The sequence below is a fragment of the Pieris napi genome, chromosome 6 (assembly GCF_905475465.1).
Source record: "Pieris napi chromosome 6, ilPieNapi1.2, whole genome shotgun sequence".
NCBI classification, from domain to species: Eukaryota; Metazoa; Arthropoda; class Insecta; order Lepidoptera; family Pieridae; genus Pieris; species Pieris napi.
In genome coordinates, this window is record NC_062239.1 from 7,856,369 (window position 1) to 8,000,547 (window position 144,179).

At 32.4% G+C, this 144,179-nt stretch overlaps 1 protein-coding gene across 2 annotated transcripts; it reads right to left on the reverse strand.

Moving 5' to 3' along the window:
* Positions 1-31,908: 31,908 nt before the first annotated feature.
* On the reverse strand, positions 31,909-107,672 carry LOC125050582. 2 transcript variants are annotated; one of them, XM_047650513.1, is made up of 7 exons: positions 107,546-107,672; positions 48,224-48,322; positions 47,478-47,845; positions 40,206-40,425; positions 38,790-38,964; positions 33,735-33,871; positions 31,909-32,177 (listed from the first exon to the last, which is right to left on the reverse strand). In XM_047650513.1, exons 2-7 carry the CDS (start codon positions 48,279-48,281, stop codon positions 31,978-31,980), a joined length of 1,158 nt encoding a protein of 385 aa, XP_047506469.1. In that variant the 5' UTR covers positions 48,282-48,322; positions 107,546-107,672; the 3' UTR covers positions 31,909-31,977. The 2 variants fall into 2 exon arrangements, with proteins under 2 accessions (XP_047506469.1, XP_047506468.1); XM_047650512.1 differs by having other exon boundaries at positions 31,909-32,180.
* Between the last annotated feature and the right edge of the window lie 36,507 nt (positions 107,673-144,179).

Consider the following 144,179-nt stretch of genomic DNA (forward strand, 5'->3'; position numbering starts at 1 on the left):
TAAAAGAAATAACAATGATCTAGTTATGGAGAACCCTGATACCTCTCATAAAGATAAACAACTCCGAGCAATGACACCCTGGAATGAAACAATAAGTCATTAAGAACAAAGGCTCATTAATAAACAATAAGTCATTAAGTCTGCATTCCTAAGACGACACCAGTGACCACCGGCATCCTACCCCGCGGACGCCGCATCTTTTGTATATAAGCAGAAGACTCGTGACAACTGATCATTCACATCACCACCTAGCACTAGGCTCTAGATAATCTTAAGTAATTTGTATATCTTTAAAGTGTAATCTTTTATATCTTAAATAATTTGTGTATTTTTAAAATAAAAAGTGTAATCTTTTAAATAAAGTTTTTTTTTAAATATCTCACACGTTGAGATATTTTGACTCGCTTGAGGTACGTGGTTAGAATCCCAGGAATATGTTTCAGATCGGTAAACACAAGGCTCAGCTTCTTTGCCGTTTGAATGAGCAAGTCGGAAATGAGTGGCAACAAAAGCTCACCATTTATTCCTAATTCGTAACGCTATTGACGTAACAACAAACCGCGAAGTTCACGCAAAGCTGTTTGCCTAATTAGTATATTTAAAACAGGTCTCGGGTTTAAAGTAACAAGTTCGTTTTAAAAGCAACTGAAGGCGACAGATTTTCCCGGCAACACACGCTGACCTTGGCCAAAAATGGAAAAAAATTCAACGAAACAGAGGAATAAAAGTCATAACGCGGTTTTTACATACAATATTCAAAGTCGCGATTTTGTCGAAAAGGAAATTAACAAAATTGCAAAGTCAAAAGAGTCAAAGTAAGCGCCGCCGGGTTAGCGAACCAATTTCTGTCCAATGTTGGTTTTTGAGCATTGACGAATAATCATCGTTAAAGTTCTATTGTTATTGACATTTAAAATAACCAGATAGTGACTTCATTTGCATTGAGAGGGTTCTCTAAGAAAGTACACTAAAGTCTAATGTATATAATAATATAATCATTATTTATTTCTCACAGAAACTTAGGACATAAGCAAGTGACAGTTATATACTATTATAAATAAATAATTGTCTTACTTCTGTTTAGGAAAAGCTAGTTTGTGTGAGACTGATGCCTGCTAAAGGTAAGAGTACCTGTGTTACAGGTCATCAGGCCTCACACCGGATCGACAGAAGGTCTTATACAATACAATATAATATATAGTAGAGAAAAGTCTAGTGAGAATAAACAATTATTATTGCAATACTTATAGGAATACACATATAAGGAAACCACATGGGGTATGTGTGTATGCGTAAATTATGTGTATGTGTCTGTAACGTAGGTTTAACAAGGTACTATCAGTATCCCAGATTGAATTAAAACATTAAAAAAGAAAATAATAAAAATTTAATACCACAAATAAGTGTCGCATCGCCACCAAATGAAGCCTGCAGGAGACACAATTTGTATGTCCAGTTTTCATTATTTTACATGATTTCTACCATGACTTAACCAGCCGTAAGCGCGTAATCACAGAACAGCCATTGTTAACCACACCTGGTCACGGCGGTACTTAGTCTAAATTACTAGGATTCATAAATTTCGATAGATTATTATAATACACTTCAAAATACAGAGTACACAATGGATACATTGTAATTTGTTGGTAACAGCTGATACCGGTATAATCTGATTAATTATCCACTGAAAATTTGCCCAATATTCCTGCAATAACATTTAGTTGCATGGGTATACTGTAATAATGAGTATACTGAAAATTTTGTCTCGAATAACCGGTCTACAAAATAACGTAGAGAATGAAGAGCACGATTGTAGGTGACAGCAGAAATTATGTACATTAAAGAGAAGAAAGAGTTTATAGCCAGTTCTTCTCTTCTACGCCCTTGATTTGAGAACTGGCAGTAATTGTAAAATTAGAAGCATTTCATATATATATATATATATATATATATATATGTATTTTTGACGTTGATAAGTGTACATTGCGTTACCTATATGAATAAATGATTTTGACTTTTGACTTTTAAGAAGATTGGCAATTTTAATCTTAAACATTGTATGAACGGAAGTTTTTAAATCTGAAATAGTCTTATTTGGGTTTTCAATATAAATCATATACAGTGTATGTGTGTGTTTTTATAAATGTTAATTTAGTTTTGTTAGTTAGTCTGTGGAAAAGACACTAGTTTTGTTTGTCTATTTATGTGTCATTTGAATATGAAGTGTTTGTTATGAGTGCATTTTTAATAATTGATTATAAAAGAAATAGAATAGAGTAAAAGTACAACTGAAATAGCAAGCTCTAAATGTTGTTTCTTAAAATAAATATTTTTGCAACACATTTGAGTTTAACTCCCTTATATATACATATATTATAATTATTGTTCTGTTCTACCTATATCGGTCATGAATATTCATCCGTGACGACAAATATACTAAAGTAATATTCACGAATTTGTCTCAAGGAAGATAAGTTTAACTAGATCCCAGTGTCCCTCGGGGCCAGCTATTCATCACGGTTCACACGTTGCTGGCTTGAGGTAATATACTTTACTCTGGGTATCTTAGTTTGCTAACTTAAATTATAGTTTAAAATAACTAGAACCTAAAGTTTCTATTTCGGTATTTAAGTTGATTGGGTTCCTCGACTGTTTTGAAGAATTACGAGTATTTTATAAACATAAGGGTGAATATACAAAAGTCGTGTAAATTTTAGGAATATTTGGGGTTATAAGATGTAATGAATATATTGCTCGTGTTCAGACTAGTTACTGTATTAAATAGATTTAGAGGTATTTAGATATTTCTGATGACTGCCAGGGAAAAAGGATGACATAGTACTGACAAAAAACATGTACGACGTATGTATGAAAAAACTGATTCCACCTTTAAAAAAGCTAAATTATATTACTTAACTTATAAGTATACCGGTAGCAAAGTAGTCTTTAACAGTTATAACTGTAATATTGTTTTTAGTTTTCCGCCAGTCATTGATTAAGAATCAGACAATAAGTTAAAAGGCCAAAACGGGTTGAAACAGTAAAATATAACAAAGATAGAATACATACCTATTATGTTCTGTACCTTTTTAAACTAAAAAAAAACCAATTAAATAATTCTGCTTATCTATGTAACTTTATAATAATACACTTGTGTTGGCTTCTGAATTTTTGATAACATTGACGTTATATATAAATAAATGTATATATGCACAAAACCTTACCTAAAGAGAAGTGTTCCTAAATGAATAAATCTATCTATTAATTTATATTTTTCTTACACCGAATAGATGGAAATTCAAGAGTTTAGAGATCTGAAGAACTGACAATATTAATAAAAATGTGCTTGTGAGATTTTGATATATTTCACAGTTCCTTATTAACGGAAGATAAACACAAGCAAAAGTATATTATTACTATCTAGGAATAACATAAAACCCAATTCAATTAATCAATACAATCCGAAATTTATAGGTTTAAAATATGCACCAATGAACAAACTGGTAACAATAACAAATAACAAGTGCATGCATAATTCCACCAGTTTAGATTGAACAGATTAAATTCTAGCGCGGTCCACAATTAATTAACTGTATTCTCTATACGTTGGCACACTGTATTACATTTAATATTATATGAATGTTGCGGGTGTTCAGAGAATTTGTGTTTTTATTAAATGTTTTGAGAACATTGTATCGCAGAATTTATAAATAAATGTGTTTCGAAGAAGAAATTAATTTTGCAGGGTTTAAATAGATTTTTCTGCATTTTCTTATATTTTACATTTGTGAGGTAATTTGAATATTGGCCTCTCAACCCGGATATCGTGTGTATGAATCACAGCTGTGCGCCAGTGGAATTTTCTTTTTATATGCTCGTGTCACGTGTCATGAAAATCTTGTGGAAATCCGCATGTCTTAGACAACTTGACTTGCGTAGAACAAGGCCTAGAACTTACGGCTGATCACTATTTAATTTACTTAAGAAAACACATTCAAAAGTCTGCGACTTAAGAATCTAAATCCGATACCGATGCCAACCATTTTGTATGTAATTTCGATGTAGTTCTCACAACTGAGCGTTTTCTAAGGCAGTTTTTGCCGCGCACAACCACGATGTGGAACCAGCTGCCCACTGAAGTATTTCCGAACCAATTCGACTTAGGGTAGGTCAAGAAAAGAGCGTACCAATTCTTGAAAGGCCGGCAACGCACTTGCGAGCCTTCTGGCAGTGTGAGTGTCCATGGGCGGTGGTATCACTTAACATCAGGTGAGCCTCCTGCCCGTTTGCCTCCTATTACATAAAAAAAACAAAACAAAACAATATAATAGTGCTGATGTCGCAGCCCTGGGCTCTTGCGGTCCAAAACTTATTATTGTGATGGGGATCCCTGTCAGTATCGCTTTTCGAAGTTACAGAGTAAGGACTCAGGCACTGCTTTTTTTGAGTTAATTATTAAATCCAGACAAAATGTTTCGACGAGTTACCTACATCTGAAGCCATAGTCGGGAATGAAGCAATTCAACGCGAGTTACTCTTCAGTCGCCAGCGAAATTGCACTCTACAGTTTAAGTATACATAAATACTATGGGAGTCTTTTTACAATACACAATGTATCTATTAATAAAATATACAGTATTTACAACTGTCCTCACTAAAAATAATAACTAACCTTAAAATATAATAACTAAAATATATTATTAAATGGAGTCCCTTTAGGCAAGGTTCCGAAGATACTGGCAGCTTCCTCCTTTCAATAGCTAGACTAATTCTATGTCCGAGGTAGCTGCCAGCTCTTCGTATACATAATATATGTATATTTTAAGGATAGGTGAACTGTTAATTCCATTAAAGAACACAACGACAACACTTAGTGCAGCCCTGCGATTCTGTAACTCATTTTTCGAACTCACACAGCGGTTTTCGCAACGGCGGTCGCTCTCAAATCAGTCGTGAAGCAGTCATTTTATGATTTGGCATTCTGAAAAGGTGGGAGCTTGTAGTTTATTGTTTATAAACGCAGGAAGTAAATTTGTGTTTACTATCTGTAACATGAGCTTAAATTTCAACACTATTCCATTCGAAATATCGCTTTCATGTTTGAAGGTTGTTCTGTATTGAAAAGTAATCAAACGGATATACTTCCCAGTTCAAATCACTGGTTTAAAATGGAAATACAAAGCATCAAAACAATTTATCGTGCTATATTAGTAACTATTATGTACCTACAACTTATTAGCTTTTATGAAGCAGTTTCAAGGACGTTTACGGAGTTTAATATAACAATAATCTTTATCTAATATTAAAACTAATTTCAAAAAGTTTGGTACCTGTGGTAGTGGACCTTTAACGCTGGCAGTATTTCCTGGCTGTATTGCGACACTTATTAGTTGAGCGAGGAAAGCACCAGCTCTGAGGTCACCTATACTATCTATCAGGCGCCTACTTATATCTTTAATTTGCGCCTGTGCACTTGAACCCCACGGCCCAAGAGTCGCTACTCCAAATGGAACAAAATCAAAGTTGGTGGAGACTCTTATATTTGAGCTGTTTATTATTTTCCGCCTACTCTGCAGCTTTTTGCTTGTCCGAGGGAGGTGAGACGCGGCTAACTAACACAAGTAGTCTCTACCTGTCCGAACTTTATTAAGTTCCGTATAAGCAAGTTACACGTTACAAAAATCTAGTACATAAGTATTTAAAAATCATCCTTGAAATTATTTCAGAAATGATTCCATTCCATTGGGAAATGTCCCATGACCCACTGGGCTAGCTTGAAGTAGACAAAAGTACCAGTACTTCGGCTAACACGAATATAAAAGTCAAAGATAATGAATCATTGTAAAGCACGTATGAAATCGATAGTTTCGGAACCAATTATGAAATTAGGTATGAACCTGAATTGAGTATCTACAACAAACTTAATATATTTGTAAACAATAGAATAAATAACGTATTTCGTGAAAGCCACGGATCACTAATGAAACTCAGGCCCAAGAGATGAGTCTACCAAACTATACTCATTATTTCAATTATAGATCGGATTTTAGAGGTGGTGGAGTCTCAACTTATGTCCATAACAGTATAAGACATAGTTTGTCGGAGTCAACATATAAAGATGGCAACAACTACCTATGGGTCAAATTAGACAGATATGCTACCGAAATTGGACTTGTGTATAATCCTGGAGATACAAACTTCTCAAAGTTTTTGGAAGAACTTCGCTTGCAACTAAGAGAAAGAAAGAGGGCTGTAGTCTTTGGGGATTTTAATATAGATTTAGTGAAAAAAAATGAAAAACAAACTAAGCAGTATATGGATGTAATGGACGAGGCTGGATATAACATCATAAATAAAATTAGGAAAAAATATTGTACACGTGACTCGAAAACACGTAAATCAATAATCGACCACGTGTGCTCAAATTTAAGAAGTGACCGTTTTCATATGGCATTTATTGAGACAGGAATGTCCGACCATAGGCAACTTTATATCGAGTTAAAAAAATCCAAAGCCCCGCAGTTAATATACTCTGAATATGAAGCCATTGACTATGCTAAATTTAACAAACTATTCACGACCTACAATTTAGATGTAGCAACACTTGATTATTCTTTACTAGAAGATACGATTAAGGACTGTGTAAGGAAATGCAAACAAGTAAAGAAAAAGATACTTAATCCACCTCAGAAAGATTGGATAAGTGGAGAAGTCATTAGTGCAATTCACTTTAGAAACCAATTATGGGCTGAACTGAAAAAAGATCCTACAAATATAGTTGTTCAAGCACAATATACTACTACAAGGGATACGGTCAAAAGGAAAATAAGGGAAACTAAAGATAATTACTTCTCCAACGAATTTATTAAACACGCTAAAAACCCGAAAAAAATGTGGAGTCTAATAAATAAATTGGCTAGTAACAAGCTAGATAAAGATTGCACACCTTCCAAACTTATTATAGACACTAAAGAGTTAACTCAAACAACTGATATTTGTGCTGCTTTTAATACATACTTTTCTACCATAGGGCTAAAACTAGCCAATGAAATACCAACACAATTTCACACTAATTTTACACTAGCACTTCCTCAAAGTCTTAACTCTGAACTATCTAACTTTAATCCATGCACAACACTTGAAATCACCAATATAATAAAAACACTAAACACGAATTGTAGTACTGGAATAGATGGGATCAATACTAAAACAATAAAATGTGTAATTGATCATATTTCTGAATATCTCACGATCTGCTTTAATAAGCTGCTGCATAAAGGTGAATTTCCGGATTCTCTTAAAAAGGCCAGAGTTACTCCTATCCATAAATCTGGCCCCAAAACCGAACCCGGCAATTACAGACCAATATCTATTCTACCTACAATATCAAAGATATTAGAAAAACTTATTTACTCACAACTTGACACTTACTTGCAAACCAACAATTTCATTTTTAAACGCCAATATGGTTTTAGATCAAAAAGCAGCACTTTATCAGCCACAGCCGATCTCATTAGCGACATAAAACAAAATATTGACACTAAGAAAATGGCGCTGGGTGTGTTTATTGATTTGAAAAAAGCGTTTGACACCGTAAGCCACAACTTATTGCTTAAAAAATTAGAATGCATAGGAATAAAAGATTGTGCACTAAAATTATTCAAATCTTATCTATCAAACAGAACCCAGATAGTAAAAATAGGTAATGCTCAAAGTTCAGAAATACCAGTAACATGCGGCGTCCCACAAGGATCTATATTAGGTCCATTGTTATTTTTAATATATATTAACAACATTCACGAACTCGGTTTACACGGCCGAATCACTCTTTACGCTGATGACACCTGCTTATTTTACTTTGGTTCAAATATCCAGACTATGGTTGCTCAAGCTCAATCAGACCTAAATGCTCTATCTTCTTGGTTTCAACAAAATCTTCTAACAATTAATATTTCAAAAACATCTTATGTAATATTCAAGGCAACAAATAAACTCATTCCTATCTTTCAACCGCTTAAAGTTCAAGACGTTGAAATCAATAACAAAAAATGGGAGAAATATCTGGGTCTTAGAATGGATACAAATTTAAAATGGAACTTTCATATATCACACATAATTACCAAACTAAAATCACTTATAGGCAGATTTTGGTCAATATCTAAATGCATTCCGCAATCTGTACGTCATTTGATCTATAATTGTTTAGTCAAGCCACATTTCATATACCTAATTGAAATATGGGGTACAGCATGCAAAAAAAAAATTTCTAAAATACAAACACTACAAAATAAATTAATAAAAGCACTATTCAGATACAATTTTTTAACACCTACTAATAAAATCTACCAAGAAACTAAAATTATGACGATTAAACAACTATATGTTTATAGCACCTGTATCCTTATTAAAAAAAATTTAAATAACTCTCTACATAGTAACTTATCATTTAATAAAATCAAATACACCACTACACGCAATACTCGTCGAGCGAGTTTGCTTATCTTGCCAAAGCCGCGCACAAATTATTTAAAGAGATCTATTAGGTATGAGGGTGTGCAATTGTTTAATCGGTTGCCGTCTAAGGTTCGTAACATTAGCGTGATTGATCAGTTCAAAAGGGCATTAAAGATACACATCAGAATGGGCCCATTAGACAAACATTAAACATAAACATTTCAAACGGACTTTGACCCCAGACACCGTCGGCGGTACCCAAAGCTGCGTTTTTTCGTACAGCGTATCATCGCAATACATCTAAAACATTTAAACTTGTGCACGCATGTGCTTGTTTGTTTTAAATATATTTTTGTTTGTAATAATTTTGGAGGAAGGTGCTGCTCTTCTTCTGAGATCTGTGAATAGCAAATTATTTTATAAAATTTGTAAAGGTTGGTTGACAATTTTTTCCCATTTTATATACCTTATCTGTATAATGCATGTATGTGCAATGTGTCAAAGTCAAAACTGACATCATTTGACTGACAGCGGTTAAGATCCAACCATAAATTGCTCAATAGAGTATTGTAATGGTTGAAAAAATACTAGGAGGAGTCGAGACAAAATGTCGCTTTTGCCGATACATTACATAAAACAAAGATTTGGTGGGCTCATAAAACGTCTGTGGATATCTGCTTGGCAAAATGCGATGCCAATATGCAGTATAAGGTTGAACCACCTATAAAATAGAATATACAGTCGGATATAGTGGATACTCGTGGCATAGACTAATTATAACAGTGGTTTGCATTTTTAAAATTATGCTATTTTCTTCTAATTTAGTTTAAACAATGTCTTTCAAAAATTCAAATGCAAAACTGTTCATTTTAAACCATATAGTAACTTAAATTATATACAGTGTATGTACCAAAGTAATTACAAATGACTTATGCCGGAGACCCAGCTCTTCCGTTAGTTATATGGTAATAAATTAATAAATAAATAATTAATAATTAATAATACGAATGATAAACTATGTGTACGTTTGTATGTGTGAATATGTAATGTTACATAATAACAGCCATAGAGCCATTATTTACTATAATCCAATTTAATATTATGTATTAAATAAATAGCTATCAACTTCTAATAGATAAACGTGTATTATTCTGACGGAAAAATATGACGACAGCTAATTTTTGAACTACTCGTATGAGTAAGCGAGTAAGTTCCTTCAGATAAAAGTAGTTTATGGCCGTAAATATATCTTAATACTACCTACTGATGATATTAACACTGTGGACCGCGTATATCCGCGTATCCTAAGCCTCGGCCAGCCACGACAATGTGCCAACGGTTATTTAAAGCTAGATTTACATAATGTACTGGTATATTGGGATACACCGGTAAATATACTATTTGTGGGACTTTAGGGTTTGAACTAGCCGACCAAAGTAAATAGAACATTATGTGTTCTCAATGTAAATTGTAGAAAATGTTTGGATATTTCCATGCGGCTCTTCTACTTTGCCTTACAATAGTGATTTTACTCCTTAGATCAGGGTAAAAGGTATCTTTATATAACGCTACATATACGGTACAAATAAAAAGAACAAGAACACCAAGAAATATTTAAAAATTTTATTGCACTTAATAGAAAAAATATTCACCTGCGAACACCAATAAACAACTTTAAATTTCCTTTCTTAAGGGTAACCTTAATTCTGAAATGGCAATCTGTCCATTACAATATTCACAACAATTAAACTGTCACAACGATAAAAACATAACCTCTCAATAGACAACACTTTTTGACATTCAGCTGTCAGGTGTCAGCGGTAAACGCGGAAATTTTAAACTAAATGAAAATCACGAAACTAGTGCCTACTAATGTTTAATTTTTATATTTTTGATGCTGTGATTGAATTAAATAGTGTTTTTGTTTTCAACTTTTACCATACGTTTCGTAATTTATTGATAAATAATGGTATGTTTTAATCAAGACACTTTCTCTAAGCCAGCAAGGCATTCTTTTGATAAAATTTCACGATTAACCAAGCTCTCATAATATATTTATTAAATTTCTGTAAGCTTCAGCCAAGTATCAGTAACATAAATTACTCACAAGACCCCAATTTGTACTGAAAAGACAAAATGCGATCCAGTATAGTAAGAATAATAAATTAGAGAAAAGTTTCAATTAAGTTTCCAATTAACAAGGGCCCCGGTGTATTCAATGTCTCTAATGTTCGGTTTGGATTAAGTTTACGAGAAATCGAGCTATTAGAATATTGAATATGTATTTTATAGTAGCAAATAAAGTAAAGTCTTAGTGTCGGCCTATATGACTGAAAAAAGGGTGCGTGTACTTATTTATGTACGCGCGTAAGAAGTTATACTTCTTTGGCATTATTAAAAATAGTTTTTGATTGCATGTAAATAATTAATTACAATTAAATAATCAAAGACTGGAAAAGGAGTCATTACAGTCAATAAAGTTCAGTTTACGTTTGAAAAATTAAATAAATAAATATTTATTATTATTCTCTTACATTAAGTGTAACATAAATTCTATTATTATTCGAATGTTGTTTTTAAATTATGTCCAATGTCGTAGCATCTTCCGTGGGTAACTTCATTCTGTTAATTTTGTGTCACGGTGCGCGCGCATCGTAAAATTTCACTCCCATCAATTTTTTTATAACGCGCCTAAAGAAAAAAATCTCTCTAATTGGACCATTGTAACATAAGTCTATCTCTTTTTATCACATTACAAAATTTGTCAGAAAGAGACGCAAGAGTTTAGATTGATCTGATTAGCAGTAATGTAATTCGAAGAAATTCTTCGTAACTTTATTACTACGAATTTAATAATAACTATGAAACTATATAAAAAGGTTACGTACATCGAGGTTCCATAATATTTTAAGTCCACAAAGTTATTACAGCTCTTATTTTATCATTCATCTAAATACGTCCAGTAAGTAAGTCAAATACTTCCAGACTGTTATTTATAAAATTGAAATCTTAAATCCACAAGAATTTAACTTCAGAGACGTGTTTATTTGAGTTTTCCATTACGGGATAACTTGTTCATCAGTATCTAGACAAACTTCGGCTGTACCTGGGGACATCACCAATTTACCTAAAAGCCTTAAATTTCGTGCAATCCGTTGAATTTTAAAAATAACTACTATCAACTATTTCGTATTTTCTTTATTGCATTTGACGTTTCCAGAGACAATCTACTTTGGCGATGCACAGAGATTGCAAGAAAAGTTTTGTACTTGAGACACAAGTTTTAGTGACAACGTCGGGTCTATTCATATCACAAGCTTTTAACTTTAGCTGTAAATAAAATTATATTATTTAGACTATACCTCGCAGACAAAGGAATATTAAAACGTATACGGAGACATTAAAATTTCGTACCTATGAATGGTAAAAGGCTTTTAATTAATTTAACATCCAACTGTATTTCTTTGTTTTTTCATTAAATTGATTTGTCTTTTAAATCTAAATACGTGAGGTTACCGCAATTTAGTAAACGACTTATATTAACGGTTAACGGACGTTTTTCATTGTCCGTTGAGTTAACTGTCAAAAGTTCTAGTATTAGTTAGCGCCTATAGTAGTTAGTTAATTTCTTTATTACTTTTTTTATTACTTTTGTTTTTCTTAATTAATTTCGTATGTTTTTTGTTTGTTTTGTCTGTAAATTTTATTCACTTATTGTGCACTCTTGTTAGGGTCGCCTGTTAGGGCAGGAGTGTTTTTATAAATAAATACAAATAAAAAAATGATAAAAACTTAATTATATATACATAGTTTTATAAAGATTAAATATTATTATTACAATTATTCATGATTTAACCTTTTTCATGTTTTTTTTGTATTCTTTTTAATGGTAAAATAATTATATTATTATTTGTAGATATTTCGTTTACTTAAAATACATAACTCAATTTAACTAATGTGATGTGTAACACGTTTGACGCCTAAAAAGTGTTTCAGGTCTCATGAGAAATTTCACACAAGGGCTGGTGAAACGAGGAAACGCCGTTGGGAGGTATCAGTCGGAAATAGAACGGCCTCAGTACTCTATAAAACCAATACTGACTTCAATCATTGGCAGTCCCTAAGAAAACCTTGGTGACTTTATCTAACGACGAAATCTTAGTTCGGTGTAGTTTTTCGATATATGTAACGCCAATGCTGCAAGCTAGGAATAAGAAAATTTAATGTCATTCAGTGGGGGTAGTTTTCGCAATAGCTATTGGAAGTTATGTGGTACCCGTAAAGCACTGTGAAAAGTATTATTAAATATGAACCTAAGATTTGTATTTTAAACTAACCCGCTCCGGCTTTGCACTGTGCAACCGTTACCCGTAAACCTTCAAAATAATGCCTAAGCCTTCCTCATGATTCATTCTTGATATTGGTGAAACCGCAATAAATTCCGTGCAGTATTTTATGAGATTATCGCGATCAGAAAGACAAGACAAGGAAGTGTTTTTATATAATATATAAGTAGAAATCTTCTGTCGCTGACTTTTTCAAGGCATCATCAAGTTCTACAACTTTTCTTTAGAACTCAATAATATATTTCACATCATTAAGGTAGCGTTAAAAAACGTTTTCGTTCGTGAAATCTTCACCGACTTACATTGCAAATCCAACTACCATTAAAGAATTTTCTTTAAACTTTCGGGTTATATATATAGCTTAAGAAAAAGAGAACACGCCCACCAGAAACCTGGGAAGATAGGATAAAAGGTATAGCGGGGAAGGATTAGAAAATGGTGGTGAGGATGAGAGACAAGTGGAAGAATTTGGAGAAGACCTTCATTCCGTCGGAGGTCGGGTAATAATGTCAAACTTACTCACATGGACTTAATGTGATTCATGTAGTACTCGAATACAGGCTGTTTTTATTTATTTCATATGACTATGACACTCACTTATAACATTAACATTGCTCTTAATGGTAAAATAATTTACAAAATAGGTTTTGTAGATTCAGAGACTAACCCCTACAACCTCTCAAACTTTACCTATTTATATTACTAATAGATATACGTATAAATTACATAGTTCTAATATTTTATAAATCGTTTGTTTTTTATATGTTTTATAAGAGATAATGTTAGTACAATAATCATTTCTAAAATATATAATAATCAAGTGTGAAACTCGTAATATATTACATTCTTTAGGTTATGCCTTGTGCAGCAACATATAAATAAAAACTAACAATATTACATACTTTGATCGAAAAAATGTAAATAATAAATTAAAAACTTGACTTTCAAATGAGACTTCCCAAGCACATTTAAATTAAACTTATCGTAACGTTATTTTTCACAGCCTCCATCGGCAGTGGTGTGGTGTTTTGTGGGTTTAGAGTACTACTAGGTTAGATATTCCGGTAGCGCAACAGTATAACTTACAAAGGCTGTTCACGAAAATTGAATATGTCCCTCGACACGTTTTTAACCAAATTATTGTGACTTCCCTTTCCTTCCACATGACAGGAGTGACAAATGGACTGAGTAAGTGAATAAAGTGTCGCGGTTGAGTGATATCACCGTTTCCACGTGACTATTTCTTACTCTCTGGAATAATAATAATAATTTAATCACGGTTAAACGATAAGACCATTTATTTATTTATTTATTTTATATTTCAACTTTAAACTCAACTATTTAATTATTGTCAGCATTTTTTCTGTTTCCTCATAGTTGAGGTCCAGTAGCCACAGTGCAACCGTCTTCTTGCACTCGTGTTTAGTTAGGGGATATGTGGAAACGCATGAGTTGACCTTATTATACAAGTAATCCCCCAAAAAACAGAAGAATTTCTGGGCAAAACTTGTGCGAAAGGGCTTCGAAGTGATCACTATGCCTTTTCTACGCTTGTTATCTTTAAGGTGTTGGTCATAATTGATAAGTGAGTGCTTGCGTAAAATTGATAAGACCATTACAAATGTATAAGGTATTACTTGAGTACAATATAGTCGTTTTAACTTGGGTAAACAGACATGGGATTGTACTTTACTGTAACATTATTAATTCCTAATAGATATACGAATATAGCTTGTACTATGTTTTTATTAGAAAGAAAGAATTTGTTTAAAACCTACACAAGGTTTTAAACAAATTCTATACGGAAGTTATCGCATAAGCAGTCAAGTTGTTAAGGTAAATAAATAGAGTTAGAAATTACCAAATAATATAACCGTAACTACAAAATGTGCTAAAAAGTACTAAATAATAGTTTTTTGGTTTGATTAGCATTGTATTACTTAGAGAGTTGAAACTATAATGTGTAAACAGTTTATTTCGCAAATAGTTTATTACTTAAATTAAACAAAAAAAAAACAATACTTAAAATATTTTATAAACTATTTATATACTCAAAATATATAAATAGAACAATAAACATAAACTTGCTATATTAGACTGTGCCATCGATGCCACATCTAGTATAAAATCAAATTTAGACATCTGTTTTGTTTGGTTGAATGATCGAGTTTATTATGTCTACCCACATTTTTGTTGCTGTTTTTTTTTGTTACTTTATATACGTACATCTGTGCGCTCTAATTATTAATCTTAGTTTTACATATTCAATAAGTGAACAATTTTCTTAACTTACGTAGTAATAATATAAATAATTAAAAATTAATAAAAAGACATTATAACAAATTTAAAAACTTTGAACCCTGTGGCAGTGTACCTATACCGCTGGTAGTATATATCCTCGCTGAATTGCACTGCTACTAATTCGTTGAGCGGGGAAAGCACCAGCTCTGGGGTCACCGGTACTATCTACCAAGCACCAAATATGGCGACAAATGATCATGAAACAGATTCAGAAATCTGAGACCCAGTTCTCAAAAAGATTGTAGCGCCACTGATTTGATTTTTTTCTAAATACGTGTAATCGTTACATTGATTTCAAATCTTATAAAGGTTAATACATATCAAACCATTATTCATAAAGCTACATGATGTTACATATTAAGGGAGAAGCTAGAATCGCATAAATAATTCGAACAAGAGCACTTGATCACGCGTATCAGATACAAATAGCGATAAAATCGGGCCAATATATCACACGGCGCACCTGGCTGATGGAAAACATTTCTGATAATATTCCCGTGGATGCAGGATTATTCGGCATCAAATTTTTATAATGCGGTCGAAATATCGCTTCAAGCAAATATTATCGTTATGGCGGATTCACATGTATTATATATTATTCTTTTACAATGGAGAGTGTTCAGAGGAGTTGTTCGGTTGGCGTCAAGAGAGAATACGAAATTCCGCCCGTATCACCTCGACATCCGCCGTTCCACTGAGCGTTTTTTAAAGAATTTTTTACCGCGTACCACCACTATGTTGAAACAGCTGCACTCTGAAGTATTTCTGAGCCAATATATGTTAGGACCCTTCAAGAAAAGAGCGTACCAGTACTTAAGAAGCCACCAACTTACTTGGGAGGTAAGTCTTCTGTTACATAAAATATAGACCAAGTTACTCATAGTTGAGTTACTAGAGTAGAAAAATAGACATAGTTTAACACGCCATTAATTTCTACGGTCATTTCAGTCCGGTTCCTACCCATCAGAGATGAATAATAAATAATAAGTCTAAGTATCAATAAATCAAACAAAATACTTTTACAAAATCGCGGAGCCCCAAGGCTATCTATATCTTAAGTTTGGAATTTCAATACTTCGTGACACAATTTGGTTTCATATAGGAATATCAAAAATCTGTAACTCTGCAAAACCAATTTTTCCATACAAAATTGCAGCAGCTGGTGTCTCTAATGCTATCTAAATAGAAATCTACACTACGTTGAGACTACGTTAAATTACGTTAAAATTCGAGTTCGCGAATACAAAATCCAATTGACACAGATTCGATTCCCCGCACATGCCTCGAGTCATTTAACGCTCCAACGACACTGACTATTAACTCTTTATTACTTTTTATGTTGCCCTACAATACGCGGTCTTCTCTGCCTAACCAGATTTATCTTTGTACTCGTTATACCTAAGTATCTAGGTCAGCCCTGCGATTCTGTAACTCACTTCACGAACTCACACAGCGGTTTTCGCATCGGCGGTCTCTCTCAAATCAGTCGTGAAGCAGTCATTTTATGATTTGGCATTCTGATAAACAATAAAGTACAAGCTCCCACCTTTTCAGAACGCCAAATCATAAAATGACTGCTTCACGACTGATTTGAGAGCGACCGCCGATGCGAAAACCGCTGTGTGAGTTCGTGAAGTGAGTTACAGAATCACAGGGCAGGCGCTAAAAACATTTTTCTACAAACTACCAATAACTTTTAATTATCAGCTGCATTTATGAGCCGAGAGTATATTAGTTTTATGAAAATTTATCGTGTTGAGTTTACCCATATTAACTTGAATTATGAAAAAACTTTATTAGAAATTCACATATTCCTTGCTCGACTTTGAGAATAGTTCATCATAGATAGAGTTTCCATCAGTGTCACAGTTCTTCTGTAATATTACGCCACTCCAATAGACCCAAATATTCGCGTGAGGCACGCGAAACGTTTCATATTTCGAGAAGATACGGTGCGTAAATCTGTATAGAAACGCATTTTGCAATAAATTATTTTGTAATTATGCAATAGGAATTTAAACTTATAGTAAACACAGCAAAACAAATTCTTTTATCCATATAGAATCAGAAACATACAGCTAAGGTACGTGTTATAATTCCAGAATTATATTTGAGCTACTGACTTAAAGCCCCATCTCCTCGAAGTGAGGCAGAGGGTACCCAGCGTAGAAAACCAGCGTGATCGGTCCTGGACCCTTATTATTATTTTTTAATTTAGAAATATATTTATTCTAAAATTAGCTAAATTAGCTTAATGATTTATATTTGTAATGGAAATAATAAGACTTATTACTGAGAAATTTAATAAAAACTCATTAAAATATCTCATTAATTTCTGAATAACTTATATTTAGAGCAAATTACAAAATAATGAAAAACAAAAGCCCATCTAAAAATAACCACAAGTGAAATTCGTTAAAAATGGAAAATCATAGAAAACAAAAGACGAATGCAAAAATCTGGTTTCTTTGCACAAATGAAATTTTCTAAAAAGGAAAAAACGCGCGCAATTCTCATCTGTGTATTCAAAGTCGTGCAGGCGGGAGGAATGTGGTAAAGTTCAGTTATATGCTTTTGTAGGCGACCTTATGCCTTTGTTGTGAAATTTCTCGTAATATTCCTAGTTGGTATGGCTTCGCTGAAAGCTTAGGTGACTGTGGTACTTAAGTTTTAAGCTTCGTCTACGGCTCTACTTGCGTGCAAGGATTTGCATGAGTATCAGAGATGGCATTTAGTTACACAGGAAACGATATCTTTAGTCGCGTTCTGCTTTTAAATATATTTAAAAGACTAGCGGACCCGACAGACGTTGTCCTGTCTTAACTATGAATATTGATTTCAAATTGGTATAATGAATTATTATATATATTATATTAAAAATATTTCAGAAACAAAGTGTTTATTATTCTAATGCTTTATGTTACACAACATTCTTTATTTGTTTTTCTGGCTCGCATATTATTTTATTATTATCAATATAATAACTCCGATTGAAGCATTTATTTTGAACGATATTCGCAGCACGCATTCTGTCAATGTTGTGTTATGTCAAACTCAATAAGGTTACACCAAAAAGTTCGAATTGTATGGTGGTTAAGTATTCTTGAATTTTCCAATTTTCCGCGCAAAGTTTTTCTTTTTTAAGAACCTTCTCCTGACAATTACAAACACAACAAAAAAAAATCAGACAAATCGGTCCAGCCGTTTTCATGTGATGTCGTGACAACGGAAAACGGGTTTCATTTTTTTATATATAGATACAAAATAAGAATACTTATTCTTCTAGTTTAATTATTAGTGTTATGACTATTTTATATTCAAATATTTGTCTATATTATTTTATTTCTATAACGCTACACGAAATATTTGAGTAAATATTTCATAAAGTATAGTTAGTTATTGGTATATATACTCCACTCTAGGTAATATTTATGAAAATTAATTTTATTACCTGTAGTTAAGGTACAATTATATTTTTAAATAAACGAAACAAACTGCTCATATACGGAGTTCAGTTTTGGAGTCGGTCAAGACATGGGATTGTAAACCTCTGTCTAAAAAAGGCTAACCCTTTATCTGGGGTAAAAATATATAAACTCCGCGAGAGCCTTCTGTAATTGAAGGATTTACCGGTAAAATGGACTCGGTTTCCCTGGACAACGTTTTTAAATGACACACTAAGGGAACAGTTTACAAAACATCGAAAATAGTAATTCAATGCTATAAAAGACACTAGTGTTTTCTTTTTTGGGGCTGAACAGGGGGTTAACGGGTAAGAGGCTCACATTGCTAAGTGATGGAAACTCACATTGACAGAAGATGCGATGTGCCAGCCTTTTAAAAATTGGTATGCTAGATAGCATTATCTTGAAGGACGCTAAATCGAATTGGATCGGAAATACTTTGGTGCGTAGATGGTTCCAGTTGTACTCGTATTGTATTGTACAGCTGTGGAACAAAAGACATCGAGGTGATTCGGGCGGATTTCGTATTCTGCCTCGACGACCGATGATGAAACTAAGCTGCAAGTATTAATTCGAACAACTCCTCTGAACACTCTCCATGGTAAATGCGGTAGAAGATGCAGATAGAAAACCCGCCTTATAAAGGCGTTATCTTTAACTAAATTAATAACTAATTATATTAAATAACTAATTTACTAAATTGGTGATAGATATATTATATTCAAGCCACATTATTGGTTTTATTAACCATTACTATTCATCACTGCCAGAGTCAGCTTACTGTATTTTTCTCCGTGAATAACTTCCTCTACCTTTAATTCATGAAAAGTTTCGTGCCTTTTTTAAAAGGATCGGAATAGCCCCAGATGTTTTGAACTGAGCAGGAAAACTTTCGAGAAAACATGCGTGAAAATAAGCGTTCAAACATAGGAGTTCCGAAGTAGTGCTTTCGAAAAATTTACCAGTATTCTATTCAAAATTACCAGGTAAAATCTTTATTTTTTACTTAAGATGTCTAAATGTTGTAAAGATGAAAATTTGATTGTTTGCATTGTGAAGGAAACTACTGGCCCGAATTGAAAAATTGTTTCACCATTAAAACCCTACGTTATTCCCATATATACGTATAGGCTATAGAATATTTTCGAAATGTTATGTGTTTGAAATTACAAAAGTGGTATTGTCTTTTATTGACATAACTTTTACACATTTAATAAAACAATTTTTAACCAAATTGAAGTTATGTATTTACGAATATGTATACGCGAAACGTCAGTTAAATTTAATATTATGTAAAATAATTATAAATACATAACTTCAATGCGGTTAAAAATTGTTTTATTAAATTACAAAAGTGCTCTTAAAAAGACTAATAAAAATTCCTAAATCGCGTACGCTGCGGAAACTTTTAGCAATAGAGCAAAGTAATGTACTACAATACAATATCTATAAAATGCCACGTAAAGTAACAAATTAAAAAATATTTCTGTATTTAAAAGTCTATTTACCGAGAAAAACTTTAGGCTATATAACATCGTGCTACGACCAACTTAATACAAGTGGAAACGCACACAGCTACTGTTTAATAAGACTATGGAATTGGTCAATAAATATAGAAGGATACTGAAGATTCGCGCTTAATCACATTAAATTATATACAAGCATGACATGTATAGAATATAATGTGATTCAATACTACAATGGAGTTTTTTTTTGTCTCATATATAATGTCATCAAAGGGCCGATCAAGGTTGTAAATTCGATCAACGGTCCTTTCAACCTGATTTATTCCGTGACTCTCACAATACTCAGTACGTAGACTAAAACCGCAAGTCATAAGTTTCACCTATTGTGTGGTTCGGTGTGAATATTCGCACATTGATTCTATTAAGTAAACAGTAAATTTTGGTCTCAACAAACAGTGGGACATAAATTTGGGGATCAGGCGCTTCGCTCATACAATATGTTTCAGATTACATTTGATGTTCGGTTGTAAATATAGGTGCTTTAGTATTCAATGTAAGTCACATAAATAGAATGGAATTCTGAGTGAGTCATAATGTAGACGAGGTAAATACAAGAGCTGTATTATGTATACTCATATTGTCACATGCTATCTAAATATATATGGGTACGAGGTAAGTCAACCCATTTCACTTCTGTAATCTAACTTGACTGAAATTAATGTTTTTAATTTTCTCTTTGGTTACTATAATGATCCTTTAGAAAAGTCCACGCGTAAACAAAGAAATTGCTCATGTAGAATAATTAAAATTAAGTTCCATTTTAGAACGCGTCTAACAATGACTACTTTAAAATAAAGTTGAAATTTTAAAATCTTTGAGGAATTGATACTAATTTGATAGCCAAGAGCATAAAGAAAGACAAGAAAGAAACCGTTGTTCTGTTAAAGAATGATTTACTTTTTAATTTTTTTGTAGATGTTGATATATTGCAGATCCTATCGGGGTGGGTTCCATTGTATTCTCTAAATCACATCTCTTATAGAAAAACGCTGTCTCCTATTTTCTCCGTTGCTTGTACTCAACTTCTAGATTTTAGCCAGTGAGCCAGGCCAGTCAAGGAAGAAAATCATTTATTTTATGAAATAAACTTTCTAATTTACATTTGTTGAAATGTCAGGTTTATAGAGATTTTAATTAGTTTATTACTATGTTTAATTGTGTGAGTTTTATACCAGATTTAAGCGCCATTTACACGAGGCAAGTTTCTTGCCTGTAGCATACAATTATATCGACGCAATAAATGAATTGCATGGTCTAAACAAAACTTAACATTCTTGATCATTGGGAAAAGTTTCCTTTCAAAACTATTATTGATGTACACAGCACGTAAAATAATGACTTACGCAATTCTTGTACTTAATTATCTCTTCATTTCCAATACATTTCATTTATATAAAATACTATTTACCTTTAAATAACACCAAAGTTGACTACATTAAAAAATATAAAAATCTTTCATACAAATTGTTGAAGTCTTGTGTCAGGGTTTTAAGCAAAATAGACATTGTAAAATCTACCATACAAATTATTTTCCATACCATAACAATGCTTTAATTTATCTGCACGATTATAATTGCTATAACAATTCTTAAACTCGTAATTAATATGATTCGTGCAAAAATAACAAGCACTTGAACAACTACTTGTGTTCAGTAACTATGTAACGAGTTTATTTTACAGTTGTTCCGTGTTGGTAATTTACTGCGCTTTACTTAACGACTGTTCTGAACAGATTCCTGAGACCACAGTCTAGACACCTAAACATATCGGAATAATTTTAAGTCACACCTGCTTCCCTAAGTGGAAAGACAGACACCATCTCCACGCCGTACGGTCTATATCTCACTTATACACTCACTTATTCACTATATACTTATCGGTTATGAGTGCTTTTGATCTGATCATCAAGAACTTCTGATTCTGATCCAGGTGCTCCACTATGCACACTCGCCTTATCGCAGTTATAGGATTATACTTTGACTAATCTTTTCTCTGCTTCGGAATATGGCTATCTTTATTAACATTATTAATCTTAACATGTGCACACCTCCATATATATTATATATAGCCATATTTGAACGTCTGCAATTAATAACTATATCTTTTACTCTAAATTTCACAACTGTCGTATGTTATGTACTGTGAACACTAGATATCCTACAATTGTTGTAAACACGCAAAAGTATAATTATTATGCATTGTTTTGTTGTTTCTTTGAGACTTGCTTTGATCTTACGAGGAAAGTATGAGATTTCATCCTACAAAAGTCCGAGTCCGGTTAGCGGACGATTTGTCTGTTACAGTTTACGAATACTTATGAATCTTGGCTTCGATAGCTTAGTTAACGCACAATAATCAGTTGTAACTTAGATATTCAGATAGTCAAGTTTGATTCTCAGAAGTACCATTCCGAGAATGGTACGCTCTGTTCTTGAAGTTTTGTTTAACAATTATTTATTTAAAAGTAAGAAGTTTATTTATATTATAATTAAATAAACATGACTAATTAGAAACACCTGAATAAGAAAATAGATCTGTCTTTAATTAGGATCAATATTACATATTTTTTTGTTGCTTTTGAATTTTTTTGTATTTTATAATCTGCTTTTTTCTGATTTGTTATGTCTCCATGCATGTTCTGTGTTTTTACTGTAACATGTCTCTGTAAGTGGCTGTATGTTTATTGTTAAATAATATAAATGTGTAAATAAATAATTATTAATGTTACTTGTAAATTTTATTTGAAATTTCCAGTGTCCAATAAAAAGCTCCATATTGTTCATCTCAATGTCTTATTGAGAAAAGGAAAAAGGAAAAAGGAAATTGTTGAAATATGAAACCATTAACCAAATAATGAACAAGTTTCAGCAACTCACATTACCTCTAGTTACGTGAAATAAGAAAAGTTGCTAATCGGAAAAGTTCTCTACAAAAACTTATGTGGAATATTAAATCAGAAGTTACACTCGACGCCAATTTAAAAATTTATATGCCTTAAACCATTTACAGAACATTTCAATTTCCTTAATTGTTTGCCTAAAAATACATTTATAGTCTGTAGGTCATAGAAATTTGTTTATCACATTAGCCGTGTAGCTACTTCAGTAATCAGTTTGGTGAGTCTGTCCAAGAACTTTGAGAGAATCCCTTTCTAGCCTCATTCCTTTTATTCGTATTGAATACAATACAATATAAAGGCTACAAACTATTTTCCGGTACTAAGTGTACTGTACTGAAAGAAATCTTTTGTATACTGACATAAAAAAAAGCATCTCCAAAAGGAGAAGGCAGTCCTTCACAATCATTCTCAACAATATGCTTGGATAAACGATATTTTTAAATAAATCCTCAACGCTACACGACTTTCAATCAGTCAACAAATCCTGAAGAGCGATGAGTGTTCCATGACCGTACTTCTCTAACCCCTGAGGTCGTAGGTTGGTACCCCGGCCCTGCAACAATGTGCACTCGGTACGAAAAAGAACATATTGTGTGAAAACCGTCCATAGACCGTACCAAAATCTCGTCAGCGTGTGTCAGTCTCAGTCATATCAGTCAGTCTCTTTGACACAGAAATCTAAAGCCAAGACCATAGGTTGTACCACTGGTAAAGTACCGTAAACAATACAATAAATTACGTATTATATGTTACATTATTTTCATTGTGGGGACGTGACAGAACCTTGAAGGCCCGGATAGGACAGTTATGATATATCGGCTATCTACTGTGTAGATTTCAATTAGCCTGCTATAGCTAATAGTGATATGAATTTGCTCTACCCCGCACAGCTACGTTTTACAAACGAAGCGTAATATTTGTGTAGTGAAAACATTTAATCCGTAGCTGTTTTATCTTTATAGGAAAAGCGTGAAATTTAAAAAAATCCCGACGTTGCAACAAATTTATCCTTCATTGCAGTTCACAAATTGCGGTTCGGTTGTGGTCTGCAACGAGCCAAGCAATTTATATGTAGGCAAATATAACGTGGTTTTACGGTTAGAATGAATCAGCTATGTAGTTGGCGCTAGTTAACTTATTGTTAGCTCGTTATACCTAGTCGCTTTGTGTTCTCATGTGTGAAAATGGAACGAATTATGTTTGAGCAATTTACAATATCTAGTTTTTATTAGTTTAACAATTCATATTAATTCAATTACTCATAAGAACTGTTATAAAACTCTCTATTATTTTCTGTTAAGACAGCAATTCCCATCGAGAGACTTAAACACACACTTGTTGAAATATTCCTTTACAAATATTCCAAACAATAATTATAATACATAGACTAACTTACAACTACATTAAACTACGAACAAATATGATTTCTACTTAAAAAAATAAAAACAATTCATCTCTCAGTCTTCCCAAATCTGTCATAAATATATCCAGTTTTGGTGGAGAACTGAGGAAACGGTTAAACAGCGAGATCATCAGCGGAATTGGTGATTGCTGGTGGAGGGCAGTTCGTGAGGTCCTCACAAACAGCAGAGCATGCTTTCGTGATCTGAAATACTGTTGGCTTAATCGTAATACTTTAAAAATTATTTTACTGATACTATGTGAATTATAATTTCTAATTAAAGTGCGTGGGTTAAACCTAACAGAACGCAAGTATCGATATACTGCACTGCAGTGCATGCACTGTTAATAGAAACCTCATACATACAATTTGTATAGAATTATTAAATAACAAATAACATACTTTTAGAACTTATATTATGAAGCATTATTATAGGACTTTTCTTTCCTTTTTTTTCTACGGGTACAATCACAGGGACCTTCGTGCCAGTCCAGTCCTAGACCAGTCAAACCACTGACTGGTCGGGGATCCTTCTTTAAGGAGGAACTGATGCCATCCTTCTTTTACACTACCTTATGTGGAAATAAGATAATTACGTTTTTGATATAAAAAAATGGCCATTAGGTGAAAAGATTCTATATTGTGTATACATTTTAAAATAGCTACGTATATAATATATTAATAGGGGCTAATCTGAAGAAAACAGCAATTTTATCGTAAGTAGATCGGTTTATAAGAAAACTGACAAATTGAATTGCGTGCCGTATCTCGATACGTTTATAGGACATTCGTATTCAGAGGGCACGATAGGACGAATGTTGCCAAAGAATATAAAATATAACTCACTGATCCGTACTTACTCCGTTTATAGGTCTATACATATTGAGCCTTTGGCCCTAAAATTGTTTGAAATGTATCATACAGGTGTTTCCGACAGAGTTATAAAATATCTACTCGTACAGTATGCAGGAAATCGGTTTGATGGTGGAGCCAAATAAAATGTTGTGGTTGAACACTTTCGTCTTATTGAAGCGTGGTGCTCAACGATAAGTATGGTGTCAATGGATGCAGTTCCATACAATTTCTACCAGAAATCTTAGTGATTAATTATCACGTAGGAAATTTCTGACAAATTTTTCCCGCCCGCTTTACGCTCTTGATTTGTGAACTGGTAGTGAATTTAAACCTTCAATTTTTATAACATTAATGTTCATAAGTACATAGTTACTAATACAAATAAATCATGGCTATCAAACAATGAATATTTCAAATATGACTTGCTCTAGAAGGACATGATCATAGGAAAACAGTATGCTTTAGACCTGAAACGGCGGATGTCCAGCTGATCACTTGCTTGCCTATTAAAACCAAGAAACAGATAAAAAACCTAATTAAAGACTAAGGGCTACTGGTTGTATAGAAGTTTAAATAGAAATGCCTAAAAGTAGTATCAAACTGTCTCAAAACCTTAAGGTTTTGTAGCAATTTTTTCAATACATAGAAAATGATTAACAAATAAGTTCTGTATTCAATCCTTATATTAGTTCCATTAGACGACTATTCTTCTTTCTACAACCAAAGTTTAAGGAGTGGCTTCTTAGTCGATAAAGCACCTGGTCTCAAACCCAGAGTAGTTAGACAAACAATAGTTTGTTTTTCGTATAGACACAGAAAAGTTTCTGCTTTGGAGTCTGTTCCCGCAATTTGCATGTTGTGCGGCTTCAAAAATCATTCTAAGACCTGTTACTTTTCTAGCTCCTAACAGACTTACACACACTTACATAATAAATCTAGGGTTGTTTGTGATGTTGGTACAAAATCATAAAATAAGTATGTATTCAAGTAAAAACTATTTATTCCATTTAATACGATCTCTAGTAAAGCTTTCAAAAACATGTTGAAGACCTTTTATAGAAAGCTTAACGTTAAACATTTCTTTCATATGGTTTTAACAAGTTCAGAAGAGGCGAAAAAGATCCTAATCCTCAAGAAAATTGTGGGATATAGAGAAATACCTAAAAAATCCTTTTTACCTATATAAGTATAATTCCAATTTTGTTGAGTGTATTTCGTTACGTGACAAGTTGAAGGGTTATAATTGAGGGTTTAACTATGTACAGTTGTACATACTATATTAACAATAATAATTTTAAGTCCAATACAATTCAAGTACAATAAAATAAAATCTATTGTCTGTAAAGTCAGTTTACAGACGATAGTTGAACGTGAGAACGTCATAAGAAAATACTGAAAACACTGAACTTCATACTTGAAGGAAACATGTAAATGTATTATTGTATAGCAGCTGTCCACGCGTACGCATCGCTCACTCAAGTAGGAGAGAGACAGATGTCGAACGCTGCCGAACGCGGAGGCCGATTGTGCCTCTTTGTCGCTCGTTCCGCGCTCTCGCTTGCACTTCAAGTCTTAAATGGAACGATCCAGAGCAAGGTAACGCCGCATGCGTCATGTTTTTTCGTGCGTGCAGCCGGCTCCATCGAATTATAAGACGTTGTAACGTCAAAATTCCTTTTATATTATAACTTCATTCACGGAATGCGATAATTTTGATTATTGTAACCTAATTATCGGCGTGAGCTACGAAGTTTTTTAACTAATATTTATTTAGTCACTATGAAGAAACTTGAAAAATTTGTTATGTTAAAATCCTTATAAGCCGAGCCCGTTGTTCTATAAAAATAAATCCACGCTACATGCCTTTGGTCTTGGCAAATCTTTCGCATCCGTTTCTTTGATCTTTTTTCATAGATAAATAGGCGATCGGCCCTCTGTATCTGACACGTGTATATTTTTGGGTTTTCAAGACATGTTGGTTTCCTCACGATATCTGCCATACCTGTAGTTTACCCATGCCCGTACCAGTACCCACATGCCAGTGCCATAGTTGTAGGAACTTTTATATAGAAAAATCCATTGCAACTGTGAGCAACTAGGATAACACAGCTCTATACGTATATCTATTAGCATCTTATGCCGTAAATAAATATTGGCTAGTCAATCGAGTCGATAATGCATGTTTAATTGTCCGGACGTCTAAACGGCTCGCGCACACAATTAATTAGAATCACGACTGCTTTAACCAATAACCTCAATAGGCTAAGCAGTCTCATTATTCGATTGACTTTGTGTAGTATAATAATAATAATTGAGAGTAATTCGTATGAAACATGGTGTAGCGGCGAGGTAGAGGGGCAAATTGAAGCGGCGTAAAAATATGAAAACACCACTCACCATTAGGCCTCTGTCCCTTCACTTGTCTCCGTGGGAGAAGACCACCAAACAAAAGGTGTAAGCATAAGCGTAAAAGCAACAAGAAGCGTACCATGCGTACCACGCGTAGGCGGTTGCCTCTTCTATGCAGCGCGGGAGTCCACTACTCTTCTCTTGAGTATGGCAAGAGATACCGAGTGGTGATTAAGGAATGGGTGCGGTAAGGACAGAAAATGTGAACAGAGAGGACCATAGGTACTTGGATGGCGTGAACACATGCGTTATGAAGTAAAATAACTTGTAAAAACTCATAAATTTATCAAAAAATCCATAGTTAACAATATTATTTTTATACTTTAGAAACGTGATACAAAACAGTCACAGATTAGAGGAATAGACGATGACGTACTATGTCTTCGCCTGTCTAATCCTAATATTTGTGTAAATTAAGAATGATAATGAACAGGTAAAAAACCTGACCTTTGTTTACGGTAAACACGGCATGATTCGTCTAACTCTAAGGGCCTGCTGCGAATTAAAATGGTATATATTGTTAGCGTATGACGTCATCGCAGTAATTGTAGCCGTATAGTGCAGCTACAGTAGTAAGAAGTATATTTAACCAATACTTAACAGAACTATAAATAAAAAATTGTGTAGGTTCTTTCATTTATAAATGTATTTTTTTTAATCTTCTCATAGTTCATTACTTAAAAGTTTTGGGAATACTTTTTTTACGTTTTGCAAGCTACGGAAAACATGGTTAGGTACGTAAACATAATTTGCTAACATATTAATTATATCAAGAAGTAACTTGTAAAAAATGTAGTATATGTTTCATTGAGGTTCTGAAATTAGTTTAATAAAATGATACTGGTTGATGCTTACTACTAATAAACATATTTTTACCTTTTGAAATGAATTTTCTTACTCATCAACCTGTTCGTGTAATTGTAGCACAGCCGCATTGTCTACAGTTAATGATGAAATCGAATTCTACACTAGGTTACATTTCAATTAAACTGACGATGTGATCGATAGATACTTAAAATAGAGTGTCTGAACCTGTTAATAACTCAGGCTCACAGTTGATCGATTTTGGCCTTTATTTTTAAATATTTACATTTACATTTTTAAGGTGATAAAAATGCGCTTACAGGCCCACGTCACGGATATCGGACTTGACGTGGGACTGTGGGGCTGGAGAGAGCTTACCCACTTAAAACACCTTAACGCTCCGCACGCCCTTAAGATAGGCCTTACTACTAGTCGATACCAACTCCGGGGAAATAAATACAGATAATGCAACTTTCTCTACAGCTGCAGCTGTGATACTTTTTGACATCCAACACCTTTTGTCTTCAGTCACCGTGACCACGCACGCTGTAAAGCACGCGAAACGTCGGATAAATTTAAAATTATGTTAAATAATTGTAAATTTATAATAATACATAACTTTAATCCGGTTAAAAAGTTTTTTTCTTTAAATGTGTAAAGGTTATGTTAATCAAAGACAATACTATAACTACAACTTCGAAATACTAAATTTTCTTTAAAATACTAAATGCATTTAAACCTGAGATTCAATAATAGTGAGGGCGTCAATAATGTAACCTACGTCTCCGTAGCTTCGATATGTATAATTAAGTTCAGCTGACAGTGTAGATAGTATAATTACTGCCTATTAATATTATCTATGTGCAATCTAATATGTTATCTAATAAAGGAAACCAGATCTATTGAGGTTAAATAAATAGGCTTTGATATATTAATATGACGTCAACGGGTTTCATTTACTATGTAACTTAATATATTGGCTTGTATTAAATCGGGTTTGATTTAAAATTGCACGTTACACTAAGTGTATGTTTTTTTACTTTCCGCGATTTTTAGAAATATAATAATTATTGGTAGAATTGTAATTGTATGCTATATTGTAATTACTAAAAACTGCCCCGGCATTGCACGGGCAACCGTAACCCCTAAACCTTGGATAATGACATACTAAAATCTTCCTCATCAATTATTCCTGGTATTTGTGAAACCGCATTAAACTCTGTGCAGTAGTTTTTAAGTTTATCGTTAACAGGCCTGTTAATAACTTGACCGTTTCCGACATACTTTGCCAATCCGACTACCACAAAAACGTCTTTTAATTTTTCGTGTTTATAACACTGACAAATGCCTTTCAATTGGTTAAAGAATTTTTAAAATCGGTTCAGTTTAGAGATTACCCCGTATAACCTCACACACTTTATCTCTTTATAATATTAGTATGGATTAGCAGTGTTAAACAGTTAATTTCGTTGGGAATATAATATAGATAAGTAGTAGGTATTAAACAATTCATACATTTGGTTGAGAATAATTAGTAGTCTAAGCCTCTGTCGTTATATCTGTAGGTTTTATATATTTCTAGATAGATAGAGATTAAATAGAGTGGCGGAGAGTTTATTGCCAATTCTTCTCTTCCGTTCTACGCTCTTGATTTGAGAACTGGCAGTAAAAGCATTTATTATGTATTTCTTTTTTCGACGTTCATAAGTGTACATTGAATAAATGATTTTTGATTTGATACAAGTACGATCTGACATACATAACTTTGCACATTTAAATCTAGTAAAGTAAATAACAATACTTTATTAAAACAATATATTAAATGTGTTTAATTATTACACTAATGTTATTATTATTTTTTTAATTCACAGAACCTTGGGACCTTACAACGACTGCCATATTTGATATGGGTTGTCCAATTATGACAAAATGCTTATTGTTAAAACGTGTAAATCGGACATAATTAATTTTATGTAGATAACATATAAACTTTATAATTTTTGCCGTGATATATATAGAATTTTATTATTTATACAAAATAGGAGAAGTATTGGTAGTGTCAGCCTAGTGGCTTCAGCGTGCGAGACTCATCCCTGATGAGGAAGAAGATACTTTCTGTCTATGTGCACAATGAACACTCGTTCGATAGAAACTTCCTTCATTTGCTTCAAAAAAAGTGCGTGCGTACAAAGTCCACCTGTCAGAAGTGAAATTTCTTTGGCAAACTAATTTTTAAGTCTTGTTCATATTTATACGAATCTTAAACTTTAGATTTTAGAGGGAGGGAAAAAGGAAGATATGTTAGGGATTTAACGAATTTAATTGTCATTAAAATATTAAGTGTCGAAAATTAATACAAAAACTAAATTTAATTTTTTTATTTAGGTATTTCTTCGATAATAAAAACACGTGGCATATTAATTTACCATTCATCATTTGAGATTTCAATAAATCATTTTGCATAAAATATAATTTTTATTTATTTTATAAATTCTCTTTACGAAATTTTAATTTTAAAAATAGAATTTCTATAAGGTAATTCGCCCTTCTCACTCTCTCTCAATCGGTCTCAATCGCTCTCTACCTTCTCTTCGACAAAAACGCTGCACATCTTCGTGACGCTAAGATTATTATTATTGCGTTTCATCCGTAAAAATTTACCCTCATGTGCCTAAAGAAGTTTCACTTCAAAAAACAAATGATCACGTCACATAAAGAACATTGCGGATTTAAAATAAATGCGATTTAGTGACGATTCTTAATGCTATTTGTAATATCAGTCTACCATCATAAGTTGTCCTTTGCTCGCAATTGGACCTCTGATTCAACATTTACGTAGAATAATCATGCGGACATATTTTCGTAAGCCCAGTTGATACCGACTTAGGGGCATCCCGCCATAAAATGTGACTGATAAGCCGACATATAACATTCAGGCCGCGTATTTGTAACAAATCCTTTACAAGATTACATGATAAGTGGTGTATGGATAGACTTTTATTAGCGTTGAAAAATGAGTTAGTGGAAATCAGAAATAGGACAATAATTCTAGAGAATTTTTGGGTTTGAAAACATAAGTATTCCTTTATTTCTATTTTGTTTGAAATTATCAGTGAATCATTCAGACTAAATATAATGTAAAGCCATTCATAATTTAATGGTACCTTGCTAGTAATAGGATACTTGTGTGGGTAGTATTAAAAATAATATATAGAATTACTAAATTATTTTTATATAATTATTATGAAATTGGCAGGTAATTTTTAAGCAAAAGCGATTCAGAGCCATTCTTCCGAAGGCACTTATAATTTATGATATCTTCAAATAGAATTTTTAAATTGTAATTTTTAATTTCGAACAGTAAATTTTTATTAAAATTTTTGACAGTTAATCAAAAGTATTTTTTAATCTTCCCAACTTAATTATACAGAGAAATAAAACAACAAACTTATACAATGAAATTTAATTTCCGATAAACTAGTTATAATATTTAAAACGATATTATTTACAACATTTATCACGTAGGCAATATTATTCCCGTGAACTGTTCACTTAATAGGCCTTGGACCCTTATATTATGTGCTAGTGCAGCGAATGTCACTGTGACTGCGACTAACGGTGATTGTGAAATAGCAACTGCTATAATTAGCAACGCTATAACAGTGATTTTCGTTGGTTTGTGAATTGAGTTCCCGGCATGCAACTCGGCGAGGCTTTCTTCTGAAACAAAGGATGGTATAAGTTATTCTGAAATTTATTATTATATTTAGGACGAAGAAAAAAAAATATAAGGAACAGATGGAGCATAATGGTGGTTTCATTATTCAGGTTACTTAAGGGTGCTTGGAACGAATCACTCGAAAGCGATAAGGCCGTCCGTTGCCCACCTTATTATTTATTTATTATAATTTGTACTAGTACTATTTACTTTACTAGATTAAAATGCATCCCGCGTTCTTTACCACGCTTTTATTTTAACCAAATTGCTAGCGATACGTTAGAGAAACTAAATTTAGTTTTACTAATTTAGATATAGCTATGTAAATAAATTATACTGTGAAACATTAAATTTGTATTACAATAGCCTCATAATATAAATATCATAGCTCAAAATATAAGTAGCAATGTTAACACCTAGCTATGATTATTTCACAGTTAAATGTAACATAAAACAGGTGTGCAATTTTAATAGTAAAAGAGTATTTAATGCGTTCTAAGTAAAGAGACGGAAGTAAAATAAATGTTTAAATTAAATTAGTATTCCAATTATGAACTGTTATAACTTTTCACTAAGTTTTGCAGTAAACAGGATTATTAAAAGATAGGCGTAAAGTCAATTTCCTACCAAGTTAGCAAGAACGCTCGAATAACCTTATTAAAGAAAATCGAGGTCTTTAGCATAAACTACCCTCAATTCGCTAAGAGCTTGTTTATTTTCTAAACAAATTGAATGTGTTTTTATTTGCGTAATGATGATAAAGCGGCTCATAATTTGTTTTGAGGAAAAATAAAGACTTGTTCAGCCTCAAGTAGCAATTAGTACGTGGAAAAATCAGCGAAGTGGCTTTTGCTGAATTATTTTTATTCTATATTGATTGTCTCCTAATGTTCAGTAAGGAACAAAATTAGTATGGAACGCCATATCATCACAGTATCATTTTAACCACACAACATATTCAAAACATTAAATAATTTGTTTCAATATGTTAAGTGAAGCATGGCGTAATGGTTGCCTAACAATTTTATTGTACAAAGCTTGACGATTATTAGTAGCCGGGAGTTTCTTGACAGTTATTTCGCTCGCTCTACACCCTTGCTTTGGGAACTGGTAGTTCATGTACCAGTTCCCCAATCAATGTGTGGGAATTGGTGTTCGTGAGTGTACATAGCTAATATGATTAAATAAATGTTAATTTTGATCCCGAATTAATAAGTGGCATTTATAGTCTTAATGAAATTACTTGATCGCGTAAAGTTAAGGGATCTACAGACTCTTAATACCTTTGTCACTTTCGGATATCGCTTTGAAAGTTTTGGTACTTTATACTTAGGAACAACTAATATATTATATCACCTAGACTCGTATTGTGAAGTAAGAAGTGGTAAGTAGTAGTATACGAGTAAATCTCCTGCTTAAGGAATTAACTCACGTTAAATTTCAACCAGAATATATCCAGCCTTCTGGCAACCATGGTGAATTAAATTGTTTCCTCAGGAATCGAACTCAGGATCACCAGGCTGTACGCCATGTGAGTTTACGACTAAGAACATTACCATTAAGTACATGAACAGCGACAGTGTGTGGCTTCGCCCCTCGTACAGCGCAAGTGTAGTTCCCCGCATCGCTGCTGTTTACTCTTGCGAGGCGTAACACGCTGTCCGCCCCACCTGGTACTTGTTCTGTTTTTACACTGAAAAATAAAGTAGGGTTTCATTCATTATTTTATCTGGAACTAGGCTTTACGATGTCTTAATTACAGTTCAGACTCCTTAATAGTGTATTTAAATTAATAAGTAAATAGAAAATTATTGATATATTTTTAAGGATTTTCGTGGAATATATTGGAGATCTGAGGTTAAGTCATAATAATTCAGGTAAAAATTCCAATTGGTCTACAACCCTTTAAGTCTGGCTTTTAGATTTTTGTATCTGTTTCGTGATAATTTATTTTATTTCAAGTCACCTACTTGCCTATTAGAAAACACTGTGTATTTTTTCGGTCTAAGTCGCCGTACACACATAGATAGAAAGTTAATTTGTGCACATTTGTCGTTCGAACCAAAGACGTCAGGGATGAGAGTCGTACGGTGAAATATCTTGGACTACTCATAATTAATATAGATAAATTAATAAGTATGAAACAATAAATAAAACTTGAAAAGAAGGTCTACCTAATTCCAAAGATATATACAAGAATCAGCTAGTTTTTGATTAAGTTTATAACAATTATATCAACATATATGACGACACTAATACTGAATACCAACGGTAGATTCCCTTAAGACCCTTGTAAACAAAGAGAGTAGAAGACAAATAGTAACTTTATTTGCTTAGCGTTCGTTGAAAAGTGAGTAATTTAACGAACGAAACGTACGGTTGGATTTCCGATTTATTTTAAAAATATACAAGATTTTTACTTTTGTACTATGATTTAACCCATATTCTTGATATATTATATATGACGGTAATTCATATACAAATTATCTTAAATATACTTATAATTTACTTCTATAAAAAAATAAGTTTTTTTTACTTTTTCATTTTAATTATCTATCTAAGGAGAGCCAATCCGTACACGGCAACACATTTCCGCGACAATTACAAACATTATTGTTCGTAACTTTTCCTTACGTAAGTTAAATTGCATTCAATAATTGTATTAGAACTTAAACTATTCTAGTACTTACATTTGCTTGAGACAAGCTTGGTTTTTCAACGGAATATTTTTTAAAGTAAACTTCACTAAAGTGAGATCAGTGTTGGCCTAGTGGCTACAGCGTGCGACTCTCATCCCTGAGGTCGTAGGTTCGATCCCCGGCTGTGCACCAATGGAATTTCTATGTGCGCATTTAACATTCGCTCGAACGGTGAAGGAAAACATCGTGAGGAAACCGACATGTCTAAAGGTGATATCAGACGGTTCATTTTTTGTTCATTTTCACCTTTCATTCGGTACATTTCACTCGAAATGAAATGTCTGAACAAAAAATGAAACACGAGTGCCGAATGAATTCATTAGTGAACCGATCCAACAGTGTTGGATATTGGCATCCGGTATCTTTCATTCCCACTCCGAATGAACGAGAAATGAACGGTCTGAACACTGAGAGAACGTTTATTCGAATTCGGCCATTTTGTTTCGAGTCCTGTAGCCGACGGACATCACGTTGTCGACGAAATTATACCTTATTTTTTCTGTGTGTAACAATATAATATATTGTTTTCATGCGGCAAAATGGTGTTCAAGTGGAACGATCAAAATACATTACTTTTTTTTTTTTAATTTTTTCTTTCAATCCATGGTCGCACCCACCACCTTCGACGTTTTCTTTGCTTTTTTTTTTGTCAACTCTTTGAATAAATGATCACAAATTAAACTAATTCCAAGACGTACGACTTCATTCGATGACATATTTAAAAGAAAGAACAATGAATGTTCATTTCTGTATCATTTCGTCTAAGCCGTGTGAACATAGAATGAAAAAAAATGAAGCATTCACTCGAGTGAACAATCATTCGAGTGAACCGTCTGATATCACCTTAAGACCCAAAAAAAAAGTTGACGGCGTGTGTCAGGCACTGGAGCCTGATCACCTACTTGCCTATTAGATTTAAAAATGACCATGAAACAGATTCAGAAATCTGAGGCCCAGACCTAAAGAGGTTGTAGCGCCACTGATTATTATTATTAAACTTAAGTAAAGTTCATCAGAACCAGTTAACCAAGACTGCACATTAAAATCCAAAATGAGACAGTGTTAAAGCGAAATTTCGTAGCAAATGGATTCAGGAAATCTCGACAAAGTATTAACAATTTATTTAGTAAAAACATAAAAGCTTGATTTCTCTAGAGACGGCTTTTGGCTTAATAGGATTCTTAAAATATTAATTTAGCATACGAAACGCATTACGTTTAATTTCCTGTTATTGTGCCTTAATTTTAAGTTGATAGGATTTAATAATATTAAGAAAGTTATAAATTTAAATGTTTAATAAATCGAATGAAATTTATTTATTTTCAAGATAAATTCGGTCAATTTATGAATAAGCGAGGTTTGGCGTCTTCGGGAAGAAAGCTTATGTGCTAAGGAAGCTTAGCAATGGCACATTGCCAAAAATCATGATTAGAAAAAAAGAAACTTTGATTAAAAAGGAATCGGTGTAATTGCACAGTTTTATCTAAAGTACTGATTTTCCTCTTTTTATGACATTATGATAGAGAGACAGAAGAGAACTTTTGTTAAATAAGTACAATTATACTGTTTTTACAATTAAATAAAAATAATGTCATTGTAAAATATTATGTAGCTATCTAACCATAAACAAAAAAAGGTCACTTCCCATCGAAACGATATAATATGTAGGTACTAATCATAATATTTTACAATAAAAACTATGTTTTTATCACGTTAAAGCGCCAACAAGAGGCCCCGGCTGTTTTACCGACGTTTGAACAGATATTCAGGGTGTCGGTTTTTTGTGACGTTGTGCGGATGTCGGTTACTTGTGACGGTGTGCGCATCGTAAAAATTGACTCTTATCATTTTTCCCTAACGCGTAAAAAGAAGTATAACTTCAAAAACATCGTAATCTTTAATATCCCGCATGTCCTTTTAATACGTTTTAAACATATTTAGCTAACCAATTAGGCTTGAACCACCACTGTAGTTGTATTATTTTAAAACACGCACACAACTTAAACATTTCAAAAGATGTCGCACTTAACACCATTACAATACATACACAACAAAACACTTCGGTATGAACTAAATTTATTGATTTATAGCCGCAACGGAATATTCAAGAAGCTAAAAAATCCCTTTGTTGATCAGCTTTCGAAAGACACGGTTTAGCTTTTTACCAAGCTTTATGTTCTCGATAACGTTTCTTATGGTCGCGATTTATATTCTAAACTGTGAGATTTTTCATTGTATTGCGTTTTAGCCACTGTGACATTAATATGCGCATCAGATTTGATGCATTCACAGATTACAAACTTATTATACTAATGACAGATTATGTAATAAATGTAAACTGTTTTCAGATAGTAATATAGATGTCATTCTAAATGTAGAAGAACAGACTTTCTAACTCTTTAGAACTTAACAGGATTTAAGTTGTCTGTACATATTTCAATTAAAGTCTTTAGTTTCCATTTAAATCAAACAAAGAATCGTTCGAACATATATCTGAACGGTTTTGCAATTAATTTAATTAATGGTATTCCGCTGAAACTATTTAATATATACACGACATTATTAGACACTAATTCTGAATTTCGATATCGAATTGGACAAATCTTATCATCCAGTTCAGTTTGCGTTTTGAACATGCTGTTATAGTCCAAAGATTTCTGTTTGCTAATTTAATGAATATTGTTTTAATATTTCATTAGTTCGTGTAAAACATTCCTTTTACGTAAATCCAAGATTGATTTAATCTTTGGTTAATAATTGCCTGGCAATCCCTATAACAAACTTAGTCACTTAAGGACAAAATTTCGTTTCTTTCGCAGGATTTGATTATTCCGAATGAAGTTGTGTTTTATAATAAGTATAGTTTTAGTTTTCCATGCAATGCTAGTCATTTTAAGTATCCATAGTAAAATACTAAATACGTATAACGTATAGTATTTAATTTCATAGAAATACAGTTACTATCAATGTAAAAAATAAATTAAGTTTATTCCACAAAGTATATCAAACTTTTAGGGATACCATACTAAATTTTTTTGAATTCGCCGCGCTTTTTCGTTATCTTCTTTCATTAGCTAGACTCTAGTTGTTCAATCGTCATATTCTTTTGTTTCTTGGTAGATTTTATTAGTCTGTGTTAAAAAGTTGTATCTAAATAGTGCTTTTATTAATGTGACTAATATATATGAGTGATAAATTAAATGACGTACAAATTGCGGAATGCTTTTTGATATTGGCCCAAATCAGCCTATAAGTGATTTTAGTTTGTTAAGTATGTGTGGTATGTGATAGTTCCACAAAAAATGTAAGGTACTAAGAACATAAGGAACTAAGAACTTTAAGCAAATCAAAGGATCCAATACTTCTATAATGATGCATTATTGTATTAATAACTAGCTGACCTGGCTAACTTCGTTCCGCCCTACAACCTTATAATATCGTTGTTACTTTAATTTAACTTATTTTAGGATTTCATTAATGTTAAGTATTACATTAATACAACACTTTTGCAAATACAGAAATGTTTTATTGCTTGCCATTGCGAAAGAAGAATGGCAGTTTTACACATTAGGCATCTTCTCTCTAGCGTCAATATGGCGATACTGCATGTTAAGCACTTTCTGATATCCAACATCTTTTGATCAGGATCAAAGCATGGTTATGCATCTCCTCATTCACCTCAAGATCGGAATTTCTTGAACTGACACGAATTCGACGTAAAATGATGCGAAGTTTTGTCAACAGATGGCACCATATGGTTTTTGCATTCGTAAAATTAGTTAATTTATTTATTGTTATTCGATAACTTATCCGATATTTTATGCAATCGGTCCAGCCGTTCTCGAGTTATAAGTGTTGTAACAAACACGACTTTCTTTTATATATATAGATTTAAAAGTTTAAGAAACAAACCTGATTCCACCTCTAGATGTATCAGAATTCAGAGCTTTTCCCTCGTGCAACCATGTGAGGACAGCTGGTGTGTCGACGTAGCGAGCTCGACAGACCAGCGCCAGCGTTGACTCCGCTTCATAATACTTTTCCAGGAGAGGTGCTCCAGCCTCGTCAACTACCCAGACTTGGGGAGCTAGGTAATATTAAAATAATTATTAATCGCAGGCATTTTAAAGGTAAACATCTTATTTAATTATGTAATTAACAAGACGTAATCTATATTAAATATTTATTAATATACCACATTTTACTTCGGAACTTTATCTAAAAGTAATCTACATCAGCCGTTCAACATTTTGTATCAGTATAGTCAGAGTCACTCAGTACATTACTAAAATTAAAAATAATATTCTTTAGGCTGTCATTTTTAATCCATTTACATATTGGGAATTAATATTAAAAAGGACTATTAATATTAAAGGGGTTACCGTGAGGACTCTTAAAATAGGTTGCCTCTTATAAAGGGTGTGGATTGCTGAGACTGTGCCAGAACATTGGAACTTGGCAGTAATCATACCCTTACATAAGAAACGTGACACTTTGGACTGCCATAATTACAGAGGCATCACGCTACTTAATACCGCATATAAAGTTCTCTCGAATCTAATTAGGAAGACGTAAACTTTGAACAATGTGAGGAGTTTGTTTACTTGGGCTAAATGGTGACTAGTGATAACAATCCCAGCCGAGAGATCAGTAGACGCATCATGATGGCAAATCGCTGCTTCTTTGGCCTCCGTAGATATTTCCCATCGCGACTCTCAGATACCAAGCATGTTACAAAACTCTGCTGCGACCAGTGCTCACTTATGGTTCTGAAACCTAGGTCCTTAGAAAGAAAGACGAGCTCGTTCTCCTTATTTTCGAGCAGATGATTCTTCGAAGAATCTTTGGCCCTGTTTGCGACGACGGTGTTTGCCGAATTTGCTACAATGAAAAACTTTATAACATCCTTGACGACGCCAACATCATCTAATTCATAAAATGCTACAGGGTCAAGTGGTTGGGACATGCACCGAATGGCGGACGACAGCACCCCAAGCTCCTTACTAAACTCACAACCTGGTGGCAAGAGAAAACCCGGTAGACCGAAGGTGCGTTGGTGGGATAGAGACAACTAAACAATATGTGTTCGAAGTAGAACGCTAGATTCTAGAAGCACTAAAAAGATTACGATGGCGAAAAATACTTAAGGAGGCTAAGTTCCAAAAGGAGGAGTATAGGCAAAACAAAGGAAGTATAAAATATTACTAGGAATAGCTGATTGATTATTGTTTGATTGTTCCCTATTCACATGATCCATATTATTTAAATTTATCAACATATTAGTTTAGGATTACTTTTCTATAATATTTGTGCTTCACATAATCTTACTATTTATATGTAGATATGTCCGACTGACTCTCGGTGGATGTGTAGATATCTGGCACTCGTACACTCCTTCGTCTTCTGGCTTCACCTCCCTGACGAGAAGTTTCCAATTTCCAGGGTACCTCCTGGCCACCGTTACTCGATTATCCGCTGCATATGTCACAGCACCAACTGTGAGCAATTCTGGCATCTCTTCTTTACCCCTTCGTCGAACCCAGGATACCTTTTAAAGATAGAGTATTAAACATATATTATTATGTGTATTATCTGTATATTTTTGACTTCAAAAAACCTAAAGAAGAAGAAATACGCGTATGTTTTTAATTTTTTATTATTTTAATCACGCAAACCATCCGGGAGAGTTGTGTTGGCCTAGTGGGAGGTCCCTGAGGTCATAGCTTCCAACCCTGCCTGTGCACCAATGGACTGTGTGATCACCTGATCACCTACTTACATATTACCTACTGTACTTGTGACACCTTCGCTTTAATTATTGTCTTATGCCTCTAACTAGATTTTTTTAGAACAAGGGGCAAACTGGGAGGAGGCTTATCTCGAGTTTAGTGATACCACCGCCCATGGACACTTTGAATGCCAGTGGGTGAGTGAGTTTTTGAATATAGAATCTCATTGAACTGAATTAATGTGTGCGCAAATACAACTTCAATCGGGAATACATATGCGATTTCTACTTCATGCATATTTATTATTGTTGATTCATAGAATAGCCAATTTACTAGTTTGTAGCCGATATGAAGTGAGATCAATTTTAGCTTGGTAGCTTGGCACTCGGCTCTCAACCCTCATGTGATTGAGCTGCAGTTGAATTTTGAAATATACCTATGTATGGCTGATGAACTACTTCCTTTTAATCAAACTGATATGAAAATCTAAAGCCAAGAACGAGAGTTGTGTCGTTTTTATATAATCAATTAAAAATAAACCGTAAAATGTAATAAAAGAAATAGCTATTCCAAAACAAGGCGCACTCAGAACTGTACAAATTGCATTGCCTCTGTAAACATTGTAGCGGGTTTCTTGTTTTTGACTCAGCAAAGTTGCAGTATCCTTAACACTAGGAAATGTTAAGTTAATAATTGTATTATTACCAGTACGAGCAGTACAAATTGAATTGAAGCATAAATTTCGATTCAGAAAATGAAGTGGTTTGCGGTAGCTACTGTCAGTTTTTACTAAGGGTATGTCTTTTCAAATCTGGACGCGTCTTATTTGATATTTTGGTAAGAAATTTAGCCTATGTTATTCAAGGATAATGTAAACTTATTTATCACCTACTGACCCATAGATGGACTTAAATATAAATTGATTTCGCTTAATAATTATCTAATTTAAAATTCTAGGAAGTTGTGTCTGTTTCAGGGCTGTGAAAAGCAAAAAGCCTTAATTATTATAATATAGTGTTAATAATTGTAATGGTTAATTAAATAGATACGTAAGAGCAAATTTAATAAAATTTAATAGTCCATTTATATTTTAAGGTATTAAATAACAATAGGACGACAGTGTTGATTGCTATTTATGACACTTCTTGCCACGCACACTCTATGTAACCAGTTGACATTCCATTCCAAAAAAAAAAAAATCTTGGAGACCCCTAAGTCAGTCTGGAAAGGCAGCTGGTTCCATAAATCGTGGGGCGTTGCAAAATTATTTGTAACGTTATTGTTTGTATATACTTATTAGCTCAAATATACAATATAATCAGCCAAAACCTAGTATTAGAAAAAAAATAAAAATCGCAATACCTTCACAAATGTACTTAAATGCAAGCAATGTAGAAAAGCTCAGTTTATCGTAGCCCTGTGCTTTTTGCTACGAACATTGTAAGTGGCTACAAGCTAGATTTTAACTAGCGAAGTTAAATTGTTATTTCGCTGTAGTGTACGGAGTAGAAATGTTGAAACTTTATCATCATTTAATGTTCCGCTAATTCAAAATTCAAAAATCATTTAATAATATAGGTAACACATTTTACACTTATGACTTGTCAGTAAAGAAATACATATTAATGCTTCTAATTTTACATTTAGTGCCAGTTCTCAAATCAAGGGCGTAGAACGGAAGAGAAGAACTGGCAATAAACTATCCGCCACTCTTTTTAATCGCCATGTTTTTTTTTTACACAACGTTTGTAAGGAGCTGCAACCATTAAACCATGTTCCACATGACATCTTAAGACGTAATTAATAACATAAATTAAAAACAAAGAGTTGTCCTCTATCAGCAGGAGGCATGGTGAAATAGGAGCACGCACTTACATTCTCGTGGGAACAAAACGCAAACACATAGTCGAAATAATTATTTAAGAGGCATGTTATTTTCAAAAAGTTTACACTTATCCAATTCCAATTTTAAAAACATGCCATTGAATTCAATAATAACCCTTACAGAATATAATTATGCTCATTAAGGATTGTAGTCAGACGAATTTAGGCCTACGTTGTACTATGGATTATTTCGTTGAGGTAATCACCTTAATGGCCACGAACTTAACATGGATCCCTCGCGGCCAATTACAAAGGATTTTGTTAAATATTCGCTTTTGCTGTTAAGATGTTTATTTATTTACTTAAAGAAATACATATAACATCCTTACAGACTATCTCAATATAATAATTTCGAGAAAAAATTAAATATAATATAATTTTAAACACATATCATACATATAAATATGTAGATAGTGTCGGAGGCAGCATTCAGTAGGCGCAACGTCAATAATCATTATACAAAAAAAATTAATGATTTTTATTGCTAGCTGTATCGGTTTTGCATGCGGTAATTGTGGGAGTATGGTGATATGTAGTCTAAAGCTTTCTCCAAAAATAGAATATCCACAACCTGGCATAATGCAGACATAACATGATAATACGCATAAAAAATCCACAAACATTCCCATTTATACTTTCAGTATAATAATATCCTTATCCGATGCCTACAAGTACAAAAACAGAGTAGCCTCAACCATAAAACGTTAGGCGTGTTCTTTCTTCGCGATAAATCCGACGAATAATTCAGTCGCATTCGCCTGGCGAGGAAGCCGTATTGTCTTAAATAACATCTTATCAGCAAAAGCGAATATTTAACAAAATCCTTTGTAATTGGCCGCGAGGGATCCATGTTAAGTTCGAGGCTATTAAGGTAATTGCCTCAACGAAATAATACATAATAAAACGTAGGCCTGAATTCGTCTGACTACAATCATTAATTATATTCTGTAAGTGTTGATATTGAACTCTATGATATGGTTTTGAAATTGGAATAGGATATAGTGTAAACTCTTTGTTAATAAATTAATTGCACAGACCAGCTAATGAAGCAAATATAGAAAACCTTTTTGGTCTTTGACGATTTCAAATGTAAAAACTTACGCTCATATTGCCATTCGGTAAGTTTTGCTTCTATTTTGCTCTGTAGCCAGTAGCATACGTCTATCCTATGGCAGATTATAATCTTTTTGCGTCGGTAAGCTCGAGCACTTATCTTCAGCATTATCGGTGATGTAAAGAGAATCGATCTCTCTTTACGAGAACTAGGAAATTGATGTCAAGAACGACGACATGTCGTTTATTATGGAGCATTTTTTGCTGCCGCATTTTAAGCAGGGGATATTATTTTAGCTTTAAGGTTAATTGAATGTCATAGGGTATTTATTCGAGGAGAGTTGGCTTAGTGGTTTAGGCGTTCGACTCTATTGATTCAACTTTTGCACCAATGGATTTTTCTTACTGATTCTTATGCGCTCTTAACAGTCACTCGTCCGGTGAAGGTAAACATCGTGAACAGGCTTGTCTTAGACGTAAGTCAGGCCGATAAAGTCGATCGACTATTAGAAAAAAACAAAAGATAACGAAACATACAGAAATGCGCAGGGCCACACCGTAATAGGTTACGCTACTGGTTTTTTTAACCGAAAATCCATTGGCGCAGCCGGGCATCGAACCTACGATCTCAGGTACCAGAGTCGCATCGTAAAGCCATTAGCCAACACTACTCTAGGCAAAACAAGAGCTTGACCTAATAAAAGTAAATACGTTCAAACAAGAGAAAGGTTCATGGTGTGTCTCTTTTGTGAATCCCCATTATTTTATACTTTCCAAATTGCTTGATTAAATTACCCCAACCCAATTTCTGGTCGAACAAGAAGGATTAAAGGGATAATTTTGTATTTGTTATATCTTTTGTAATTGGCCGTGAGCGTTTATAAGGTTGGTTATTAGTGTAATTAGAGTCAAACAAAACAAAGCATATTGCATAGTGTCTACTATTGATAGGTAACAGTTAAGGTGTAAAGGAAAATTGTAGGAACTTTGTGCTTTGTAGAATTTTGTTAAAGAGAGTTAGTTGCTTGGGATTAAACTAACTTAGATTTAGGATATAACTATAAATGGTAAAACTAAATGACCAATAAATAGTCATGCATGCTCGGATTATCATGCAATGTTCTGATTCTAATGACATTGGTTAATCTTTGAGATTACTTATTACTTTTAAGAATCGTAATAGAGATTGATTTGTTTTTTTTATTATTTAATTGTTTCATAGTTTAGAATCATAACATATATTGTTACGACCAATCAGAGCTGAGCATATGCCTCGAGTAGGGTTGATTCGCCATTTGACTTTGGACAGTGCGTTCAGGGAACGTAGGGTAGTTCTGATTGAGTATTCTGTAGAGATTGTGGTGATGAAACGTTGAACCGAGTTGGGTCTATGTGATTTATAGTTGAAAAGATTGTGATTAAATGTGAGATCGGCCTTGAATTCGCTGCTCGTTATAATTTAACCCTAGAAAGATAACGTGCGCCTCAGAGGCGCCCGCGAAATATATATTTCGCTGCCATTTTGTTACCGACGCGCATACAAGTTTGTGATTCCTCGCCAATTCAGTCCTTGGTCATCACTTCCAAAAGACGGCTGCATCTGTTCGGTAAGTACCACAGGTTTGCTGTTAGAGCGATGCGTTGCGCTCGGGAGGCGCATGTTTATCTTTTGTGTAACTTTCGCCACTTTCATAGTGATTTTGTTTTTATAATTTTTTTCAATGTACCGTACATTTATTTAAGTTTAAAGGTAGGTTTTTTTTATTGGTGAATACTTATTGTAATTAATTGTTTTTAGGAGCGTTTTCGCATCATAGCGAGCAGAAGAGTGTTGGTAAAAAAGATAAATTGTTTATTTATTGAATGAAGAAGATGAAGGCGCAGATGTCGGCAGTGACAGTGAGATCGAGGACCATGTAAGGGAAGACAATGTGCAAAGTGATACTGATGATGAGTACGTAGTTGAAGCTATGATTTATGAAAATTCGAATGATCCTTCATCGCAGAATGTCACTGAAAATACTGGACATGACCAACGCCGCCTAATGATGTGATTAGGGGCAAGAATAGGTATGTTTGGGCTACTGCTAAAGGACAAAATAACAGAAGAACGTCTGCGATCAATATACTTCATTCCAATAGAGGGCCTAGTCGCATGTCTCGAAATATTTTTGAACCACTTCCATGCTTTGAGTTATTTATAACTGACGAGATTATTCAAGACAAAGTATTGAGAATACCCTCCCACAGACTAACCGAGAGATGTCTGAAGAAGCTGATGAGGAACCTCCAGCTAAAATTCGACGGTACTGTAGCTTATATACAAAAAAAAAAGAAGAGAATGTCCAAGATGAGTTGCACAAAATGTAAAAAGACAGTGTGCGGAGAACATAAAAAAGATGTTTTCAACAATTGTCTTTAGCCGTTGATTTTTCCAGTATTTTTTTAAAATTGAGACTGATTATATTATAATTAATTAATTAATAAGAAAAAACACTATAAAAGTTACCTACTTTTAAAAATTTCTACCTAAGTACAGAAGACTTAAAAATTTTGTTAAGGGTTTATAAATACCTACAAATTTTCATATTTTGAATAAAAATTTATGATAATACTTATGTATTTTATTTACTTATTAATAATTCAACAATTTACAGTAGTGAATGAAATAAAAATAATTGACATTCATAAAAAAAATCTGGTATTAAAACAGTGCGCCTCTCAGGCGCATGTTTATCTTTTCAGTACAAAAAAATAACGTTATCTTTCTAGGGTTAAGCTAAAAGTGTAATGACAAAAGGAATCAATCTTAATTTACTGCTGTAATTATTCGTGTATTTTGTGCCCGCACTTTACCCATATGATGCCTACTATTCCCGCTAATGACGATGTCCATATCGATGGACTGACGATATTTATATGACTAGTTTACGATGCATATTAATAGTAAAGCAGAATTGATGTGACCGTGGAACATTTATCGATTTAAAATTCATGTAGGCATTTTTCCTTCAACGATTCCCATATTGAGGTCGTAAGTACTACTTGCCCTTACCTACTTGCCTATTAGAAAACACAGATGATTTAGAAACAGATACAGAAAGTTGAGGCCGAAACAAAATGTAATAGATTTGGACTCGTAGAATAATCAATACAAATATGTGTATATCATATATAGACTCGTTCCTTAATACATTCATAGTGAAGATATTTCCTAGGTCGTGTTTTAATAGCTGCCGTCAAAACTTGATTACACAACTCCGCAGTAAGCTCTGTAAAATAAATGGCCTTCAGATGAATTGCAAAACCGTCAATCTGCTTCTAATCTAAGGAAAGTAAGCGGCAGGTACTCAAAAGTTACGTAACTTGTGGCTCGAATTTAAGCCCCTTACTACGGGGACGGTAAAAATTAATAAAGGGCCTTATCTTGTCTTGTACACAAAATACGGTTCCGCGTAAATCTACGGATAATCTCGGCAAAGCTTGTTCAATTTTACGGATAAGAAATTAATCTTGTGACATTTCAGACTGTAAATTGTTTTAATCATAATCTCGTAATGGATCGAAAGGTTTCCGTTATGAGTTTTGAACTCAAATTTATGCGACATTTAAACTTTAATAGGGATAACTTGAATTTAGGAATATGGAGTAACTGACTTTTAATACAATACAATAATTTGAAAATGAACACCGTAGTGAAAACAACAACAGCCTTTAATTTAAACAAATCCATTATTATTAAGCAAAAATTAACGTTTTTAAAGGTCCTTAAGTTAAGAGGTATTATCAAGACCTTTATTAATCTGCCAATATATTAGTATTCATTTCTCAACCGTCACTAAAGTTGGTAAAAAAAATCTTCTTTTATGTTAGAACCGGCTTACAAGTGTAACGTTTTCGCGAACCATTTTTATTCCGATTTGTATTCACTCACCGTTTTATCTTGAAGAAGACTAATCCTGCAATTCAAATGCGCGTCTTCGCCGAGCTGAACGGTAATTTTAGTCACATTACCAACTGGGACGTCCTCAAACGTCGGGCCATACTTCCTATCGTGATCGAAGTAGGACTTAACTGAGACCACATGTGGTACAACTTGCGGTGCAACTTGTTGGACAACTTGTGGTACAACCTGTTCGACTATTTGTGGTTCAAGTATGTCGACGGTCGGTTGCGGCACTTTGAAAGACTTTGTGCTGTCTATGGTGGAATTGCCGAGACGTAACATGATCGGGGCGGGAACGATGCCGGTGCTTAGAGCGTAGTAAGGCGTAACAGTTGTGTCTTCGTTGGTAATGTTATCTGGAAAGAGAGGTCTTTGTGAATAGTTTGCCGTTAGTAGAAGCAAAAAAATCATATAATTGTGAACCAACTAAACTAGTAAATAAGTTTTGTGAATTATATTTTTTAGATCGTTTTAATGCAAAGAACATAAGATAGAATAAAGTCTAAAATGTAAATGTAAAGGTATATATGGCAATCAATGGCAATCTATGGCAATCAATGGCAATATATGGCAATCAATGGCAATCTATGGCAATCAATGGCAATCAATGGCAATCAATGGCAATCTATGGTAATATGAGCCTAATGAGTGCCATAGGGCAATATGAGGTTATGCGTGATGATAACGAACTAATACCAAATAAAACATTTCTAAACGTTGAGAAGTTATTGTACCTATTGTGAATTGGCAGACGACTATCTGGGAGAGAATGAACACACCGACACTCCACATAGCGCCTGTCGGAGGCTGAGCCCCATTCGGAGCCTCATAATCTGGAACAAGTAAAACTTATTAATACAATAAATACTAGCATAAATGAAATAAAAAAAAATATTTGTAAGATTGTTGTAGTTTGTCTTGTTTGAGCCGCCTAGGAGGGGCAGACATAATATCGCCTATTCTAATGATCATGAAATACATCAGCTTACTGCTCCTGACTCGTCATCTGTTCTTGGGTCTTATACGGGTTGCAGACCAAGAGCTAAGCTAAGTTAGTTTAGCTTAGCTCGCATAGCTGACGCAGTTTTCCATACTTGTGTGCAGACCGCAAACTATGCGAACTAAGCTATGTGAGCTAACTAAAATATGCGAAGCTAATTTAGTTGTGTATGCCGATGCGCAGCTACACGAGCTAAGCTAAGCCCCTCCCGCTCCCCGCAAACCATTTGCACATCCTTCGCCACACTGACTGAGCTTTGGCTTAGCTGATGGTGTGCACGCTATTTATTGCTAGCTTAGCTTAGCCTAGCTTGCTTGGCATAGCTTAGTTTAGCCTTGGCATAGCTTAGTTTTCGGTCTGCAACCGGCTTAAGACGTGTCGGTTTCCTCACGATGTTTTTTTTCGTACTATCAATGAAATGGTCCATTTGTGCACAGCCGCACAACGTAGGACTAATGAGCACAGGCTTAAACTTTTGCTAGCTTCTAAAAATTCGATATAAAATTTTATCCCTTTCATAATAAATTAAATTCAGTTATTGCTTATACCTTGAACCGCACAAACTATTTACGCTACAACTATTACGTTCTTATATTATTTTATATTCTATTTTCAATATATTTCTTTGAACAGTAAGGATATTGTAAGCTACAGTATGTCTTTTACTTTGATCCTTAGACCTTTGAATGTTCACATCGACCTTGCATAATAATAGTCACACTTCAAACGGCTTGCAACATTCTTGAAAAGCCTTAGCAACTTCCGAATGGCCTCGCTTCAAATGCTCGAGGCAGTAATAACTAACTTACAAGTTTTCTTAGAACATCTATACAAATGAAAGTTTTCGTTACGTTACGACGCTCAAATATTATGGATTTATTTAATTATTCACATGTACTGTAGCCATTTATAGTATCAATATAGGTGCGCGGTGTTTTATTGATTAGTAGAAGTTATATATGGCCTGTGATTCGATTGATCTTGGCTATGCCAGGTCTAGAGACATTAAAGTCAAGTTGTTCCTTTGGGGCGCGTTATCAAAGCAAAATCAGTCTATTTCTACAAACTTGAAGCTTACTCATACCCTTATATATTGATATGGCATCTCCATACCTAACCTATATTCTACACATCAAGGGGTGCTATAACCGTCACATCAAATTTGTGCGTTTGTTTAATATATATTTTTCTTACTAGACGAAACCCTTTAGTGACTGTGTAAGTCACTGAATTTTTTTGTTGAAGACACGAATACACTTCGGTGGCGGTTTTTTGTATGGATAAGTTTAAATAAAACGCTTTGTTTGAAGCTGGGTATCAACTGACTTTAATGGTTTAAAATATGAGCTTATAACTAACACAAAATTAGGGGTAGAGGGTTTGCGACGCTAACAAAAACAAGCTTGGCTTATCTAAGGGTTCATAAATCGTAATGACAATTATGTTATTGGATATTACGAGTATCAGAAACGAGAATGTTAAAATACAATTCATAAGTGTGGTAAAAACTAATAGACCAGTGCAGATAGCCTTTAAAATAAATAAAAAGTGAAAAAAATTACAGTAGGATAAAACCCATTAGAAAAGCAGGGGAATATGATCAAAATGAAAGGAAAAATAAATTACGGTCGATCTGAGGTCGGGAAGGGGTCGGGGGGGGGGGGGGAGTTTTAAGGGTAAAAAACGGTTTATCTCGATTTCCGGCAAAACTAAAAGTCCTATCGAAGAAAGTTAAATGGCAAAGTTGTAGGTAATAAAAAGATCTAAAACTTTCGTATTCACACATTTTTCACATAACCTCAAAATTTATGTGAAAAATTCAAAAAACCAAGTTTTTGCTTTTTAATTTTTATCTTTTACAAAAATATTTTTTTTTTAACGAAATTTGGTGAAAACTTACCTTTCTATGTCCCAAATACGCTGTAATTTATTTGATTAAAAATATTTATTTGTTCACCTTATTTTGAATTAATATCGAAAAAACACCCTAATTTTCAATCGAAAATTCTGACGTCAAAATTTCAGCTTTTTTCAAAAAGTTGGTGTGCTTTCAGTTCGTTGAAATCTCTACTTTCCTATGGTAAAAAAATATGTATATATTACCATAGTAAATCTTCTCATAAAACGCAAAAAATCGTATGCAGTAACGCCCAGACCTGTCATCCCCTTCCTTACTTCTCTATGAAATACGAAAATTTTAGCCCATCTAAAGGCTAAATTTTTTTTTTAGGTCACTCAGGTATATATAAGTTATCTTAAAATAGTAATAAATAGGCATCTGATTAAAATTTAAAGAAGATTCATAGAGAAGTAAGGAAGGGGATGACAGGTCTGGGCGTTACTGCATACGTTTTTTTGCGTTTTCTGAGAAGATTTACTATGGCAATGTATATATATTTTTTTACCATAGGAAAGTAGAGATTTCAACAAACTGAAAGCACACCAACTTTTTGAAAAAAGCTGAAATTTTGACGTCAGAATTTTCGATTGAAAATTAGGGTGTTTTTTCGATATTAATTCAAAATAAGGTGAACAAATAAATATTTTTAATTAAATAAATTACAGCGTAATTGGGACATAGAAAGGTAAGTTTTCACCAAATTTCGTTAAAAAAAAATATTTTTGTAAAAGATAAAAATTAAAAACCAAAAACTTGGTTTTTTGAATTTTTCACATAAATTTTGAGGTTATGTGAAAAATGTGTGAAGACAAAAGTTTTAGATCTTTTTATTACCTACAACTTTGCCATTTAACTTTCTTCGATAGGACTTTTAGTTTTGCCGGAAATCGAGATAAACCGTTTTTTACCCTTAAAACTCCCCCCCTACCCCTTCCCGACCTCAGATCGACCGTAATTTATTTTTCCTTTCATTTTGATCATATTCCCCTGCTTTTCTAATGGGTTTCATCCTACTGTAATTTTTTTAGGTTTCAAAAATTATCGGCACTGGTCTATAAAGGCAATATTGGCTTCAAGTGTACGATGATTGTTTACATTTGGTTTACGCTTCTAATTATTACCTATATATTTATATGTAACTTTACTTTACTTTAGTTTTTCTTTACCATACCAGTGTTAAGAGAAACAAAGGTGTACAGCCGGTATTAAATATTCCATATTTGAAAGTAAAAGATCTCACATATTTCCACAAATGACCTGAAACCTACATTAACTTTTATATGAACACACATACAGAGCAAAAAAGGCGAGAAATGTGATAATCCCTTGTGTGACAGTCGTCTGCATTGGAGAAATCCTGTTTATGGCGCTTACTTGCATAAATATTTATAGAAACAACTTTTATGTTTACTTTTACTTAGAGTATTTGATTGGCAATAGTCTACGTGTCTCTGTGTGTCGATATAATATCAGTTTGTTTATGGGCAGGCTAAAATTGTTACTTTTAAATTTGTTTAGCAGTTGAATGACAAAATATATTTAACTAGAAAAAAATAAAAACGAAATATGTTCACTGTCTTATGTATATATATTAAATGGTGGCGCTATAACCTTCTGTAGGTCTGGGCCTCAGATTTGTGTATCTGTTTTGTGATCATTTTAATTGTTGGCTATCAAGTCTAAAATTATTGCAAACAAATCTATCACGCCTCGTCATCGGTCATTTTTGGATAGGAATATTTAGACTATTTATTTTTGGTTATTTAACAATCATTACAACAGCAACTAGATACTGTCTACAGCCTTGCTTGCTGTGGTTTTTTTCTCGTAAACACAAGACAAAATTAATTACAATAAATATGTTTAGTCCTGTAATAGTATCACTAAGTAACTTTAACGTGCCATTTTTAAAGATTAATTTCGTATAGAAACCTAACTATTCATACACATAGTTACTAAATTAAAAAAATGGCAAACCTATTAATATAGGATAATTCCTATAATATACATATAACCTCTTATCTATATTATCGTTACCTTGAGTTTATTTTTACGTGAGTTTTCTTTAATCTTTGCAGGATTTTAACTTGTTAACGAATACTTTTAAGTCAGTAATCTAAAAAGGGCTATAATTATGTATAAGAAAGTATAAAGGCTCTTTCATTATTTAGAGTTTGACACCTTGGTTGCATTTGGACCCTTGTAATCCGATTAAGGTAAAAGGATAAATTGAGATCATAATGACATACGGAAAAGCCGTGTAGATTTACGACTGACATGAATCCATTTCCTTCAATGAATGATCCAAATCACCGTAATACTGATTGGATTTGTATGAAAAATGCCTGATTTTTAAGGGGAATTCAAAAATTCTGTACTTAGATTAAAATTTGACTCTTATTTTATCTGTTTTTAAAATATGTTTACATAAATTCAAACGAGTGTAAACGTTCTTAGAGATCAAGATCATCTAATGGAGTGAGATGGGTTATTACTAAAGGTTAACTAAGACAATCGAAGGGGAATTCAATTAAATAATTCTAATAATCTGTGTAAGAAGTACTTTATTAAAGAAGTTCGAATACTATTAGTGCAAATATTAGGATACGAGATTTAATTAAAAATAAATGATATGCGATACTCACCCAAATAAAATACATTAATCCGTGAAAGCAATTATGAAGGTTGGGTAAAAAGGATACCTCTAACAGAAGTTTTTGTTTGCTTTGTTAATATAATGTAGGTATACAATATACATGCCTTTCTGTACCAGTATTATTCATTTGTTACATGTCCATTGAGGGGTACACTCCATCAGAGGGGTACAGGTATTGGTTATTGTCTTTTGCATTACAAATACCTGTACCCCTCTGATACAACACCGTTATATAAGAAAATTTACAACTCTGTTGTCCAGCAGCCTTCCAGCAACCAGCAGCTTTTGATCGGTTACCTCACATCGGACCGGTCAATTCTCAACTAGTAATAAGTCTATAATATACATAATTGATCGTGCATCTCATATCGGGCCTATTTAATTTTCATATTTAGTTATGTACCAATTATTGTACTAGTAATTAATTAAAGTAATTAAAATACATTTTGTTTTTTTTTTGGATTCACCGCTGGCCCTCACCTAATTCGTTTAACGTTTGTTACTATTTTATATATTATTTGTACTTATTTTAAAACAAAAAAATTAAATAAGTGTGTATTGAGCATCTAATAAGTCATTCGCATAGTTCAAAGTTTTCCAAGTCATATCAGACATAAAACAAGAAGATCTAAGTATTTCCTACTGTTATCTTGGCATTATCTTTTATAAACTGTTTTATTATTTGTTGGAATCACGCACGAATACTCATTCTGAAATGCTTCGTGGCTACAACAATAACACTCAATTTGCTGGTACAGTTATTAAGAATTATATCGTTCAAGTGACCGAACCTCGATTCGCAGATCTAGCCCTAATGGACAGCCTAATAGCTGTACGTGATCTAAATAAAACTATTTTGTTTTCGCTTAACACATTATTTGCTACTTTTATTACTTTTCGTGCGATTTGTGGTGTTAAGATTATTTTTCTGTATTTATTTTATGTTTGCTGGGCGATTCCGGCGTTCTAAAACTACTTAAATGGTTAAATACAAAATAGGAACCTCTTATAAAATATCTCTCACTCTCGCTCGAATTCTTCACCAATACAACAGAATAGACGCTGCTCATGCATAGCACGATATATTCGATATTGGGCTGAACAATTAAAAATAACCGTAGTCAGGACAACTACCTATCAGTTACCTAACCACAATTAGGAAAATAGGTTAGTGTTTTTTTTCCTTTTGGAACGAAGTTCATTATCGGGCGTTGTGAAAGGGGGCTAGACGGAAAAAATTCTTACGAAAAGTTGTCACGACACTTTTTTTGCTATTTGCTATTGTAATACACCGGTTCTCGTCCGATCACTGAAGTTAAGCAACGTCGGGCGAGGTCAGTACTTGGATGGGTGACCGCCTGAGAACACCTCGTGATGTTGGCTTTTTTTTCGTCGTAAGATTGGTGTCGAGAAAATCTATCATACTGTTATGATACCAATTAACATATAAATTAATCGAAAGGAATTTCGTTCCATCCAGGTGTCCCTTGACACCTCTAAAGTTTTTTTGAATAAGAAATATCTTTATTTTATTCTTTGTTTGTTTTGTTTTCATGGTGCAAAATGTGTCATATATTTAAAAAAATTAGACTGTAGAAAGTTTTTTGTATCTGAAGTGGTGTGCGTTAACAAATAAATAAGTTCTAATAACACATAACATTCTAACCTTAAATCTGCTCCGGAACTGAAAATTATAATGAAAGAAATGATATGAAATACTTTTAAAGTTAGTTCGATTTCATATGAAGTTACATCCAGTAATTTCAGACCACCAATTGAATAAGTGTTTACCTTACCATAGTGGCTGCTTGGTGGTTGAATATGAAAAGATAGAAAAAATCATGTACATTTATTGTTTGTTTTTAATACAAAACTCTGCTTCTAAATATTCTTGGATTGGTTTATTTATTTGGGGCGTAACAAGGAAAAACCTATTTGAAACGAATAACAATAAGGCGGGGTTCCACGTGCAGAATTATATTTATTTTGTTTTTTGTGTAAACAAAAAGTAAATTTATTTATTGCTTAGTGTTTTTATGAAATTCGCTTGCAACATTTATTTTAAATTAACTTTAGTTTTTTAATACCAACTAACAAAAGACAACTTTCGATCACAATAATTACCTATTTATTACCCTTCTTTTTTGCATTACTAATTTTGATTCCTAACCAAAAATTGTCTCGGATTAGAATTAAAAATATTAAATAATAGACACAGAACGTCTGTTCCAATCGCCATAAAGAATTAAGGGTGATTACACTAGTACAAGAACTGATGCGCTAAAGCTTAGAAGTACATAATTATTAATGGTATGAAGACTTTCAAACTTGAATACATCCCGGCTTCAAAGTTCTTTAAACTTCTACGAAACTGTTATGTAAGTAAGATACATGCCTCAAACACTTTTCATTGTACCAGCATTTTCGTTGAAAGTTTCTACTTCAGTCAAATAGTGTGATGGACGTATTATCTAATATGGATAACATAATTTTATTTGTAAAATTAACACTAAAACACTTTCAAACATTTGTCCCTTCTCGTTAATATTTCTTCTGTCTTCTCTTCTGTAATATTTTAGCCAAATAGTCTGAAAACCTCATGTTAACCCTGAAACACATATAATGGGAAATGTAAGGAAAGAGACCAAGGTATACACATACACATCATAAACTGACTAAGTATAACAAAATCTAGGCATTAAAGTCTCTACCATTCACCAAGCTGGAGAGCACCAGACATTGAAGCAGTGGTGTTGTTTAGAAGCACCCTCAGCGGCGAGGAACCGATCGGAGGAGGAGGATGTGCAATTAACAAAAGTAAAGTAAGTGAGAGAGAAAGTGACGGACACATACATATGTTTTAAACAAATATAACATCAGTCTCTGTATTATCATTAAAAATGTTTATATCTAAAATAAATATTTTATTATTTCTTACAGCACAGGTTAAATATAATTATTTATAATGATATATTAAAACAAAGAGCATTGTTGGCCTAGTGGCTTCAGCGTGCGACTCTCATACCTGAGGTCGTAGGTCCGGTGCAACAATGGACTTTCTTTCTATGTGCGCACACATTTGCTTGTACGGTGTAGGAAAACATCGTGTGGAAACCGACATGTCTTAGACCCAAAAGGTCGACGGCGTGTGTGGAGACTGATCACCTACTTGCCTATTAGATTTAAAAATGATCATGAATCAGATTCAGAAATCTGAGGCCAAGACCTAAAAGAGGTTGTAGCGCCACTAATTATTTTTTTATAATTAAAACAAAGATAAAATAATGAACGTTAATAACTTAATAATATCAACTTAATCTAAGCATTTTATTAGTAGAGGTTAGGTGAAGGTAATAATTGTAATAAAATTAATTCCTCAAATTTTATGAAGCACTAACTAATACAAAAGATATTATATATGCAGGTCGTTTTTCTCGCCACGCCGCGCTTAACGATATTATATGCCGCTCTCTTGCCTCTGTCAATGTTCCAGCAATTTTGGAGCCAACAGGCATCGCAAGAGACGTTGGCAAGCGGCCGGATGGGATGTCGTTGATCCTTCGGAGAATGGGACGGGCTTTAGTATGGGATGCTACTTGTGTGGACACGTTTGCCCCGTCTCACCTCCTTCGGACAAGCAAAAACGCTGGTAGGCGGAAAATATATACCATAACTTGTAGAGACTCTTGGGCCGTGCCCAGTTCAAGTGCACAGGCGCTTATTAAAGATTTAAGTTGGCATCTGGATAGTACCGGTGACCCCAGCTGGTGCTTTTTGGCTCAACGAATAAGTTTCGCAATACAGCGAGGAAATGCTGCCAGCGTTAAAGGTACACTGCCACCGGGACCAAACTTTTTAAATTTGTTTTTATAATTTTTATTATTACTTTGAAGGTTAAGAAAATTGTAGATACAAATTATACGTATGTAGCATGTTTGAAAACAAAACATAAAAGATAGGTTGATAACGCAAATGCTGCAAATTTCATAAATCATATTTGTATGGCCCAAAATAAGTATTATTATCATATAATTATAAAACATTTAGAAATCTAGCTTTTTAGTATTCGAAGAAAGTATTCGGACAAAAAGTATACCCTGTCAATAACTTGCCTCAATGACCTTTCATAGATATAATATTTGACAAGGGTGCGCTGAGATACTAAGCTGACAATTTACGAAACGGAGAACATAGAAACCGCTGATGTTTAAAAATTAACAGAGTTATTTTTGCTTGAGTGGACCTATTATTGAAAGATATTTCCAAAATTCATTTTGAACTAAAACAGTTAATTAAACGAATTTGGAAATAATAACTGAATAAATATAGTGTTATAAAGTTTGTATATATCGATCCTTTATTTAAAATCCTCGCCTGAAAAAAGACTATTAACATAAAAATGTTGTCAACTAGAAGTGAAGTTTATACGGGAACGTTGGAGACACAAGTTAATAAACTCTTTGTAGGGAAAGAAGGCAATAATGAATACAATGCCCATGAACACTCTCAATGCCAGAGGGTTTGCGAGTGCGTTGCCGGCCATTTAAGTATTACTTACTTACTTACTTAATTTCCTATAACCCCTAGTTAGGGCAGAGGGCGTCCACAGTGAGTCTCCATCGCGTTCGGTCTTGAGCCTCGTATTTTACCTCGCTCCAAGTCTTTCCAGCTCTCTTTGCCTCGTCTGCGACTGTACGGCGCCAGGTTTGCTTGGGACTGCCACGCTTCCGCTTTGCTCCTTGCGGGTTCCAATCAAGCGCCTGCTTGGGAATATGATTAGGATCCCTTCGAAGTGTATGGCCTATCCAATTCCACTCGCGTCGCTTGATCTGCTGGTGGATCTACCATTTAAGTATTGGTACGCACTTTTCTTTAAGGACCCTAAGTAGGATTGGTTCTGAAATAGTTCAGTGGGTAGCTGATTCACATAGTTGTGGTGCGCGGCAAATTCTGCCTTACATAACGCTCTGTTGTGGAACGACTGACGTCGAGGTAATACGGGTGAGATTTTGTATTCGGCCTCGACGTCTAACGATGAAACTCGGCTGCGGGTATTACGTATATGTAGGAAACTTTCATTCCGTATTTGCTTTCTAAATTATAAGAATAATAAGGATTGGCTTTTTAAAGAAATTTCAAAAAGGTTAGTCGACATCACAGGAGTCCGAAGATCTGGCAACTACCTCGGACAAAGAATTAGTCTAGCGATTCAAAGGGGGAACGCTGCCAGTATCTTCGGAACCTTGCCTAAAGGGACTCCTTTTAATAATATATTTTAGTTTATGTTAAGGTTAGTTATTTATTTCAATGTATATTATTTTATTATTATGTCTTTTAAATTAATAAATAAGGATTCTTTTTGTTACTGCCTTCATATAGGTATGATAGTTAAGCTATTGTGTACCATTAGCTATAAATTTTCTAATTAATGTGCAACTTTTCTTGGAAGTTGATTATAATAACAGTACAATATTACCCAAAATATTGTATATAAAGCACTCTTTTGTATTTCTGGTGGATCCTCGTAGATCTGATTAAACAAAATGACCTTGGCAACTTGACAGAAGATAAAATCAATTCTTATTAAGATGTATATATCGCATGAAATACATTTTATCTACTGCAGATAATTGCTTGGTACAAAACCCTTTTGATATCATCTGTATCTACACTTTCGTATCTGAACTCTACTTTAGTAAAAAGCAGTAAAAGTCTGATAACCACTACTTAATAAGGTAGGTACACACAAGTGTCTTAAAAAAATGATTTTAACAAAGTTAATTTGTCTTTGAAAGATGCGCCATACTAATCGTGAAAATAAAGATAATAGCAGATCGTAAATAGGACTTTATGTTTAATTCTTAATAAGATCTACGAATCTCATGACAATGGTGATACTTTCTTTTTACGAAACCTATTTTGAGATGGACAAAAAGTAAATGTCATAGAATTGTATCAATTCCTTGTACCTTTTCTTTTTAGTTTAAAATGCGGACAGCTGAACAATTGACTGTAGCGGACAATACGTAAAATATCGCCGTTTTATCCGCCAACTGAGCGAACAAAGACCTTCGATAGTCAAACGTACTACAAGAGAACGTACTTTTGATAAAGTAAAACGGAAAATACTAGCTGCAGGGACTATACCATCAAGATTCATGTTTATAAAGATCTTTTTTATTATTATACAAGATGAAATACAGACACTGTCTTTGTTATTTTTAGTCCTATACAAAACGGATTAAAAAATAGCCTACAGACCGGCAACGCAATAACAAAATGGGAGTTCATAGGTGTTAGCTGCCTTTTTCCTTTTCAATTAAAGTAAGTTTTTTTAAGTAATGTAATAATGTGTATCATTTAAAAATAGTTGCTATTTTAGTGAATAAGTCAGGAGGATTTATATACGTATACATTTGCTTCGCCAGCCCTAAAGTCGAGTTGATGTTGTTTGGGGAAAACTATTTATGATAGATTCGATATGATGGCAATACGAATGATAATGATCTGTAAGACTTGTGTAATTTTGTATTATTGTTTATGGCGTCATAACCGTTTTTTTGGATATTAATTGTCGTAAATTAAATATATATACACAAATCTTATATAATTAACCTGAAAAGTTAAATGAAAATCGATAGTGTCTTAATAAAATTTGGCCGGGTTCAATCAGCAGCAGATATTAAATTAGGACCCATAATTAGTGAAAGATAGTTCAATCAAGAAGTGAGTGAATGATCGATTGAACGAGTAAGTGATCCGCAATGTGAGCTATTAATCGCAGTGCGTGCTTGGCGTGTTAATACCGAATGGGATGTAGAGTAATTTATTCTTAGTTTATCGTAAACGATAAAACTGCGTGAGCTATGCTCTTGAGGGCAAGTAAACCTCGTTTCCCCAAATATTCTAGTAATTTTTATATTAAACAAAACAAACTATTTTGTGAGCTTCTACTACCACCGTAACAAGTACCCTGTTTACAAAAAGATAAGGTTTAGGTAGGTTTTAGTATAATTTAGTTTTACTGAGCATATGATGTTTGTTAATGGTGACTTTGTCAATATTTAATAAGATTAGTACAAAAATCAATATTCAGGAATTCTATGCAGAATAAACTGCATGCTAGCGTTGTAAAAAATATATAAATAATGTTCGAGAATTTCAGTGCCGTTGAAAGCTTATAGTTAAACGTTTTATGAAGAGTAAGCAAAATAGTAGGCATTCTTGAAATATTTCCTAGTTTCATTAAAACAGAGACTTAAGCACTGAGAAATCAAATGCACCTATTTTGTGTGACAATGGAATTAATGATTACTTGAGACGAACTAGACTCAATATAAAAAAAATCCGTGGATTTAAGCTATAATCCCGTCGCGTTTTATACTCATCCTGCTTTGTACTCCTGTATCTTTTTATTGATAATTTTTCGAATGGCATACGTTTTCAGAGTATTCCTCCAATTTAGTGTCTAAGATACGCCAATTTCCTCACGACATATTCACTAGTATTCCCTTTGCTTACCTAAAATAATTTATTTACTCTGTTGATTTATAAAATCTGTATTTAAATTCATCCAAATACAATTTGGTTGAAAAATAAATGACGATCAACTTATAAGTTCAAAAGTGTGTAGATAACAGTTTTACAATAATTATGCAGCGAAATCAAAAGCTCTCGCATTTCCGCGGTTGGTTTCAATTGAAAATAATTATTTATTTTTAAAATTTTTATCGTCCAAATGAAACAACATTTTTATTCATGTTACATATATTTTAAATTATAAGTAGCTTATTTTTTGAACGAACAAGTCTTTATATCGCACATATAAAAATCCATTGGTGCGTGTCTGAAAAATGCAAAACCTCAGAGTTGACAGTTTAACGTGTCACAATATATATGTACTAATATATGTTCAATCAACATGAACGTCACGTATTTATGATATTAAAAAAACTGAGCTAATTAGAACTCTCAATCGATAATCTAAATCAAAACGCCCAAGCACTTTCTGCTTTCCTAATATCTTATTCGGATTTTCGGATTTTACATTCAGGGAAAAAAACATTATTTGACCTTTTAAATCATAAAACGTTCTCAACGGCGTGAATAACTTATAATTAAAGTACTTTATTCAACTCTCGGTTCTATTATTCCCTTCGGTATTCATAAAGAATATTTTTACGATTTAAATATTTGATAACGGAATGTGTTATTCTTTATAAATGGGCTTCGAAACGGGGGTTTGTAAAACGATTTTACAAAAGTGAAATTGTTATATGATTGTCGCCATTAATAGTTTAACAAAAGAACAATTTAACACAAATGTTAAAAAGATTTTTGTTTGGTTAAACTTATGTTGAATAGTCAACGCTATCACTACGTATTTACAAATTTAAGCGAGTGAAGCGCTGGTCCCTGCTATATATATGTATATTGTATATATATACCGTATATCAGACGATATCTTTAGTGTAACATTTTTTCGTTACGCGTCACATTTTTCGGTTACGCGCCATTTTGCTTTTTGAAGTCAAACTTCTTTATCGGCGTTGGGATGAAAGTTCTTTATCGACGTATGGGAGAAATTTTGTAGCAAATCGTCACGTTTTTCGGTTACGCGCCATGTTGCTTTTTGAAGTCAAACTTCTTTATCGGCGTTAGAATGAATTTTTTATCGACGTATGGGAGAAATTTTGTAGCAAATCGTCACGTTTTTCGGTTACGCGCCATCTTTTTCTTGTCCCTACCACGGTTGATCCGAAGAGATTCGAAGCCATTAATAACAAAAATATATAATAACGATTACATTGATAGTAATAATTCTATTACAATTAATGAAATTCTGTAATAATCTTAGTAGTAATAAGGTAAAATGAAATAATTGTATTTGTGTTCATGTCTATGATAATAAAAGCCTTTTGTTAAACTTTATTTAACCAATTTCGTTAAGTTGCATATAGTAGATCATTTTTCGAAAAATAAGGTCATAAAGAAGTTTCACTTCTTACGTGTGTACACCTAGTACACGCACACATTTTTTTACTTCCCGATTATGTCTTACTAATAAGCTGTAAAGAAACAGTTATATATTGTCAAACTTTATTAAATTTATATGAGTTTAAATTGCAAAATTTGTTTATTACGTATAAAATTTTAATTAATTAAAGCAATTCATTTCCAAACAGACCCATTCAGATGTTTGTAACTTAATAAATAGCTGACGTTGCTACTTGAGTATGCAGACGACGTCTTCTATAAATTTAATATTTAAAATTTATTTTTGCTTTCATTAAAAAACTTGAAACATATTGAACTTTAATTTCTTTGTGTTAGTGTTGATGGCTATAGTAGAGTGGTTTGCGTTTGCTGTTTTACTAGTTTAATCGCACAGCTATGGTTGTGTATTAATTCATTATTATAGAGTGGCGATGTTTTTAAAGCAAATTGATAACTAGTTTAAGTTAGATTTGTATTCGTCAAAAACGTGGATACGGCCATTATGGCACACAACGTAGCTCAGATTCAAAGACACAAAATAAAGTATAAAAAGTAAAGGGCAAAGGTCAAAAGACAAAACGAAAATCCAAGAAGGAAGAAAGGTCTAGTTCAGAAGAAGAAAACTGACTTTTATGGGACGACAGTTCTGAAAAATTTCCAGATATAAGCCATGTTAAAGATACAAAGTGTTTGTATCGTGAAGATCTCTATTTTATGAATGCTGGAGGTGAAATATGTGTTCAATGCCTATGTTGCACATTATTGAATTATGGGCTCATGATGAATGCTCAGGAGTGGATACGGACGTTTCTGCGAATTTTGTTCTGCAAAATAGTTTATTTCTTCTATTTTACTATTTTATTTGCTATGGAGGGCCATATTGGCTCACTACATTTGTAGCCAATATGGCCATATTACCTTACCATGGTAATTTTTTTAAGATTTGGCAAAGTTTAAAAAAACGTTTATTTTATTTTCGTTGGATACTTAATAATAATTTTTGAGTACTATTTAGTTCAAAGAACTGATTTAACCAATACAAATTGATTGAACTTAGTAAAAAGATATATATATTCAAAAAAGCTTATAGTGTGCCATATTACGCGAAGTTACTCTATATATATATTAGGTGAATATTTGACGTATACACATTACACATACCTATAAGCTTTACTTATTTCACAAATAGAGAGAGAAGTGTTGGCCTAGTGGCTTCAGCATGCGACTTTTGTAGTTTCGATCCCTGGCTGAAGAATTTGAATAGAATAGAATAGAATTTCTTTCTATGTGCTCATTTAACATTATTTCGAACGGTGAAGGAAATCTTCGTGAATAAACCGGCCTGTCTTAGACCGAAAATTCGACGTGTCAGGCACAGGAGGCTGATCACCTACTTGCCTATTAGATTGACAAATGATCATGAAACAGATACAGAAATCTGATGCCCAGAACTAAAAAGATGGTAGCGCTATTATTTTTTTAATATCACAAATATATACTTTATGTTTAGTTCAAAAAACCTGTTTGCCAATACCAAAGTCTTATTTCAACATCTCACATGTCACGAACGTTTCTTTTTTAGGAATCAAAATCACTTTGAATCAAGGTGTAGGTAATGGTTTCGACTTAAGTATATTTCTCTTCACTGGGATTTGTGTAAGTATTGGGGAGAAAGAATCCCTTCGAACTTAATGGAACAAGTAATTGACACGTTTGGGGTAAGTTTTATGTGACATAATACTGACTTATTTTCACTCTAAGTGTCATTGGAAATACAAATCTGTGTATTTTTGAATGCATTGAATGCATAACGACAATGGTACATTAACTGCATTTAATGCCCGATTAACGACTGGTTTAACAGTGATTAAATTTATGGTATTGGTATGGTATTTATGTTATGGTTAAATTACTAATCAAAGACTTTTTCTAAAAAAAATCTTAGATTAGTTCTACTAGTACAATATGTTTTATTTACGGACTTGAAACAATCACTACTAGTACAATAAATATAATAGTTATATATGTAGTAACTTATTTAAAATGGTTCTAGTTTTCATTTATTAAGGATTATTTTTCCGACCCTAATGTCGGCCAATAGAATTGCACCATTCGACGTCACGTGGTACAACCTACATGGTATTATACTGAAAATTTTTTGTGAAAATTTTCTCTGGTCGTTGCTTCAAGAAAAGTATTAAGTAGTTGTTTTATTCATTATGAAATTCTTATTTGTTAACTGTACATTTCGTCTCATGGTGCAATTCTATTGGCCGACATTTGGGTCGGAAAAATAATCCCCCGAATACCACACGAGCTTCAAAATTATCGGGCATTCTCTCAAGCTCTTCCCTCAAGTTCGCTCCCTCAAGGTTCCCTGCAAACAAATATAGTCGTCATGACGACTATATTAATTGTTTGCAACGAACCTATCGGGAAATACCCGATAATTTTGAAGCTCTTGTGGTATTATAAGTGACAATTTTTTTTCAGTTATTTGAGCCTTCTTTTTGAACGGGAGCCCTTGTCGCTTTTTCATTTTATAATAAGTATTAAACATTCTGTATGCGTGTCTCTGTTCTGTCATTAAGTGTGCAGTGTTGGCCTAGTAGATTCAGCGTGCGACTCACATCCCTGAGGTCGTAGGTTCGATCCCCGGCTGTGCACCAATGAACTTTCTTTCTATGTGCGCATTTGACATTCGCTCGAACGGTGAAGGAAAACATCGTGAGGAAACCGACATGTCTTAGACCCAAAAAGTCGACGGCGTGTGTCAGGCACTGGAGGTTATTAGATTGAAAAATTATCATGAAACAGATTCAGAAATCTGAGGCCCAGACCTAAAGAGGTGGTAGCGCCACTGATTTTTTTTAATAAACATTCTATTGGTTCTTACTTAAGATCTGCTTAAGTTTACATTTTGAAACCTCTGAAATAAATACTGTACCTAACAGGGTCAGAGACAATTAGAGATGTGATCCCACAGTAATTTCGGGCTTATAGTTGTACAGGCCCCGGGATGATGAAAAAGCTACCTGTGGGGAATATTTGCATAAATATACATACATAATTAATTTTACCGGTATGAGCGGGTTAATGTTTTTACATAAGGATTTTACGAGGATATTGGGTAAATTTAAAAATGTGATGAGAAAACGCTTTTTTAATTCGTTCTACGTTTTATTTTGTTCGTGATATATGCTTGATTTTGAAGATAATTCGTTCATTCTTCCGATCAATCAATAATGAACAAAGAAAATTGACATATCATAATCAATATTTATTTACTAAATGAAATATGCATTTTTTTAAAGTAGTATATTAAACAAAACACTTTTCAAATCATCACCGGCTTAGAAATTAGATGCTACATTAGTAATTATTTAAAAATATTTGTTGTTAATTGTTTTTATCATATTTATCTACTCGCTATATAGAAGATTTCAGTTATTATTATTAGGTTTACTAAAATAAAAATAAAGGCTTAAATTAAAACCTAAACTAGTTAGAAATGCGTATAACCTTAAAAAATGCTTTATAAAATAGTAATGAAATATTCGTTTAATATGAAAATAGCGCGCGTCTTCATAAGCAGCTTACTTGTAAATCAAAATCTTTCGGTATAATAAAAATTTATTCCGATGAAAAGTAGGAATGGATTTAAAATTCTAAGCGGCTGCTATCCGCGGTATTATTTGTTATTCATAGAGGATCCACAGAGAATTTATAGAACGAGCTACTTGCGACGCGACGTTAAACTAATAAAAGTTTACCTTCAAGAATTTCTATTCAAATAGCCTAATCTTTAATAAGATTTAACTGGCCATGATTTTTACATGCACGAGTCTAGGAGAGTGATGGTTGACGTGTTAGTGATGAAAGAAGTCATTATTGAGACTTTAGCGGTTACGCAACAGAATTTCGAGAGAGAATGAGTGAGAGTTGGAGAGGAGGATGGAGATAGAGTGTTCCCCAGGAGTACAGGATACCATTACCATCTAAGGTATGTGCTATTCTCAATCAGATTATTAAAATTAGAAGCATATAATATATATTTCTTTTTTGAAGTTCAAAAGTGTACATTGTGTTACCTATATGAATAAATGATTTTGATTGATTGATCAAATTTGGCATTCCTTTTCTCACTATGTGCGGTAGAAAAACAAGTGTAGTAAAATTTTAATCAAGGAAAGGGTGAATTTGACGATATACCTTTCCGGAATTCAGGCCCTTCCATATACATAATAAAATGCACTAAAAACCTAAATGTTAACCCTTAAATTCACAGTAACGATCTGTCCTTAGATACATATACAATATACATATGTCCTTTACAGCTAATAGTACGAGATCCCGCTGCAGGATTGGTGCGCTCATCGACTATTTGTTTAAAACCAAATTTTTATGTTTATTTATAAATAAGAGAATATATATTTACTAGGGTGCCTATCAAAATTTGGCCGCCATTATTTTTAATTAAATTATTTTTAATTGATTTTTGGTAAAAAATTTCGTTCATTTATTATTTAAATAAAATAACGTCTACATCACGGTATTTAATATGAAGATTCTAAAAAATCACGGGTGCCGTTGCGCACCTGGCCGCACCTCTTTGCAGCCAGGTGTAAACAGGTATGATTTCGATAAATTTATACGTTTATAACCTATTTTTATTAATAATATGTCAAATTGAAGCTATTTTTTTTCTATTAATTATCATATAAAGTTGCTTAATTAAATCTGGCCGCAAATAAGGGCTACTGGCTGTTGAAGATAATAAATATTTAAGGTAGAGTGAAAGAGAGTTAGCGCGTAACATCATTTGTCAGACGAGGACAGCGATTGTCGATTGATTTATGAAACATACCTAGTTATTAAATTGAATGAATAATATAATAAAATAATAAATAATAATAAGTATTATTATTAATATTAATTAATAATTGAATAATATACTAAATATTAAATATTTAAAAAAATTAAGTAAGCCAAAGAAGTATAACTTCTTACGCGCGTACGTAAGTACACGCACCCTTTTTTTTAAAGTTATTAATATAACAAAGAAAAAAAATTTTAATGATAAACAAAAAAAAAATTTTACTAATTACATTTTGAAAAAAAGGACATTAATCAAATTATATTTGTTAAATTGTGAATTTTTTGATAAATGCAGTAATTAATTTTTATAAAAATAATAAATTAAAAAAAAAAAATTTTAACAAAAAAACCTCAAAGTTAGAACTGTGTCATTTATATTGCAACTATAACCTATATTATTCTTAAATTCAATTCAACTTTTACTTACGGTTTGTGTTTTGTAAAAATCTTCAAATTCTTGTTTATCTTTTTGCTTCAGAACCACAATTTTTTTAGACACTCTGAATGATATCCAAAATCATTAGTAGAGTCAATTGTAAATAAAAGGTCATGATATTTATATTTTTTTTTACGACGAAACAATAACATTAGCGAGCACTTTTGGAATGATACATTATTAAAGTCGAGTACCTACATTGCTTTTTTCGTTACACAAAAAAAAACGACTTCATCTTTATCAATTTTATTTTACATTAATTAATATAATAATTTTTAGATGCACAAATAAAATAACAATGTAAATATAAAACGTTGTTTATTACGAACTCCAAAACAGCGTGGTTTTTTATGTTAGAATAAAAATGTTGCATCTATTCAGTTTGAGAACACTGACATTCGACGCATGCGCAATGGCTTAAAAGCGTCGCACAGCCGACAATCGCTGTCCACGTCTGACAAATGATGTTACGCGCTAACTCTCTTTCACTCTACCTTAAATATTTATTATCTTTAACAGCCAGTAGCCCTTATTTGCGGCCAGATTTAATTAAGCAACTTTATATGATAATTAATAGAAAAAAATTAGCTTCAATTTGACATATAATTAATAAAAATAGGTTATAAACGTATAAATTTATCGAAATCATACCTGTTTACACCTGGCTGCAAAGAGGTGCGGCCAGGTGCGCAACGGCACCCGTGATTTTTTAGAATCTTCATATTAATTACCGTGATGTAGACGTTATTTTATTTAAATAATAAATGAACGAAATTTTTTACCAAAAATCAATTAAAAATAATTTAATTAAAAATAATGGCGGCCAAATTTTGATAGGCACCCTATTAAATATATATTCTCTTAATTATAAATAAACATAAAAATTTGGTTTTAAACAAATAGTCGATGAGCGCACCAATCCTGCAGCGGGATCTTAGACCATAAGTATGTCTCTCTTTAGAGCAAGGGGAGGCGGAATGCGGCGGAGTTCAGCGACTCTCGCTCCTCAGTGAATGCCATCGCGGGTGGAGGCTCTCTCAATTCCCAAGTTGTCGAGATTCAGCAGAACCTGTGAATGCAATTAAAATCTAACTCGAGTGAAGGCACACGTTTGCTTTCCGGGAAACGAGAGGGCGGACGCTCTCGCGAGCGATGGCATCGGAGAGACGGGGACGCGAATAGGGTACGAAGTAGGGTCCCCCCACATAGACCTGGAACGAGCGCTATGTGGGGGGAAACAGCCTCAGTTACAAAAATGTTTTTCTATGATCCAATGCGGCATACAAACAAATAAAGGCACTTCACACTTCACATGGTGCAGATCCTGACTGGCCACGGGGCCTTTGAACACTATTTACACAGATTCAAACTGAAAACAAACGCCGCGTGCGACTGTGAAGAAAGAACCGACCAACTTACTTTTTGACAGTCCGACTAGGCTAGGCTAGGGAGTGTCTCCCCTGCTGCCTAGCTTCTCGAGCACAGATCTACCTGATCGCTTGCCTGATAGGCTACTATGTAGGAGTCCTATAAATAATTTAAGAACAACCCTTAAATTCACATTAACGATCTGTCTTAATACACAGCCTTAAAGCAAAATATGTGACTCTTTTTATCATATCCTTTAATTTGACTGATTCCGTTTTTTATGAATAACATGTTTGGGAGTTTTAACTCCATTGAGTAACAGTGTACGAAGAAGTAATACATTGTGGGTGTGTTGTCATTGGACGAACGTATGTCACGTGACAACGCGACTAGAAATGTTATTGACCAATCAAAGTCGAAAGGAACGCGCCGTTTTTTGTTTTATATTCTTATCTCACTTCAGTTATCCAAGTTTTAAAAGCTTTACTCAATTTTAAATTGCTTTTAAGATAATTTAGCCTTGATTCGCTTTTAAGACATTTTTGTTTACAGAGTGAAGTGCTAGTGCAATATTGGATCGCTAATTTAAAAACTCATCCTGGCTTAAGAATTAATAAGAAACTCAGCCGAGCTTAATTGTTCTGACCATGGCAGGCTTACTAGTTTTTCTCGAAGGAAAATCTCGATGAAGGTAAAAAATATCCTTTGACAAATGAATTTGAGCAAACGTGCTGTCATTACAATACTTATGAAAGGAACAGACGTGAAGAAAACTGAACTATTTGAAGAGCCTCCCAACTTTTATCGTCTTAATAAAAAGGTCTTACATACATATAAAGATTCTTCGAGATAGTAAAAATGTTTTGCATTTTGTCGCTTAAACTTTTGATTTATTTATTGTGTTGAGATGTCATTTTTCTCTTGATGATAATAACAAATGGTCTATTAGTTCAAAATTACATATTGTATTATACTAATTTGTAATCCAAACATAACTGTTATAATCCATAACAATTTATGCTTCCACTTATAATTATTAACATCTTATTACGCGATTTAACTTTTAGCTACTAAGAGCAGGCGTCCGTGACTTTAGTGGTTAACGAACATGACATATGACTGCAAGGTTATGGGTTCGATTCTAGGTGAAACAATAATCGTTTCGATCAGTAGGCATAAAAGGTTGGTCACTTCCTTATTATAAGTATATAATTAATGATAATGACGCAGAAACGTGTTCACCCCGCGCCATTTGCTACGTTCTAAGAAGGTATGCAGAATATTATAAAAGTTGAGTTTACCTTCCAATTTTCTCAGATATTTTCACAAGCTCAAAACATATTTTGTAAATGTTTTTAGATCTCCTTCGAAGACTTAATACTGTTAGGCTTTCTTTATACAGATATTTTCTATCAAAATTTATTTGGCGTAAGAACCTCGTAAGAGAAAATAGCTTAGGAACATAGGTCGTCTAGAGTACACTCTTGAGTCGTTTAAGACCTTTTTAATATACATACATATGACCTCATATACACTCGCGCAAACTTAGATTATAATGTCTTGAAATAGAAAATTCAAAAGAAGCAGAATTCTTTTGAATTATTAGTTTTAATAATGAAATTATCTTACCCATGTTATGCATTGTTGAATTCTACTTGAATTCTATGTCATATGTTCGATATTGTATATAGAATAGTGGAAATAAGAAATAAGATAAATATTAAAAAATCTGGCAAATCGCTAGCATAATGTATTATTGGTTTCAAGAGATACAAAATTAGCTCGGAAAACGCTGTCTATTGATTTCCCACGCTAGAGGTTGTTAATTTGACTTAGTGTTGCCCCTGTGGGAAATTATTGTTAATGTTTTTCCAGTACGATATGTTTTGATGCGGTAATTGACCGAAGCACAATATTTTTATGTGCTCTGTAAAATAAGACGAAACGGCTCGTTTCGATTGTAATTGGTCACAATTTAATCTCAGATACGCATCAAGATCTGTCTTCCTATATTATGTTCGTCTTTACATCTGACAATCCAGAAGTAACGCCATAGATTTAGTTCACATTTGAACTCTCTACTTTAAGTTAAGGTCTAAATTTATTTATTTATTTTCCTTATTTCCTATTTTTACAGTAACTTAATACTAATACAATAGAAAACTAAACTAAAAACATAATATAAGCATAACAAGTAACAACTTAAAACCTAAAGCATTTTATAACTAATTATATATATAGCACTGCCAGCAATTGCGACCGCTTACCACACCGAGCCTTTCCAACATATCCGCATTATATATTTTACCTCTAAGGACCTTAAAAAAACATAATGTGATAGAAAGGTCCCTCCTTACCTCTAACTTGTTGTATCCTAAATATTTTGTAATCAACTGACGATTTTGTTCATATATAAATCATTCAAAATATATGTTATAAAACTATAAATCTTTTGGCGTTTATTTATATTAGCTTCTCACATACGCCGGACTTTGTGGACAATTCCCTTTGTCCTATAAATTCACGTTCGAATTTCTGTTTACTCGCAGTAAGAGATTTTCGTGCAAGGTACAATGATCCTTCCGTAGCAAGTAATCTGCTCAGTCTCAATTTGCATAACAGCAAACTCGACACTAACCGCAAACGAAACAGCTGCATGTTCCAAGATTTCTAGAGATTAGCAAAACTTCGTCAGTTAATCAAGACTTTAAGTAACTGAAAATGTTTTTAAAAGTCAAATTTTAAATTACCGTTTTCGCTGCTTCGGTTTTTTGTAATTAAAAAAAAATGTTGTTGGAATTTCCGATTGGACATTGAATTTATAAATCCAATAATGCATGAGAAATAATTATTACTGTATCAGCTTCATTAGTTTTTGTAAAAAAACATTAATTCAGTGAAATCGAATCTGAGACCTTCGAATTATACCCCGTGTAAATAAGTATTTAACACTGAACTGTAGAATGAATGTTTTCTGTATGACTACTGGTATTAGTGAAACTAAATAATGATAAGCAATTTTTGTTATGCGGATTTTAAAGATTTGCATTGATTATGAAATTAAAATGTAAATAACAAAGTACTTAAGTACAAAAGTCCCAGTTAAACCACAAACTCTAACGATAAACTGACTAATAAGACAAGGTACATTTCCGTAACCGCTAGATTGCCGGTCAGGATAATCTCTGTTTAACCACAGGTTAAACTACACGTTGCAACTCTTAATAGACCACTGTAATAAAGTAGCCGCAAATACTCTGCGCTTAGATATGTCCAACTTTAATTGCAAATAATTTTTGTCTTAACACGTAATTTCATTTGCACAGATGAAAAGAATATATTTTACAAGAATACAAGAATTATTTTAAGAATACTAAAATATATTACTTAAGTACAAACAATATAAATTCTCTTTTACGTACAACACATTTTGAAACTTTATTTATTAAAGCTCTTTCATTCTACAGTAATTATTTTAAATTTGGAATTATACGAACATGGTCACAGGTTAATTTGAATTTAGAATAATATAGCACGGGTTATGGAAGGTGTCTAATTTTAAAGTAAAATTATTTCAGTGACTGAGTGAGATTCTTTCAGCTGTAGTGAGTGTCGTGCCAGATAGAGTTGTATATTCTTTAAAAAAATGCTTTAAAAAATTATCAATGTAAGGAATACTCTGTTTAGAATATGTTTGTCTACTGTTTTGAAACAGTGTTATTTAGCGTTGGACATTTCGAATTGCCATCTGAACCAGCGACGACTCGACGAACCCTACAGTACTTTTCAATTTAAACAACATTAAAAGTTTTAATTAACTCTGTTCTAAGATCCAATATTTTTCAACGCTATGGTTGCTGGGAAGATCGTTAAAGTCACCATAAAACCTATATTATGGGACGATAAAAAATCGTTGTGGAAACATTGACTATAAAAAAATGAATTCTGATTTTAATTTACCTTACATGGGTATTTGCTCCGGAGTCCTGCATTTATTATTTTCCTTTGTAGGGAATTAAATATCATCCTTTAGTATATTATAATTTATTTATGAGACCTGCGGGTTTCCTTAAATGATAATTTTTCATCCAATTAGCAAATGTCGATAAGGGAAAATCTATAGGTCGGTATCCGAACGTTCGACCGCAGAAGACTCTCTTTATGTTACATTATTGTAGGCGGTGACAAAAAAGGTATTTAATTTTTTTATAACAACTTAAAGTTTTAATTACATCTATTAGTTCACTTAATTGCTACGCTGCGGCTGCGACGTAGCAATGTAGACAATATTGTTACGAAGATAGGTTGACTGAACTGTTTCTTAATTTTTCCACAAGTTAGAGACGTTTTCATCAAAATAAAATGTAATGACCGATTCAGAAGAGGCTCTATCGCATTCCAGAAAATTGCATAAAGTTACTCTCGTTTCCAGGATGCTAAAACATTTTTTCAGTCAGTTGAAGTAATTAGTGACAGTATTAGTGTACTTCTGCGCATAATTTGCATATTTTAGTGTAATTCAATTCCTCAATGATTTATTAAAAAACCCTTGAAGAGATCTACGGCGTTTTCTATCCAATACCCTAGCTCGTAACAATGTTAATAACAAGAGGTATTCCTAACTGCTACTACTACTGTAATATATTCACTTATTTGTATAATAATGAGCATTTATGATACTTCGTAGTACGTTTGAAGTACTCATTCTGCTTTTAATACCTTCAGACTGTCATATTCAAGGTTTATGAGGGCGTAAATAGCTGAAATACTCATAGTTCATAACCGAGACAAAGATAGGAAGTAATAGACTTCATATTGACTCGAACACAATAGATAATGGAAGTATAATTGTTCATCGTTAATTTCAAAGTTTCAGCATGAATCGCTTTTATGACTTAATTGTGTAGTTTAGAACAGGAAATTGTTTTTTAAAGTTTAAAAACAAATACGTGATTTTTGCCAACAAGTCTAACATCTAAAGTTACTATTTCTATATTCGAAATACCTGTCAAAATTCCTATAAGTGGTGGATTTTTTTAGGGCGTGAGTGTATTTGACAGCCTCCAGTTTTACGAAAAATCTCTGTTAAAATATTGAAACCAAGATAAGTTCAGTAGCGTTGACTGAGACATAAAGGCGTAATGTAATGCCTACGAATATTACTGTATTATTCTCTAAGGTCGAATAAAGGTCATAGTCAATTATACCAACATATTATTACTTTTATTAGCAACTATATCTTAATAGAGCTACTTAGGTTATAATCAAACAAGAAACATTAAAGAAACTGCAATAAAATCATCCACATAGGAAAAACAATACTAAAACAATTTGTAAAAATTATTACGAAACTTTTCTCGTTCTTCCTTTTTAGATAAATTTAAAAAACTTTGTAGACCAATAACCTTTTACGATGATTGTAGTAAAATATCGTGTTTATAAAGACTTAAACAATTATATGAAGACTAGCTGATCCGGCAAACGTCGTTTTGCCATGTATATCATTTATAATAAAAAACAGGGATTGATCGAAGAGGGGTGAAAATTAGGGGTTGTATGTATTTTTTAATGCATCATAAAAACATAAAAAATAAACAATTTATCTAAAAATTAAAATATTTTTTTTTTGGGGTGGACTACCCTTACATTTAGGGGGATGAAAAATAGATGTTGTCCGATTCTCAGTTATCCAATATGCACACAAAATTTCATAAGAATCGGTCAAGCCGTTTCGGAGAAGTTTAACCACAAACACCGCGAAACGAGAATGTTATAGGTATATTAGATTATTGTTTTATCAGGTTGTCGTTTATGAAAAGAATTATAGCCAAAATTTTCACACTATTTATAACCTAACAATAGTAAATAATCTGATTTGATAACACAGAATTATTTTACGATAAATTTCACTCAAGTAAAGTTTTTTTTTATTATTATATTTCGTATATTATGTTGACTACAACGCCGTAAATGAAGGAATCTAGGTATAAACCTGAATAGATAAAGGCTAGATACATTTTGATAATATTGTATAACTTTAAACTGTACAAACATCAATAATAATATATCAAATAATCGTATCCATATCCGGATTATAAATCGTATAACATCAAGCTCGCTTCTAAGATTTAGTATATACTTCGACAGAGACTCGAATCCGGCATTTAGGTCGTCAGGGACCTCGCTGGATGGCACCATTTTTATGGATCGTAAAAAAAAACCCGGTTACAATACGTATCCATGAATTATACGAACGCTTTTATTGCCGCCTACTCTAATCGCTAAAGGATTTCGTCCAATATGTATGGATTTTTAAAATTTCTCGCAACGGTTTTTACCTGTTATATCGGTCGTGTACTTTCAATATGTTTGATACTGTACGAGAGGATAGTTTATTTAAAATAAATGTAGGTTAACATCGCTAAAAGTTTTGGCGTAACTCATAGCCTAGCGGTCTTATTAAGTGGCAGCTAGGTGAGGGGTACCGGGATCGATTCCCGGTTCGAGGGCAAGTTTTAATTTAATTTAAAATTTGTTCTCGGCCTTTGGGAGGGTTGTGCGGTACCGGGCGAGTGCCTAAACCGTACATGGAGGACACGGTCGAATTTCTAAAGACAAGTACGAATTATAAAAAATCCTATACTTTGGGCGGTTATTAATTTGTCATTAGCTATTGTTATTGGATTGTCCGGATCCGTTAGAATGTATTATTAGGTCAAACTAGTTCAAGGAAATATGTTGTGTATAGAGCCTTCACCCATGAGACAAGCCTATAATTGCATTAATACTACTTCGGATTTTTCGTGAGCGCCACCGATTGCAAGTAATTGATTAGTTTAGGTTTTTTAAAAGCCTTTTAACCTAACACACTGGCAACACATCCGTATCTCCTGGAATTTTGAGGCTCTATAGGCGATGTATTCATGTACTTTATTTCAATACAGCTGAGCTGGAATAACGGAGACTCGGCATCTGGATTTTAATCGGTTTTGGAAATATTGCTAGCAGTTTTCAGCGTGAAAAGCTTATATATGTCACCGTAAAATTGTAAACACCGTTAGATTGTAATCTATCTCGCGAGCTTATAAACTGTCGAAAGATTGTGAACCTCAACGAACTGCTTACAATTTAACGTATTATTATTCGGTAGTTATATGAAATTGTTGGAAAGTAAAATTTATCTGTTTACCAAAGAAGTTTGAATGATAACTAAGTTAGTGTAGTACAATCTACCGAATAATAATACGTTAAATTGTAAGCAGTAAGCTGAGGTTCACAATCTTTCGACACTTTATAATCTCGCGAGATAGATTACAATCTAACGGTGTTTACAATTTTACGTTAACATATATACTTTCCATTTATTACTCTAGAAATTGTACTATTCTAGCCCCTTGTATGAAGACAATAAATCATTTATCAAACCCGATAAAGATTCTGTTGACAATGGTAAAAGCATTTTCCGACTGAACAAAAAACACGTAGGCTTTTATATTTATTCTCTGTTTGTTGACCATCAGCTGTTAACAGCTAAATGGAATTCGATTGAATGCATTGTGTATGAGTGCTATTGAAGTACTCCATTCAACCACGCGATATTGTATAGTATAAATTATTCTAGAAATAGAGATTAGTCCTAGATTAAATGGAAAAATAAATATACTCTATATTTATATATTTACGATTCTTATAACAGACTCAGATGCTGTACAAAGAGATCATAAAGAATTTACTGGCCAGAGATAAGTCGATACAACGGTGCGAAGGTTGTGAATTTATATGTTACTGAAGGCACTTCAAAGAAGAGCACTATCGACGGAGATCACGAAGTTGAACTATTCATACTTGCATGCTTATAGATTACTAGCTGCCCCCGCGAACTTCGTTTCTCCTTAATGTGATTTTACATAGCCTACTTCTTTAGTACATACCAACATGGATCATTTTGCTATGCTACCCCAGAGACTGTTCGGTTTTCCGGAATCAAAACTTTTTAGGTTTTTCTGTGAATTTTTCTCTATATAAACCTTACAGTTCAAGACATAATGTTTTAACTAACAGTCGTAACGTCGTAGAGGGGAGAACATTAAGGGTTGTATGTATTTTTGTATGCTGTATCATACAAAATAAAAACATTCAACATTCATTAAAACAAACGTTTATCAAAAAAATAAAAATAAACATTTAGGGGTGGACTACCCTTAACATTTAGGGGTTTGAAAGATAGATAGTAGCTGATTCTCAGACCTGAATATGCATTAAAAAATTCATAAGAATCGGTCAAGCCGTTTCGGAGGAGTATAGGAACGAACATTATGACACGAGAATTTTATATATTAGAAGATATAACTACATTGGTCTAAGGACAACCTAATAAATGTCTTAAATTTCTTCTTTAATCTTGCACTATTCACACGAATAGGATTACAGCGTCTCTGTACCATCATTAAGCTCAAAAATAGAAGTGAAACATTGCCACCTGGCATTAGTAATACGCCTCTCTGTCCACACAATATTTCGTCAAAGCGCTATCCGTATCAAAGGCCTTTCAGATCCTTCGTTCAATATAATTGCGAACAGCCACAGCGACAAAGTGATACGTGATTGAGACCGCTTTTTGATTGTACAACACTAAATTGAGCTATTCGGCCAGGAGCTGTTGCCTCAAACAGTGTTATTGCATTAATCCGAAAATCCATTTCATTCCATTGTTATCAATTTCAATAGTCTCACAATGTAATGGTGAGCTGGTGGTGTTTTGTCAAGTATGCAAGGTTGTTCAAATTATGGGTTATAATTTAATCATGAATCTGAATATTTGTGAGGTCATTACTGTCCTACCTGTGGTAGGTAATTGCAGGAATACGACACATAAGTTAGAATTTTTTTTCCTGAAGTCAAACCTACACATTAAACAATCAAAATTCACTACCAACTAAGTTACGGATCAATTTTTTTCTGTAGTCAAACCTACACATTAAATAATCAAAATTCACTACCAACTCAGTTACGGATCAAATTTTCCTGTAGTCAAACCATCACATTAAATAATCAAAATTCACTACCAACTAAGTTACAGATCAATTTTTTCCTGTAGTCAAACCTACACAATAAAAAATCAAAATTCACTACCAACTAAGTTACGGTTCAATTTTTACCTGTAGTCAAACCTACACAATAAAAAATCAAAATTCACTACCAACTAAGTTACGGTTCAATTTTTACCTGTAGTCAAACCTACACATTAAAAAATCAAAATTCACTACCAACTAATTTGCGGATTAATTTTTTTCCTGTAGTCAAACCAACACATTAAAAAAAAAGGGTGCGTGTACTTATGTACGCGCGTAAGAAGTTATACTTCTTTGGCTTTCTTTATTTTTTTTAAATATTAAATAAATAATAACAAATATTTAACGTTAATAATGTAATAATATTTAATATTTAGTATATTATTCAATTATTAATTAATATTAATAATAATTATTATTTATTATTTTATTATATTATTCATTCAATATTTAATAACTACGTATGTTTCATAACCTTTTAACTAAGCAACAATAGGTCTTTGTGAAAAAGCATTGCTAAATTTCTTTGAAAAAATAATAAAAACTCCTTTATTTGTTTAAAAGGTAAATGACAAATGTCATTATGGTCATTCAAAATTCTTGGCATACGAACTTCACGCATATTCTATTTCTTTTTACTTGTAGATTGTCTTATTCCTATCTCGCTCGCGCACGCTATAATCACACTCCCAATTTTGTGTCACAGGTGCGCGCGCATCGTAAAATTTCACTCTCATAAATTTTTCATAACGCGCCTAAAGAAGTATAACTTCAAAAAAACAAAATTCACTACCAACTAAGTTACGGATACAGTGAATTCGTCGATATTTATGATAGCTTTAGTCAGGTTATTTTAAAATGTTTGTATACATATTTCATTGACAGCAACGTATGAAAAATATTTAGTATAAACTACATTTTGTGATAACTATCGTAAATTCTAGAACGGAATAAAACGATGAGGCATTTTGTAAACATTTTTAACGATATCACATTTGCAAAGGACTTTTTATGAGAAAAACATTTTACGAGGAAATCGTTAAATTTCAGGTGTATTTCTAAACGTGTACAGAATTTTCAAACTTCCAATTGGGCTTATCCTTTGTGTTCTTAATAAAAATTCAACGACTCTCAAAGCCTATTAAATAAACAGCCACATCGCGAATTCATGTACATTCAATTCCGATAAAATGCTATTTTTGTCTGCTCGAGTTACGAAGACTGAAAAATTCGAAACAAAAGGAGTGCCTCTTTGATATGACACGTGTGTAAGCAAATTAGGCTCCCGCCTTTGAGGAGCGGGTCGCAATGTAGGCATGTATGACTATGAATAATGTCTAAGGTCGCTTCTTCTTGTATTAGGCTGATGTTTAGCATGCTCGTGTTTTATCATGTTCCCAGGAGATATTTATGTTGGCATTAATTCAATAAAAAATATTTTTAGTGATGCGATAGTCTTTACCTCGCCGGAGAAGAAATATATATATTTTTTAAATTATTATCACGACTTATGTATAAAGTAAAACAATTGAATTCGTCAAGAATGTTGATTTATAATAATTAATCTTTATCATAATATTTTTACAATCGATTTATTTATTTAGGCGTACACTTAAATTAAAACCTTTCAGGCAATAGTTCAATTTAACGGGTCAAGAAGTAAACAATAAAGTTATGTGAGAAGTTCGCAAGTGGCGCTACGGTGTGCCGTGTGAACCACTTTCGTTCAACTCTAAATTAGGTTAAAACTTTGCCTAACTGCTAACCACTTGCAGTGTTAGAGTTTTTGTTTTAGAGACTAGATTTAAGTTATCCACTTTTTAAATTTATAATTAAACCACAAGTGTAATTAGGTTAACCAGCGAATTTAACAAAAGCTAAGATAACTGAATATAATTGTTAAAGAGTCTGTTTGTCTTGAAAGGACCTGGATTCTGTCTGTCAGGAAGGCCTTTCCTTGTTTAGCAAAAAAGCTTATTAACTTCTTCATGCTACATATATAAAATAGTTACTTATTTTTTATTAACTGTGTATTTCTACTATTAACATCCTCATAATCCTAATAATTACTCATATTTAACAAAATATTATTTCAAAAACACACGTGTATGAAATATATATAATCAGAAACAACGTCAATCAATATTTGAGTTTAAAAATAACATATTAAATATGCATCAAAATGATTTTACTGTGCTATACGCCAAATATTTTCACAAAAAAATCGGTTGTCTGTAAAGTCGGTTTACTGACGATAGTTGAACGTGACAACGTCATAAGTAAATACTGATGGAATGGTTGCAGCTGTCTACGCGGACGCATCGCTCACGAGAGGAGACATACAGATGTCGAACGCTGCCGAACGCGGAGGCCGATTGTGCCTCTTTGTCGCTCGTTCTGCGCTCTCGCTTGCACTTCAAGCCTTAAACGGAACGCCTCAGAGCGAGGTAACGCCGCATGAGTCATGTTTTTTCGTGCGTGCAGCCGGATCCATCGAATTATAAGATGTTGTAACTTAAAATGTGAAATAAAGTCTACAAAGTACTCGTATAGAGACTCGTAAACTCAATCTTACGTATGGCAGATTACGAAGTTCACGTGAAGTTTAGTTATATCCCCAGGCAAACTGTTAAGTGCTTGTCCAACTTGTTACTATGAAACAATTTTACATGGTTCGGGTTGTTTCAACTTCATTTCTACATTCACGTTCCATTAAAACTGTGTCATTTGTGAATAAAAACTATGTTGAAAGTACGGCGACTTTAAAAAGCTAACAATTGTACAGATTTTATTAATTTTATTTACACAAATACAGTATTTACAATTTTCTTAACCTATAAAGTAAATTTAACAACAATTTTACATTTTTTTTTCCTAACAATTGTATTTTTTTGCGTCCTTCATTGCAAGCGTGGTCACAAATTGACTGTGGTTTTAAAGGCTAAAATTTGATATGGAATACGGAAAAATGGACCAAGGATATCATGGAAGGCTTCCCTAGACATAAAACGAGAAGTAAAGGTAGATGGGAAGATGATATTAAAAATGTGGCAGGAGCGACATGGATGAGGAAAGCAAGCCAGCAATCTTTGTGACACTTGGGGAAGCCTATGCTGAAAAGCAAGACGATCAAGAGACCGGTTGCTTGTACGAAATAATATGATAATATTTACATTTTATTAAAAGTTAAATTTAGTAAAAACTAAATTTAACTTTTAATAAAATGTAACTTACATAATTGTCAATAATGGCTTCATGATTACGAAAATATCGGCTAAGGACTTTCCAAAATTGTCTATTCATTTTTTTTTTTTTTATAAAATAGGGGGGCAAACGAGCTTGCGGCACGACCAAAAAGGGCAGTCTTTGCAGCCCATAAACACCCATTTTTAGTGGGTGCGTAGCCGGCCTTTGAGGGAGGAGTACACTCGATTTTCAAATATTTGGAGGTCGTATATCCGAGGGAAGACCGCCACCGGGAGTCGATTTCACAGTTCGCTAGTTCGTTAAATAAGTAGTAAATAGAAAGCTGGGTAGTGTGACTTTGTTTGGAAAACCGTACTGCAACATAATAAGTATACAACTTTAGTAGCTTGTATTAAAAATTGGTTAACAAAGTATTTCAGTATCTTTTCACGCTCGGTTTCATATGCAAAATAGCAGTCGTGATATATGCGTTTTCTTTCAAAATCTTGGCAATTCGTTTTAATTACAAACGCATTGTGTGAACGTGAAGGTGAACTTGTAAAATTAAAAATTTAAACGACGCGACGGTTTAAACAGTTGGATTTTTGTTTTGTTTATCGTATTTGCGTAGCAAAGAAGTGTTGGTGTAGTGCTTTAAGCATGTGACCCTCGTTTCTTACGTCGTGCGTTTGAATCACGGCTGCGCACATTGGAATTTTCTTTCTCTGTGCGCAAATACTTCTACGTTAAAGCGAAATATCATTAGGAAACCGGCATGTTTAAAAAAAGATGATAGGAGAAACGGATACTATCTGAGGCTGAGACACATGGTCGTAGCGCTACTGAATTATTACTTAGAAGTCTTTGTCAGCTTTCTGTAACAGTAATTATTAAACAAGTTTGAAAGGCCGGCAACGCACTTGCGAGCCTTCTGGCATTGTGAGAATGTAAATTCCTTCCTTCTGAAAATGTAATGTAATGTAATGTCCATGGCGGTATCACTTAACATCAGGTGAGCCTCCTGCCCGTTTGCCTCCTATGTAATATAAAAAAAAAAGTTCTTAACATACAATTGAATGACTATATTTTTATTATTTATTCTTTGTATCATTAAATCAAAAGATAGTTAACTTCATATCCATTATTTTTCTAACTTTTATTACATTTCCAAAGAGGTCTAACGTTATTTTTGCGTAGAACCCTAAAGTTTCTTAATTTATTAGCGAGCATTTTGTCGATTGAATAGATACCAATAAATGGATTATCAGAGTTTGCGACGTACGACGTTATCGACTTCCGCACAATCTATCATGGGATACAGTGTAAAGAAAATACAGTAGTTCAATATATAATATTTGATAGGGTTAGGTTAATCCAATATGTTTTTGACATTACAACATTTTTCAACTCCTAGGCTCTTAGTGTTAATGTTCATATCTACAGATCAGTGATCTTTTGATAGTTGTAATGTATTATTATTTTTCATCGACTCCTCGAAGCTTCCTATTGTGATTTACCTGAAACAATAAAAATATCTTAAAACTCTTTGAATACTTATTCTTTGCATAGACATATTACGTATATAGACAAAATGATTATAAAAAGGTTTTAGTTACTTGTAATACAGTTATTTTACTATCTATTATATATTGTTATATATATTGTTTCTATGTAATCTGTTTTGGCTTTCTATATTGTCTAAGTGTTTTGTTTTATAATATGTATGTAGCTGTAAGATTACTAATAAATAAATACGTATAATATATTTGTTTAGGGCTGATTATTAGCAATATATATGTTACAGTTAAAACTGGTTTTCAGATAGAACGCGTTATTCCTAGTTAGAACGCGTTTTTAGTAAACGCCTTTGTTAAAACTAGAATTAACTAATGCTCACAATTGAATATCAGTTAAAACTTTTTAACTAGGGAAAACGAGTTTTAACTAAAAACTAGTGTTAACTGTAACATATATATAATAGAAAATACATCACCTCTCACACTTCAAAGCAACTACTTTATCCGTGACAACAATTGCTGTCAAGCACGCGAAAGGTCGAGATGGTTTAATGTATAAATTTTAACTATGAATAATACTAATTATTTCTTAAAATTATACAAATTCCCAACCAATGGATTACTTCTATGCACGAGTTTCGTATGCACTCCTCCTCGTACGGTGAAAGAAAACATAGTAAAAAAACATATATGTATATAAGTTTATGGTATATGTCAAGTTGACTAACTACTTGTATTATTGTAAAAAAAAAATACTGGTATTATTGTGAAAAAGCGTGGGGCGCTCTGTGCCATATTTTTCGTCTATCGAGCAACCCACGCTTTTTCACAATAATACCAGTATTTTTTGTTCATTACCATTTTCAGCCTAAATTAGGAATTATTTTTCACTTTTTAGTTTGATGTGCTTTAAAAGCGTGTTTTTTAGTTTTTTTTAACTATTATTTATTTTTTATTTTTTAGTTAAATTTTTTTTATTTTTTTTTTCATTTTTTTTTTCGGATTATTGCATTGTCATTGATCTTTGACAGATGCGCAAAGTTTGACTTAAATCTGTCCGTTAAAAGTGGGTCAAAATCGAGTCCGAAGGAGTCGGTTACATACATACATACATACAGGTGAAGCTAATATAAAGCGTGTAAAAATAAAAGTTATCAGACTAACAGATCCGAATACGTACGTTGGCTCGGGTAATAACGATTCTCTTGCGATTATTTAATAATAACGTAGTTTCGTATAGTTGTTTACTATGAATGCTAAACGATTTGTAAAGAAGAAATCTGTCCACTCGATATACCTGCTTATTTTAGCATATACTTTAAGCTAGTATTCAAGTGTAAACCCAGCTTAAAGATAACCAAATTATCTCTCAATGACTGTGCGTAAAGTGTGTTTGATCTAAATTCAATGGAGCGATATAATGTTCGCATGTTACAGACGCGTAATCTAATTTCAAACAGGTGATGCGACTTATCAATTATTGGCTCCAATCAATTACACAAAGTAACATTGTGTTTTGTCACTTTTATTAGCATTTCCGAAAATGTACGGTTCTATAAGAGACGGTATTTTTAAATATTAATAATTTATAACTGAATCAGTTTTAATTTTATATTTATACAAGAGTGAAATAAAGGTGCTGGCGTCACCACGCTGCACGCACGGCATACCGTGACATAATCATAATTTAGCAGAAACTCACATTATTTATTGATGATAAAATTGAATAAACAACGCAAAATCAAAGCCAGAATGGTTAGTTAAGAAAGGATTAAAGTAAATCGCGTTGTTGAATAACCAGTAAGGAGGATTTTTTTAGGTTTTCCATTTCGGGAGAGGAAGAACAAAGAATGAATTATATAAAATTACGAAAAAGCCGCAATAGCCATTTTTTTTAATGGTTTTAATTTTTTTAAAGAAACAAACTAGGATTAAGAAAACATTTTGGGCGATTCATTTCGGTTAATCAAAGAATCAAAGGTATTATACATTTAAAGGCTGGCTCAGAATATAATAATCAAATCGGTCACAAATAGGTTTAACCTTTGATACGTTCGTAGGCGGACGCTGTTTGTTATATCCGTATTTTCGTGTACGAAATGTTTTTGTTAAAAGAAGAAAAGAATCTAAGAAAGACTGAATTACCCCAGTTTGTATTGAAGTTATACTTCAGTACTATACTTTTTCGATTAGCTCGATTCATATTTAATATCTCTATTTATTAAAAAAAAACATTAAATACGTTTGCTTACGTAAGTACAAATCAATTTATTAAAATAAAGTTATAATAGTTAAGAGATTATTATCGAATGCTCAATCAATCGAATATGATTTGAATAGATAATTAATTCATATTCTTGAATTGTTTGCACGTTTGTGCCATGTTTATAAATTTAACTATAGACTAGTTAAATCAAAATATTCGAGCTTAATCGTACACATTCAATAGCCAATAAATTATACTGAAGATTTTTCTATGCACTTAAATGATTATGACATTGCGATTGATTTGGCTGTGGAATAGGGATTTTTCGAAAAATGTCGAATCCAGAACAAAATCGAATCGAATACCAAAACAAATGCTATCGCAATCGCAACTTTCGATGAAACAAATTGAATAAACTAATCAATGTCTGATGTTAAAACTTGGTAGGCATGAAATAACTTATATTGTAGTCTTTATGGAGTGCAAAAAATAAGTTAATATTATAAAACCTTCACAAAGAAAAGTAATAAATTAAGACATGTCGGCAAGATTAGCAAGGAGACTGAGCAGGCGGTGCTGACTCATCGCTTTACTTGTTAAGCTGTTAGTTTTTCCTGACTTTGCACAAATTAAAGCGATTCTCAACCAACCAACCATTCATTATGTTTTGTATGGAGTTTTTGTGAACGCTTAATATTTAATGGTTTCCTACTTCAACATAATCAATCAAACATATGCTATTTTATATCGCAAATTATTCACTTTTCAGTTTCAATCAGTTATCACTGGACTAAAATGTATCTCTAATTTTTATAGTTCTGATTTCTACGTGCGCGCTCTGCTATACTTGTCTTCGTTACTTTGGTTGACCACACGTTGTCAATATTGACTGAACAAATTCAATACAATTATCAGAAATTAGATCCACTTTACGACAAATTAATGGCCTCGGAAAATTGTACGAGAACTACTGCCATCAATTAAACGTCACTAAAATGACAGTTGTTAGTACAGACTAATGGTGTACACGCTTACATTTACACGTTTGTATCAAATGGTAATTAGAATGATTGTAGTAGAATTAAGCGTTTGTTAAGTAATGTAGTTCTAACATAAATATTTATTAATTTACTAATGAGTGGTATTTAATAATAGCAGCAGTGTCCGCCAAGATGGCTTGAGTGTCTTTGATAGACGTGCGTACAAGTGCACCAATATTTTTAGTATGAACATGGGCAAATATCGTCAGGACATCAGAATGTCTTAGACACGTAATCGTCATGTCTTAGACACGTATCATACACAGAAGGCTCGTCTACTTTAATATACAATCATTAAAGAAACAGAGCAAGTGTTCAGTTAGTATATTAGGAATGTATTTGTGCTAGCTGAAGTTGAAATGCACGTTAATAATCAAAATAGTGGTTTTTCACTTTATGGCCGCATTCTAGGCGGTACGTATCTGTTTGCGCATCATAAAGATCATAATTTTTTTTAAATACCATCACATCTCTGCAATTTAAAAAATCTCTAATTATTGTTTTGTCCATTATATTGTCTTGTCTATTGTTGTACATTTTTTACTAGTGTACTACACAATTAATTTGTAAGCTAGCTTAATGTATTTTTGTACAAATTAGTATATTTTCTAATGTAAGTATGTTGAATGTTGTAACATACGATAGTAAATTCCTAATATTGTATGTAACTTTTTTGCTATAAAATCTGTAAAACAGTCTTTTATAATTTCTGTCTAGATTATATATAAGAGGAAAAAAAATGGATATATTAGTGTAACTTTTTTCTTTTATCATTTAATAAACTTGCAAATAAAACTAGTGTTATTATAACAATGGTAACAATAGAACAATTAATATTAATTTTCCATACATGACCTCACAGTAGTACCTACAGTAGTTTTAAAACCATATCAATCCACGCCATAAACTGAAATCATCTGAAAATATAAGTTTAAAACTAAAAAATCATAAATGTTTTTCACAAATAACAAAATTAATAATTCATAAGCTAACCATAAAATAACGACCAATAAAAATATTGTGTAGAAAAATCAACAAGAACGAAATTCACATCAATATTTCAGTGGGTTAAAAATAACAAACCAATACACTTAATTAAGAACAAGACGTAGTAGAATTAATATCAAAGAAATTTATATATGCTATGTAAAAGTCCAGAAAGTTCGTTAGAAACAATGAAGTATACTATATTCGAGTTAAATAAATTATTTCTTAACACAAAAATTTACTAAACATGATTTTTAGAGTGGCCATTTTATTCTTCACCATATTAGAAATTAAAAATAAAATAAACAAGGAAACCTATTTAGACCGTAATTATAATTTTATAGAATTTTATCCAATTCACAAACAAACAGAAATCCGAAACAAGAAGCCTTTGATATTTTCTGGGTCGCAGATTTGGGGGATTAAGTAATATAAAAAGAATACACAGAAGGGAAAAATTATAATTTCCATCACAACTAAATGTTATTTCCGTAATCCTCGTTCAAATATGTACGCGTTATACCTGCCATTAAAACAATTTAAATATTAAAGCAAAGTCTTTTGATTTCATTCTTATAAACTGGCGCATGTCATGTATTTTATATACATTCCTAAACGAAATTCTTTAGGGACTTTCAAATTTGATACTATTAAGCTTAAAAGCTTCCTTAACTTTGAAGTATATACTTAACATTTGGCAACGTAAGTTATCCAAGACATTTGTGAAATATTCCTTTGAACCCAAATCAAATTACTATTAAAGCCAAGCTAAGCGATATTAAATTGAGAGCTAATATTAATGAAATTAAGACTATTTCATGAAACTTCTTTAAGAAAATATGTTTATTTTTTTATTATTTCGTCCTTAAACATTTATCACGAGCTGTGGTTACACTAGACTTATAATACTTTCACTGCTGAAACCTAATATTGGGCGAAAATAATGAAATTAAACGTTCCACAATTATATCGTCTTGAGATTACACAATGTCACCTTCCAGATACGTCAAACTGTAACGTTTGACAAGCTTTTGTATGACGAGATAATAATTTTCGAAACGTTTTGAACTATTTTGACTTTATGTACCATTTACATAGGTTTTTCTTTCATTTACTAGTATAGTGAGGTTTAGGTGTCACTCTTTAGTAAATCGTGATCACCTAGTAAACGAGGCTAGCTGCAAGTGGACTGTCAGCATAGACAAGGGAAGCTAGTGGGACGCATGTTGAAATGTCAGCAATTGTACTATGACGCAGAGATAAGCAAATGAGGGCAGTTCGTTTGCCACAACTCATAAGTGACAAATACTATAAATAAATAAAAGTTCTAAATAAATTAAAAAAAAATCTGTGGCTTTAGGTCTGGGCCTCAGATTACTGAATCTGTTTCATAATTATTTTTCAATGTATTAGGCAAGTAGGTGATCAGCCTCCTGTGCCAAACACAAGCCATCGACTTTTTGGATTTAAAACATGTCTGTTTCCTCGCGATGTTTTCCTTCACCGTTCGAGCGAATGTTAAATGTGCACATAGAAAGAAAGTCCATTGGTGCACAGCCATGGATCGAACCTACGACCTCAGGGAAGTCACACGCTGAAGCCACTAGGCCAACACTTCTCTACAAAATTTAAATACATAGTTTCAATTTCAACAAAAACAATTACAGTTTAGTTATTATTAAAAAAAACAAAATATGTAGATAATACCATGATCTGTCAATTAGAAACGGCTCTCAGTATATACATATAATCTAATTTTCCACGAGATTAAAAAAGGGGTACAAAGGGGTATTTATAGAATACTAGAAGCATTGTAATCTTTTTCATCCAAATATTTCATGACGTGAACTCTATATTTCTTTGTCAACGGTATAGTAGAGTGACTTTAAAACGTATATAACAAAGTAAATTATTAAAATACCTACAGAAACATAACATTTAAGTAACTGCATAGTAACACAATGGTTTTTAAGAACTTGAATCATTGTTAAAATTAAACGCACTAAAATCCTTTGTTATTGCCTATTCTTTTTTTTGAATTTTATAAAATCTCTGCCAATACGCTACATCCTGTCCGGGATACCAAACAAAAGGTGATATGCGAGCAAGTCTCATAGTAGGAGTAATTACGTATGCCATTGTATGAACCTGAAACAATGCCCAAGTTTCAGCTTGAATGGAGACGAAACCACTTTGCTGAATTTAACTTTTATACACAAAGGAAGTTGGCCAAAAATGAATTTTCAAATGAGGTTTTATGGAAACGGCTTTTTTGAACAATCACTTTTTGTTTTTAATTTCAAGGTCAATTATAATTGAAGATCACACACAATATGACACAGGGAGAGATTCAACGCACCAAGCACAAAGCACCAAGCACCAAGTCATTGTTTAGAAGCGCGGCATCCAAAATTAAAATAGCCATGATGATCGCCAACCTTCGCAAGGAGATGGCACTATAAGAAGAAGAAGAGATTCAACTGAGGTATTGAACAAGCGTCAGAGGGTAGACCCTTTCAAAACTTTACTCAAGCCTAGGACAGTTTAAATATTTATGACTAGCTGACCCGGCTAACTTCGTTCCGCTATACAGTCTAATAATATCGTTGTTACTTTAGTTAAACTTATTTTAGGATTCCATTAAGGTGATAACATTAATACAACTTTTTTTGCAAATACAAAAATGCTTTATTGCTTGCCATTGCGAAAGAAGAATGGCAGTTTTACACATTAGGCCTCTTCTCTCTAGCGCCAATATTGCTATACTGCATGTTAAAGCACTTTCTGATATATAAAATTTTTTGATGAGGTAGCATATGTCTTCGATCAAGATCAAAGCCTGGTTATGCATCTCCTCATTCACCTCAAGATCAGAATTTTTTGGACTGACACGAATTTGACGTAAAAAGATTTAACCAAATTGATAAAAAAAGCAAATAATACTTTTAATTCTTGCCCCGATTGGAAATTATTTGTGCACAAAATTCCTGAAATACGAGCGAGTATTTAAAAAAAAGTTCAAAGCCACATTTCCTTTAATTAAATTCTTTGTCATCTTTCTGTTAAATTTTGGACTTAAAAGTCACCAAAATAATACAAAAATTCAAAAAATAAAACGCGGAGGTTATAATTAAAGTTCAAAGGATCGGTCCAATTTTGTTTAAGGAGGTCCTTTAAATAAAAGGCTTGAATAATGGAAGAATTCCATTTTTGCCAGTATTAAAAGGATGTTTTTTATGTAAAATATTTATTATTTACTGGTATATCCGAATAATAATAATACTTTTGTGTTTTAAAGGATTTATAAAAGTTAATTAATATAAAATTAAGATGCGTAGTATTTGTGATAAATAAAGTTTTAAAAGGTTCTAAATTTAAATTCCTTAATTGAATTTAGAATTATTAATATTATTACACTTTTATATTAGGTGTTCTTTTTGCCTCTATATCCTTCCTTACGTGTGTATCAAAACAATATACATAATGTCTGGTCTTGGCAGTTGGTTAAACTTTAAATACCAAATATTTCACGAAAGCTAATCTATTAAAGCTGGGATATATATTACTCTAATCATGCGATATTGGATTTGATATTTTAATCAACTTCCAATCAAATCCCGCCGTTAATCAATTGAATTCGCGAACAATATATTTATCGGAATTGAACGGTCCAGTGAACAAATATGTGCCAGGATAATTAGTGGGACAGATAATTTCATAACGCTATTATACGTGCAATTTACGAACCTAATTTAGACCGCTGTGGTTTATTGTTTTCCTATATTTAGATTTTATTACTGCCCTGCGATTCTGTAACTCACTTTTCGAACTCACACAGCGGTTTTGGCATCGGCGGTCGCTCTCAAATCAGTCGTGAAGCAGTCATTTTATGATTTGGCATTCTAATAAACAATAAACTACAAGCTCCCACCTTTTCAGAATGCCAAATCATAAAATGACTGCTTCACGACTGATTTGAGAGCGACCGCCGATGCGAAAGCCGCTGTGTGAGTTCGAAAAGTGAGTTACAGAATCGCAGGGCAGGCTACTAACCCGCATCTAGGCTCGATTGGACGAAACAAGCCGTGTATACTAGGCTCACCTTTAATTCCTTAAAATAAATATTACAGATACATAAGATATGTATCCACAGATATAAGTTTATTAGAAGATACTTCATTATCCCATAGTACACTGGGAGAAAAGATCAGAATGTTCTCCTTAAAATTTAAAGTCAAAATTATATCATAAAATTCGTTTAACGTAGACCATATAATGGAGGTTTTAACACATTTCTTAAGAGTATGAATAATAAATGGGCAAAGTTGGCGAATGTATGCGCCATTTGCCGATTAATAATCGCTAAAGTGGCGCCGCCTGCGGTGGTACTTCGAGTAACTACCGGCCCTTTTAGTGAGGGGTTAAATGCTTGCGACACACTGGGCAAATATAGCTTTAAACCCTTTATCAATATAGCTAGTTTAATGTGACGAAATATGCGTTATGACTTAGTTAAATTCCAACGTCTTAAGTTATATACTTCTGAACAAAAATAGTAAATTTAATCCTATCCTACAAAACTCAATAAGGAAATCAATTGATAACTTAATAATAATATCCTGTTACTAAGGGTATTGACTTCATAAAGTTGATATAACTTTGCGTAACCAATATATTGTCTTTCATATTCAGAACATCTGAAATAAGGGCTTAAACAAATATTTACATTATCCTTCAACTCTCAGCAAAAAAAATCGCTTAAACTATAAACTTTAAGAGATAAATTTAATGAAATTTGTATTACCAATGACATGTCTACCACATGATGAAACATCAACTTCTACAAAGATGTATACGCAAGAATATGAATTTATCAAGTACCCAAGTAGATTATATAGAATATTATAGAAAATAGTGCATTAGTAAAAAAGATCTCTTATCATAATTGCTATAAAATGTTTTATTCACTCTTAAGTTAATCAGATAAAAAGCTTTTAAAGAAGAAAAGTTAGAAGATTTTGCCTATATTGCGGTTCATATAAACCTTTAATAAAAAATCTTTGTATACAATATAATGTAAGTGCGTTTCGCGTTGCTGATGCTAAGTGTTAGTTATTATTATTTTTACTTTTATACATTTCGGCTCAACGTTTTTATGTCTAGCGGAGCATGTAATGGTAGCAGTTACTGAAAATTTTCTTGTAAAACAAGAAATTGGCCATTAACGGAATATTTCTTGCCAGTTCTTCTCGCCCGCTCTCATCCTAGACTTGGAAACATAAGTAATGTAAATTTATTCTTTAATTTTACCTTCCTAATTTAATATTGACGTTCATAAGGATATATAGCTAACTTATGAATTTTGATTTGATTTTATTAAATAAAAAACTTTCAAAAACTATATTTTATGTAATTGGATAAGGTTAAGATTCTTACTGTTATTATTATCTATTTAGTAGATACTTGTGTGTCACTTTCTTTACTTACAAAGCCGGCCGTTTCATCAGTCAATGACTGGTCATTTCGGGCTACATCATAATTTGTACGAGCAACTTTACCCCGATTTAACAGTTTCTTAAATCAAATTAAGTGCCTCTTAACAATAGAGATAAATTTATGTAGCTTCGTAGCTACTTTACTATGCTTTTGCATATAGTATGGCTTGAAATGTTTAGTTCATTCAATTAGAAGTCAAAAATATATTATGGATAGATAACAAAAAACCCATCAAGGGTAAACATAAAGGGATTTTAGTATTAAAGGAATAGTTTATTTAAAGAACCGCAGATAAATTTAAACATTGATAGTTAATAATAATAATTCAGTGGCGCTGCTACCCTATATGTAGTACCCAAGTAGATGTTTCTGTCTGACACATGTCGTCGATTTTTGTATTTGAGACATGCCAGTTTCCTCAGGATGCTTATGCAAACATAGAAAGAAACTCCGTTGGTGCCGGGGATCGAACCTACGACCTCGGGGATGAGAGTCACACGTGGAAGCCACTAGGCCAACACACCCATACGATATTTAGTTTAAAATAAAAAAATTTGGTGTAACATTTTTTCGTTACGCGTCACATTTTTCCGTTACGCGCCATCTTTTTGAAGTGAAACTTCTTTATCGACGTATGGGTGAAATTTTGTAGCAAATCGTCACTTTTTCGGTTACGCGCCATGTTGCTTTTTGAAGTCAAACTTCTTTATCGGCGTTGGAAAAATTACCGTCACATTTTTCGGTTACGCGCCATCTTTTTCTTGTCCCTACCACGGTTGATCCGACGAGATTAAAAGGCATTAATAACAAAAATATATAATAACGATAACAATGATAGTAATAATTACAATTAATGAAATTCTGTAATAATCTTACTAGAAATAAGGTAAAATGAAATAATTGTATTTGTATTCATGTCTATGATGATAAAAGCCTTTTTTAAACTTTATCTAATTTAACTTTATTTAACCAATTTCTGTAAAGTTGCAGTAGATCATTTTTCGAAAAATAAGGTCATAAAGAAGTTTCACTTCTTACGTGTGTACACCTAGTACACGCACACATTTTTTATTATATATATATTATACGAAATTATAACATTAGATAGGTTACTCGACGCGGTAAGAAGTTGCATTTAATTGTGATTTATTCGCGTTAACTAAAGTTTATATTAAAAAAATATAAAATTACTGAAAAAGTTGATAAAGCAACCTTCTACGAGTAAACAGCTCTTGTCAAAATGAGTAATTACATTAAACAAACACTAACCAAACATTATACGTAATTAATCAAGACTATTTTGCTTTATCATGACCAAAATTAGCTTTTATGAAAATTTGGAATAGTTTTTATTTTTAGACCTAAGTAAACTTCAAAAAATTCGTCTAATTGAAAACCTCCTTCCTCGCGATACTTGATGTTGGATAAAAATAGAAGATAAATTAGTTATGAAACAAAAGGTGGAAAATCTTTTAGTATCATTTATACTAAGGGATTTCTACGATTTTGTTTTATAATTTGCAATAATTGGAACTCTAATTTCATAACTGACCATGGTTTTCTTTTTCCACGAAGCGAATGTAAAAAGAAAACATTATGGAATTATTCCCGTATTCTTACATTACTCTCGTAACTGTTTTAAATAAAGTAGGTTTCGTTTATCGCTCTCAAATTGTGACAGAAACACATAAGCTCCTATCACAAGCCACCAACTACAGACTATAGTTATACAGTAATGATTGAATAACCAAACAAATTAGAATAGTGTTGATATAGTCCAAGTTTGGAACAAATATATGTAGTGCAGTTAGGAGTTTTGATCCATTATGGTAAGATAGCTTGGAATCGCTGCTCATTAAAAGTTACGAGGATATTACTGTCAAGCATATCCATAACTGAAATGTAACATGAAACCTCATTCGGAGAATTCATTTCTATAACGAAACCAATCTCGATTTTGTATCGATAAGTTTCAATGTCTTTAAATTATAAAACAAAGACTTATTTATAATTAGCCTAGATTAGAAAATGATATAAGCAGTGTTGGTCTAGTGGCTTCAGCGTGCGACTCCCATACCTGAGGTTGTAGGTTCGATCCCCGGCTGTGCACCAATGGACTTTCTTTCTATGTGCGCATTTAACATTTGCTCGAACGGTGAAGGAAAACATCGTGAGGAAACCGACATGTGTTAGACCCAAAAAGTCGACGGCGTGTGTCAGGCACTGGATGCTGATCACGAACTTGCCTATTAGATATAAATATAATAATAATAATAATAATAATAATCTTTATTTTCTTCTCTCACATACATAAGGTTTTTATGATTAAACTAAGATTATAACATTAGGAAGTGTATGTGAGAGACTGGTCTCTGTAACAGGAGACCTGAGTGACAGATAACCAGCCTCTCCACCACCGGACCGGAACGCGTACAATCATGTCATTGTCAAAGGTTACAATAGAAGAAAATAAGTATTAAGTGCTAAAGAAAACATTGCAAACGGAGTCTTAAAAATAAATTTGGTGTGTGTTTGTGTGTGTGTGTATGTGTCTCTCTCTCTCTCTAAGTGTGTGTATGCGTGCGTGGGTGTGTGTATATGTGTGGGGGAGTGGGTGTGTTACAGAATGACAGTTATTAGATCCTCTGTTTCATCATAGCTCAACGTCTTCAGCCAAGTAGTAACCTTTTTTTTACATTTGTATTTGTATCATTGTATTCATATTTGTAATATGATCATGAATCAGATTTAGAAGTCTGGGGCCAAAACCTAAAGAGGTTGTAGCGCCACTGATTTATTTTTTTATTTTTAGAAAATGACCTACGGATGTAAAAAATGGTAAAAGGGTACGTTTTATAATAAGGCTTATTTATTTTGAAACCTTTTCGTAATACAAAGTCAGTATTTTTCAACAATTTTAAATAAAGCAATATTTTGTCTCTTTCTGTCAAATATGTTTATGATATGATAAAAAAGAGTCAGATGTATACTTTAACTAATACATTAGACTGACTTTGTTTTTATGTATAAGGTTTTTACGTGATTCATAAAATTTACTACACGAATACATGGTCTAGATCCGTAAGCAAACTCATACTTGTAATAAAAGATAAATTAATGATATAGTAGCTGTAAGAATAATCCATAAACCCAGTGAATGTTTAATGATTAATATGGTGGAAAGCAATTTTTCAATCATTGTGCCTTGAACACGTAGTACTATTAGTCTCACGGTATCCGCTTGGCGAGCTATTTCGTTCCTATACAAATGAGGTTCTATAATATTATAGTAGGTTAATTACAGCATTTTTAATTTTCGATAACTCTTATGAATAAACTGGTAAATGGTCAACATGAAACGGCTTAGATAAATTGTACATTTCATTTGATAACGGTATACAATGTGTCATCTTTCCTCACATATTTTACCAAATGTGATTTATTTAAAAGTTTTAAAAAGGTACTTTATATTTGATATCAAATCAAAATATATATTTCTAGAATGGGTTCTTTAAAAATATATCTTTTTGATATAACCATTGAGACTTAATGTAATTATTTAGATTATATGGAGTTAATATCTGTGTATCACGACCATCTTAAAACAATACAAAAGAAATATACCCAAATATATAATGCATTTTATTCTCTTTAGAAGTATCTAAGCTTATCAAAGGTATACCCAAATACCGGCATTATACGCCACCAACAATACGTGCAAGAAATAATCTTCGATTTTATTGGCACAATATTATGGAGGACCTCCTTAACAAAAACGAATACCTTTTCATATTTTGGATTACGTCTCCCAATATTTCTATCTAAGAGCCCAATTCTTGAGCTCTTGGTTTAAGAGATAATTGAGAATAAAAGACTTTTGAGAGAGGAAAGATTATAATCGAATCAAACATAATTATGTTGGATTTTTTTTTATCGATAAATAATGTTAGATGAATATTAAGAAATCATATTTTTTTATACATTTGATATATTATGTTGTTTAACATTCCTAATATGTACCATTGTCATGTTCTTGCTCGCGGTATATGCTGCTTAATTCATAATATTTTAAGGCAAATAGGTGAGCGCCAGAACTCATTGACTGAACGTTATTGTTTCAACGGGAATGAAACCCACGACCTCCATTCAAGTACAATCAGCAGCAAGCTACTTTATAAAACCTATAATAATTATTATTTGCGGCTTCTCCGATACTGCCAAACTTGGTACGACAGCGTAGAAGGCTTTATAATGTAAATTGATAGAACCCAAAATTCATAATTTAATTAAATATCACACATAACTATTAAGTGGATTACGTCACACTAACTATTCCAGACACAATCTTATGTACTCAGCAAGTGTCAAAGTTACTGAAATTGGTTAAGTGACGGTTGGTAAAGTAAATTTGTACAATATAGGAGTTTGAATTAATTGACAATGTTCAACCTTGGATACATTATAAAATTTGTTATGTTGAAAAAAGTTTTGAATTGTGTATTTTATGTATTGCTTCCTATATACTATAAGGATTTAATATGTTACGGGTCAGGAATCGCAATACTCTATTCGCTATTTCCTACATAATATTATAATCAATTTAGTTGTGTATGTATTAATTTAATAAAAAGCGTTGTTGAGCGATTATTAAATGAAAAAGTATTATTAAATAAAAAGTTAGTCGTAAAAATTAAAATTATTGTATTTTCAATATTTTATGTAAAATTTATTGTCACGTATATTATTATTGTACCTTGTTTCTATACCATACAAAATGCATTATATATGGTCTGGTGAAATAAATAAATAAACAACATGTCTTATTGTTCTTTTTAATTACCTGTTTGTAGCTTAAAGAAAAATCCAAAACACATTAAAGAAAGCTTTGAATACAACTGAAATTGTTTCCGACGTAAATTATTGAAGTGAAACTTCTTTATCGGGGTTGGAAAAAAATTTAGTGTAACATTTTTCGGTTACGCGCCATGTTGCTTTTTGAAGTCAAACTTCTTTATCGGCGTTGGAATGAAAGTTCTTTATCGACGTATGGGAGAAATTTTGTAGCAAATCGTCACGTTTTTCGGTTACGCGCCATGTTGCTTTTTGAAGTCATAAAGAAGTTTCACTTCTTACGTGTGTACACCTAGTACACGCACAAATTTTTATTTTTTTATAGAAATGGGACGCCCAAAAGGGCAGTCATCGCAGCCCATAGACACCCATTTTTAGAGGGTACGTAGCCGGCCTTTAAGGGAGGAGTACACTCTTACTTTGAACAGTTCTAAAATAAAGTTTAAATAAAGATAAAAATCCACCGTTCCATATACAGAATCACATTAGATTGAGATAAAGATATATTGTCTGAAAACAAAGGTAAGCTAAAACCGTTAGATTCTTTTCTCTGCATTCCATTGTATACATAACAATATCTCTTACATAACAGTCAAGAATATACTAATTAAAATAAAATACACGTAAGAGAAAATTTCTATTCGCTTACAATACAAACTTTACTGTAGAAAGTTTTGCTTTTTGTTTATGTTAAGTCTTGTTAAACAATTGCCTTCAAGTATTTCTAAATTAAAGTTTGAGATAGCGTCATAAAACAATTACGATGAAAATGAACTTTGTATCTGCATAGTACTTTAGTACGCTAACAATTTATATTATGTGTTAATTATAACTTAGGAGAACAAATATGTATTCAGAATATATGAATATTTTAACGTACAATCGTTCCAGTTGTTGCTATTTTCAAACAATTTGAATCTGTGCAAATGTTATCGGAATGCATGAGACTTAAGGATTTTGATTCGCTAACTAATACCTGACATGAATATTTATTCTAGGTATCCAATTTGCACTGTTGGATCTTCAAAATAATTGTTCCTATTTATGCAGGTTCTTGTTGTTCGACCCCAAGGCTAGAACAGAGTTATCTCTGTTGTTAGCTGTGAGTAGTCTTTTGATATAAGACAAGTATCATCAAAGTTATCCTTATTCTAGCTCAGAAATAACGGTTTTATTTGTTCTGTCATATGCCATTTGCCTTAACAACTGTGGTTTCTTCCTAATTTATACACGCTTTATATTAGCTTCACTTGTATGTATGTAATCGACTCCTTCGATTTTGACCCACTTTAAACGGACAGATTTAATTCAAACTTTGTACACTTATAAAGAATCAGCGACAATATAATAATTTCATAGGTTAATCTCGAAAAATCAATGACATTTTTTTTAAGTCCACAAAGCAATACGATTAAATTGAGACAACACGTATTGCTGCTAGGACTAAAAAGTGGAAAATAAATATAGTTTAAAAAAACTATAAAACACGCTTTTAAAGCACATCAAACTAAAAAGTGAAAAATAATTCCTAATTTAGGCTGAAAATGGTAATGAACAAAAAATACTGGTATTATTGTGAAAAAGCGTGGGGCGCTCTGTGCCATATTTTTCGTCTATCGAGGAACCCACGCTTTTTTATATTACTACTAATTAAAATGGAAGGAAATATCTGCATACTGTATTAACAAAGAACTGAACCAAACTTTAGTTTTATTCAATCACTCAATATCGTTCTTACTATAAGATCAAAAGTCATAGCGGACAAATACTAGAAACTAACAAATTTGATCGTTAACTTGGAACAAAGTTAAGCTATGGTATAATCCCAGAGGATTGTAAACTTTGTGAATAAAACTCGCCGTTCAACTTCCATCCCTTTTGAAGCCCGTTACACTTGTGCCAACGACATTATGATACATGAAATTCTGACGATAATCTTTATGACATTTTTATATTATTTTGCTAGCAGTATTGGCCTCGTGGCTTGAGCGTGCAACTCTCATCACTGATGTCTTAGGTTTGAACCCTGGCCTTTGTTTCTATATATGTTGTTGTATTCTATTTGTCCCTTCCTTTGAGTTTATGGGTGTAAACATCGTGAGGAAACCGGGCTTAGACCCAAAAAGTCGACGGCGTGTGTCGGGTATTCTAGGAACAAACAACCACATTAACCTTGAAAATGATAAAGAAATCTAAGGCCAAGACAAAGGGTTGTAGTGCCACTGGCTTTTTAGCTAGTCATTAAGTTACAAATGATCGTTGCCCGTAATTAGAGGGCCCTTTAGTTTTAAGTAATTATTGTACACTATAAGAATTTCTTCTTTAGATAGGAGTTTCTTGGAGTTTCTTCTTTAGATAACAACACTCTAGAACACAGAAACTTTAGAATTTTTAAGTTTTTCGACCATTACACATCTACATATATTCCGTATATCGATGGCGTATTAGTGCTAACAATTTCATGTTAATTGACTCGAAATATTTGATCAAATCATCACAAAAAAATCTTTCCAAATTTATAAAATCTACGCCGACGTTAGCAAATAGAAGCTATGTACTTATAAAACAGTAAAATTGTCTATGTCTATAAAATAACTACTAGTGCTTCAAGCACTTGTAGCACATGCTACACATACGCAAAGTTTGTAGCAATTTCGTAGCACTAACAACGTATATAATTACTTACCATATGCTACGCATTTATTTTGCTATGCAAGAGCTTTTAGCTCCACAAACATGTGTTACATTTCTCTTATTGTACTTTTAGAAACAATAAGCCGGGAACAAAACCTTTACGGAGTTGATAATTCAATTCATTTCTAACCGGAAATAACCTAGGATCATCTGTATCTTTCAAATAAATTGTCTTTTTCAATGTACCTTTTTGATATTATCATCTTCATTAAATAAATTATTTCTCTTTAGATACTAATAGAAAATGTAATTTGAAACCTTTTACATCTTCCTGCTACGTCATAATATTACTTGTTTTCGGTTAAATGTTTTGGGGTAAATACACTGTTTATTATTCATTTATTAATAAATTCGACATGAATCAACACTTAAATTAATGTTCCTTTAAGTATGAATGAATTTTTATATATATATATATATTATTTACATGTATAAAAGTAGAAATGAGCAAATTCTTTGCCCGCGAGAAATTGTAATAAAAATCAATGTTGGCGAATCGTAACTCTTTATAATTCTTTAAACTCTTTAATAGAGAAGTGGCCTGTTCGGGCTTCATGCGTCTGTGCATTTAATCGTTACAGCTTTGGCGTTTTTGATATCGGTCCAGTAGTTTTATAAATTATTATTACAAACGTATAAAAGTACAATTTTTTTTCCATTTATAATGTTAGTATAGATTTATAAAACTCGTTATGTGTAGCGATAATCTGTATGTATAACAATCCGGGTAAGAGTGCAACACACAATGAGTACTCGGTGCACACAATAAACATGCTATCCAGGTCTTTAAATGCACTAACGGGTCTCACAGCTATTTGAAAGCATTACTCTGTTGGATGTACATTTTATGTGGTACGTGGGTTGCCAAACAAAATCTCTGTTGAATTTTAACCAAAGTTTACTTCAAAAGAGAGAGAGATTTGAGATATTTGTAGTAGTATATAGAATTTTTTTTATATTTTCTTTTATAAAACTTATAAACAGGGTTTGGTGTACAAATATGAATTGTAGTTTAAATATCAATTGTGTGCAGGTTTATATAAATAACGCCTATTCCCAAGTCAAATTAGATCAAACTTTGTTCAAATAAACCTTTTACTATTGTATTTATAAAGCGGCATTGGCAGTGTTGGCCTAGTGGCTTCAAAGTGCGACTCTCATTAAGGTCGTAGGTTCGTTTTCTGGCTGTGCACCAATGGACTTTCTGTCTATGTGCTCATATAACATTATTTGTCAGACAGAAGGCTGACCACCTACTTGTCTGTGTAATAAAAATCATCAAAGCGATGCAATCTGAGGCGAATACCAATTTTAGGTTGTAGAAAAAAAAATTGTTTAAGTTTTTTAACAATTTCGTTATATTCATTAAATAATATATTTAATAAAGTGAAACTACGAATAAGCGCTTACTTTTCAAACTGGAAAATAAAATGATGCTAATAACTTTTATCACACAATAACCGTCCTATTAGCTGTAACATTAACGTTTAACATAAACACAGCCGTTATTCAAATTGCCATGCTGTCGTTAGACATTAGCCCCTCGCCACATTACGTGTAATCGTTTCAGATACAGTTTGTATGAATCTATTACGGTTTCATGACAATTAAATAATTCAATAATGAAAATATTTTCCCAATTAGTGTAGATAAGCTATATATCTGAAATATGTTAACATTCGATACAACTGGAACAAGCAACCTATAGAGAACTAAACCTTTTAACTTAATAAACCTAGTGTAGTTAATATAAGTGCAAGTGCGGTATCTCGCACACACGAACATAGTGTCAAAATATTATACATAGAACACTAAGACTGTTAATGAACATTGCCTTAGTTTAAGCTATCCACTTGTATTGTAGAAAATTAAGTCAACATAATATTATTTATTAGCCACTCTCTTTTGTGATGTGATGTTATTCTAGGAAAAAAGTTGCATATAAATAAAACTGACAAAACACTTAATTATTAATTAAGGCGTTTTATTAGCCCTATAGTTCTCCTAAACAGATATACAAACTTGCTACTAACCTAGTAAGTGATAGTAGTTAGGATTCAAAAAACCAAAATACCCTTCAAACAACAAGTTCCACTTTACTTAAGCTTATTTAAAAATAAAATATTGAATTGGATATGTACTACTTTCTATTAAACATTTACTGTAAAATATTTATCTCATTACTCACTCTTTGTCTCTGAAAATCGAATGTCACTTTGAAATTTACATAGACAATATTGAGCCTGTATAAGCTACATTAGAGTCGAGCATAATCTGTGAGCACCCGGAGCATAATGTTTTTTTGATGAGCGTCATACGTTGCAAAAATTACTACACTGTTTGGTGATAGCTTTATAGAAATATTTATGATCGCATTGGTTTCAAATTCAAAAATGGAAGCAATTTTATTTCTACCTACGTAAGTACCTATAGGTCTACCAGGATCTGATGGCAAAAAGGGAAAAAAGAAATTGACGCTAGCAATACTGGGGAAATTGGAGTAAAACGTTTTAATACTTTTTTTTCCTTATAGCGGCTGATTCTGTGTGTGATACATGCAAATATAAAAATTTATCCAATGTGGGGTTTGAAATTTAGATGAAAACTCCAATTACTCTGTTCATGAGTTTATTAATTAATTAAGAACTTGAAAATGGTTCCAAATACTGCACATCCATAAAAAAGTCTTCAACGAAGTATTTATAATAAACCTTTCCTCCTGCATCTCAATTAACCGATCTTGTTCTATGAACTGATTTTCAATTTTTATAACATGTTCACAAGATTTTCGCCATTCATCGATCCCTATTTGAGAGAAATAAACAGTGTATAACTCATTTATCTTGTTTCTGATCAATTCTAAATCAAAACTATCCAAGTTTATTTGTAGTATAAGAAACCCCTGAAATAAACCAAAGTTTAGTATAAGTACATAATATAATACACACGAAAAATCCCATAAACCAAACTATCAAGACGTGTCATTCCTACTAACCAGTCAACGCTTGCACATGGCTCAATATCGATGATTGTGTATGTTCTGCATCTTGTTGACCAAGTATTCTTTGATAAACATTGAAAACAATATGTCTTGCTTGCGATCGAAGAGTTTTCTTCGACATTTTCATCACTTTTTAAAGGAAATTTGAAGCCAAACCAAAAACAATTCCTCGAAATTTCAGTTGACAGATGAAATTTTTCTTTTATTGCCATATGTAAATCGCTAATTTTTAAATTTTTTTTTTGCCATCAGATTCTGGTAGACCTATAATTGAAGTCACTCTGTTCTTAAAACATTTTTACTTACATAATGCGAGTTTAACATTAATTATGTTAAGTAAAAAACGGTTCTGATTTTAATATAAAAGACGCCAAAGGCGAATATAATTCCAATAAGACGCTCTTATGTTAAAAAAGAAAGAATTTTAAGGTGTTTAAACAAAACGAAAAAGTGTTTAGCATAAATTGAATTAATTCGTTTTAAATCAAATCACAAGGTTTGCTCATAAAATAAATGTTAAGTACTTTGCACGTCAATCGTGTTTGCTAAAGAACCTTTTAGTATAAGAGCCAGAGAAAAATAGCATTTTCTCTTCTCTAAGTGACAATTACTTTGCATACCATTATTACGAGGTTTTGTATGATATATATAAATACTGTCTGTTTTATAGGAAGTGACCTGGATATGCCAGTAATCTAATTAAAGCACACAAAACAAAAACATACAATTTTTTTTAATTTCTGCGACCTTTTTTTCCTTATTTACGCGACATAACGTATTTTGAGAGTACAGTCAACTTTCTTTAAAAATTTACGGCGTTGTATTTGTGAAAATTAAATTGGACTTCAAACAATTAGCTCTAGGGCTACACGTGCCAATGAAAGAGAATGGAAAATGAGTCAGAAAACATGGACGTTTTCCTTTCATTTTATGCGCGAGTAAAATTGATGTTTGGATGAGAAAATTGGTTTGTTTTTGCCGAGTAATTAAATGCGTTAATTTCCTTATTGGTATTGGTAAAAACATCAGTGGTCAGGCGTGTGAGTCTTTATCATAAGGTCATGAATTGTGTAAAAAAAATGGCGATTAAAAAGAGTGGCGGAGAGTTTATTGCCAGTTCTTCTCTCCTGTTCTACGCCCTTGATTTGAGAACTGGCAGTAAATGTAAAATTAGAAGCATTATTATATATTTCTTTACTGACGAGTCATAAGTGTAAATTATGTTACCTATATGATTAAATGATTTTTTTACTTTTACATTCGATTCAGGGCTATGTACTAATGGATTATCTGTGCTATTAACCTTCGCTCGTACGGTAAAGGAAAAATATAAAAAAATGAATGCCTTAGATCCAAAAATAGACGGCAGATAGGCAGAAGCTGATCACCTATTTGCCTATTAGCATACATCTGAGATTGGTACTTTATCGTCAAATAATTGATCACATTTTCCTACAATATTCTGGGTTTAATACAATGATTAAACAAAGCAAGTCAAACGAAATAACAGATCGTGTAGCATGTTTGGTTTTGAGTTTGTATTGGTCAATCACAAACAAATAAAATGCCTGGTTTCATTAATCTAGAGTTGTAAACTTCGACTGGTGTAACGCATGCCTTTAAACTTACATTATAAAACCATATAAGTTAATATAAAAATGAAACCCGTTTTCCGTTGTCACGACATCACATGAAAACGGCTTGACCGATTTGTCTGATTTTGTTTTTTGTTGTGTTTGTAATTGTCAGGAGAAGGTTCTTATAAAAGAAAAAAAGAAAAAAAATGCGCGGAAAATTAGAAAATTCATGAATACTTAACCACCATACAATTCGAACTTTTTGGTGTAACCTTATGGCGTTTGACATAACAAAACATTGACAGAATGCGTGCTTCGATCGGAGTTATTATATTGATAATATAATAATATGCGAGCCAGAAAAACAAATAAAGAATGTTGTATAACATAAAGCATTAGAAAAATAAACGCTTTGTTTCTGAAATATTTTTTAATTCATTATACCAATTTGAAATCAATATTCATAGTTAAGACAGGACAACGTCTGTCGGGTCCGCTAGTAAGTTAATAAAATATTAAATTTATATTTTCATGATTAATTTTTAAGTTGTTATATTTTTTTAATTTTAAAGGGGGGTTTATACTTGCTTTTATTATAAAGGTGTAGCCAGACTAACTTTTCCATTAAACCTATCAAGATAGACGGAATACCTAGAATTCGGCAACAATCAAGTTAATACAGAATAAAACCACTATAAACTTATAACTTTTTTTTTTTTTTATGTAGCAGGAGGTTCATCTACATATAAGTGATACCGTCGCCCATGAAGAATGAGCCCTCTGGCATTGAGAGTGTCCATGGGCGGCGGTATCACTTAACATCAGGTGAGCCTCCTGCCCGTTTGCCCCCCGTTCTATAAAAAAAAAAATGAACGTTCTCATTTTCAGAAAGCTCGCCAGTGCGTTGCCGGCCTTTTGCACCATAGCTATATATTATATTATTTATACTCCAATTGGTTATGAAAACTGAAGTGTGCGCAATGCATGCGGAAGTGGTGAATCTCTGAGCAAGTGAGTGTAAGCCCGCGGCGCAGCCAGCAGTAGTCGCCGTTTCACATGCCTAGCATCGTTAGTCGGCTATCGCAGCCCAACAACATATCATCAGTATGTACTAAGGATTTCTTATAGGTACCGAGTAATAGCTAGGTCCCTCCTTAACCTTGATTTTTAATTTAATGTAGGTAAACAAGTACACTTATGAATTGTCAGAAAGAAGTTAAATTAATTGTAAATTTACATTTACTACCAATTCCCAAGTCAAGGACGTAGAGCGGGTAAGAAGAACTGCCAAGAAACTTTCCGCCACTCTTTTTAATCGCCAAGTCATGAGTCATACAAATTGTTTGAACTGGAGCAAATAAATCCCAAGGATTAGGATCATTTAAGTATTCCTCAAATTTATAAAAAGCTTTATTGATTAATTTTCGTTTAACGAGGGCTTTGAATTTATTTAGTGATAATTCTCTAAATTCGCTTGGGAGTTCAACCATACCAGAACCAGAAGTGTATTCAACCATACCAGATATGCATTATTCCTGCACATTTAGCACCCTACGCTTAACCAGGATTCTGGATACATAGGTCATAAACACCGTATTTAATACTATAGAATTATAGTATCAGAAAACAATCTAGAATTGTATGAAAATATGATCGTGATAATTACATCTAAGTACGCCAATTATCGCTCACGCAAAGTAAACATAAAGGCTCAAATGCGAAAGGAAAATAAGAATATTTAGTTTGGTTCGAGCGTGGAACAGAAAGTTTGATACTAGAAACTCAACTAAAACTATTCAACAGATGAACTTAGAACGATAACAATGATTAAAGTTTGTTTAGGTATAATTTTATCGCAAAACTTGTCTACGGCTGCGTTAAAAGTATTCGATATTATTTTTTGAGTTGTGAATGGGACAACAAAATTTTTTAGTTTGATACCGACGTTATTATTATAAAAGTATTAGGCACGCTTCTATTACTATTTTTTCTTAATATATCTTTAAGGGATCTAAGTTCGAACTTATTTGTTTAATTACAAAACTCAAAGTATCATAAATCAAAAGCCAACGAGAGGCAATCACATCGAGTTGATAGTAGCCAAGTTTTTTGATTGTTGATATTATTTATGAAATACAGTCAAAACCGTTTACGACGACATCGTTTAGAACAACATACCGGTTATATTGACCATAATCAAAGGTCCGGGCTGAATTCTATCCCATTAGGTACTTAATAACAACGTCATCCGCTGTTATGACTATCGGTTTTAACGACCATAAATGCGTAGTCCCTCCGGTGTCGTTATAACAGATTTTGACTGTATTGCTATATTAATGCAGCATTTGTGTACATGAGTGCACGCCATCCACGCCCTAATCTAGATTACGTGTTTCCTGTGTTTACTTTACGATGTGTCTATTTAAACATTAACTAAATCTGGATATTTGGCTCGCAATACACTTAATAAAACTAAAACATACTATTTGATTCTTACATTAATTTAATAAAGCAATAATTAGCAAACTCTTTTCTCTTTAAGTAGACTTACAAACCAATTATAACCAATATATACAGAAATATGCCAATTTTCCACCCCATTAAGCCTAAATATATATAATAGGAAAGTATCGGTAATTGAACTCAACAGCCGAAGCGGCGACCCTTTTATTTGGTCATTCAAAGAAAATTCTTTTCATGTTCAAAGTCGATTGAGATACTTAGGGGCTTAAGGTTTAAGTGTCTCAGGCGATTATAGTTCAGAAGTTTTATCTAAAGTGTTCTCACGGAACTAAATAATCTTTATCTCCCTCAATAATGTGATGTGCAAAGTTCAAGTCGAATAAAACATAATAATACAAAAAAAAACTTTTCTCATACTCTAATTATTCCTTGACACCAAAAACTCAAATAAAAGCATAAAATCATATAAACACCTTAAATAATCGACAATATCAATAAGATAAATAACTGTTAAATTATTTTAAATACATTAGAATATTTTTTTGAAATCCCAGATCAAATTGATCAATTACTCCATTACAAAAAATGTATAGCAGTAAAATTATAATTTAAGTATACTTCAATCGCCAAAAGAATATGTTAATATGTAAACTATAAATATTCTAAAATAAATAACCACCTTTATTCATTAGTAAAGCAAAAAGACGGCTTTAATTAAAAATACACAGTTACCTGTTAAATACCAAGGTCATCACTTTCCCTTATCCGGGAACACACACAAGGACACTAAACACTTCACTACACACTTCGTGATACTAAGTTATGATGCTGACACCGACACGTCTGCTCTATGCAGAGTTTGAGGCCTGACTGATGTGTAATGGAAGACAGCGCACGCCCAAACTTAAGATGGAACTTGGAAGTTATATATAGTGAAGCTTTTAAGCCTTATGTACTCTAGTTTTTAGTAAAATTGTAATATAAAATCGCTAGGCGTCTTGGCATACGATGTCGTTTAAGGTAAGATGGACGGTATATAGTTATGAGATGATTTATGTAAATCTTTGCAGCGATTCTGAAAGTACATATGCAGGTTTTAATGGTTAAATATATTATGATAAAAGCTTACTGTTGATATTATGAGTGTAGGAACAGAAATGTAGTTTTAAATGCTTTTTGTATTGGTTTAAATCTACTTAAGTGAATGTAACCGAACTAATGCCCAAATTACACGAGGGCTAGTTTTTCAAGCTAGTGTCAGTAAGCTAGTACTTCTGGCTTCGTGTAGACCAAACTAGCTTTATTTCTAAGCTATTAAGCAGGAACCACGCGTTTTGTTTATTTTTGTCACCGTGACGTGTTTTTGAGCTTTTAAGATGCCCAAACTAAGTATGGATATTAATTTAAAGTTTGTACAATTGTACCGTGACCATGAATGTCTGTTAACGCCACCCTTCCAAGTTATAAAGACAAATCTAAACGTGATTCAGCACTACAAAAATTCTAGTGCGAATTGGCACAGTTTTCGAAGTAACTCATTCAGTGGAAAAGTGTTTTTTTTCGCATGCAGCTCATTTTGGACGTGCGGTCACTGCAATAGTACTAGCTTAAAATAATCCTAGCCTCATGTACACAGAACTAGCATGTTCCAAGCCAGATCAGCAAACCAGGACAGTAATAGCGTGCTTTCCTAGCTTGGAAAACTAGCTTCGTGTATCCCGGGCATAATCCTGATAAAGTTTTCTTACTTAAGGATCTATATTACCTACGTCAAATGGTATCCAAAGTGAAGCATTCACGGTTTTGACGATTTTTTTAAATTTCGTTCCAAGTTTTTCTAGTTAAGGAAACACTTCTGCGATCTTCTTAAAAATGTATAAAAACATGTCACTGAAACAGACAATAGGACAAAAACATAACTTTTAAATCAAGAATAACGAAAACATCACTTGGAAAATATAACGTTAACAAAACTAGGTCCGCCAGCCCCAAACGGCACTAAAATATGTTGAAATATAGCACAAGACAGCACTCACAAAATTAAATTTCAAACTAAACTAAAAAAGTAATTTGTCGGCGTTTTGAAGTTAGCTTCCAATCACAGGGTCGCCCTAATTGTCCTCTTCTCTCCAAGTTTTTACAAGTTTTCCGTCTGATTACGACATGCCCGGCCTCGGTCCCTTCGGAAGTGAGTTATGACAGGTCCCCTACAATTGATCCATTGGTTTTCTTTGCTATCTAGAGTGACATGTGGACTTATTAATACGAGGTTTTTATACACATTAATCACTTGGTCACACTTATAAGTAATTGTTTTAAAATAGCAAATGAGTGTAAGTGTCAGTAGCTTATAAAGAAATTACATACAATAATATTTGCTTTATATTTGTACAAATACAAAAACGTGTTTTAAAATTATACGATTAAATACCTGCCTATATTAATGATAGAGATTTCGATTTCAATATAAAACTTTTATAAAACATAATATCAAGATTTATAAGGAAAGGTCTCGTCATTAGATGACATAAATTTGGTTTATTTGTTAGGAAGTATGCCAGGTATAATAATATATTTTTTATTTTACAGGAGGCAAACGGGCAGCCCTGCGATTCTGTAACTCACTTCACGAACTCACACAGCGGTTTTCGCATCGGCGGTCTCTCTCAAATCAGTCGTGAAGCAGTCATTTTATGATTTGGCATACAGATAAACAATAAAGTACAAGCTCCCACCTTTTCAGAATGCCAAATCATAAAATGACTGCTTCACGACTGATTTGAGAGCGACCGCCGATGCGAAAACCGCTGCGTGAGTTCGTGAAGTGAGTTACAGAATCGCAGGGCAGGAGGCTCACGTGATGTTAAGTGATACCGACGCCCATGGACATTCGCACTGCCACTGTTTGAAGGACCCTAAGTCGAATTGGTTCGGTAATACTTCAGTGGGCAGTTGGTTCCACATAGCGGTGGAGCGCGGCAAAAAAAATCCTTAAAAAACGCTATTATTACGAAAGATAATTCAGATAATGCCTTTTAATTCAGATACTTTTTTACATTAAAACACGTTTCTATTTCAATCTTCTTTTAGGTATCTGTGTGCCTGGTATGTCAATATCTATACTAGCTCTCCCTGCTCTTGGTTCCGCCGTCCTATATCAATTAAGCGCGGGAATGTAGTATTCCACTACATTCCCGCGCTTAATCAAATTAAGAATCTCCGAAGATTACTACAAATTTACATGAATAATCTCATATATTTTTTTAACTTATTAAGGAGCTTATCAGTTCCAACTTTATACATGTGATATTGTTGGAATCGGATAATATCTGAGTAAGGTGGTCTCTTTAGAGTTTATTAGGCACGTGTGTTGTGCTGTTATAAGTGTAGGTGTTCCGGAAACTATGAATCCCATGTATAGTCAAATCACTATACATGGGATATCCATCTTATCGAATAGTATTTCATACAAATCAATAAGCAGTTTTTTTAAATACGGACAAACATTTTTTCTTTTCGTTTAGCGCCTAAATGCGCTTTCTTTACCTAGTCTATTGAACATTGTATAACAATATAGTTGTCGAAGAAAGTAAGTTCTGTAAGTTAATTCCACCAAGAAAAACATTTCGAATTAGTTGTAATAAAACTTGTTACTAAACTTCATCAGCTAATATCTTTCTAAATTGTTCTCCACGCCAACTAATTGTGAGCAAATATTAACACAATTTCATTTACATCACTCACTAGATGGCGCAAGTTAAGTTTGTTTTAATTATTTGTTTTTTAATATTATTTAAAGAGCTGAGTTCAACAATGGACATTCTTTATATGAGAGTATTTAACTCTCGTTTGTACGATTTATGGAAAACATTGTGAAGAAACCAGCGTTCCTGATGATCCAAAACTCTACAGCGTGTGTCCACAGAACCTACTTTATTAAGAAAAAACAGATATAGAAATCTGAGGACAAGATCTAAGCCCTTCCTATGTCACTACCGATACCAACAGCGACCCCAATTACAATAATGAGAGTTTGTATGCTACACGTATTGAGAGAACTACGTACAAAAACGTCTCTATTGAAAGTTACAGAGTAATAGACAGACATAGAGAGTAGTAATAAAATAAAATAATTTACAACTAAAACTAACTTACAAAAAAAATCGGTAAATTTGTTGATACGGCTCTACCTTAAAACAGCTCCCAATTTTTTCTACATATTTTCATTACTCGGCCATGGTGTATGCAATAATGTGGTGGTGCATGCTTTTAACCCCCGAGAAAATAATTAAAACATCATTTGTGAAATGAAGGAAAGAAGGTACAAATTTTTGGTTTTAGCCAGTGTTTCCCAATTTGGGGTCCTCGCTCCACAGGGGGGCAATTTGATTGTTAAGGGGGACTGTTCGAAAATTAATTGGAATTTGAATGTCAGTTTTTCATTACGTTATGACAATTACTTACTGCGTTTTGTTAACAATTTCCTAGTAATTGCTTCCTGAACCTACCATTTAAGTTTCTTAAGTGAACAATTACATTTTTTTATATTAAAAATTATGTTACATAGCTAAGGTGGGCATGGCAAATTAAAGGTTGGGAAACACTGCCTCCTTAATATTCTTGGGGTACTGCATACACGACGTAAAGAAGGATAGAAAAAAAATTGGAGCTGTTTTAAGGTGGAGCTATGACAAATTTACCAAAAAATCAAGTAATTAAACAAATCATATTTAACATTAAAGGCAAGTTAATGTTATTACGGTCTCTCATACAATTCTCGAAACATCGAGATAATGTAATAAACTCGAATAAGTTATAAAATATAGTGTAGTACTCACTTAATTCATATAAAATATATAATTATCAAATTTTGATTTCATCCCCTTAAGTCTTACACCTCCCCTTCCCCTCAGTGTCTGAAACACTTTAAATACACCTCTATAGCTACTGAATATTTTACTCAGGATAAACTCAGAAATATTATGAATCACTTCTTATCTTATTGCTTATTATATATGTATAAAAACCCAATGAGCAAGCCACGTAGGGAACACTTGTATCTAATCCCTTAATACCTCTGATGCCCAACACGGATAAAAACAAAGTAGAACGAACCAATCAGTCAGTAGGAAGTGTTTGGAGGAATTTATTAATACTTTTCTCTTATTTATATTCGAAGTTTGAGACGATGTTTTCGAATCTGCATAACTTTTTGTTTTGCGAGAGCATTTTCTTGTCATCGCAAGGTCTATGAAAATAAATTTTGATTACAAAAGTATTCTTAATATTCGTAAGAAGAATTTTCTATAGACATCAAAATCAATACTAGCGGTATTTTGTTCTTTCCGAACACTTGTATAAAGTAAAATTAATAATTAGATTATAAATATTCGAACGCGAGATAATTCTTGAGTGATGTAAAACTAAGTTTTACACAAAACAAATGATAACTTTTTTATCTTACAGTAATAATAACTAATTGCTGCGTAATGTTGCTCGCACAGTTAAACAAAATATGAGTTAGGTTATTAGCTGACTTCGCACCGAATAAAAATAAAATACCGCGTAGCACATGCTACGCGGTATTGGATCAAATGCTTCATAGTGATATCAAATTAAATTGATTTAAGATTTTATATTTAAGGTTTACTAGATGGGTTTTATGTTTTTTGAGTAGACATCTACAGTCAACTAAGTCATTGTATGACTTTGCTTCTTACTGTGCGCTTCTTAAAGTGTGATTGTGAGGCGTTAGAAATTCATACTCGTATACTTCAAATTCATGAACTCCTCTTTAGCAGTTAATTTTAAAGCAAGCGTATGCATAACAAGATAAATGCCATTCCTCATTTAACACAAAACACAAATTGTATTTATTCGTTTCGGTTTTGAAGCATTGGTATTTCGTGCTCATCTTTTGAACATGAAATTTAAGTCAAGTTTTCTTCAGTAAATAGCAGTCGCATTGCATCTACATACAAAGTCCAACACAGCACTAAATCAAGCCGATTTTAACACAGGCTTCAGTTACACTCACAAATACACACCCACACCCTTCACGCATTATTTCTCTAAATATTATTGTTTAGTCTGTAAACCTTCTAATCGGCGTTTCGATTTAAGAATTATTTACGTAAGCTGTAAGGTTTTCTAAATAAATATAAGCATTATCTTACAATCTAATTTAAACAAAATAAAAAAAAAATCAGTAATTTTCCATTTATATTTTATACAACAGATATAAAGTACTGTTTTTGCTTTTGGTTGGCTTTTAATATCGAAGTAGCTGAGTTCACGAAATATAACAATCTTTGCCAGCGCCTGATAGTGAATTCATAATTAAAATGAAAGTTACAATTTCGCAACTACTTTAATATTACAAACACACTTAAAACGCTTTTTGAGGTCTGTATAAATCCTATGATTTGGATTCTTGTTATAGCAATAAATATTTTAGAAGTTATATACTAAGCCTATTTTTAGATTAGAGTTAGCCTAATAGGATGTCATTTTTAACCCTGAGGTCGTAAGTTTGAAACTCGGCTCCGCAATAAAGTAGAACGCGTTTTGGTCAAAGCTCACCGATGTCCAGATTAAGCATTCTGATAAACGATCTAAGTCTGGAAATCCATAGTTGCTCCCCTCACACCTTAAAATCGATTTTTGTTTAGTTTATTGTAATTTTATTTTTTTTGATTAGTAATTGTTTTTTGTTTTGTAAAGTTTGTTTTGTTTAATAATTGTTTTGATTGATATTTGTATCTCTAAATGTATGTGTAAAAAAAAATAAAAAATGTTCTGTATAATAGTACGGTAATAATATCATTATTGTTGGCAGTTGTGTTAATGGTAAGTGAGTGTTTTTGATACCTTAGTTTTGAGTGATCAGCCTTCTGTGCCTAGTAACAGGATATAAGAACCTCCAAGTGCATCATTTATGGTTCACCAAATCACAGATCTATATATGTTGTACTTAACATTTTGGTTGATATTGATTAATAATTGATACAAAACCCAATAATCAAGAACCGGTATCTTAGATTATCTGTTTCAGCTTCTCAGTAGAGTAAACTTTTTACGTTTGCCAAGCTAACCTCACAAAATGGGTGACCCTGTTTATCCCTTTCAATAAGCCAAAAATATTATTTTGTCGCAAAATCAAAGGGAAATTTCATTTGCATCGAGTGCCAAACTCGTGAATTATAGAGAAAGGAGAGGGAAAATCGCATCGAATAATAAATGAGCTCTTTTGCGATTACTCAACACTTCGTATGAATTATTTTTCTTTTTGATTATTCATAAAACTGGTGTGTTAGTACGGTTCCTGGGTCAGAAAGCTTTAAATAATAGAAGATTTTATTTGATATAAGTACTCGCGTACAACAACAGAATATAAGCGAAATATTGAAATGTTAATTGCTATAAAACGAATGAATGCAATGTAACTTTTGAAAGGTCTTCTTCTGGCTATACTCTCGGGTAACTCCGACGATTTAGGAAATCACCACGCTTATGTAAATTTAAATAAGATTCCGATAGCCTCTATGGAATAGAATAAATAAATATTATTTTTGTAATTTTGACTAAGTGCGTAAACCAACGACTATTTGAAAAAGGAAACTCAATAACAAATACTTAATACAATACTCAAATTAAAATTTTGTTTTGGAAAATGGGACAAAAGCTACAACAATTGCCTTCGCTTGTATATATATTATATATATATTATTAGTATGTAATTTAAATAAACTTCATTCGGAGAATTTGCAGAGACCTCCAACGCCGGCTTTGCGAGAGATAAAATGTATTTTTGTCAAATACGTATATGTAGCTGATATAATTACTTAATATAGTATGTATATGAACATAACTTAAACTGTATTATGTGACATTTTACATAGAAACGCTTATATAATGCCATGGCTAATAAAATTAGGCACCAATCCAAATATATTTTATACAACAAAGTGTGCCGATTTCTTTTGCCAAACTCCCGTTTTCGTTCATGGCCACATATCTAGGTTAAAGTGACATTAATCTTACAATTCTTAACGAAGAAGGGAATCTCCAAAATGAAGAGATAACTTTCATAATATTATATTTAATTCTTTGTTTATTGTTATTCGATATAATTGCTAGTTTAATAATTTACAAAGAACGTTTCTCATTCAGTAATGTCTACTATTGTTTTACATACATATACATATATATACTTATATATATGTATATGTATGTAATTAGTTCCTAGTATATTATTTCTAGGAAACATTTTTTTAGTTCAATAAAAATAGACTTCGCAATTTAATAAAACAACGTAGAAATTTGTCTGCTTCCTGTCGGAAAGTAAAAGGAGGATCAGCCTTGCGATTCTGTAACTCACTTTTCGAACTCTCACTGTGGTTTTCGCAGCGGCGGTCGCGCTCAAATCAGTCGTAAAGCAGTCATTTTACGATTTGGCATTCTGATAAGGAAGGAGCTTGTAGGTTATTGTTTGCCGCTGCGAAAACCGCAGTGAGAGTTCGAAAAGTGAGTTACAGAATCGCAAGGCAGCCCATGAAGTAGCGGTGGGAAAGCAACATTGTATGAATGATTGCATTCTTTTAGAATTACTAATATTTGGTAACACCAAATAACTATTACAACATAAAAGATAATTCTACAAATTGGAATTAGTCATGGCACTGATCACGATTAAAAACATAACAAAACCTTTATTATTAACAAAACACACACAAAATAACAATAATTAAAAAAAAATGAAAGCTAATGTTTTTTTTCTTTTAAAGAATAAGGTACGTTTTAAGTGTGTAATGCGTGTGTGTTGTGGTTGTAATTGGCCCTGGCTCAGCATTATGGTAAGGAGTAGACTTCTACAGCGCTAGTCATTCTGCCAGAGGCCACAGCAGCTAGTTTGCGCCTCAGTCGCATGTAATAATGATAATAATACTTAGTAGAAAAAATAATTTTAGTAAAAGTTAGCAGTGTATGTAATGAAGTCTTGAAAAATCTACACAAAATCATTTTTAAGTGATCATATTATATTATATCATAATTTAAAAATAAAATCTAAAATAATTAAACATTTCCCAGGGCAACATGAATAATATAATTCTTTGTCTAACTGTACTAGTTGACCTATTTACCTATTCTGATACATAAAGCAACAAGAGCACACGAGCCCTCCAGGCATCGTTTTCAATTGTTTGTCAATAAAGCCCGCATGTTTTCTTTACTCTCGTCCCTGTTTTGAGTGAATATCATCAGTTTCAAACAATGTCCTCTACGCACAGGCACGGAAACAACTCTTGATTCTAGTGCCAAGAGTGTATGCCGCAGTTTTAGGACAGTAGCGTTTTATATTTTCTTTATGCAATCACTGCACACAAGCTTTGCGATTGCCAAGCAGTGACTCATATGTATGTCATATGTAAAAAAGGTTTTGTTTATTGCTTTTAATTATATGAATGAAAAGGTTAAGTTGCATCGGGAGGGGATTCACTTGAATGTTAAATGATATATACCACTTGATGCACTCATGTGTCCATGAGCGGAGCAAGGCTCGTAAGAGCGTCGCTAGACTTATTTCTTGAATTGACACTATTTACACATAGTTTAGATTTGAACCATTTAACTGGTATGTTTTCTAAACAATATATATTTATATTACATATGTAAATCGTTATTTGATAGCTTTGTCGCAACATAATTAATACTGTTACATATTGAACTGACATAATTTCTACTCTTTGTTATTGCCTATAATAATCAGTTATTTTTTTGATTGTGTAATTGTTAAGCTGGTTTTTCCTAATTAATTTTTAAAGTTTTGTTTTTTATTTCGTGACTATTTTTTTATTGGTTATGCATTTTTATTGATTTAGGGTCCCCCGTTAGAACCAAATTGTGTTTTTTGTAAATAATTAAATATTACACTTTTATTTGATTCGTTGGAGCTTCCAATATAAGAAGATTAAAACATTTACATACTTTCCTATCCAATCCATTTCCTATCCATACTTACCTATAATTATTTTCCTGTTAGTCGATGTTTTAGATGCCATTTTGAATATGCAATATTACTTGCGAAAATCTTTAATCAATTTCGTATTACTACCTATACTAAAAACTTCTCATGACTTGAACCAGATCATGACATTCTTCAAGAACTCTCCTGTCTTAAAATTGAAAGCTAAATATGCGGAGATTAAATGCCTATGTAAAGACGTTCATTTTACATCTCAGAGCCCTAGAAATAAAACAAAATTATTTGCTAACAATTCTTCCGTTCACACATGGTTACAACGTTACAATCATTGATTTTTAAATAAATCTTAAATTTACCCATTATTTAATAGCGTAAATCTAATATTGTTATATTTTTCATATTTTAATATTTATTTAAATTATGGAATTTTAGGTTCTTTCAAATCCACGTTAAAATTTTTACAATTACCAAGTGTTGATAATATAAAAATAAAGAAGAGAAAAAAGAAAATCGCAAAAGTTCGTGATATGGCTGTAACAGATAAAATATATAATAAAAATTATATGATAGAAAATTTTTACCGAAGATCACAGATTATATAATACGAGTTTACGGACTAAGATTAATGATTACAATTTTAATGCAAAGTACAAATATTTTTTTTTTGTTTTCTTTATTGTTCCATTTTCTCGACATCATGATAAATCCTAGCCTTACTATGTAAAGCTTAATACAATTATCATGAGTAAATAGTGTATATTAATAATTCAACTTATCACATGCACCACGCAGCGTATTGTGAAGGTGGTACATAGAGCCTCCCTCGTGTGGCTTTATTTCCGACACGCCATAAAAAGGCTGCGATTGCAAAGGCTGTGAATTCGTTCGCGGCTTGTTTATCGTACTCACATGGCCGTGTTGGGACCACCGTTCCAGAATATTCTATTGTGTTTTCAAGGGATGTTTTCATATTGAAATTTTTAAATCACTTCCTTTTTTAATGAATGTGCTATTATATATATAAGTTTTGATGTAACTCTTACACAAACTACTTACAAAAGCGATCTCACATATCTGTATCTGTTTAATTATTGAATAAATCATTTATTATTATAATGTGCATTTAAGTGTTTAACAATCCGTCAATTTTTGAAGTGAAAGTGAAGTTTCTTTAGGCGCATGAGGGAAATTTTTTTACGGAACGTCACGAAGATGTGCAGCGTTTTTGTCGATAAACGGAGAGAGCGATTGAGACCGATAGAGAGAGAGGGAGAAGGGTGAATTACCTTTTAGAAATACTATTTTTAAAATTAAAATTTCGTAAACAGAATTTATGAAATATTAGTATTTTATGCAAAATAATTTATTGAAATCACAAATGACGAATTGTAAATTAAAATGCCACGTGTTTTTATCATCGAAGAAATAAATTCCAAAAATTAAATTTATTATTTGTATTAATTTTCGAAACTTTTAATATTTTAATGACAATTAAATTCATTAAATTCCTAACATATCTTCCATTTTCCCTCCCTCTAAGTCTCGGAAATCTAAAGTTTTTGATTTGTTTAAATATGTACAAGAGTTAAAAATTAGTTTGCCAAAGAAGTTTCATTTCTGACATGTGTACTTTGTACGCACGCATTTTTTTGGGTCTTATACACTGGGTTTCTCTATCTGAAATGAAAAACTATTAAAGTCAAACAGCTAAAATCAATTAAATTTTCAAATTAATACTGTCTGAACTACTGTGCCACAATTGCTACGATTTATCACCATTATATTTATAAAACATTGACTACTTGTTGAAACAGTAAAATGTATTTAATTAAATCACGTTTTAAATCTTTATCAAAAGACCTCATGCAATTAGTGAAGAAAACATTGAAACAATCCCTGGAATTCAGTCAAATTCACATTTTATTTTCAACGGGATAACTCGAAGTAATTATGTAGACAATTCCCGACAAACATGGGTTCAACTTAATCGCTTAATTCAGCAATTCCTTGGGTCCATCTGACATGGAATTACCGGGGCCTAATAATAAAGAAATCTGCCCCTAACATTGACTCATTTTCCCTTTATTATTTTAACTTACAATAAGAGCACTATTTAGTTATAAATGTGTGTGTTACATTAAATTATTTCATTAAAAGGTAGATTTAAGGTCATAGAAACTTTTCTCTATACGAAATTATTTATTTATTTGGAATCAACACAGAAGCTTAAGTACAAAATATAAAATAAGACATTTTAAATATAATAAAACCAATATATATAATATGGTAACACTGATTCAAAACTTATCATAATATCAAATAGTTATTTGTCAACTTGAAATTTTCGTCCTCTTAAGCAATCGATACGTCGATGTAACTTATGTAATAAATTATTATTACTATGACATAGTTTCTTAAATAAATGCTTTATTCCAGAACGATCTGATCCTTAAACTTTATTTAAATAATGTTTGTATGTAAATTATTCTTCTCATAAAAAGGTTCAAAATACCTTTTTAATACACATTATGGAAACGTATAATAGGTAGTTGGGATTATATAAGTATTTAAAACATCTCTTATATTTAGAACTTTAAGTATGTGACTGTCAAATGTTAATGATCGAGAAAACTAAAAAACACAAGCGATGTGCGAGGGATAAAATTGTTGGTGTAAATTTTATAAGTCGTTTATATATCTTCCTCGATTATGTAAATAATGTAATAAATATTGTAAAAGTTGTGTTTATGTAACCTTTACTTACTTCGTTGGCGCAAGGCACAAAGTGAGTCTTGGCCTCCGCGACATGAAAACCGGGCTTGCACTGCTGCTGCCAATCAGCCAAAGTTATATAAATAAACTTGATCCTTGAAGTATTATAAATAACGTTGATACCATGATAAAATTAAATGCGTTGTTAGTAAAAACCTGTACCTTATTATCAAAGTAGCTATTACCAACAATTTCATGGTATGAGCGCTAGCGGGCAAAATGATTTATTAACACAAATCGCGGGGCAGTAGCAGGATGTGACGTCATTTACCTAGCGCGGCCGGATGCTATGTCATAGAGAAGTAAATAATGGAGGCGGTATTGTCTGTTAAAGTAAGTACGCCTTTGTTGTAATAGTGGTTATGTATTCTCCTTGGTCGTGCTTTTCTACTTTTTGAATAAATTTGAATCAAAAAAAGCGCACTACGCGCGTAAGAAGTTATACTTCTTTGGCATTATTAAAAATAGTTTTTGATTGCATGCAAATAATTAATTACAATTAAATAATCAAAGACTGGAAAAGGAGTCATTATAGTCAATAAAGTTCAGTTTACATTTGAAAAATTAAATATATAAATATTTATTTTTATTCTCTTACATTAAGTGTAACATAAATTCTATTATTATTCGAATGTGGTTTTTAAATTATGGCCAATGCCGTAGCATCTTCCGTGGGCAACTTCATTCTGTTAATTTTGTGTCACGGTGCGCGCGCATCGTAAAATTTCACTCTCATCAATTTTTCATAACGCGCCTAAAGAAGTATAACTTCACAAATCTCAGTGAGATTTTTGTCATACTTAGAAGTCACGTGATTTTTTTTACAGTTTTTTTTTGATTTCATTTTGCCTACATGCGGATAAAATTATTTTTTTGTCGGCAAACGGAATTTTTATCTTCACTTCAACCTGAACATAGGCACCTGACTCCTGTAGATTTTTGACGTCATCAAGAGACGTAGAGTTATGCAGTAAAATTATATTTATATCCTGTAAAGAAAAACATTTTATAGACATTCTCTTTCTTAGATCATTGTTCAGCCTACATGAGAGCCTTCCGTAAGAAATTTTGCTTCACTTAAAATTACCATATAACTACTAGACCTTCAATTTTGTAGTCGCGTTGTAATTAATTAGTTATTTTGTGTATTAATAACGTTTGAATTAGTCGTAATTGATAGTGTTGAAATTTTCTATAAGATAAAGGATTACGTGATTTAACGAAAAATTAAGATGACCCAATATACTCGTATAGATATAAAGCACTAATATCATAGATATTGGTCTACCTAGACGTAAACATATATATAATTTTTATAAATATATTTTGAAAGATTATTCCTATTACTTTATAATTAGTGTTTTCCTAGTGGCTTCAGCGTGCGACTGGTATCCCTGAGGTCGTAGGTTCGAGACCCGGCTGTGCACCAATGAGCTTTCTGTATATGTACGCATCTCACACTCGCTCGTATGGTGAAGGAAAACATCGCAGCAAATCCCGTTTGGTAATGACCCGAAAATACGAAATTCAAACTAATAATGAATCCCGCTTATTTATATTATCATAAATTTAATGTAAAAGAAATAAAACTTTCAAAGCAAATGACATAAAAGTTTAATCAGTGTGTTGTTTGCTATAAAATGAAATTTATAAAATCACGCGAGAGCAAGGACCTAATAATATAAATGTAAAGTTACTGTTTCTATGTATAAGATGTAAAGATTTTTAAGTTTTTAACCGCATTATTTGTGTAAATATAGCTATAGTTTTGCAAAAGATCTTTTGCAACTGAGATGTGTGAGGTGTACATCAAACGAGATATTTTTTTTTAATAAAAATCTTACACATTGGTATATAAATTAAAAAACAAGTTTTAATATGACGAGCACTTATAGGCAAACAACATACTAATGAAAGCAAAAACAACATAAGTTAAAAAAAATTAAATCTAAAAATGAGTAAAACGTGTGTTGGGAGCACCTGTGGATATATAGACCTAGCTTGTTAATCACTTGCTCAATCTAGACATCGGAGAGGCCAAGACGCGTTGTTTTAAAAGGTGGGACAAATAGGATCAAAAAGCCGAAAAAAATCGACAATTCTTGGCGGAGCTTCATAAAAATAATTTAAAGAAGTCTTTAAACCATTTGAAAAGTCTTTGTTTACACTAATAAAAACATCGATGTCATATTATATAAAGGATTTTAAATGAGATTTACCTCTCAAGGTATTTGTTGAGAATTAAGTTTCTATAGTATTAAATATTGTGATCAGTACTTATCAAACGCAAAACAAATGGAGTTAGAGTTGTTATTAAGTCTATATAATCAAATACTTAGCCAACTTTTAGTTTTAGACATTTTAATTACGAAAATTCTATTGTATTAAGTTCTTTATTTACCACGAAACTTACAAAAAATATATACTAGTAATACATGTTATACATCCAACTAACATTCTACGCGTTTAACTTTTAATTTTCCACTGGGTAACTGAGAACTTCCGAGCGATAGGTTATATATTTATTACTATTCATTTTTATTCCCTATTAATAACAAAATGATTTGCACACTTATAGTTATTTAAAAACGGTCACTTAAATCGCAAATCTGTGAGCAGGGTCAATGTCACCATGCGACGGGGGAGAAGGGAGATTCATGGATTGAAAATAATTTAATATTCTGAAACACAAATTTTATTAGAACTAAATTATTCATTATTTCCCTTCCAATTTCTGAAAACTATAAGACAACCTTTATTGGCCTCTCAGAAATTTAATTTAAATTTTCAAGTGATTGTTAGAAACTCAGCGACAGTATATTAGAAGAAGCAGGTATTAATCAATCAACATAAAGTATAAATGATTTATTGAATTAAATCTCTTTGAGGCACGTATGTTTTTGCCCCTGTTTTTTTTTCCTTTATAGGTGTGCTCCTAGAACACCGTTTTTCGATGCTAATAGTACCTTAATCCTATACAAAATTTTAGGGTTTTATAAAAGATTTTCTTCTTCCTTAGGTATCCTTCCTCCATTACTGGAGGTTGGCCATCAGGGCGTGAAGCATGTCTTGTCACGTACCAGATGCGGTAGGTCTTCCGCAGTCGCACAAACGTTGCAAATCCAAGATTTTTCCTTCTACCAACACGCCGTTTACCCTAGATTTTACCATCAGAATTATTTCACGATCAGAATTTATTGAAGAAGGTGGTAGCGGTCATGGTGCAACACGTGTCCCAGGTACGCAACTCTCAGTTGTTTGATGTTCTGCAAAAGTTTTAAAATATCCAATACTTTCATCTTCAGTCCGCATAATTTTCTTCGGAAAATTTAGATCACTGCCGTAATAGGCTGCGTTCTCTTTAATTAACTGAGGAGGCAACAGATGTTACAACAAGATATTAGATTTATTTACGAAAATAAACTTTCGACTTTTAACAACTTTGTTTTAATAAAGTGTCTGAAATTTATCATTTTTAAGTACCTACGTTATACCAAAGTATAACAAGTATAGTATAATTGTATACCATAGGTTGATTTAATTGGAGTTCTATTAATATAATATTATTAATAATACTTATCTACAGTTCTTAGCCATAAATAATATATTCTGAATCAGATAATTATAGCCAAGTCGTCCACGGACAATATTACCTATAATTCTCGTCTTCATAATTGACAAGATTGGTTAAATGTGAGTTATATTAAAATAATAATACAATTTCATTTATAACGGTGCGTACAGACTATATAACATAACATGTTATACAACATTGCTATACAAAATGTTTCAGATAATGTGGACACTGAATGTTATAAAACATGTTATAATAATTATTGATATGTATGCTAGGACGAACCCAGCATCTACGTTTTTTTGTTTTTCTTTTGTTATTTAAAATGGTTATATAACATTGTTATATTGCATTGTTATTCTAATGTGTACAGTATTGTTTTATGTTATAATGTTGAATAACAAGGTTACATAATGTGGACGTGTTATAAAACACAAGTTATATAATATGTTCCATAGTCTGTACGCACCCTAAGGCTACTTTTAAAGCTCTAATTAAGATTTCAAGTATTAATTCGTAGCAATCTTATGTGTAACACAACTTGATCGCCAGCTGTGATTGACGGAGAACCAATATTTCCGAGACAATTGAGGAAATTGGTTCGGATATTAATTAATACAATAATTTACAGTTATTATATTAACGATTATATTGACTTATTTACAGATTAATAATGTTATACTTGCAAAATTATTTGTTATATTAAATATTCCTATTCAAAACATTTCCGTTGCTATGTCGTTAAAAGATATCCCGTATAGGTTTTGTATTATATTAAAACGTTTCTAGGACAAGTATAATAATCTCCAGTCCGTCTTGGCCACGGCGAACGTGGCATGGATGATTGAGGCGTAGACACAAAATACGCTCCGAATCTCCGTTTTTGAGTTTTATATGAATAAAATATAAATTACACTGTGTTTGTATGTTATTTTTTTCTAGGTACGAGTATAACAAAATCCACAAAAGCACCTAAATCACCGGGTACCGTACTTGCGGTATGTTTCGTTGTACATTCAAAGTAGTCGTATTTTTAATTGCGTAATGACTCGCCTTACTGCATACTTTTTTATTTGTGTAATATAACCTCAATAACTGTAACTATACATAACATAAACTTAAGTACACGTTTTGTTGATATCCCAAAGTACCCAATACACGATTTGTGTTGAGGCTTCTTCTTAATATAATTAGCTTTAAAAAAAGCCGAAGATGGAATACATACAAATACATGGATGGAATATATAGAAAAAGGTTCAAACGAAAGAAAAATACCAACAGTTTATTGTTGAATTAACTATTTTAATATCTAGTTATTAAAATAGTTGGCAATAATTGTATATGCCTCTAGGTCTCTTATATTTGAGACCATGAGTATGTGATTGTAAAATGTCTCTGAACTTGTTGTTGAACAAGCGATTTACAAGGGATAAAAGTTTTGGTATTATATAAGCCGAGATAGGATATATAATAAACAGGTTATATGTAATTATCTAACCAATCTATGGAACCAATGACTTTTAGCTAACTTACCCTTATAATATATTTATATTATATTATATTATATTATATTATATTATATTATATTATATTATATTATATTATATTATATTATATTATATTATATTATATTATATTATATTATATTATATTATATTATATTATATTATATTATATTATATTATATTATATTATATTATATTATATTATATTATATTATATTATATTATATTATATAATATATTATATTATATTATATTATATTATATTATATTATATTATATTATATTATATTATATTATATTATATTATATTATATTATATTATATTATATTATATTATATTATATTTTTTCATCGAGTACATTAATGTCTGATTTATACGAATGTATTAACATTTAAATAAATTAATATAACACGCAATATGAATTATCAACTACACTAAGGGTTATAATATAAAATAATATACATTGAAATAAATAACTAAACTTAACATAAACTAAAATATATCATTAAAAGGAGTCCCTTTAGGCAAGGTTCCGAAGATACTATATATTATATTATATTATATTATATTTATAACTTAAAACTTACCTGTGTATAAGTTTGCCTGAACAAGCACAGTACTTTTAACTATATATAATAGATTATATAGTCATTCATATACAACTTATGTAATAGGGACTCAAGCTTGCTTAAATAATTCTATGCCATAGATCAATCTTGATTTATGACCCTCATCAACATACCCTATCTTTTATTATTCCCTTCGTATCTTTATCTGTAACACATCCGGGTATCACCCTTTTCTAAGGTATTATAATTCACTCGCACATAAAAAAAACAGACACACATCCACCATATACTAAAATATTTGAGTGACTCTACTTACCTTGCATATATTTTATGTAAATAATAAATAAATATTCAATATATAACATATTTCATTTTTTTTTACGTGGGGTAGTTGACCAGTATATTTTACAATTATATTGCAAAAAAATGGGATCAGGTTAGTCAAAAAATAAACCATAAATTAGCACACTACTATTGGAAATGCGGTGAAAATTTATAATTTAATACATTATACTTGAACGGGTTTTCAGCAAGCGTAGTTAGCGAGCGGAAAAATCTAGAACATGTCAAATTTAATTAACCAAAGATAACAATAGCTTGTAATATATAAAAAAATACTGTGTAACTACATGAATATTATTAGTATTATTTAATATAAATCGTAAATAATAAAATATTAATTATTTATTATATACGTACTATTTTTTTTTTTATTTTACAAAATAATATAATACAATCATAATAAGTTACATTAGAAAACCGCTGTGGTTTGTATTAATGTAACCATAGCAGTCTTGTTTAGGAGCGCGACAAATGCATATAAAAGTAGTTTTTTAATTTACTGTTTATGTTGGTTAATTGGTATAACCCTAACTCTTATTTCTTCAACCGACTGCAAAAGTCCAAATAAGAAGGTGTTATTCATGTCAAAGCTTCTCGTGAATTTTTATAGACTACTACATAAAATACTTGATTTTATCAGGGTATCAAAAATAATATAACAAATATGATTTAGTATGAAAGCCATTTTCTTTCAAAGTAACAAGTCCCTTAAGAAATGAATAATTAGTAAAGTTGCGGTGTTATGGACATGAGAATTTTACGAGGTTTCAAGCTCAAATATTTTACAACCTTTCATAATAAATAATGTATATTTTGAATTTACATTCTTCAAACCAATTTGGATTTAGCGACTGATATAATTTAAATTTTATCTTGAAGACAAGTAGATCTCGAGCATTAGATTTAAAAGAAAAACGAGTTCAAAACCAGTTTCAATATTAAGCTTTACAACGTCATTCTAAATGTGTGTTATTGAGAGAATTAAATAAATATTGACTTTCACTGGATTTATGTGAAACTGCATACATAAGAAAATATATGGAATATTCTTGTGTAAATTGTACGTATATATTAATTAAATTTTTAGTGATAAAGAAAAATCGGTTGTCTGTAAAGTCGGTTTACTGACGATAGTTGAACGTGACAACGTCATCAGAAAATGCTGATGGAATCAGAAGAAAATTTCAATTTTATTTGTTTGACATATATTTTGTATGGATATAAAGAAGGAGGTAAATGGAAATCTCAATTAAATTGATCAAGTTACATTTATTTGTAGGCATAAATACAATTATCTCAATGTTTCAACGAACGAACGCTGCCGAACTCGGAGGCCGATTGTGCCTCTTTGTCGCTCGTTTCGCGCTCTCGCTTGCACTTCAAGCCTTAAATGGTCGCCTCAGAGTGAGGTAACGCCTCATCATGTTTTTTCGTGCGTTGACACGTCAAAATTATACAGTATTTACAATTTTCATAACCTACTTAGTAATAATAATAAGTAAGAATTAATAAATAGAACATTAAAACAAATTTAAAAAGTTTGGTCACTGTGGTAAAAACTATATATTTGGTTGTAACCGGCCGCCGGTTTTAAAGAGGTAAGCGTCAAAAATTGCGTTAACACTCGGTTATATATCGGATAACACGTTGCTAGGAAATGACGATAAATTGGTACCTTAAAGTAAAGCCTCAATCTTACTGTTACTAAGCTAAAGAAAACCATTTCTATATGTATTGGAAATTATTACGCGCAGATCTGGAGCGAGCTACAAGAATATAAATGAAGTCATGTCATAATAAATTTTTACATAAAACGTTTTACTGCGCTCCATGGTTTCAGCCGAATTGAGCCGGCGATCACGCATTTTACGTCAGTAATATAAAATTTCAATAATTTATTATATAACGATTCATATTACTTTAATCATAATACGATAAATGGGTTTTTGTTGTACGAACAATAAATGTTCTTATATTGGCTCCCTAATGAAATTAATGCTTCAGTGAGGCTATTTCGATGAGTTTTATAAGTAATGGAAAAGCAAAAATTATTTTCTAGACCTTTTGTTGACTATATTTTAATTTCACATTGATGAAGATCAGTAAAGTAATTTTCCTGATAACTTTTATGTAATAGTACAAAGATAATTTTCCGTCTATGTTATACATATAAATGGATATATTTTTACCATTTAAGGAGGACAGTACAGTGATCACGAAGCAAATACAGATATCTGAGGCGAAGACCTAAAAGCTTTTATGTCGCTTAAAATAAAAATAACATTCATTGTAAGAGCAAGTATATTGTTCACAGAATAATGTTTACAACTAGGAATTCTCGACTCCTGGAATAATACGCGGGCATTACCACTAGGCCAATAAGGCACTGTTTCTATATAATCATAATAAATCACATATTTAAGAATATATAATACATAAAACATATAAAGATCAATAAAATAATTCAATTAACATTTTAATAGTATTATCTTTTATTGACATAACTTTCACACATTTGATAGTAAAACAATTTTTTACCGGATTGAAGTTATGTATTAACAAATACAGATAATACAACTTGTTCTACAGCTGTGAAACTTTTTGACATTCAACACCTTTTGTCTTCAGTCACCATGACCACGCACTCTGTAAAGCACGCGAAACGTCGGTTAAATTTAAAATTTACATAATAATTGTAAATACACAACTTCAATCCGGTAAAAAATTATTTTATTATCAAATATCATTTTAATTTCAAAACATTTCTCTGGTATATTTTTAAATATATACGTTTGAATTTAAACAATATTCGAATTGCATTAAATTAATTAATATTTCATATACTTAATTGATTGTGGATATCGTTACCCAATATAAAATTAATTCATTTAATTAACAAAGTGATTAAATAGAATATAAATAAAAGTTTTATATTATTATATGAATAGTACCGAAACTATTGAATGGATTCGAACAATTTCCCGACCGCAGCTAATAATAGAAGAACTTTAGGGTCAAGTATAATACGGAAATTGATGATTTTAATGGTTTTAGATATAAACTGAAATGATGGCATACGCAAATATTTCCCCCATATTTAGTCATTAGTAAATTTTATAAGGCCAAAAGAGCCGGTGATAAATAGCAGTCACCGCAGCCCATATATTAAAAGTGGTTGCGTTGCCAGCCTTTGAGAAAGAAATAAGCTCTTTTTTTAGGAGCTCACATGTCGCTAGTTCGCAAAAATATGCCTAGTGAAGCGGACCGTCGAAGACTTCCAACCATCAAGGTGGTACGGATGAATTCTGGTATTACAGTTCGTAATACTATTTACTTTACTACTAAAAGCCGATAGCGAATATGAAAATACGATGTACATAATGCAAAATGCGTTAAATACTTACAACGCAAGCAGAGAATGAATTTGAGAAACAAGGCATGAACAAAAATAAATAATATATTTGTAAAAGCCGAGATTGGACCGGCTTCGGTCCGTAGGTACGCGATGTTGGGATCTTTATTGGTATTTTAACACCTTGGGTTACATTATCGAAGTAACTGTAACCCAACATTTTTGTTTTGTACAGATACCTTATGTTCGTCAGGGAAAATGTAAGAATTTTTCAAATCGGCCGGTAGTTTTGGGGCCAATTCTGAAAACTTAATATTACTGGAGAAAAGTCAAGATTCAGAAATTCGAATTATTAATTGTTTAGTAGAGCAGTATTGGCCTAGTGGTTTCAGCGTGCGACTCTCATACCTGAGGTCGTTGGTTCGATCCCCGGCTGTGCACCAATGGACTTTCTTTCTATGTGCGCATTTAACATTTGCTCGAAGGAAAACATTGTAAGGAAACCGACATGTCTTAGACCCAAAAAGTCGACGGCGTGTGGCAGGCAATGGCTGATCACCTACTTGCCTATTAGATTTAAAATTGATCATGAAACAGATTTAGAATAGCCAAGACCTATAGAGGTTGTAGCGCCACTGATTTTTTTTTATTGAGAAATTATGTTATGTTCCACTATTTACAGTTAAATTAAAAAACCATCCTATTATTTTATCTAACAGGAAAAGGCTACTGAAATTGTAAGTGTAGAGAGGAGTTTGGCCATCGTCCAAGTTTTTGGACAAAGCTTATACATAAATTACAATTGTGCGAATGCAACATCTCAAATGACGCATAAAATGTTTTTTATGGTCCCAGATATCTGTAGTTGGATTTATCGAGATCTTTCCTATTGTTTAATATTCCGAGAAATATGAAAGTGCCTATGTCGATCTTAAGATTTTATTTACCTGTTACTGTAGCCTAGTGGATTCAGCGTGCAACTCTTTAGGTTCGTACGTTCGATCCCCAGCCTTGCGATTCTGTAACTCACTTTTCGAACTCTCAGCGGTTTTCGCAGCGGCGGTCGCGCTCAAATCAGCTCTTAACGTCTGTGCGCATTTTAAAGTCGTCGTGTGTCAGTCTCATAGGGCCTCCTGCCCGTTTGTCCCGGTTATTTGTAAATACAGAATATGCAATATAATCTATGACATTTTTAAGTATCTATCATAATTCGGTAGCTCAAAAACGATTAATAAAGTAATCGTAAAGCGAATCAAAACGACCTTATTTAAACAATATTTCCACCTTTTTTACCAACAAGTTCAGCAACAACAGGGGTGGCCCAACTAACGAAGAAAGCAAGACAAAGTTTAAAATAAAGTCTCGACAATGTATATCTGCAATAAACCTAGTTTAATGAACGAAATTAAATTGCATTCTATGGCATTAGAAGAATGTACGGTGAGTAACAAACTTTTTCAATTTCGTACAATTAACAACTAGTCATGAACACAATACTCACTTTCCAAAAGGTGTTCTCACTGTTAGGTATTTATAGAACAAGAAGAAAAACATTGGCTGGGTCAATTTAATTTTATACTAATAAAGCTATAACGTAAGCAAGGAAGTTTTCTTTAATCTGACTTAGATAAATGTAGGTGGAATAATTATAAATATTCTGATGTTGTGTAGTAGAAATACTATTTTAAAATCATGATTTAATGACAGGAATTCTGTTCTTTAGGCTTTTATATGATGGTAAAACATTGGAGAGACACGAAATTACAAAAGTGGTCTGATGCCGAATCTTTATCGTTTCTTTCTCTTTCTCTTGTGCCTCTCCAATTACTGAAGGTCGGCAGTCAATCTCTGAAAACTGTACTTGTTTATTACCATTTCATCGTTTATTATTTAAATTTATGAAATTAAAATGAAGGGGAGGCATTATTCTTCTGATGTTATATTTCTTTTTTGTTTTGATAAAATTATTGTTTCGGCGGTTTCGATTTATATATAGTCCGTATAACACTTACGCCGACACTACGCTATGATACATAATATTATGTGACTGATTAAAAAAAAACAGTTTAAGCTGATTAAGAAAAAAAAAATTGTTTCCAGACTTAGACTGGGTTCACACGGCATTATGTGCCCCTTTAAACCGAATTAACGTTAAAGTTCATTCGATTTGCTTGACAAGTCCGTTGAGTATTCGTTTGAACGTATAAACGGTGTACGATATTTTGCAGTACAAACGCCGTGCGAATGGGTCTATGTACAATACATGTGCCACTATTTATTCGTTAAAACGTATACTGCAAAAAAAAGTGCAGGATAATGTCGTGTGAACCCAGTCTAAGACTTCCTTGCTTAAGTCAAACAAAAACGAACAACATCTTTCTCGTCGTTTCATTTTTGTCCAAATTCATCAGGAAAGTAACTTTAAGTATTGGTATAGCTTTTGGATGGCAAACTTTGTCGTTTGTTTTGGAATTATTATAATAAAATTATTAAAATAACCGAATCTTAGTTTCACAAAAATATTAAACTATTTTAATAAAAGCTACATGTTTGTGAGGTGTAACATTCTTTGTCACTCGACCCTTGGTCCCTTCATACTCGACTAACACTTTTCCTTATGGAATAAGGAATTATTTAATATAAAACATTTTAGATTTAGTGAACGTAATGTGTACATATTTTCATAAAATATTTTTAATATGAGTTTTCGTAACGTATAAAATGTGTTAAGTAAACATTTAGTGTGAAAAAAGAAGTCTCAATTATGTTTGTTTACAGTTGTTCTCATTCCTTTTAGGATACACAAAGTTTTTGTCCACTTTATGTAACTTAGAATTTATGAGGTGGGGGAAGTTTCGCGCATATACTTTTAATATGAAGAAAACCAAAAACAATAAACAGAAGAAAATGTTCTTGGACAGAAATAATATTTAAAAATCCTTTTTCAAATAGTATACTAGAAATAGTTTTGTGTCCACGAAATATAAGTATTTAAAAAATAAGACAGACATTATTTCACATCATATCACTACGCACATATATATATGTATATATATTCAATGTATCAAATCCTTAGGAGGATATCGTTAATTGCTACTTCTAATTGCTAGCTGCTAATTAGTAAGAAAATATCCTTTAGTTGACGGTGCTATTATTAGACTGAAAATTTCGAGTATAACGTTAAAAACTTTAAATAATTGTATATAATTATTAATTTAGGTACAATACAGGTTTTTTTGTTTTGTTTTCTTCTCAGTGGCTTTTTTATATTTTGTAAGGCTTATAAGCTAGACAAAAATGATACACAAAATGTTAAAGATACAAGGAAGAAGTGGCTATTTGATACCTTTTTCGTTTCTTGCATCTTTGTAGTTTGTCACATAGACGAAAATTGATACAATACGAGTTATTTCTAATTGTTGTCAATTATACAGAGCAAGTGATATTAATTTAACAAATATTTGACGTCTAACAAAACGTGGAGTTTCAGTACAGACTTAAAAATACTTAAAACTAAAATTATACAAACTGAGTTTAAAGGGTTTCTAATACTCATATTACTGTAATAGGGCTGGGCTAACAATAATAATTTGTTTAAAAAGAAAAATACAGTTGTAACTTAATACATAGTAAAAGAAAAAGAAAAAGATGCTAAGAAGAATAAAAGACTAAATCTGAAATATACCTAAGTTTACAAGACAAGTTTAAAAGGTTTCTTTTACTTCTGTTACTGTAATAGGGCTAACATTAATCATTTAGTACAATACAGATAAGGGTACAATCGGCAGGACACATTGCCATACGATGATTGCATGGTGTTGAACATGACATCCGAGCCATGGAAATCGCGAACTGCCGTGCGATTCTGTAACTCACTTTTCGAACTCACACAGCGGTTTTCGCAGCGCCGGTCGCACTCAAATCAGTCGTGAAGCAGTCATTTTATGATTTGGCATTCTGATAAGGAGGGAGCTTGTAGTTTATTGTTTTGTTACTGATTTAAGCGCGACCGCCGCTGTGTAAACTGCTGTGTGAGTTCAAAATGTGAGTTACAGAATCGCATGGCTGGAAGCAAAAAGCACAGAAAAGGACTGAAGAAAATAAAGATTTACTCGTCATATTATGTTGTTTAACTGGAGGATTTCCTAATGTTAACGATTTTTCATTTATAAGAGCGATAATAATAAATTAAATATATGAACATATCGAATATGATCAAAGTTTATTCGACAAAGTTGAATGGAACGTATTAAATTTTTTTCTCTTTAACCTTTCGTCATCTTTATATAAAGCAGAACCTTTATCCGGCTGACGCAGAATGTCAACACGCGCGGGTATAATAGGCCCAATATGTTGTGATCCGTATGATGAATACAAATTGCGGGTCTATCGGACCCTGATTAAGGGTTGATGTACCGTTTCAAATCATTTTTGCCACTAAATTCAATTACACTTCTTAACCACCATAATATACTGAATACGTAAACTTGCTACACTTCCATATTTGTGTGACATGTTGCTTTGGATCTAAATTATTGATTTTCGTTAATTTTTTTGCAGAACAGTATTGACAAAGTTGCTAAGCGCGCTGTTCTTACATATGAAGAATCTTTTTCATATATACTCATGAATATCTTTCTATGTGCCTAATTAAAACCAGCCTATTTCACGAAGGAAAACATCATATGAATCCAAAAATCTACGACATGTATTTACTCATTTCAATATATAGTTTAATTTCCTTTCGAAGAAGCAGCTGCCAATAGAAGAACGCGCTTCGATTAATCTTCGATGAATCTGATTAAAAATTCTTATTTTTAATCAGATTCCTGTGCAAGCTGCCACTAACATATCTGTATTCAGGTGATTAGTATAATCTTTTTACGGTATATCGCATCTATAGCTATATTATACAAATTGCTTGCCTATATACTTTTTTCTCGCGCACACTGGTCTCAATTTAGTACACTCACACACGCACACGCACTCACACTGACGCGTACACTCACACACACACACACGCATACGCACTCACACTGACCCGTACACTCACACACACACACTCACAAATGCTTTTACTTTTTACTATTTCTTTATTTTTATTTATTTTTTATATATATTTTTATAAATTATTTATTTTCGTTCGTTTTTAAAGACTTGTTAGCAATTAGCAATACTTTTTGAAACACTATGTTCAAGAGGGACTGGTGACTTGTAATAACAGGTTTTCCCAACCTTTTTCAAGCACCAGTCTCTCAGTATAATACATAGCTTTAAGCTTATTGTCAAGTTTATTATTATTAATTAAATTAAATTAATTAAATTAAAATATACTTAAATTGGTCTAGAAATTACTGGTGGTGATAGAAAAAAATATTTATTTACTGTTTTTGATTATTAATTGTTAGCTCACAGTTAAATTTTCAATAAAACCCATAAAGACTACACATTAACTATAACAAGTATTAACACATAATTTTATTCTTCAGTAAAAACTTTGTATAAATGATGATTGAAAAAGATTGAAACAGCTTTAATAAAAATCCGCCTGAAAAATAACAGCTCAACGCCGTTCACTTCTCAGATTCAGTGGTGAATAATTGTATATTAAATAAATTAATAAAATATAAAACAATTGAAAATTAATATGTTGAAACTACTATGTCACTATTTCTAATATTTATTGTTTACATTCTTCTTCTTTCGATCCCTCTCCATTACTGGAGTTTGGCTATCAGTCTCTTGAAGTGTGTCCTGTGCCAGATGCAGCAACTCTTCCGCAGTCGCATTATCCGTCCACTCCCTAACGCAACGAAGCCAAGGTTTTGCCTTCTACCAACATGCTGTTTACCCTGGTCATGGTGCAACACGTGGCACAGGTACGCACATTGTTTACAATAAGAGCTATTTATTACATGTTACTAAAATCTTAGTCAAATATAATTATTATAACTACCTTGGCAAAGATTTAAAAAAAAACTTGTATTTTAATGAGACTAAGAGCAAACCACTTATCCTACGTAAATTAAATCACCGACCTGCAATGCTCTTAAGTACGTTATCGGTTTTTCGAAATTTTGTGGAAAGCTCATCAATATTTAAAAAAATATACGACTTCAAACATAAGGTTGTATGTAGTAACTTCTACAGAAATAGAATTTTATTGATTGGCCTTTTAAACAATTAAAGGCTAATTGCTTTATTTAGATATATAGTGAGTGAAAATTGTTAACTCAATAGTCAGAATGGGTCCACAGATGGCGGAGCTATGCGTTGAATTATATATTATACGTCCTTCAAATTTTTATATAATATGTACAATGTATGTTTTTGAAAACGGATTTCTATCTAAAACCAATCCGTAATCCGTCAGCGGTATCTTGATCAAAACGTCAAATTGCACTGTGAATGGTACAGACAAGCGATTCAATCTCAAACTGTACTGGCCTTGCTCCAACCGCGGGTCAAACTTTTCGAAATAACCAAGTTTTGCTTAGGATAGTTAGGATAAGTTTAGCTGCCGTTTTGCGACACTTGTGCATTATGAATTATTGAACGACTTCTAATCGCGTTCGACGATTTGTGAAACAGTTTTTACTCATTATAATAGTTGCCACAGATACCTGAAATAATGAAAATATACGAGTATATTATAGTAATTTATACGTTATTTAAAAATATAAATTATACAACGTATCACAGGTTTGTAATTATTAATGTCAATGGCAAGTAATCCAATTGAGCAATCGAGTTGGAGCGTGTAAATTGCAATAAAGAAACGGAAAATTCTTCATATTTTATGTAAATAACATAATTAACCTCACATTTGAAACTAAGTGCCTAGAAGCGCTCATTCTCATGCAATGTTATTCAGCGATATACGATTTCTTTGATAGAATTTTCACAATTCTTATTAATTTATTTAATATTATAAAGTTTACATAAGTGAGCGAAAAGAAGCCTCGACCTCGATAAAGAGTAATTGAAATTCTCGGTAAACAGCCAGTTAGTTTATTTACACTGTTCGACGAAAAAATACCTAATAGGGCTTTGAGGTAATATGAGAATATATTTCTTTATTAAAAGGCTATAGATGTAGAAGTATAAATTTCTGCACAAGAAATACTTTTGAATCTGTAGTTCATGGTTTTTTGCTTTTTATTCTTTTTTTTATTTTTATTGGACAATTCACACCAATTGACCTGGTCCCACGCTAAGCTGGTGAAGCTTGTGTTATGGGTACTAGGCAACGGATATACATACATATTATACATAGATAGACCTAACACATATGAATACATATTTAAACACCCAAGACCTAAGCAACATCAAATGCTCATCACATCGATGTTTGTCTCAGCCGGGGATCGAACCCGGGACACATGGATTCGCAGTCAGGGGTACTAACCACTTGACCAATAAGCCGTCTATGAAGATATATTTTAATAACAGTGCTATGTTACAGCTTTGTTAAAATGTATATATGTATGTCGGTATATTATATAGGTTGGATAAATATACCTAATCCTTTCATATACTGTATCCTTACATATATCATTAGTAAATTTGTCTTGGCCTCCGAGATTGTATTTCACGCAATAGCTTTCATTTGATCCTCTTTCGTTCTTCCACAAGTATAAACATTTGTTATGTGTAAAGCTATTTAAAATATATTTTAGCATTGCTATCTAAACGTTTCCTATATCGGATGTGCCTTTGAATAATGATGGTGAAAGTTTTGTAATTTTTCCCGACCGCCTGCGGACCGCGACGTCCCAATCCCCGCGTCCTAGGACTTCCTGCCCCACTTCGCACTTAGGGATTATCTTACAATTTCTGAAAATAACTTTTACAAATATTGGAACGATGATATAGAATGGTTTAGGTGAGGCCTACACAATAAAATAAAGGCATTGTTATTTTATTTATTTATATCTCACCATTTCATCCATTCTTCGGTTTTTGATTGCACATCACTTCTACATAATATATTTTTACCTTGTCTCTGGTTTGAAAGTACGCCATCTTTGTTTACTTTTTAATTTCAGCATATCACATTTATTAGTGTGTGTGTCGCAAGGCGCGCTAATGACACAAAGCGATCAACCCGCCAGCTTCCACCACCCATTCAATTTGGGCGATTGTTTGAATCGAGGACACTTCACTTGTAGTCTAAGAGATAGTCGTTTTATTTTTATTTATAAACGTTGTGTGTATTCGTGAAAACAAAATTAAATTCTCAATTCTCAAATCAAGAGCGTCGAACGGGCGAGAACAAACAATCAACTCTCCGTCACTCTTTGAAAACACCATGGGTTTTTATAGTCAGTCCTGGGATGAATTCCAGTTCTTCGATTATAACAATAACTACAGAACTGTTTAATAGTTTTTAAAGCTACATGGGCTACTTATTATGTTCGGTCTATGTTAGTACGTTATGTTTTGTAGAAACCGAGCAAAACAATATTTTGTTAATATAAATGTTCATTTGTAACGTCGTAGGCTCTTAGTATATCAAATGAACACCCGAAATTGTATAGAAGGATTCAAGATGGACTCTGCCTCTACAATCTAATTAGATGAGGGTTATCAGTTGTTTTAAGGGTACCCATTGACTGCTAGGCTTTCCTTACATACAAAAAATCATATGTCACATAATAGCCATTATGCGAAATGTTGAGTAAAATGATGAGTAATGTTGCAGTACCAATCATTTATTGTTTAAAATGTTTAAGTAAAATTTTTAACCAATATGTCTGTGGCATTGTAGATTCTAAACGAATGGGTTGATTATGACGCGGGTTTTGTTTATGTGGATGCATGAAAAAAAAATAAAATAAAAAAAAAAATATGTTTATTATGGAACATAAGATACATGTATCACTTATTCCACGTCATTAAATTTGAAGGCATCCCTACTCATCGGCAAAGAAGACAGAGGGTGTAGGCCGAGAGAAAAAGCCGGCGTAAAAAACTCTCGGTACTCTTTTAAAACAGCAAATCATCAAACAACACTTATTTAAAACAAATATCGCAAATTAATTAGAAGTAGCCTGTCTAGCACAAGTCCCAGGCCCTTTTATCAACTAGATAATCGTTGACTTTATAGTAAGCCTTTTTACACAGCTTTTCTTTAATACATTTCTTAAATTTATTGAAAGGCAGTGATAAAAGAGCCTAAAGCCTAGAGCCATGCTTGAGATGGTTTTTAGCTATAATTTATTATCATCTGTTCAAGTTACTAGACTATCAGCTCATTTTTTTCCGCGGCAGAAAACTTACACACATAACGTTTATTAACTTTACTTTCGAACAAATATGACAGAGAATGAAATGTCGGACCACCGTCGTAACTGTCAGCTGCAATTGTCATTGTCACAGGCTTTATAAATTACTAATATATAATAATATAATGACTATGGAATAACTATTACTATCAACCATTATATAGTCGTTAATTTATAGATTAAGAAATATTGGCAAATCAAATAAAATTCTAGTATTAACGGTTTTGAACTGATTTGACTTTGTTGTTGTTAAATAATAACCTGTGACATTTAATGACACTGGCAGCTGACAGTAACATAAATATATTTAACGTAACATTTGGATATATAATTCAGGGACAAATTCTACGAAAGACTAGGCGGTATGGTCGAAAGACTACCTCCGCCATGGGCGAAAAAAAAAGTAACATTTTAATTGTTGCTGGTATCACTGAGCCGATGGAAATAATGATGCTGGAAAGTTGTAATCAAAGAAATGTGCTATTGTTTCTTTGCTGACTGATTGTTAATCGATACCGAGATGTCAATTGCTATTGCTGAAGTTCGTTTTCTACATTTAACCTTGGACTTCAACTTTCAACAACCGCTTTCAAGTTTTGCATATATTTTAAGTTATTTATCCCGCTTCATCCTAATTTCTTTTGGATATAAAAAGGGAGCCAAACGAGCGCGGACGCTCACCGCTTCAGAATACAAATTATCTCACCTTCACAGTAATTTATTTGAAATCTGTTGGTAAACGTAATGACGGGAATTTTATATTTTTTTACATAATGATTTATGCAAAAGGACGTGATTTCCCTTAGACGACTTGTCATTTGTTGCGATAAAATACCTTTTTAGTAGGAAGAAAATAAAAGGATGTACAAGGAACTTTTCCTAGACCTTTCAACATGGACCAACAAAATCTCTAGTTCAATCACAAATATACGACACGATCTTTCGTTTGATTAGTTACAATCAATTGCAGTAATTTTGGTGAACTTCTTCCTATCTTCAAACATTTTTAGGCTGGGATTCAGAGACGTTGATGTAAGATGGTGTTAGTCCGGGTTTAACCGAATTGTAGCCAACACAACCCAAGTGTACATAATTGTATACAGAAACGTAGTTCTTGTCAAACTTCGCGAAATCTGGTTGCTATTGTTTTTGGTATGATTACATAGATTTTTTATAATTAATAATTAATCAATAATCTGTGAAATCATATAAATAAATAATTAGAAAAAACATACAAATAAATTTTATAGCGTAGTTAAGTGTTTAAATTTTTATTTGTGTTAAACATTTTTTATCTGATTTTTAGTAAGAATACATTCATTAACTATTTTTAATTTTTAATATAATAGTTAAAAGATTGGCCGTTTGGTCGCGCCAGATTGTAAGTCTTGCTCTAGTTGCCGATTTCACGTACGATTTACGTACGAAGTCCAGTTTAATTCCAGCTGTTTAGTGCTTTTATAAGGCGTAAACAGTGTTAAGCTATGTTCGTACAAGTCGTAAGCTATTGTGGAATAATCGGGCGACATATTATGTGTATACAAACAGGCTCTCATTTATTATACTACCTACTGAGTTCTCTTTAACTAATTTGACAGGCGTTAGCACCATGGTAGAAGATACAGATAAATGGCATGCCTAAATAATGCATTTCCTCATCTCCTTAACAACGCTCTGAAAAAAAAAATAAAAAAAAATGTGTATTTATCCAGAAATAACAGTTCTATTCGTTAGCAGTGCGAAAAAGAAACGACGAAGCACATGGGTCGTGAGCCCCCAGAACGTCAACCAGATGAGTATGGAACTATCCATGTACCTGGATTTCTCACGGTGAAAAAATCTACGCAATTATGTCGGACTGCCATTTTTTTACAGTACTGCTCCAAAATCTTCTTAGGGTTGTAGAGCTAAATAACTCTTGTACTAAATCTAAGCTAAAACAAATTATTCTTACTACATACATATTAATTGAAAGTCATCGCCTGCTAAATAAAGATTATTATAACTACACGCTGTGCTATGTACTGTACTTGAATATTAGCGTTTATAGTATTTTCAGGTCCGCAAATTTAGTCGTTCTGTATAGTAGTAGTCTGGTCATTATTATTATGACCACAACACTCATTTTATTTAACATTTATACGCGTTAAAACTAAAAGTCGTTGGCCAGACGCCAAATCGTTATAAACTCTAATTATATCAACTTCTTGGCAACTTGAGTGCTAAACATACTTAATTGTAAGTTTTTATTAATTCGTTGAACATTTTAATTGATTAAAATAGTTGTTGAAAAAAAACCATTTACAGTTACGCGCTACTTAATTGTAACTACAGTCGACTCTCGATAATTTGAAACTCAAGGGACCAGAGATAAATTTCAAATTATCAAGAGTTCAAAATAACAAGTGTTTTAAATAAGCACGAGGGGGAGGGGCGACTGAAGGAAATAAGAATTTGATCAAAATTTGTTACTTATTATTTCTATATTCTTATTATGTATTAACAATTATTATTACATATAACAATTATTCACAAATTTTTATTTCAAAAAGAAGTCTGTAATCTTTTTTTGAGTGAGTGACTTCAGTTTATCATTGTCCAAAGAATTTTTGATAGTGGTGAGAGCTGCAAAGTAATCGTCACTTGTGTCGGCAACAATTGACAAGTCTGTGCATGTATGTAAACAAACGACAGGTACGTGCATGATAAACGCTTCAAATTATAGGGAGTAGGGAAGACTGGATTTCAAATTATAGAGAGTAGGGAAGACTGGATTTCAAATTATAGAGAGTAGGGAAGACTAGATTTCAAATTATCGCATATTGGCGAGCAAGATAATACTTTTTCAACTTCAAATTACCGAAGGGACCAATTACTATTGATTTTATTCAATTTATCGAGTGTTTTTCAAGGGACCGGAAAAAAATTCAAATTATCGAGAGATTCAAATTAACGAATGTCAAATTATCGAGAGTCGACTGTATATAGAATATTTAACACATTCAAAATTATTGTAAGAATATTAGTAACAACTAACAAAACCCCTTTGATGCTATACACTTCTTGCATTCAGAGTTCTGTATCTGTTTCGAAATCATTTGTTTTATCTCCCGGCTCAAAATTGATGATAGATAAAGATGAAGTGATACCGCCCATGGACACTCTCAACGCCACAGGGCTCGCAGGTGCATTGCCGGTTTTTAAACCTAAATAGATTTATACATAATATCGTTACGACAGAAAGTGAAATACTAAAAAACAATGAATTCCTTTAATTCTATCCATAACCAGACGCTTGTAATTTGACAAAAATATCTGTGAATCCAATTAAAATTATCCTCAATTGAGGAATTGGTTTCAAAGAAATCCTCTCAAAAATTCTCTTAATAACTTACCTCCCTACAACGTCATTTGGATTTGATTAATTAGAGGATAATAGGGAATCCGATGGAGTAATCATATTACGCCATTTTCTAATTGACTGTCCGAAATGAAAGTTTCATCTTATTAATTACTAATCAAACTTACAAATGATACTTTTATCTCCTAACGAAATTACTTCGTATCGATTGACGGCGACGTTCAAATTCGTGTTAATCCTCAAGTATGGCTAAATGAGCCTCTAAGAAGCGTGTCGTTCAATACTAAATATTAAGCATTAACCAGTCACCAATACTTGTATGTAACCTACTTATAACACTGTAAGCTTAAATAAAATGATTTGTCAAGAAAGTTGTTTGGCGCAACCGACTGGCAATGTTCCCATCGCTCGCATTGCAGATACCCCATACTTATCAAAGACTAACTGATGCTTACAACTTTGTCTATGTAATTTTGATAAAGTAGACATATCAATACTTTATATCAGAGATCAGAAACCCAAAAAAAAACATACGTCAGACACAGAAAGCTGATTACCTACGTATCTATAAATAAAACAAAATCATACATATTTTTAAGTCACCGGGAATAAACATCTGTCGAAGTAGACATGGGGAGAAATTGGCTGAGCCAAAAAACAATCTGGAACTGTTTAGGAAAATCAGCTTTTGTATGGCAATCAAGGTTTACAATAATTTACCAAAACAATTAAAAGATCTTCCGACTAGAGTTTTTAAAAATCGACTTGGTTTATTACTTTTGGAAAAAAAATTTATTCAATAAATGATTATTTGCGTGAGACACTGTAGTTGATATAAATTTAATAACGTTTGTATGTACGATACAAATAATATAAGAATTGACCAATGAAATGACTAATAATGTAAAATGTAAAATTCCTTTAAAAATATATGTGGCATTTTCGCGCCATTTTGTGGGGCAGAATATGCGAACTTACGCTTGTACCACCTTACACATTTGTGTACCATATTCTTACAATAAATTATTAATATTATTAATAGTCATCAAAGATACGGTTGTAATCTAAGGCCAAGAGTGATAGGGTTATAGCACCACGGTATTATTATTATTAATTAGCCCTCTACGGCTGCCCGAAAACTTTTTTGGTTACGTCGTTAACCAACTAAAGTATGTGGGCGGCAAAGTTCAAAAGTAATGAATAATAAGTATAATTTATTATCAATGAATAATAAACATATACCTACAAGGTTACTTCTGAAATCGTTCTAAACTTTGTCGACTTTTTCTCTATTAATTATTTCTGTAAATAATATACCAATTAAATACGACAATTCTGCATCCTTTCATCTCTAAACACGCCCTAGTTGTCGAAGAAAACTGTTTATTGAAACGTTGATATCGTTATTTACACATACTAACGAAGACTCGTGTCGTTAAAATTATAGGAATGGTTTGTGAACAGTAGCACCTTTTTAAGGCGAAATACCAACATATGGAACATTTTGCTATGCTACCCGTTAGAGACTGTTCTAACTAAAAAAACTATTTTTTTAAAATGTTTTCAAAGTATTCTTTTCATAAAAACCTTGCCTAGAGATCAAGAAATAATTAAAAAACAGTCCAGTTGTCCTTCGAGTTTTGCGCTTAGGTACATATTTTGCGATTCATTTCTATTTATACAGATACAGTCGACTCTCGATAATTTGAAACTCAAGGGACCAGAGATAAATTTCAAATTATCAAGAGTTCAAAATAACAAGTGTTTAAATAACCACGACTAAAGGAAATAAGAATTTGATAAAAATTTGTTACTTATTATTTCTATATTCTTATTATGTATGAACAATTATTCACAAATTTTTATTTCGAAAAGAAATCTGTTATATTTTTTTGAGTGAGTGACTTCAGTTTATCATTGTCCAATGAATTTTCGATAGTGGTGAGAGCTGCAAAGCAATCGTCACTTGTCACCCATTTATGTAAACAATTGACAAGTCTGTGCATGTATGTAAACAAACGACAGGTATGTGCATGATAAACGCTTCAATTTATAGAGAGTAGAGAAGACCGCATGTTGGCGAGCAAGATAATACTTTTTCAACTTCAAATTACCGAAGGGACCAATTATCATTGATTTTATTCAATTTATCGAGTATTTTTCAAGGGACCAGTAAAAAAAATCAAATTATCGAGAGTCGACTGTAACTAGAACTACGAACTATTGTTATTGTGCAAGAGTATAGTACCGCCGCAAGTTTAAAAATGTAATAAACCGTTGTATTAGAAATGAGCAGTATTGAACTCGTGGTTTCAGCGTACGGCTTTCATCCCTGAGGTCATATGTTCGGTCTTATGTCCATTGACAAGCCGGGAGCTTTGCATCAATGGACTTTCTACTTATTTGAGTATTTAACACACGTTCGCACAGTGAATGAAAACATCGTGAGAAACCCGGCACCCAAATAGTCGATAGCGTGTGTGAGGCGCAAATCTGAGCTCCAAAGCCTAAAACCTAACCCAAAACCTAAAAGGTTTGCTGTATTTTTGAAGTGAAACTTCCCTTAGGCGCATGAGGTTAAAATTGTTACGTCACGAAGATGTGCAGCGTTTTTTTCG

Coding starts and splice junctions, on each gene's coding strand:
- LOC125050582 (XM_047650512.1), bottom strand. CDS start 48,281: ATGTGGAGTGTCGGTGTGTTCATTCTCTCCCAGATAGTCGTCTGCCAA. Junction 40,426..47,477: donor GTCTTCTTCAAGATAAAACG/GTGAGTGAATAC, acceptor TATCTTTAAAAG/GTATCCTGGGTTCGACGAAG. Junction 38,965..40,205: donor GACATATCTACATATAAATA/GTAAGATTATGT, acceptor AATATTACCTAG/CTCCCCAAGTCTGGGTAGTT.